The 144179-nt window shown below is 42.5% G+C and overlaps 4 protein-coding genes and 2 long non-coding RNA genes across 18 annotated transcripts in view; 2 read left to right on the top strand and 4 right to left on the bottom strand.

Moving 5' to 3' along the window:
- Window positions 1-18007, bottom strand: part of SGMS1 (sphingomyelin synthase 1) — a 66461-nt gene extending 48454 nt beyond the window's left edge. For 2 of the 10 annotated variants that reach the window (XM_083443707.1, XM_083443714.1), the window contains exon 1: window positions 17021-17304. The gene's annotated coding sequence lies outside the window, so the exon portion shown is untranslated. Of the gene's footprint in view, window positions 1-16228; window positions 16400-16459; window positions 16793-17020 lie in introns of those variants that run through there. The other 8 variants (XM_083443704.1, XM_083443713.1, XM_083443712.1 and 5 more) reach the window with 8 other exon arrangements.
- Window positions 18008-35220: 17213 nt separating this feature from the next.
- On the top strand, window positions 35221-55033 carry MINPP1 (multiple inositol-polyphosphate phosphatase 1). The gene is made up of 5 exons (XM_083443686.1): window positions 35221-36989; window positions 39450-39647; window positions 42677-42774; window positions 44075-44208; window positions 53136-55033. Exons 1-5 carry the CDS (start codon window positions 36398-36400, stop codon window positions 53545-53547), a joined length of 1434 nt encoding a protein of 477 aa, XP_083299812.1. The 5' UTR covers window positions 35221-36397; the 3' UTR covers window positions 53548-55033.
- LOC310679053 lies at window positions 49786-68178 on the bottom strand. The gene is made up of 3 exons (XR_014512101.1): window positions 68168-68178; window positions 66237-66352; window positions 49786-49948 (listed from the first exon to the last, which is right to left on the bottom strand). It is a non-coding gene; the product is annotated as an uncharacterized lncRNA (long non-coding RNA).
- Window positions 68179-71934: 3756 nt separating this feature from the next.
- On the top strand, window positions 71935-116587 carry PAPSS2 (3'-phosphoadenosine 5'-phosphosulfate synthase 2). Of its 2 annotated transcripts, XM_083443681.1 has the most exons (13): window positions 72036-72255; window positions 95676-95790; window positions 96665-96900; window positions 97686-97824; window positions 98327-98445; window positions 98566-98679; window positions 101690-101801; window positions 102872-102901; window positions 107460-107665; window positions 109265-109400; window positions 110855-111123; window positions 112195-112424; window positions 113336-116587. In XM_083443681.1, the coding sequence occupies exons 1-13, from the start codon at window positions 72229-72231 to the stop codon at window positions 113475-113477; spliced, it is 1875 nt and encodes a 624-aa protein (XP_083299807.1). In that variant the 5' UTR covers window positions 72036-72228; the 3' UTR covers window positions 113478-116587. The 2 variants fall into 2 exon arrangements, with proteins under 2 accessions (XP_083299808.1, XP_083299807.1); XM_083443682.1 differs by lacking the exon at window positions 102872-102901 and having other exon boundaries at window positions 71935-72255.
- LOC310679047 lies at window positions 104817-107546 on the bottom strand. Its single transcript, XR_014512093.1, has 2 exons — window positions 107420-107546; window positions 104817-107369 (listed from the first exon to the last, which is right to left on the bottom strand). It is a non-coding gene; the product is annotated as an uncharacterized lncRNA (long non-coding RNA).
- Window positions 116588-119836: 3249 nt separating the features above from the next.
- Window positions 119837-140170, bottom strand: ATAD1 (ATPase family AAA domain containing 1). Of its 3 annotated transcripts, none has more exons than XM_083443749.1 (10): window positions 139947-140170; window positions 133034-133209; window positions 131157-131255; window positions 130467-130587; window positions 129160-129360; window positions 127852-127958; window positions 126001-126090; window positions 125474-125524; window positions 125014-125147; window positions 119837-124090 (listed from the first exon to the last, which is right to left on the bottom strand). In XM_083443749.1, the coding sequence occupies exons 1-10, from the start codon at window positions 139957-139959 to the stop codon at window positions 123970-123972; spliced, it is 1113 nt and encodes a 370-aa protein (XP_083299875.1). In that variant the 5' UTR covers window positions 139960-140170; the 3' UTR covers window positions 119837-123969. The 3 variants fall into 3 exon arrangements, with proteins under 3 accessions (XP_083299875.1, XP_083299876.1, XP_083299877.1); XM_083443750.1 differs by lacking the exon at window positions 139947-140170 and adding an exon at window positions 136907-137097; XM_083443751.1 differs by lacking the exon at window positions 139947-140170 and adding an exon at window positions 136614-136875.
- Window positions 140171-144179: the final 4009 nt, after the last annotated feature.

Raw genomic sequence — 144179 nt, 5'->3', positions numbered from 1 at the left:
TGAATATCGGCAAAGCAAATTTGTTTGTCTTTTCAGCAGGATAACACTCCTGGCTGCCCAGCCTGGCATACACACAGAAACATGAAAATAAAGTTTTATAAAGCAGACAAAATTCCATTCAATCAGAAAAAATCCTGGTAACAACCACAAACCTATTGGTTATTTTTAGTAAAATATGTAACAGTAAGATTATATAATTTAATTTAGGTCTTCTGTCCTTTATTTTGGTTGGGAAAAGCTCCACTTTATATATGTCAACCTACTGACTTGTCTACGAGCACTCAGTATCTTGTTCGTAAGAGAAGGTTTAGCCATGTGCATGGCTTGGACCTTGAGCCAATCCTACTCTTCTTTTTAATAAAAGTACCCTGTCTTGTTGGGGAAACGGGTGGCGCTGTGGTCTAAACCAAGAGCCTAGAGGTTGCCGATCAGAAGGTCGGCAGTTCGAATCCCCGCAACGAGGTGAGCTCCTGTTGTTCGGTCCCAGCTCCTGCCAACCTAGCAGTTCGAAAGCAAGTCAAAGTGCAAGTAGATAAATAGGTATTGCTCCTGCAGGAAAGTAAACGGTGTTTCTGTGCGCAGCTCTGGTTCGCCAAAAGCAGCTTAGTCATGCTGGCCACATAACCTGGAAGCTGTCTGTGGACAAATGCCGGCTCCTTCAACCTATAGAGCGAGATGAGTGCCGCAACCCCAGAGTCGTCCGCGACTTAACGGTCAGGGGTCACTTTACCTTTACCCTGTCTTGTTACGTGCTGGTTTAAGTTTCAAAACTAGAACTAGCAATTATCTGCTTTCTCACGAGCATGAGGAAGCAGCAACTCAATATGGTTTTATAGCAAAGCCCCAGGGACCATAACAAGACAACTGATCAACAAGACTGTGGGCGGAGATGGAGAAATGCAGACACAACAACACTGGATGCATTTGTGAGTGACATGATCACTCCCCAGTACCCTCTCTGGCTGCAAGAAACCCAAAAACCTTATTGATCTTCTGAGGAATTCCAGGCGATGAAATGGGCTGGATGGTTAAAGCACAGGTGGCACGAGTCTTGGGTGAATACAGCAGAGAATATGTGAAAGCATATAACCATGGCTACCATGTGGCGCTGTTGGCAGAGTGGAAAGTCTATCTGCCTCTATTGCATCCTCAGAACAGCTCTGGCTGAACAGGCTGGTTAAACCCAATCTGAGGGGGGAGAAACAGCTAATCACTCAGAAGTGCACTGGGATGCGTTTACAAAAGCACCGAGAACAAAGCTGCAGACATCTGTATCAAACTGGACACCACAGTTGAGGCAGGTCCTGCAGATCTGTGGGATCAGTTTCAATTCCTGAGGCCTGAGAATAATAAACTGGACATTTGCAGGCAGTGTTAGAAACTCAGATATGTAAGCTAGGCACCTAATGGCTCCTTAAAACAGGGTTATGGCCACCAAAATTGAATGCCTAGATGCCATTGGGGGCCAGATGGCTCGAAAGTCATATTTTTCAATATGCATTTTTGGTTCCTGAAATTTGTTCTGATTGTGCAGATAAAATATTACAGATAGAATTATTATTGTTGCTTGTTTGGGAAAACAGGCAAGATCCAAGGATTCCTAGGCATGCACCTCCAGATGGTGGAGACATCAGGTGCCATCCTGGCACCCAGTCATCTTCACTTAGTGACAAGCTACATACAATGCGCCTGGTGCCTGATGAATTTCGAACACTGCTTTCAGGGGTTAGGCTCTGCGAATGCTCTCACCCCATAGTTTAGAGGAGATCGCAGTTTAAACCAGCCTTCTCTCACTGGTGTCCTTCAGATATTGTTGGCCTCAAACTCCCAGTCTTGGCCAGCCTGCCAATGGTCAGGGAAGACAGGAATTTTAGTCCAAAACACCTCAAGGTATAACCCTTATATCTTCAAAATAAGTTTTCACATCACATTTTAGTCTTCAGTTTCACTTCCAAATGATAAGAATCCCATCAATGGACTACCTTATTTCTGATGTTCTAAGTATTAAAGTTGTGCATAATACACTAAAGCTAGTTATTCTGCTGCAAATATGAAACATAAAAGAAAAACAGTGCAAAAACAGGGGTGTGATGGCCATTAATGAGCTAATTATCAGATTTCCAGAACCTGTAAATTACTTTCCGTTGGAAAAAAAACCTAAGAAGTGCATATTAATTGTGTGTGACTGGAACAGTCATGCAAAGGCACTGTTAATTAACTTTTAAGTTCAACTTGCTGTGATAGTTACATTTTATTTACAATCTTGTATACCTCTTTTTAATTGTTCTGACAAGTGCAATATGAATGACAAATAGTTGTAGCTGATGCCCAACATGCTAGTAGTGTTCAAAGCCTGTTCCCAGCTCCAGCTACTTAGCCCTTACACATGCTTGCCATTTCTTTTAAGAACAGTTTCACAGGCTACAGCCATAAGTGTGCTCATGCACACCTCTAAGTATTCCATTGTCTAAATATTTAATGTACTGCAAAATAGAATCACTGAGAAAAAATACTTATACATGAGTGAATCCAAACAGTGCAATAATCATATGAATTCCCCATATGTTTGAAAATTTCAATGTAAGAATTCACTGCTGTGATACATATTCACTGCTGTGATACATATAAAAGGCACCTCAAACATAATGCAGTCCTAAAATTGCACCAAGAAAGCAGCTTGTCTGTTCCCCTTAAGTTTGTAAAATGATAGAATTGTAGACTTGGAAGGAACCCAAGGGTCAACTAGTCCAATCCTCTGCAATGCAAAAATCACTACTAAAGAATCTCTGGCAGATGACCATCCAACCTCTGTTTAAAAACTTCTAATGATGGGGAGTCCATCATCTTCCAAGATAATCTGTTCCACGGTCGAATAGCTCTTACTGACCAAAGTTCTTCCTAATGTTCAGTTCAAATCTCCTTCCTTGTAACTTGAATCCACTGGTTCGGAGCCTACCCTCTGGAGCAGAAGAAAACAAGCTTGCTTCATTTTCCATGTGACAGCCTTTCAGTTATTTGAGGATGGCTATCATATCACATCTCAATCTTCTCTTATACAAGATGAACATACCTAACTCCCTCAACCATTCCTCATAAGGCTTGGTTTCCAGACCCTTTATCATCTTGGCCGCCCTCCTCTACACACATTCCAACTTGTCAACATGTTTCTTAAACTGTGGTGCCCAGATCTGAGCCCAGTCTCTTCCTGTAAAGTCTCTTCCCTTGCAAATGTAAAAGCAGCTTGGTAAGAAAATTTTCAAAAGGAAAATGCCCAAAGGAAAGTGGTTTAACCATCTATATTAGTACCAGTTCTCAAACAACTTGGAAAGGAGCTACTTCTCCCTTGCTTCAATTCTCAATCTTTTTTCTCTCCCCCTCCCCCACTTTTGGCTACTTATAAGATTATCAAAAACAGTAAATATTTTAGCTTCAGCTGAAAGAGTTGCTTTTTAAAAATGTTATTTCATACTACTGCTTATTGTTTTCTGACTGTAAGTTGCCCTGGACTTTTATGGAGGGGAGGATATAATTGTTTTAAGTAATAAATTGTCATTGAGTGGTTGGACACAGAGGAATAGTGAGAAGAACCAGCTGGGAAACCACCAAGGGAAGAAGGCTTAGAGCCAGGGGAGCAGTGGTAGGATGACAACAACAACTGGTCAGAGGGAGAAGAGGGAGAAGAATGGGAAAGGGGGGTGTTAGAAGCTGAAGATGCAACACAGCTTAGTGAGCTGGGAGAGTCTGTGGCAGAGAGAAGTGCAGAATCAGAGGCGGAAGCCAAAGCCAGCGAGTGGGAGGAGAAATGAGGGCAAGAGTCAGGATGGTGAAGAATCATGGGTATCTCCCCCTCCTGCTATGCCAAACAAGCACCCCTCCTCCCCACATCCCAGAACCAGAAGGGGGCTGAAACAGGTAGAGAAGCGACAGGCTGCATGCAGGTGAAGTGTCTGATTGCTTGGGGAAAGCCCTGGAAAGGAGAGAACTTAGAAAACTCTGGGGAGGCAGGAACTTTCGGTCTCAGCAACGGATTCATGGGATAAGACCTACCAGGAATGAGGTGCAGTGCTCATTAGGCCTGACACTCTGCCAAGTCTGTGGAGATCACGTTTTTGCTAATAAAGAGTTAACTCCCAACTTTGAATGGTCTGATTTACTGCCAACTCGCTCTTTGAGATAAATACACAAATAATAAATTTCCAGCATCCACTGTTAGGAAAAAAGAGGTGTATGATTGATATTCAGAAGGCAAAAAGGAATGTCAAGTATGCTGTTTCTCACTCTCATCCAAACATGTTTGAGTTAGCAATTACAAGACTCCTGGGCATACTAGCTAAACAGAAGTATCAGCTGGTAGGAGATACATGCCAAACAAAACCTCCCATAAGAAACTGTTGAAGGTGTGCAGCTCATGTGAGAAAAAAATGTGAACACACGTGTACATGTTTCATCTGAGTAAATAAAACAATGTTCTCCTTTTTCCTGTCACCTTGAAGCTGCTAACAACTCAAAATGCCAAACGCTAGAAAAGATTTCAAAATATTACCAGAAATTCTATACTGAATTGCATACGGAGGACAATTGCTGCATGACTAACTGTCCAACGTTCTCATTTCCCCTAAATATCTTGGGGAAGGGGAAGGGAAACTTTTCTATCCCGTAGAGAAATGTTGTGTCCGGATGGAATGGCATTTATTTAAGCAATGCAATGCAACTGTATTGCCCAGCACAAGAAACACTGCCACATTCCAGGGACTCACATTATAAATCAAACTCCCTATCAACTTTTGCTTTCATTTGATAGCAAAACTGCTTCTTTGTTTAAGCTATAGAATGGTATCCTTGTTATTATTGGGCTATCTTGCCCAAACAGCTGTGTACTGCACTTCTCACAGCAAGACATTGCAGTTCACTCAAGCCAAAAGGTAAGAGAGAATGACAGAGTAGTTCTGCAGCAACTAATAACCAGATTTGCAATACATATTTCTCAAATTTCTTTAATAGTTCCCAAATAACAGCCTTGTTAGTCTCCTACCCTAATGAAGACATATCTTGCCCTTTTCGGTTTGCCACAATAGGTCAATTTACTTTTCCTCTTCTCAATACCTACCAACTTTTAAAACTAAATAGTTAATCCACCCAATGTGCTCTGGTCCATAAAACCTAATGCAGCAATAAAATTATTAAGTCTGTAAAGTATCCCAGAACTTTCCTCCTTTTCCTTGACTACTAAGTCTCTATCCACCTATACATTTCAAGGTCGCAGTTGCCTTTTATTATATGCCTAAAAAGAGGAACACAGAGTTTATGCTGTGAGGATTCCACTAAACCTGTAATCGCATTACATTCTTTGTATTCTCAAATAATTCCCAAAAAGCCTTTATCACTGTTACCTTTTTGCTCCCTCTCTAAACTGAAAACTTGTCTGGTGTCTTCAGGAGATATAGAAAGGCTAGATATCAGTGCTGACTGGTGAATGTTGGTGTCAAACAAGGAATCACTCACTTCATTTCCTGTACATCACTGTAAGTTTACCAAGTACTAAAATCCATTTGTCATTTCATAAGCTGGACATGTTATCTTGACAAAACTCAGGGTTTCACTTCCCATTTAGGTGGTACTCTGCTGAAGTGACTAAGCGGAACCTCCTGTAAGTAAAAAATGAACAGTGGTATTTCCTTTGGTAGATCTTTGGGCAGTATTCCACTAAAGAGTCTTGTCAGTGCAAGGATTTTGACTTCTACAACAGACCTTTCCTACCCTCTTCTCCACCCACACAAGCCCAGCACCTACCTCAAATCTTCTCCAGATGGTTGAGGGAACCCCTGGAATAGATTTAGGGGCACGGGGAAGGAGAAGAGGATTAAGTTCTGTTGCACAAGCAGAAATCCTTATGCTGATGAATGGCTCTCCTTAATGCTATGCTGGATTCCACCCTTTGACTTTGAAACCAATTCCTTTCTTACTTGGATAGTTATGAGTGGATACCAAATGTGAAAACCAAGGGAGTACAATCAGAGTTCATTTAATTAGACACCTGAAAGGTTGTTTTCTATTATGACGAGAAAGTGTATTCTCCAGACACAAAGAAAGCAATATTGTTTTACATGCCCAATGGGTCTCCCCATATGATTTTTTATTATTATTCTGTTAAAAGCACTACTTGTGCTACATTTTGGAATTAAAAAGAACATTTATGTTGCAGAACAATGATTTATCATATTTTTTAAAAACGTGGGAAATACAGGTCTGTGCTACAGACAGAGTTCAAAGATTCATATTGCCCCTATTAGGAAGAAAAATGCTTAATTACCAACCTACATTGCAGAGCCCAAACACTGAAAAATGCTGTGGCACCTTTGAAAAGGTCTGACTAATTGCTTTGAGCCTCCTTAGGCTAGAGTCCAAGCATGTATCTGTACAATTCCTTTCTGTACACTGATGGAAATTCTGCAGAACATTTCACAATATTTTTGTTCTAATCTGTATATAAATAGGTCTCTTCTGGTTTGGTGGAGCAAGAGGAACTTCAATAGCATGGTGAGTTATTACTTTAAAGCAAATGAAAGATTGCACCAGAAGTTGACATAGTATGCCAAGTCAGCAGTAGGAGGTCAAAGGTTCATTACAAGAAAATTTCATGAACTTAAGGAGCAGTTTGAGATGGCAAGTGAGACAGTCTACCAAAAAGGGCACAATACTGTAGAGCAGGCATGTCCAAAGTCTGTTTCAGGGGCCTAATTCGGCCCGCCGGTCGGTTTAATGCGGCCCTCATGGCAGTATATGTCCTGGGGTAAAATCCTAAAGAAAAGCTCAACAATTTTGGTTGGCCCACACGCATGTTCCCTTCAGCAAATCTGGCCCTCTTTGAAAAAAGTTTGGGCACCCCTGCTGTAGAGGCAGAAGTCTACTGCTGATGGTTGTCACAAACTTCAGTTGATTACATAGATATTATCGTATTTTTCGCCCTATAGGACGCACCTAGATGGGGGGGGGGAAATAAAGGGGAAAATTTTATTCCTCCCCCCAGCCCCCAGAAAGGGTCCGAGAGCGATGGCGAAGGTCCTTCGCCATCGCTCTCGGAGCTTGCGGGGCTGGGGAAGCCAGAGCTTCCCCCGACCCCAGCCCCCAGAACGGGTCCCAGAGCGATGGCGAAGCTGCGCGCAGCTTTGGCATCGCTCTGGGAGCTTGCCACGCTGGGGGGATAGCTTCCTGAAGCCTGGAGAGAAAGAGGGGTCGGTGCGCACCGACCCCTCTCGCTCTCCAGGCTTCAGCGAAAGCCTGCATTCGCCCCATAGGACGCACACACATTTCCCCTTCATTTTTGGAGGGGAAAAAGTGCGTCCTATAGGGCGAAAAATACAGTACATATAACACACATACTCATGGCTCAACCCTATGCACGATCATTTCAGTCTTTCAGAAATGATATGTACATACATGGGTAGTCATGCCAGCATACTACCACAACTGACAGCACTGAAGTAATGACCAGAGTAGCCCCCAAAACTGATGCTACAGAAGTGGGCTGCGTACCCATTTTTGTCAGAAACCCAAGACCCAGCCAGGATCTAGAGGTGGGGTTTATTGCTTTATTTTTACTTATAATGCTAGTGTTTCTGTCCCAATTTCAACCATTCATTTTACACTGCAGTACCTACTATGTTTGGTTGGATAGTGTTCTCAAAGCTACCAGCATGAGTTTGACTAAACTGCGGGAGGCAGTGGAAGACAGAAGTGCCTGGCATGCTCTGGTCCATGGGATCACGAAGAGTCGGACACGACTAAACGACTAAACAACAAAAACAACACCTACTATGTTATGGAACCATGGCTTTTTTTATCCATATACTGCCAAGTTGTGTTAACTTTTATATAGCAGGAAAGAACTGCATACTAAGATACCACCCAAGATTTCAACACATCATCAGCAGTGGTGCAATCATGTAAACCTGAGGAAAAGCGCAATGCAAATCTCTGTGGTTTCCCAAGCTAACAGGATTGCTAACCATTTTTATCCGAAAATGGATAACATGAAATGAGCACTAGATTTCTGCTAGACTCCACTGGATTACCAAAAGTGATTTTTAAGTTGTAATAATAATAATAGTAATAATAATAATAATAATAATAATCATCGTTGTTGTTGTTGTTTATATGCCACCCATCTGACTGGGCTGCATAGCCACTCTGCTCTGGGTGGCTCCCAACAAAAAATAGTAAAAGATCAGATAAAATGTGGAAATTAACAGGTAAGGAAACATCAGGAAGAGGGGGGGGGAGTGCCATCTGAATGCAGTCATTGTGACAAGTGACAGCATTGCGTCACTATGGATGAGGCATGAAGCTTATATTAGTAGAGACTCATCAGCCAGTGAAACCACACATATTAGAATCAGCAAACTTTCCTCACGTTATTTGATGAGAGCACATGAATCATCATAGCATGGGAACCAAGTCAGTTGCTTCATAGTAGGCTTAATATAAAACCCTCAGGTGAGAAAAGAGAAGTGAAATTCAGGAGTGATTCTGTAAGCACAAGACATTTTTCAATCTCTTTGCACAATCATCAGCTAACACGAGGCCTCATGCAGCACCTTGTACAACATGTCAATCTGCATGCTTGTGCTATGTTCCACATTTTGCTAACTCTTGTGCAACATTTTACAAAACAGCACCACGGCCAGAATTCTTTCCATTGTTAACATCGAGAGTATTAGAGAGGATACTACTTTTAGTATCAATTTTAAAAGTCTGAGTGCACAAAAACTGGAAACAGAAGATTTCTTATTCCCACCCTCCTCAGTATCATTGCAACCAGCCTCTTCTTTAGATACAGAAAACATATATACTGTATGGATACCATTGCTATCTACAACATCTACTGAAAATAACCACAGAAGACAGGAAACAAGAAATGAAAGGTAACAAAAATGAATAATTTGCAGAAAGGGTTATGCAGTACTAAAAAAAAAAGTATTTTAAAGTGCTGTAATATATGTAGTACTGTTTATCTGAAAGACTTTCTATACAGTCTACATATATTGCTTTTTTTAAAAAACGAAAAAGAAAACAATCAAGAAAGTACTCATTATTCAGTTTTAATGACAACGTTCTAGAGACGCATGCTAGAGACTTGTTGATGTGTTTTGCAGCCCAACCATAAGAGAAATTCCTAATTCATAGGACTTATTTCCAAGTTAAAGTGTTCTTAGTATTGCAATCTTAGCCACAACAAGCTACCTGGCATTCACAATTTCAGCAGAACGTGTTAAAGCCAACAACAAAATTAACCCACATGTTAAGCAGGAAATGGCAGAGAAGGTACTAGAAACATCACTATGAAAGACTGCATTAATATTTGAAGCGGTAAAATGCTTTTGGGAGATGATTTATAATGAATTGAAGAAAATGTTGAAATATACATTTTTTAAGAAACCAGAAGCTTTCTTACTAGGCATTACAGGTAATGAGATAAATAAGAAAGAAAAGAAGTTGTTTTTATATGCAGTGACAGCAGCAAGAATATTGATGGCCCAGAAATGGAAACAGGAGGAGCTACCCACAATAGAAGAATGGAGAACTAAAATGATGGACTATGCAGAACTGGATAGAATGACTGGAAGGATCCGGAATCGACGAGATCAAAGATTTACAGAAGATTGGGAAAAGTTTATCCAATATATGCAAAAACTGAGTGATAATCAAATTACATTTGTAAGTTTTAAGGAAGCTCTGTGAGGGGAAATGGTTAAAATGGTAGAAATGCGTTAAAAGTAATAAAGGGAAGGAATTGCAGACAAATTGAGGGAAGTCAAAAAAGAGAAGTAAGATGTAGTTAAGATGTATGGAGTATATAAATTTGTTTTTTGTATTTGAAAACCAATAAAAATATAATATAAAAAAATATATTTGAAGCACTACTTTAGGTGAACACTGCTGTGTGTCATTCCCTCTAACAGCTGCCAGATCTTAAGTGTCAGGCTGATCCTATGCATACTTACACAAATGTAAGCTCTATGTCCAGTGGAGGTTACTTAGAAGTAAGGAGCATATGTTTTCTATCTTTGTAATACAGCATATAGACCATACCACCTTCTATTAATAAATCACCCCTTCGAGAAAATAAAAGCCCTATAATGACAGACAGCAACCCCCTGCTGTTGACAACAATAATCATAAATTCACGTACAGCCTCATTCCTTTGGTTTTTGACAATCCAAGCTTGTGGGTGCATTTCTTGCAAGAAGAAACATAAAATAGGAATAGAAAATATATATGAAAGGGAGCCCTATACTAGCAGCTCTCCACAAGTTGTTGGACTCCAACTCTCTTCAACCCCAGTCAACACCGTAAGAAATGACGGGAGCTGTACTCCATCCAGCACCAACTGGAAGAGTCTGGGGTTCCCTACTCCTGCCCCATAATATGCTCTCCTGTTCAGCATTATTTATTAATGGAACAGATTTATATGATACTTTCTGCTATCTAGGTCTCTAAAATGGCTTACAAACATGTTTGTATAAAATGTATCTTCTGAGCAGGGACAGGCCTTAATCTTATAGATAACCTATTTTCCAGGTTATCTTTTAGCATTAAATCAGACCTAGCAATCAAAGTTAAATATCAAAAACCTAAAGAAGAAAGGGAACTACTGATGAACTACAACACACAAGTCCAAGCTTACGACTTATTTTGCGAGGAAGCTAAGCTAACACAAACTTATTTTTAGATGTCAAACTATTAACAAAATAAAACTATCAGATATATTGATTATCTTGTGTGGCAAAGCTAAAGCAGAAACCTATGTGCAGCAGAGTACTGAATAAAGATATAAGACTCCAGTCCTTAGCACACTTGCAACTGCGGTTCATTGAAATTGCCAGGAGTCTCTTTCAGGTAACCTCATTATAGTCAAGTTGTAAGAATCTTGATTATGAGTTGAATTCCCTGCTGTGCAGAGTTCACAGTGAAAACTCTCATGCCAGCTCTTCAGATCATCTTCTGTAACTGAAAATTGCATTATCTCACTTAGCTGTTATTAACCATTATTAATATTTCATACAAAGCCACAGCTGGAATACAGTAAGCTCAGGAGTAATCTCAACTACAAAAGAGAAGAGGGTGTGGGAAGAAAAAGGACCTAACATTCTTTTACTTAGAAGCACTTTTCAAAGCAAAAACTCCACCCCTCCAGAAGAATTGTTTAAATATCATGTTTATTATTGTTTCTAAATCAAAGACAACAGCTTCTAAACACAACTTTATCTGCTGCAACAGCAGATGAACAAGTGACTTGTACTTCACATCTGCAGTTCCTGCGTGCAACATTTGGAACTGACTTGGGATGGGTGAAGAGACTTTATGGTACAATGGCATCTAGGACAAGTAGCAATGTTAAAGTTTCTAGTCCGTTCATGCAGAAACTTTCTTCCGTGAGCAATCAAGTTTCAATAGTTTGAAAAGCCTTAAATAAAGGGCAGCTGGCCACCCGGTTTTATAAGCAGGCAAATCACTGCCAATGCTAACATGTGAAACTCAACTAAGCTGCTCTGTATTGTGTACAAATAGTTGCTAGCTCAATGAGTGCTACTTGACCCAGAGGACTGAGGTAAGCCACATGCTCTGCTCCCACCATCATAGCAAACCTTCTGCTAGGCAGAAGTCCTACTATGCAAGATGCATGGAAACATAGGAAACTGCCTTATAACTGGATCAGACCAGTGGCCCATCTAGGTCACTACCTTCTTTGCTGATTGGCAACAGTTCATCAGGACTTGATACAGCAATTTTTCCCAGGCTTAACAAGAGATGCTATGGATTACAGGCTTGTTAGCTGCTACATTTATACTAGAGCAAGTGGAAGATAAGCCAAAGATAATTAAATGCAAGCTCCTCCTACAATTCTTTTCAGGTTCCTAACTAGGCCGAAATCCCACTGTTACACAACGTAATAGCATCAACTGTCTTCCCAAGCTCTTTATTGCAATACACAAGTTCCCCAACTCTCATTGCCTACGGATCAGGAGAACTGACCAAGATTTTGTTATACTCTGTGGAAAGCTGTATTTACTGTTAATTATTCTTCTAGTCAGCAGAGAGTGGGGCACAGAGGAAAGGATTAACTCCACTTCTAGGAGGCAAGGTCAAAACGGTATTAAGCTTCCTGTGACCATCCAGAAGAGGAGGGGGTCAGTCCCCCAGTCCACAGACTTGGTCCTAGCAATAACAGTGTCTCCCACAGACAACTCTGGAGCAGTGGCAAACCAGAACTAGGTAACTATAAGAGAACAAGGAACCCAGAATAAATCTGAGATAGAATAGTGAAAGGAACACTGCAAAGTGCAGAAGATACAAAACAGAAATCTCTCCCCACTTCATAATATCCAGGCTGAACTCACAAGGCAGAGCTATCTGCTCCAGAAGAACACTTCATGGTAAATTCAACTTTCCACTGTCAGTCAGCAGAGGACTGGAGCACACAGGAAAAGTTTTTCAGAAGCAGTATCCCCAAGACTAGGTGGGAGAACTTCCAGTCACAGGACCTGCTGAAGGACCCTCCTGCTAAAGGCCACCTCATCAAGGACATATTTGTCTCCCTTGTAGAGTCTCCCAAAGATGAAGCAATGGGCTTAGAAGCTGGCTAAGATAGAATGGGTCACAGTGCCTAAGAGAATAGTCTGAGACTTAGAATGGTAGGTACACCAGTGCTATACATTCCCTGACCAACCAGTTAATGGTTCCTCTGGGCCTCTGCCTTGTAAAACACAAATAGGGATTCTGTGCATTTCAGCTCTTTGGTACGTGACAAATAGATCCAGACTACCCTCCGGACATCCAGTTTATGCCATTTCTTTTCCTAGCTTTTTCCTAGCTTTGAGAAGTCAAGCAATATAGGCCCCAGGGACGGGTGACAACTGGAGTTCAACTTGGGTAGGAAACTGAGATCAGGATGCAAGGCCACATAGTTCCTGGCTGATTGATTGATAGCACCCACAATTTCCCTATCTGCTCATGGAAGCAACTGCCACCAGGAACACAAACTTCCACTTAAGCTCATGTGGGATGGAACCCAATGATTTGAAGGAAGATACCATGAAGGTCCTCTGCATAAAAGGAGAGATCCCAGTCAGGAGGTATGTGGATTACCAGTGGGGAAATTATGGAGTCCACTCACAGAAACTGAGATGTACTCTGGTACCCACATAATGCTATCCAGGGCCACTGGCTGGTGTTTAAAAATGTTGGGAGCAAGGCTTTACTTCAGATCTGCCTTCAAGAAATCCAAGACTACTGGGACTCTAGCCTCCAAATGGCAGACTGTGTCACGTGCACCTCTGGAAAGCCTTCTACAAAAAATGTTGCAAAATGTGGAACATAGCACAAGCATGCATATTGACATATTGTACAAGCTGCTGTATTAGGTCTTGTGTTAGATGATGATTGTGCAAGAGACTGAAAAATATCTTGTACTTGCAGAAACACTCCTGAATTTCATTTCTCTTTTCTTGCCTGAGAGTTTTATATTAAGCGTACCACAAAGCAACTGACTTGGTTCCCATGCAATGATGTTATCATGTGCGCTCATCACACAATGTGAGCAAAATTTGCTGATCCAAGTATGTGTGGTTTCACTGGCTGATAAGTCTCTACTAATATAAGCTGCATGCATAGTGACAAATAATCTCATATATCCAATTAGTGGATACTTGTCAGTGACTATGTTGAGGAATCCCTCTTCTAACAATGTGTGTTGTTCAACCTCCCGATGCAGAGTTTGAGCTAGTGCATGTGTAGAACTGCCCTTGGAAAAGCCCAGGCATAATGGAAGTCACCATGCCAGAATGGAAATCTACCAAGTTTGATGTTAAAGGTTGAGAGAACTCTTCCAGTGATACTTATCTGAAGGAACAGGGGTTCGTGATGAAAAAAATAACCTAAACATTCCTGGTTGATTTGGTGTAGGAAAGACCCTGATCAGCTTACCATTGAGACAAGGATACGAGTGTACCCCTATGGGCCACAGCTGGGCCAACAGTGCCAAGGACTGAAGAACAACACACATACCCTTCCCCTACAAAAAAGGTGTGGTGGACAACCTTGATTTAGATTATTGATTGCCTTACCAGGGTTTGAGCCACAGGTTATGTCCCTGCAGCACTTTCTGGAAGAGCTGACGAAGAAAAAGAGAAAGATGGTGGGGGGAATGAATGTTCCCTTTGTCTCTGATCTATGCGCTCAGTGCCTAGGCAGGCATGAAATACATTCGGCAATTGTTTCTTTCATAACCTCTTTATTAAGCCAGCCCAATATCTCTGTGGGCAAATGGATCTGATCCCCTGAAGGATTCACTGTCCTTGCAGCAGGGCTATCCCCAGATAAAAGCTCCCGTCCTTTGCTACATGTCTGAAGTTTCCCTCCATCCAAGGAGATGATGGAAGAACGTCCCACTCTTCTCACTAAGAGACATGCTGGGCCTTCAATTCCTTCCCCACACTCTCAAAACATATAGTCTGTATTCCCAAGCAACTGGCATGGGCCAAAGTGTCCTGCTACAACCTGCACAAGTGCCTGCTTACTGTTTTTAGAGATGGTGAGGAGACAGAAAGCTGCCTGGAGCACATTCCTTGCCTATCATCCTGGCCCCAAAGAAAGAGAGAACCAACATGAGCTAGCCATGCTGTGTTTAGCACTGGCCCCAATTTTGTGTTTGCTCAGGAAGAAGGGGGGGTGGAAGGACAGATCCATGCTAAGCTGTACAAAAGCATGTTGTTGTCCCTCTGCAAGGTGGTACGCTAGGGAGGGGAAGAGCCAGAAGGGGCCTCTAGGTATACCCTACCCTTAATCTGGATCCCTGTCTCTCCCGGTTACAAGGCTGGTGGAGTGGGGTGTGAACGAAAGATAAAATAAGAAGCTTCCCTTCCTTTAAAACATGTGATGCTGGAGAGAAAAGGAAAAGGAAAAGGAAAGGGAAAGAAATCATAACTGCTCCTGCCTGCAAAGCACACAGATCTAAAAATTAGTCATGATCTCCAATTGAAAGAGTCAAAACTGTGGGGGAAAGGTTCCTTCCTCTTCTGGGCAGCCACAGCAAACCGTTTTTTAAAATATAGTTTTGACCCTGCCTTCTAAAAGCAAAGTTAAACTTTTCGTCTATGCTCCACTCCTCCAGGGACCAAGAACTAGGTATAATATTTAAAAAATACAACAACAGAAGATCTTTGACAATTCTAACAGTGCATGAAACATGGCATGTGATATGGTTATTTAAATGTTCTCCTAAGAACTGCTATCCATAGCACTGCTAAAAGAGACTAACAAACAGCAACTAGCCATGTCCAATATTCCCCAAACACACCCCTCTCCAACCTTCACATTAACCTCAGATAGTACACAATTCTTCTTCCAAATCAATTTCCTCTATGGTGAAAACTCTAGTTTTAATCTTAGCACACCTTCAGATAGCATGCTAAGGCTACAACTCTAATAATTTCTACTCAAAAGAATTGACAGGGATTGCTTCTACATAAGTGGGATTAGAGCTGCTTCCTAAGCAACTAGTTCAAAGCCAACATCAGGTATGAACTCAAATGATGGCTTTATGCCAGAGACGTAGCTAAGGGGCAGCTAGCCAGGTTTTTTGCCCTGGGTGAAGTCTCCAGAGGGGTGTGCCATTGAGGCTCCCAGCTTGTGTGTGTGTGTGTGAACACAAATGCACATGGGAGGGGGGATAGCCAAACTGAGTCTTTGACACGGGTGAAATAAAGCCTAGTTTTGCCCCTGCTTTATGCCATCACCCAAAGCCCCTCATCTGCATGGTGTCTAATATTGCCGCACTGTGCATGTGCACTGATACAAAGCAGTTTGACGGAACAACAGGTGTTATCTAGTTTTCACTACAAAACATCCTGTAGCCTCCTGTTCACACACACACAGTTAAAACCTTATGACTCTTAACCAGAATCACCAGCCCCACCTCATCCCACTTCCTGCCTTATATATTTACCCCAGGCTGTAATCCTATGCACACTTGAGCATAAACCCATTTAAGTCACTGGGACTTCATAGGCCCAGCCTTACTACAAAGCTGCTGTCTCACCTCACACACACAGCCCTGGCCCTGTAACTGCCTCCAGTCATAGTATTAAGAACCTAAGAGCTGCCTTTGCAGGATCAGACCAAAGGCCTACCAAGTTAAGTCCGGCTTTCTGTTGGCCAAGCCAGCTGATACCTGGGGGAGGTGAGGGAAACCCACAAGCGGGGCGGAAAGCACAACAGCACTCTCTGCCGTCCACGTTCCCCAGCAACTGGTCTCACGAAATACTTCACCTGGTCACTTCAGACCGGCAGGGCGTGTGTACACAACAGCTCTCGACTCGACCGGCTCCTGGCTGAGGCGACGAGGCCCCTCCGCCTCAATTCCCTCCTCCTCCTCGCCCCCCCCCATATCGTAGCAACTCACCTGGCCAACAACCGCAACCCCGTCCTACGTAACACACCAGCCGCACATCGACCTCGGCCGCCGGAGTTGCTGCTCTCCTTTCCTCGCCAGCGCGCGCCCCGCCCCGGCCGCATCTCCTCGCTCGAGCAGAAACCCCGCCGCCCTCAGCCGCCCCGACGTTGCTACCAGAGCGAAGGCTTAATAGGAGGACGAAAAAATACCACCACCACCACCACTATTACTACTACTGCTGCTGCTGCTGTTGCGACTATCTGGAGTGCAATTCCTCAAGTGTCGACCCCCGCTCTCCCAGCCCCCTCCCCCAGCCACTCTTGCAAACATCCCAACCCCACACTCGCGCCTCCCTCGCCCCCAACTTCGGCGCGTTTCGCCTCTGCTCCCGCCTCCCCCCCTCCAGCCACCAGTTCGCATATGTCTCCAAACCTGGCCCTCTGCCCGCGCTCCCCTGACGCGTCAAGAGCTATATTGGGAATCCCGGTTGCTCCCGCTGGCGCCGCTGGTTAGCAAGCGGGCGGCGGCGGGGGGGGGGGAGGTTCCCGAGGGGACCCACCGGGCACTCACCTACCTTCCTCTTCCGTGGGCCGCTTTCCCTCCGGAGGCTCCCGGTTGCCAGTGCCTGGCGTGCAGCAGCAGCAGCAGCTGTGGTTCTGCAGCAGGCGCTTCTCCGCCGGCTGGGCTAGCTGGCGACGGGATGGAGGAGGCTTCTTTGGACGGGGCTGCCTCGCCTCCTCGCCCGCCAGCAACACGGGGAGCGCGCGGCGGCGGCGGCGGCCCGTGGGGTCTCGGACGGAGGCGGAGGAGGAGGGGACTGTCGGCAGGGCGAGCAGGCAGGCAAGCAGGGAAAGAGGGAGGGAGGGAAAGCGACGGCTCCGCCACGTGACGGGCCGTGTCATCCTGCGCAGCCATCTTGCGTCCCTGCCGCGCCTCCTCCTGGAAGAAGGCGGCGGCGACAGGGCAGCGGCATCCCGGCGGCCTCGGAGCTGGCTTCCCAGGCGCGGCCTAGACGTTTCCCGAAAGAGGAGGCGGCCCGGGGGAAAGGGACGTGATGGATGCAAGGGTGGCTACTCGGCCGGCTTGTAGGGGCAGCGGGAGACCCGCCGGCGCCGCTCTCTATAGGCGGAAAGCCGGTGACTTGACTCGGGTGTGAAAGCCGCCAGGTTACCCCGGACCTCACCTACCTCTCAGGGTTGTTAGTGAGGGTGAAATGGGTTTTTTTTTGGGGGGGGGAAGCATGTTGAGTTGAGCTCCTCGGGTGGCCAAGCGGGGTGTCTGTGTTAGTAGGAATTAAAAAGGGACAAACCAGACAAACCACCGACTGGGGAAACCCAGCTAAGGAGCTGCGAGTACGTGTGTGTGCTGTTTGAGTGGTTTGCTCAAATATTCCCCATTATGCCTAGTGAAATGTGTACAGGGTTGCATCTTGAGCCTATGCACTTAACTGAGCAGTGAATCCCACCGGGTTCCAGAACTTCTAAACAAGGGTGTGAAGGGTTGCGTCCCAACATGCAGGCATTTGAACGCGTGAAGCCTTTCCCGGTATATACGGATTGCGGTTAGGTGGGAGTTTCAAGCTGCTAGGGTTCAAATAAGTTTTCTTTGTTTTGTACAGTAGTATCTGTTTCCAAGCAAGCATGTCCCTAGCCTATATCTAAGCTCTAGAATGGGAATTTCTGACACCCTGCATATGTGAGAAGACTTGTGCACAAAACAGTATTTTGATCACCCCAGACAACCCCCCTGGTTTTGGGAGTTTGATCTGGAGAAATTCTGCTGGTGCAAAGTAGCAGTAGTGGTTTTATTGGAGAGGAGGAAAGAGACTGACATAAATAGCAATAGACAGTGCCTGGTGTTTATAAATAGCTCCATTTCCTCAGTGATGAAACCACTTCAACATACACAATTTTTGTAATACTTCAGATGATGCTAGCCTGTAAAGTAAACTTTACCTGTCTGTCTCTGTATTATAGACTAGCAGGATAGAAGTTGAGTGACTTGTCTGAGGCCACCTGAAAAGGTGACAGCTGAAATGGGATTTGAACTGCGAATTGTCTAGCTTACATTCATAATCACTATACTATAATGCTTCCTCACAGTGCTTTTTTTTTCAGGGGATACCTCTTTTGTTGTTAAAAAGTGTGGCACTTGACTTACTGTAACAACTCATGGTGAGTACCTGCACCTCTTTCTTTTTGGTTAAAAAGTGTGATACTTACTATAATAGCTTCATGGTGAATACCGACACCTCTTTTTCTAGAAAAAAACACCGCTTCCTCATAACAGTTTAAGTAGGGGGGGGGGGCTTTTAAATATAAAATGTAAACAATATGGAAGGGCACCCTTTGTATTAATTACATACATATTTTTAATACCAAAGTACATTCTCTATTTCCCCCTATAAATAAAATCATCCTGAAATCAGTATATCTGACCTAGAATCTTTTCCACTCACACTCTGCTCTCTAGGAAGGAAGTATTTCTCTGTGGTGGGTGAACCTAGAAAGCAATGTATGATTGCCCCCCCCCCCCCCCCCGCCCACCAATTCTCAACAAATATATCTAAAATGTCCAGACATTGTTGGGAAGGGAGAGGGGTTAATAAAACATTACAGGCAGTAACTGGCATAAAAGGAGCCTTGAATATTGTTCTAAATAGCAACCATAGCATATGACAGTTATACAAATGCTTATATTTCAAAGTCCAATAACTTTAATAAGCTTTAGACCTAGCTCTATGACAAATAGTTCAGTAGTTACAGAAGAGAAACACAAAAGGCTACATCACAAGGAAGGACAACAAAGAAGGGACTTTAAAAATAATTGGAATGGGGGTGTATAGAAAGAACAAGGTGTGATAAATTGGATAAAAGGAGAATAAGCACTTAGCCAATGTCAGGTGTTGACTTGGAATTTTTGCAGTTCATCTCTCCTACATAAATTCAACAACTAATGGGCTGTAAAATTGACTGTGTAATACAACTAGTGTTCAGTGCTTGACATACTCAGCCAAAGAGGAGTCCTCTGTAAGCAAAATACTTGGGGAGAAACATGCAGCAGTTTTTATTATTATTTTCAATTGCTTGTGCTTCCTTTTTAACTAAGGTCACTGGCCACAAGGTGAATCTTGGTTTTAGCAACTTCAGGGTATGTCTACACTATCATTCATTGTCACATTTCATTTCCATTTATCCTAAAACTGCCACTCACTTTTTGACTGTAGAAAAACACACTTTCTCCTCTTGGGATGTTGGGCTCAGGTTTTTATATATCCTGCGCTCTCCCCAATCTTAATGATAAACAGTGTGCCTCTACAGGTATCAATAGTTTTTATATAGCATTCCAAAATGAAGGTGGCTGACTGGGCCCAACCTTGGATACTTTTAACAGTATAAAGCATTTAACATCAAATAAACATTTATAAATGAATGCACATGAAACTGCATTACACTGGGAGGAAATGCATTACAAGCAATTGGTCTGTCTATGCCAGTAGACATATCTGGCTCTCGGCATCAAGTGAGTGTCTTTTGGATCTGAAATCCTTGTAGCTGGAGATTCCAGTTACTGAAGCTTGGACTTTTTGCATATACAGCATGTGTTCTTAACAAAAGTACGCACAGAAGGCAAGTGCAGAGCAGAAACTCACACCGAATTGCAACAGGCAAACTCTCCTGAAGGCAGATAATGCAACAGCATACCTGCATGGACAATGAAGGAGTAGCCCTTGTCCACTTGGAAATCCAGCACAATTATACCTACTCTACTCTCACAAGCTTCAGGAGTAAACCCCAAGGAAAAATCCACACCCAGTGCCTTGTGAGACATCTTTGGGAGAATAAAGAGCTAAGGAGTAAACCCTACACAAATCTGGAGTGGTGTCCCTAAAACGGTTGGGTGGCGTCTTGTATACCTCCTTCCGGCAACTCCTGCCGCCAAGCTGGTGCCAAATGCATTGCCCTGCTTTCCTTTTCTCAGGGCAGTTCAGAACATTTCAATAAGATTCAACATAATCTAACATTTTGTTAAAATACAACATAGCAAATAAAACATAGAACCCCATAAAATCAATGTCATTCTTCAAAGTAGCTAAGAGGCAGGAATGCAAGAAGGAAGGAAGGAAGACAAAGAAAGAAAGAAAGAAAGAAAGAAAGAAAGAAAGAAAGAAAGAAAGCAAGCTTAAATGTGAATGATTGATATGAGCTGATATGATGAGGACAGAACATGGTAAGTATCAGGAAGTCCTACAAGAATAAATTTAGTTTCAGAATTGGGTGGAAGTTTTAGAAGAGTATCCAGGAAAATGGAAAGTGATTAAAGAGGGTTTCAAAAGACTAGTAAACTGTGAAAACAGAATCCATGGCAGCCTTCTGTGTGCTTCTAACCTCAAGCTGCTACCACAACCATTGGCTGTTCTTATTCAAAAGGTTTGCAGTTTTTTTGGTTTATGCAACTAGTTTATTGCCACTTCCCCTCTGGGAACTTGAAGGAAACCCATCAAATCTTACTTTATTTGGACTGTGTGCAATGAAAATACTTTTGCTGGTGCCTTTAAGACAGCAGGGAAAGTGTCTTGGTCGGTTTTGAACTAGAGTCCCTGAGGTTTCAAATACATTCATACAAAAATCCTGTGGTGGCACCAGACTTGGGAGCATATTCCCGCATCCTCTTTCAAGCTGTACATGTGTGTTTCATGTCAACTATTTCTGAAAGACAGAAGGCAAAGACCATAGCATGTCTAAACTCTTCTGTTAATCTATTGTCATGAACTGGCTGGATGCCATGGAGTGGTGGGAGGTACCAGCTGAGGAACCCCCAGGGGAAGAAGGCTAAGAGCCACGGGAGTGGTGGTGGGATGATGATGAATAGTCAGAGGGAGAAGACTGGGAAGAGGAGGCATTGGAAGCTGAAGAGGCAACAGAGTTTAGTGAGCAGGAAGAGGCTGTGGCAGAGGGCAGTCCAGATTCAGAGGCAGGAGATAGAGATAAGGCAGGCTGCTGAAGAATCTAGGGAAGCTCCCACTCCTGCTGCAACCAGCTCCCCTCTCCCCTGGTCTCTCAGAACATGCAGAGAAATGAACAAGAGGCAAGTTGACAAAGCATTAGACTGCTAGGGAAGGAACTGGATGGGGGGGAGCTTCAGTGGTGGAAAGGTGAGGACTTTCAGTCATCACAACTGCTTCATTGGAGCAAGACCTCCTTGGGAAGGGTTGTTGCAGCTGCTAGGACTGACCTGCTTGCTTTCTTTGAATAAAGAGTTAACTTCACTGACATTGGCTGCTTTATTGTTTTATTGCTGACCTATCCCTGACTCCAGCTCCTGGCATCTATTGATTTATTCCATTTTGTGTGAATTTCACTCTTAATTATACCTTTGGCTTCATTTATACAATGAGCTTTTCTGTGGTTGTCTTTCTACCTACCACATTTTTCGCTCTATAAGACGCACCAGACCATAAGACGCACCTAGTTTTTGGAAGAGGAAAACAAGAAAAAAAAATATTATGAATCCCAGAAGCCAGGACAGCAAGCAGGATTGCTGTGCTGCCCGGGGGAGGCTGCGCATGGCTAAGTCTCCCCCAAAAGCCGCTGCACACATGCTCCACGCAGCTCTTTAAATGGAGTGCTGAGCAGAGCCTCCCGCCTGCATTCGCTCCATAAGACACACACACATTTCCCCTTACTTTTTAGGAGGGCGAAAGTGCGTCTTTACAGAGCGAAAAATACAGTGGCATGCCTGACTTCACTTGTGCTTCAGCCTGGCTTCCGGTCATTTATTCCAATGATGGTTCATGATCAGCAGGTCAGTTGTTACCAAGTTGATGGTAATAACCACTGAAGATCATACGGCACAATGTTTTAATATGAGATGAGTTGGGGTGGGGGAATGAAAGGACCTTATTATTTAGCCTATTTCTTAAAATTGGGTGATTGCAGCAGCATAGTACATATTCAAACAGTAAGGCATTCATTTCAGATTTCATTGCATTACATTAAGCATTTGAACCACTGTAGATTGCTTTAGTTTCAGTGAATTGGCATATATGTATATCTTGTTTTGTTCCCTACCCCCCTGACGCAATACAGCTCTCCATAAAAGTGTGGGCTGTCCTTTACAGATTAATACCTTCACGAAAAATTTTATATGTGATCTTAGCAATGGAATTTTGATTATGCTTTATTGTATTGTTGTGTGGTTTGTCTATAATCTTTTGATTGTGAGCAGCTTTGGGAGGACTTTCGGCTTTGAATACATTGCAGTATAATAATTATTAACACTAATGAAACAGCCTGGGCCCCTTGGAGATTTTCCAATATGATTTGACTGCGATCTGGTGGTTGTTGAGCTCCTGCCTAGTAAATCCACATAAGCCGGTGCAATTTTCCCATAAGATCATTTCTGCAGCATCTGTTGTAGAGGTACAGAATCTTTTTCTGGGCTGATTGCCATTTCATCTGTTGACACTAAAGGAATAAGAGCAAGACTATATCCTGTAGCGCCTGTGTCAGGCTTTAGTATGTGGTACTTTACCTAATGCCTTTGTCTATATTTGCTTGTAAAATTAGGTTTCGTGCATTTTTACTTAGAAAAACCAATTTGTATATGTACGCCGAGGTTCATTGCTTTCCGGATGACAAGGATAACTCTTTCTTGTTTCTCAAATATAATTAGGTGATTTTGTAAAGGTGGTCTCTGACATTAGTCAGAATAGATCCAGTCAAAATCCACTGATTTCTGTGAGCCTATCCTTAGTGTGACTTAGTTCATCCTAAACTTTGTAGTGTTAATTCTCAAAAGAGGATATAATCACATCCATAATGTTGTCCTTGTTTAACTATTTGCTAAACTTTTAGTTTTGAATACAGTACTGTACTGGACCTAAAGTCAGCTTTAGCTTTAAGACACTGAACTATCCTGCTTTCTCAAGGTAGTGTTCCCAGTTGTAGGACTCCCGAGAACATTTCATAACAATAATTGGGATCCTTTAGTGGCTTCAAAGAAAAGCAATTTATTGTTGTTGCTCCTTCAGTGGTATTTCATTAGCAGTGGCTCAAACAGTGAGCAAGGGAGGTTGTTCTTGAGATTTCTAATACATGGTCTGGCAAGATGAAAAATGAAAGAGAACCACTATTGATATTTTTTTCCAGTCTGCTATTATCCAGTTTGGCCCTTCCCATCATTTAAAGCTTTTTCTTCCATCCATACAATTAATGCATAATCATATTGGTATCTTTATTAAAGGTTATGTAAACTGTGTGGCTGCATTCCAAAACCTTTCTTTTAATGTGGGGTTTTCCAAAATGTTGACTACAGGAAACTTAAACAGCTTCTCAGCATAATTATTTAGATTAAATCTGTATAGAGTTCATCCTGGGTTATAATGACATGACTGAAAATGCTGAAACTAGTATATTTGCATAGATGGGATTCCCATTTCTTTTGCTAAGTTTCCTAGATCCTGAGATCTAGAACAGTCTTCCTCAACCTCGGCCATCCAGATGCTTTTGGCCTACAACTCCCATGATCCCTAGCTAACAGGACCAGTGGTCAGGGATGATGGGAATTGTAGTCTCAAAACATCTGGAAGGCCTGATCTAGAACATGACTATTAAACTGAAGATGTTTGCCTTTTTTCTCCTCATGCTCCTACAATTTAATTATTTTAGTTTAACTAAAACTCATGTTGTTGGCATCCATATCTCTCGCAAGACAATGGAATGTGCCTCCGCTGCATTAGCAGCACTGAAGTTACCTACCCAGGACACAAACTTGGGCAGTCTGTATGGAGGTCCAGATGGCAAGACCCCACCAATGTGAAGAGCACTTCCAGTAGCCAGTATAATGATTGGCTACTATTGTAAAATCTGTGAAACAATATTTGACAGACAGTAGGAGAGACGTCTTCAGCCTCTTTCTTGTCCACAAGCTGGCCCTCTAAATTTAATGGATTACCAGCGCTCTAGGCCAACATGTGGCTGGCCACTCTGGGAAGCAAAATGCTAAATTTGATGGATCTTTGCGCTCTGGTCTTAGGTGGTGGTGGGTGTCTCTGACAGCAGAGGGATTTGTGAAACGAACAGGGCTCTTCTCTGTGCTTGCAGTGATATTGTTAAGCCACACCAATTTTGTGAGCTAAAGTCATATGGAGTCTAAAATAGAATTTTATTATAAGAGTTCATTGCAGCCAACACAACAATATTTCACAGTTAGTGGTCGGGAACTGTACTATATCACACCATTATTCCAGCCTTATAATCCTCCCCAGGTTCAATGTATTGTCAAAATGAAAGGTTCTAGGTGAAATGACCCAGTTGTCTTTAGTCAGCTAATGTTATTGCTGCTTTTTGCAAAGGCTGTGATTAATTTTCCCATGCAGTAAAGTACTGTATTTGGAAATAATATATATTTTGCTGTCTGAATAGATAGGTGTACAGCTTCTCTCCTGGGAAAAGATCTAATTACTTGTTTGAAATAACTTACTGTAGGCAATTTGAACTTTCTGTTAAAATTAATTGACTTTAATTGGTCATTGAATAATAAAGAGATGAGAAAAATAGGGGACAAATAAGCATGTAGAAAAATGGAGAACTATTAAGTCCTCTGCAATCCACCAAAGCTTTTATGATTATTTTATTGTTTTAAGCAAAGAGAATTATGAACCTGAATTATTTCCCCTTAGAAATGGCAAAAACTCCAGTGTTGTTACATTTTCAAATTAGTCCTTGTTATTTCTGGTTTTAAATTCTTAATTGTTTTTATGACTTAATCTGTTTTATATTCTATTTCTGTACTCCACTTTTTATGTTGGTTTATTGTTTGGTTATACTGTATTTTGTATCTTTTTATTTTATTGTCAGGTGGAGTTAAGATTATAAGCTGCTTTGTGGAGGACGTTCCTCAAAAAGTGGAATATAAATGTTTAAATAAATATTTAAATTAGAGAAAACACTGCTTATACCTTATACTAAGACATCCTTTTATCGGACATCCTCTGTAGGAGGGCAAATAAATGAAGGTATCAGTAGCAAGCATAAAAGTGCTGAAATGGAGATAGGAGAACAAACAATACTGATTATATAAATATATATATATAGTGTTTTAGTCTAGATTTTTCCAGATTGCATATTATGCTTATTATGAAAGATTGAGGCAGTGTTTTGAAAAGTAGCTCCTCAGTTGTCAGTGTAATGTGTGCATTATCAACTAGGCATCCTGGCATATGAACCCTTTAAGAAAAATAGCTATGACCCAGGAAGCCTGCTTCCAGAGAGCGGACGCAGAAGTATGGTCTGGCTGGAGAAGCTTTTTACTACTCGAAGAAGTTTCCGTGACATCATCAGAAATTGAGTCTGTTAACCATTAACCTGGCCTGCGGTGAGTTTCTTCATAAAAAGCTAAAAACAACACTGAGAGGAAATCCATAGGGATTTTTTTGGCTAAAAGGGGAGAAGGAACCTGAGTGTTTATTGTTTCATTTTTCATTTTATGCAATTGTAAAATACTCTATTGTAAACAAATACAGTGGTACCTCGGTTTACAAACTTAATCTGTTCCAGAAGTCCGTTCTTAAACCAAAACCGTTCTTAAACCGAGGCACGCTTTCCCTAATGAGGCCTCCAGCCACCAGTGCCCTTCCACCGTTCGGCTTCCATTCTTAGACCGAGGTAAAGTTCTCAAACTGGGACACCACTTCTGGTTTTGCGGAGTTCGTAAACCAAATCATTCGTAAACAGGATTGTTCCTAAACCGAGGTACCACTGTATGTATATATCAGTGGAAACATGTTCAGCAGTTTAAAGATGAAACTGAATAAAAACTATCATTATCCCAAATAGTGGGGGGGGGGAGGCATTATAGTGTTACTGAGAAAATTAAACGTGTGTGTCCCCCCCCCCCCCGCCGCCGCTTTTAGATTTAATTTCAAATTATTTAATTCACTTTTTTACTTTTAAGAATGAACACCTCCCCACTACAACAAGATGTGATTATGGTACCTGCCGAAGCTAAAAAAGAAAGGAAGACTGTGAGGTCTCCTTTCAACAACCACCAGCCATTTTTGTTTGTATTTTTAAAATGGTGTTATTTAGGAACATAGAAATCTGCCTTATACTGAATCAGACCCATTGTTCCATCTAGCTCAGACTGGGGACATTCCCAGCCCTGCTCAGAAACGCCAGGGATTAAGTCTGGGAACTTCTGCATGTAAGACAGATTTTGAACCACTGAGCAATGGCCCATATGAGTTCCAAGTACTACTTTAAACCTATAGATCCATTGGATGTTCCTGAGCTTTTGCACTGTGTGTATAAATAACTCTTCCCTATCCAGTCCCTTCAGAATGCTTGTAAATTTTATATAAGCCTATTGTATCTCCAGTGCACATTGGGATAAGGTTAACTCGTTGGTGTTTCCCAGCATGCTCATCATTTAAGGAGTTAGGAAAGTCCAATGAAAAGATGCCATAAATCTCTGGTGTTTTGATAGCACAAAGATAAGAAAGGTTAATGGAACTATTAACATTGGGAAACCAAGATCAGTAAGAAGAGCGCTAGGAGGAGAAAACAGGTTTTGAGTTTTAGTGCTTGCATTGTCCCTGCTAGGAAGTACATTACCATTAATCTTTATTAATGCTGACATGCCACCCATTATAATGCCAACACCAGGGACAAAAAATAACCAGTACCCTTGAGGAAGAGAATGTAAATTGAATTAGTTTAGAAACTTAGCTAAACTACAGGGAATCTGCCAGAGGATGCTTTTTTAAACGATTTGGCTCAAAACACCACTTTGGAACCTGTCTGTATAAATAAAAGGGGGAAGATCAAGCAAGAGGAAACAAAAAAATGGAAAATAAGTTCAACAGTTTTCAAAAGAGATTCTGAATTGGATCTGAAGGTGCTGTACTGCTCAGGGAATGACTCCTTTGGACCCAGTCATATATCTTTGGCTTTTTAAGCTAATTTAAGTATCTGATCCAAAGCATATTTAGATGCAAGGATGTACACTAATTACTTGGCGGGGGTGCTTCTTTGTAAGCTTAGAATTGCTGTGTAAGTTTGAAATCCTATGCACATTTTAATTAAATTATTTGTTATTGTTTTTATCATTTAAAATTCTATTCTCAAGAGGATCAATCCAGTCTGGAGCTGTATGAAGCCTATATAGCAAAAATGTAACATGAATTTAGTTTTCCTGGGATTTTGTGGATTCATTTGACTTTTTAGCATCACCAAAGATCCTGGGATCTACTTCATTACTAAATGTATTGTGTACCTAACGTGGATTAACACCAATTGTAAGGAATGATGTTTCTGTCTTGCAAAAGGAGTTTTGACAAAGTGCCCATTTGCTCACTTTCAACTATGGTTTTTATTGATAAATAGTTTTTTAAAACCTATAGCATTTTAACTATACCTGAAAATCTATCAGTCTAAATAATTTGAGGGACAATGTCAGGAAGAAAATATGGGAAGGTATGAAGATGCCACCTGATTTATACTGCCGAATCAGAAACATACTCAACATTTTCCATTGTTTCTTAATTAGCTAACAGAAAAGAAGTTACTTATCATTAGAAATGCAGGTGGAATTTGATATCTGTGAATTCCAAAGTGGACTGACCTGATCCACGTCACCCCAACTAGCATGTGGATTGGAACATAATTGTCCTTTAGACTTCTCTAAATTTTTCCTATACATTTCTCAGCTCAAAAACATACCACAATGCATATTTTTAAAATGTATCTTTTGTGTTAAAATGTGTTTTTAGAAACACATACTTTGAGATAAAATACATATTTTGTGAAAAAAAATCAAAAGTTAAATATAATTCTCATGGTTTTTTAAAAAGATATATTTTTAGAAATTAATGTGTTAACAGGAGAACAGACTTATGAATGAGTACATGCATGCACAATTCACACAGACTGAAAATAGGCTGATCCAGCCATAATCAACACTTAGTATATGCCTCTCTGACCCTGTTTGGTAGCATAGAAATGTAATGCCCCCAAGTGGAATATACCAACACAGCACCTTAAGGCAGTATGAAGAAGAGCAAGGGATCTTTTCTAAGTTCACAAAGCTTTAACCTATGATATTCTGATTAGATCTTTTTTTTAAAAAAAATAAAACATATGTGCATGTAAGGGGGTGGTGCAATGCACTGCCTAAATTATACAGATTCGTTCCTGGGAGCTAATTTGCTTTCTAGCAGTAAAGAAAGCGAAATCTAGGAAATAGAATGAAGTGCTCTTCAAAGGATGACTTGTGTGCACTTGGCAATAAAATGCATCCCTTCTTGAAAATATGCCATAGAGTAGGATCATTACTCAGTCCTGTGTGAAGGACGCAGACATTTTTTTGAGAATTACTAGAGTTGGTTCACATAAGCTGTTGCTTGATTCAAATGTGTTGTCTCAGGCACATCCAGACCCTACATTTAAAACACCCTTATCCTACTTTTAACAATCATGACTTTCCTGCAAAGATACCTAGAAACTGTAGTTTTGTCAGGATGCTTGGAGTTGTTAGGAGACCATTAACTAACTGCAGTCCCCATGTCTCTGGCGAAAGCCATGATGCAATGAAAGTGCTTAAAATGTGTAGTGTTGACAGTACCAGTATTCAATGGGACATTTCATAAAGAAAAGCAAAAGTTGAAATCTGCCACTTAGTGCAGGTGTTTCAATAGTTCAGTTATGATTAGATGTTTAAATTAGGAAACTGAAAACCTACAGGTTATATAGATGGATGGTTTGCTTTGACATCAGTGACTGACAGACTCAAAAGAGTATCAAAATTCCTTGGGTTTTCCCCTGACAGACAACTGATATTCATGGATTCCAATATATCTTGCATTTTAGACACATCTGAAAATAATATGCAGTTTCTTTGGCACCTGAACTACGTACATGGACTCAATGTAACAATTGGTCCATATGGACAACGGATTGCCAGAATGTGCTAGTTTCTTAAATGAACACCAGATTTGTGGAGCAGGGAAGGGAATGTAAAGGAGGCTGGGAATGTAAATCTGAATCTGGGACAAACCACAATCCATCATGAGGAGAGATTTTTGCCTCCTACGTTATTTAACAGAGGCAGTGGGAGGGTATTTACACTAGAAACTGGGAACAGCTCTACATTCAAAATTCAACCTGGTTATGTAGACAGAGACTGGATACACATATGGCATCTGTCCCATGTGCTGGGTTGAAACCGGGTGTGTACCTGACTCTGAAGCTCTTGTAGAAAACAGTACCCTGTAAATATCCTTTTTGGCCACAGCAAGCTGTAATGCTGTTTTCCTATATCAGAGGGATGGTATTGCTTGAAAGTGCATATCTTGAAATAAAACCCTTGAGCTGCACAGATAATGGGAGGTACTGCCCCAGGAATTTTAACTTTCGCTCAGAACAGACAAAATATGTGACTGCTGTCTTTGCATCACATTATATGTTTTATTTTCTGTCAAATAATAAATTTTAATTTTCCAAGTTTTTAACGAATCAATATCAAATCACATCAGATTTAAATTATTTCCCCCCAAAAAAGTTGGCTTCCAACTCTTTGCCCTAGACGCATCTCTACTCCCCCCCCCCATTGCTGCTTGATATTACATATTTATCTCTAATTCACATTTCATTCCTTATATCAGATTTTATTTTCGGATATATCTTTCCTCAGTGATGTAGATAGGAGACGGCTGTGGAAAGGACTGCTCTGTAAAAAGGGAAGGTAGTGATTTTGCAGAGAGAGCCAAGCTCATGGGGAGGGAAGCTGCAATGTGCCCCACATGCCCCCCCCCCCTTTATAACAATGAGTTCCTGTAGAAGAGTTTTATCAAGCCTGATTGATGTACACAGTGCAGGGAAGGAGGTGAGGCAATACCCATGGCTAGAGTGTTCCCATTGCTGCATATAGCTTAGGCCTGGGATACGCCTAACTAGTTTCTGTATTACTTCATGAGAAGCAGGTCACATGTGCTGCCAGGACCTCTTACCTTTTATTTGGCTAATCAATCCTCCTTCTCTAATAGACTTGGCACAGCAATATAGGAGGAGGCAGGATAATGTGGGGGGTAGGAACTCATAGTCCCCAGTATAAGCTTGGGGATCACTTTGACCCACCCCAGCCCACATCAGTTTCGTGGGAGGAGGAAGTTACCCTACATACCAGCTGGCTGAGCCAGTCCTGCCAGTGGGATTGGTGGCAATTGACTCTAGTAATTGCAGCACATTGTATTTCACATGTGCAGCAATGGAATAATTAGACAACATGTTTACTCAGTAATAGAATCATAGAATTGTAGAGTTGTAAGGCGTCCCAAGGGTCATCTAGTCTGCAAGTAGCAAATCACTGCATATATCATATGTAGTAGATATATGGCAAGATGTTTAGAACTCTGTTCATAATAGCTCAGTTGATAAAGCATGATACTCTTCCTTTCAGGGTCATGGGTTCAAGCCCCATGTTGGCCTAAAGATTCCTGCATTGCAGGGGGTTGGACTAGATGACCCTCAGGATCCCTTCCAACTCTACAATTCTGTGATTCCGTGTCACTAACATGTTCCTCCATTCACTCTCAGGTTCACCTGATGGTCTTATTAAGATAGATGTCTTCTATGGAGTTCCTTAAATATGCCCCATAATCAGACTAGGAGACCTTGGTTCCAGTCCCTATTTAGCCACAGATCTTTTGGAGTTAAAGACAAAAAAATGTGACTGCTATATTAGCATCAGACTATATTTTCTTTTCAGGGACACATGCAGGCATATATTTTTAAAACACCCATGCTGCACCAACTTGAATGCAAACTGAAGGCACTTGGGAGGGTTGACTTATCAGTAATTAGGTCTGTAAGCAATAAAAGCGCATGGTGTTTTTCCAAGTATGAATCATGTCCCCACTAGTATTACTAAAAGCAGGGTTACCCTAGGCTGGGCAGAAAGCTATGCAACAATTATGTTGAAGCACTGGGCATGTGGTTGGTTGTGTGTGTGTAAAAGATTTAGTACACTCAGGAGCCATAAAACTGACTTTCTTCTAAAACTTAAGGAATATGTTTCGTAATACAGTACACTTAATTATGCCACCCACTTCCCATTATTAGAGTCAGTAACAAAAATTATCATTGGCTACAAGTTATTTGGCCAATGAAATAGAGCTAGGCTGTCCCTCGACTTCGCAGTCCCAGAACACCTGGTAGTTATAACACAGTTCCTACTGGCAGTGGGTGTGGAAGAAGATGTGATTTTTCTAGCCAGGGGCTGGTCCTAGTCTGATCTTCCTCATACCATGGATCGTTTGTATTTTTTCTGTAAAAGAAATAGTACGGTGTCCTATTGCCCCTGAGTCCTCTGGCAGATGGATGGGGACCATGTGGGCTTCAGTTCTGAAGTCCCAGGGTAACTAATAGATTATCAGGGGTGCCCAAACTTTTTTCAAAGAGGGCCAGATTTTACAATTTCTCCCCAAAGACTTTTACCCCAGGATATATACTGCCACGGGGGCCGGATTAAATCAACCGGCTGACCGGATTAGACCCGCAAAGTGGACTTTGGACATGCCTGGATTAAATGGTAGCTAGAGTTTCAAATATGCTTTTAATTGCTTCTGTTTGCTTCTAGTTTGCTCAACACTCTAGCTGCATTTGGCACTGGTTTCTGGATTGCCTTCATGAGTAGAGCCACACAGAGTGTGTTGTGTTATGTTTGCTTTTGGTACCTCATTTATTTTATTTGCTTTTTCATTTTTTTTACATAAATCAAACACCATGGGTTTCCTTGGTGGCTGCTCCCAGACTACCCACCAAAGAAGACCAAGATAATACTGTCTTTTGCGACTTTCCACTGGTAGGCAAAAGCCTACTTTTTCAGGCTCCTGATGCCAATCTGTATAAACTGGATTCTACTACTTGTGTTTGTTTATGTTTATGTGCCTTGTTTTTTATTTGTATTTTATTACACTTCTTTGCATCTATATTATATTAACTGTCACAGTGGGTAAAAAGTCAGGATACAAATGTAACAAACAAACACATTTATAATAATAAATCAGTCTTTGCATCAGTCTTTGATACATTTGCCTTTCTCTTCAATCTGATTTGAATTAGGCCATCTAAAGGGTCTTTCATTATTCCTTGGAATTGTAACACACCAAGCCCAGATGCTTCCAAAACATTTGTGCTCAAATCTGCATGCATTTGTTCAGTGTTTGCCCTTCATTCAGAGTTACAGGGAAAGAAATGTGATGATCTGTTCATTATTTCATTTTATAAATGCAAAGATTACCCAACACCACAGACTGAATAGGAAAGAGACATGACTCAGAGCCACGTGGACTCAAAACAGATGATCAAACTTTCCTTCTGCCAGAAATGCTACCTTTGCTTTGCTGATGTTGCAACTTCTTTCAGAGTACACAGTGGTGATATATTTGTGAATACCTCCCATTTCTTCCTAACATCTTCTGTTTGCTTCCCTGTCTGCACTAATTAAAGGTGTGCCTTTCTCAGTCACTGACTCGCATGTGTTTGAACAAAGCTATTAAAAGGGAGCTGCTCTGTAGTTTTTAAGGAAAAGTGTGTTTGGTACTGGGAGTTGTCTCTTTGAGACAGTTCTTCACCCTCAAGTTCAGTATGTGAAACCCCTTCTAAATAGTGTGAGCCACTTTACATATTTAGTGAAAAGTGTAGGATTAGAATCATTCTCTTCTTCTGTGTCACTCACCAGGTCCTCAGCACAAGAAACTGTTCTTGTATTTGTACTGAGTGTTTGTTTGTCTAAACCTCTTCATATTAAAAATCTCTACACAGTCTCCAATAAATCCCAAATGTACAATAAAACCAGCCATATAAGTCACTAAAAACAACAACCCATAGAAAAACACAAATGCAATACACCATCATAAAGTCCAAAAGGACAGGGCCCACCTTTAGGGAAGCTCGAAAAAAGAGGAAACACAAAACTAATAGTTCTTCTTGCATAGGAAAGGGGAAATGTGATGTTTCTTTGATGTTTTGTTGCTGTTTTTATTTCCATTTCACTTGCTTCCAAATAAGAGAGCATATGGACTGCAGTCTTAGTACTTTTGATGAGGGGAGATCTGAGTGATTTATTTTTTTTAAGAACCTTATGTGTCAAAGAAAGACATATGGGATCATGCTTTTTATTGGATTGGGTTTTTAATTGCTCGGCACATATTTTCTCTATTATTTTATCAAAATGCAGTACTTCTGTAGCTGTGGGTGGAGTAACTTCCTCTAGGATGCCTGGAACACAGCCCCTTTTCACCATTATAGGCAGTGCTTTTTTCCTTAAAAAAAAAAGGTTTAGGGGTACTCTCATTTTCCTACCCATATTTAAATACTGCCCCTCAATGAGGCCAAACTTACATTCACAAAATGTTTAGGGGTACGCGTGCCCCTGCATCCCCCCAGAAAAAGAGCACTGATTATAGGAACTGCCAAAGGGAAGAGAGGAGGGAGAAAGTTGATGGTCTGAGAGAGAATAGAAATACTGAGGAGATTGTGGAGAGGAAGGGAGGGAGCCATAAAAGATCACGGAGAAGAAAACAGCCAGTACCTTCTTTCCTCACACAAAAGCAGAAGCTCCACTAGAGGAGTGTGTGTCAGAGCATCTCAGGACTGTATTTTTCATAGAGCAGAGTCATTCAGACATTAGGTCTCTGGGATCTACTTTGTTGTTTTGGGGTGTGTTTTTTAAAAACTAAAATCCTGCTCCACCAGCTGGAGCCTGGTGTAACACTCCAAATTAAAGAATTCTGAGGCCAAGAATTAAGGAATTTGAAGGGCCATGGTTTGTTTGTTTTCTAAAAAACTGAATGGAGCTTACATTCTTCCCACACAAACCCCGCCCTTGGTTAACCAATCCCCACCTGAGCTTTCTTCATTTCAGCAGTGTCCGTTTAGGGGCAGTGGGGTATAAGTTTCTTGCTGCTAATGTTAAATAACTTCATCTCACTCAGAGATCTATCACTCAGAGATCTCTAAGCAATGGTCAGGGATGATGGGAGTTGTAGTCCAACAGTGTCTGAAAAGCCACAGGTTCCCCATCTCTGCTCTAGGTGAAAACATGGTAAAATAAAAGTGTTTGTCTAAGGCATGAAAACACCATCAATGATGGGGCCAGCCGGGCCTCCCTGGGCACAAAAGCCTGGGTGCCACAATGGAAAAGGCCTTGCTATGTCCTCACCAACCTCAGTTTGTAGTAGGAGGCGGACGATGGCCTCTGCCAAAGACCTGAGCGGAAAGACAGAATCACGTTGCACAAGGCAGCCTTTTGAGTACCTTGACATGATACCTAGTTTGCTGGGCATGCTATTTGACAACTTAAAGAGAGACAATTGCACTGAGACATAAATGCATGTTCTATCTGTGGTATCACATTACAACTCTTTATTTGAAGCATCCCACTCAGGGTGCTAGCCAGACTTCATCTGGCTTTTCTGGTTCTATTTTTAAACACTGACGTTAGTTTTTCCATGCTTATTATACCCCTTGTATGTAAATTATCCATTGATTGCAAGATGCCAGGGAGGGATGTTTGCAATGCTTAATAATCTGTTTGTGGCCTGCTAATAACAGCAATCTGGTTAGTTTCTATGAGCTGGCACTCTGCTTATTAGATAGCCTCAGTATTTCCCCTGCTCTCCCAGGAAGAAGTCTCTCATCAATGGGTATGAATCACTGCACATTGTTGTTGTTTTGGAATCTTGTAGCCTGGATGCAGAAATTTAGCGTATGCTCAATATACAGTTTTCCCCTCTTCCCTCCCCAATGTGGTTTTGTTGTTGTGTTGTTTTTTGCAGGAGTGTGGCTGAGGTATAGGAGGATCTAAAATATTCATAAAGAGCAGCTCTCCCCTCTCTGGAGGGGTGAGAATCTCAGCTCCCTGCACAGGGTCCTCTCAGACCAGGAATTGTCTCTGATTCCTGCAAGCAAGCAGCTTGGTAACCTTGCACTGCCGCCCCGCCCCCTTTTTTAAAGGCAAAACCACCAGATCTTTCACAATTTGCCAGTATTATCTATAGTTTGAGCCTGTTTGTTGTAAAGACCTAGATGTTCCTTAGAATGTAACAATGTTGGGTAATTACAGAGAAATTGCACTGCAAGTTTGCTGTAAATCTTTCAGCCTTAGCCTCTTCTGTTTCCCAGATTATGAGGATACTAGGACTGGACTGCATTGCAAGGTTGTTGTTAACCACTCACTCAGCCTTGACCCCAGCTTCATATGAGCACAGGGCTACTTTGAGCCACGGGGGTGGGGAGTCTAAACATATCTAAAATAACAGCGTTGGCATCACCCAAAGTCCATTCAACCTGCAATCACAGCAGCCTTATAATAACTGGGATCCGCAGCAGCATTGTTTTGTTGAGTATTTCTGAAAAGACCCTCAGTAAGATATATGGTCGTGTGCTTATTTTGCACAATTATTCCGCCTTCCCAAGGCGCTGAATGGACTTGAGGGAGCAAGGGAAAGGGAAGAATACATGATAGTGGTAGAGGGGTGCTTGTTTCTGTTCAGCTGCCCTGTCGGCTTTGGGAAGATCTTGTCAGGCTTCCTCAGCCTCTCTCAGCAGGTTCCCGAGGAGGCTGAACGCCACTTAGGGCTGGGCACTGTTGTATATATAGGACGGCGGGGAGAACGGGGAGGGATGGGAAGCAACAACAGCCATCTTGCTTGAGGGCGGCTGTGGCTTAAAGCGTTTAGAAGTCACGCGGCGAGGTGGCCATTTTGGGTGCGGGCAAGCAGAAAGTGGGCGGGGAGTCGCCGACCAATCAGCGGAAAGGAAAAGCCAAAGCGCGGAGGGGGAGGCCCCTGTGGCTCGACTTCCTGCGTGGGCTTCGCGCTTTACACCGGGGTTGCGGTCCGGGCACCGCGCTTAGGAGGAGAACAGCCGCTTCCCTGCCGCTCTCATGCTGCGACCCGACGGCTGCCTCTTGCTGCTGCCGCTGCTCTTCCTCCTGGCGCCGGGGCCCGCCGAGGGGAAGGCGGAGGCGGCGGCGGAGAGGCTGAGCCCCTACTTCGGCACCAAGTCCCGCTACGAGGAGCTGCACCCGGAGCTCCTGCGGGACCCGCTGTCGCTCGGGCCGCCGCAGCCCGGCTTCCCGCTGCCGCCGGCTTCCTGCGCCCCGCTGCAGCTCGGCGCCGTCTTCCGCCACGGCACCCGCTTCCCGACGCGCAAGCAGATCCAGAAGCTGGGCCGCCTCCACGGACTCGTCCAGGGAAACGCCGGGAAATGCAACGCCAGCGCCGCCTCCCGCCTGGCGCGCTGGACCATGTGGCTCCGGCCGGAGATGGACGGGAAGCTGGCCCCTCGGGGGCGCCGCGACATGGAGATGCTGGCCAGGCGCCTCGCCCGCCGCTTCCCCAGCCTCCTGGCCCGGAACCGACGCTTCGCCTTCGTCAGCAGCTCCAAGCACCGGTGCCTGGACAGCGCCGCCGCCTTCCGCGAAGGGCTCCGGCAGGCGCTCGACGGCCAGCGGCAGGGCACGTCCCAAAAGCATGGTGAGAGTAACCCTGCATCCTTCCCACTCCCAGCAAGCCGTCCATTCTCTGCTTCATTATAACCTGCATGGGCGTAGCTAGGATTTATGTTAGTGAGGGCGGGGACACCCACCTGTCATCGTCCTCTGTTTGGCTCTGTCCAGCAGTTTCCGAATGATATGTCTCAACAACAGTTTTTTTACCACTTTCTTTTGACCCCAAGAGTAATTCTACAATTGCTACTTTCAGTTAAGTATTTGGAGGGGCGACTGCCCCCCTGCTCCCCACCCCCAGCTATGCCCATGATAGCTGATGGCACTTTGGGGTGTGGGTGCAGAGGTCCAGACCATTTAAAGACCCCAAGGCGGCAATAATGTACCCCACTTACTATTATTATTATTATTTTTTTATTATTATTTGCACGTATTAGGCACTTTAGGCAAAGAAAAAGCATCAAAATGAAATGCACTACGTGAAAGCAGTTTGGCGCCTGGGAGTAAGTGTCATCATTGAATTCAGTAGGACAGGGTTGTCAGTAGAGAAGCCTAGGTTTGCAATATGAGACCCTCCACACCCCCAAACAGATACATTAAAACCAAGAGGAGAAGAATTAAATGAAAACACACCCCATCCACTTCTAAAAGGCCACAGTGATAGTTAAAGGCCTAGTTATAGAGGAAAGGTTTTGCCTGGCAATGCCAGGCTGGCGTCTAAATATATATAATCATGGCGCCAGACAATACTTTCTGGAGAAAGCATTCTGTAAGTTGGGAGGCACTGCATAAAAGGCACCTTCTGGTGTTGCCACCCTCTGGGACTCTCATGGAAAAGTCCTGCAATGCTGATCATTGGGTCTGGGTCAGTTCAAATGGGGAGAGGCAGCCCTGGAGGTATTGCAGTTTTGAACCGTTTAAGGCTTTATAGGTCAAAACCTGCAATTTGAATTGGGCCGGAAATTAATTGGCAGCCAGTGCAGGTGGGCCAGGATTGGTGTTATATGTTCAAATGGTCTTGCTCTGATGAGCAACCTGGCTGCCAAATGTGAGCCCCACAGATAATATGTTGCAGTAATCTAACCTAGAGGTTGCCAGAGCATAGACGACAGAAGTTAGGTTATCACTGTCCCTGGGCCACCAGCTGAAGCAGATGGAAGACACTTTGTGCCACCAAGGCCACCTGAGCCTCAAGCGACAGCAAAGGATCCAGAAATACCCGCAAGTTGCATACCTGCTCCTTCAGAGGGATTGTGTAACCCGATCAAGAGATAGATAGATAGATTCTTTATTGTCATTACACAAGTGCAACATTGCACAAGTGCAACGAAATTGGATGCCATCCCTTAAAAACAACAAAAGCAAAACAACAACAACAACCAAACAAACCACATTCCAGCCACAAGAGCAGGCAACCTCCTAGCCATCGGTTCTAGGGAACTACCCACTAACAGTGTCTCGTTCTTATCTGGATTGAGCTTCAGTTTATTGTCTCTCACCGAGTCCATTACCGAGGAAAGACATCAATCCAGCACATCCACAATCAATCCAGCACATCCACAATCTTGAACCAAAGATTAAAATTACCGTAATCTTGAACCAAAGGCTCCTTGGGTCATATTCAGTGTTTGGGCCATTTGTTCCTCGCTCATGATAAAAACAGTGCATACTGAGAACTGCAACCAACAGATTGAAAAACCAGTGTGATTGATGTCAGAGTAGGTTAAATTTACATGAGATTTTCATATTAACTGTTACACAGAAGATAGGCATGTTGAAACACATGAAACATTCTGGGGTAGTGTATTCTGTTTATATGTAGGAACTGGGGGAGAGGAAGATCAGTCTCAGATTTTTGTACTGGGCTTTCAGGTAGGGGCACTCAGAATGCTAATGAGCTGTAGCACAAAGTTGGGAGATAAGGAATAATGGATGTTCTAAAGGGCACTGAGCAAAATCACTTCCTTAAGTTCCAAGTGCCCGGAAGTGAGGGGTGGTAGTTACTGGGAAGATAATCATAATTTTATGAACTAGGGAAAGTGCAGAGCTCAGTATTTGGAAAGGATAAAATAAGGGCGGCACAGGATCATTCAGATGGTTGATTTTAGTGACACCCTGAATAGTGTCAGGCAGGCCATTGCCTGTGGTGACGTGACTTTATGGTCCATTGTTTCTAGAATCAAGCCCACAATATTCTTTCCGCAAACCATTTGTCCAGTTTACTTTTAGCAAGGTTTTATGTTGATAGAGGATTTCACAGAACCCTTGGTTTCAGAACCCTTTTGAGAAATTCTGTGCAAAATGCTTTATATAAAAAAGCAAATGCCCCCTGTAGTTTGCTTGAAGCAACTACCTTTAACTCAGCGTTTGACTGAATATTATTCAGTTTTAAGAGTGTGTATTTTGCAACGTGCTTGCTTTTGTGAATTTATATTCCACTTTAAAGCAACTTATGACATTTAATAACCTTTTGGCCTTTCATTTTCAGCCACGACGACAGAAGGAATTGAAACCAACGACAAACTGATGAGGTTTTTTGATCTATGTGAAAGATTTGTTAAAGATATAGAAGACAATGATACGGCTATGCATGAGCTGGATGCCTTCAAGGAAGGTCCTGAGATGAAGGAAGTAGTGGGGAAAATCGCAAACACCTTGTGTCTACCAGTGAATGACTTAAACGCAGGTAATGTTCTTTTATCAGCTTCCTACCTGTTCTCAGTTATTATGAAGAGCAAATAAGCAGTAAACATAAACATCTTTTGGAAAAGCTTTAAAGGTTAACTTCTGTTGAACCTGACTGGGGGACATAAAATATTTACCCTTCCCCCCGCTCCCAGTTCCTTGTTTTCATTTTCATCGCTCTTAGGGACTGGTTCACATAAGTTAAAGTATCTCAGCTGCATGCATTATATGACTCTCACAAGTGCAGAGATGCACACTTGTGCCACGCAGAGTGAAAACTGAAGCCTAGTTCATGTTTCTGTGGTAGCCTGGAGAGAGCAGACAGTCGTGCTCCATTGAGACACACTCTTAGAAGTATTGAAGATGCTTGGGAAAATTTGTACGATGAAGTGCGGAATGCAGAAAGGAAATGGCCTATCAACTCTTGCATGCGGTTTCCAGGTAATGGTGCACACATACCTGTTTCACTGCTACAGTGCTTTTTCTTTTTTAACTACAAAACATCCACTACCAGCAAGCTCTGTAGCTAGTAACTAACAATATCCATGTCACGAGCCATTATCAACATTGTCTTTTAATAAACTTTATTTTGGTGTGTGGCACAAGCTACTGGTGTCGGCACCCTTTCAAGAACCTCTGTAGGAAGAGCAAGCAACTAAAACTATCTACCACAAGAGCTGCAACTTTTCCAAAATTATACCTAGAAGAAATGTACAACTAGTTCTCTGTGCCCAGCTGATATCTACCCACAACTGACTGCTGCCAGAGTTGTTTAAAGAACAGCTGGTGGCGAAGCATAGAGGAAGGATGTTTGTGGATGGTTTTCTTTGTAAGGCTGTTTCTCCTGGGTACATGCAGATGTTTGGGGCTGCCTAAAGGGAGTGCTTTGGCTTGTGGTCAAACACTTAAGAAGCATGAGAAACCAATTATCGTGTACAAGCTCTTTGTGGCAACCTTTTCCCCCTTCCTGGGCCACAGGCTAACTTTATTAGATTTTACCAGGAAGAAAGTATTTTCATGAGAAAAGAGAGGACCTCATCTTGCTGTTGTTGTACAAACTTTATGGATCCAGATGGTGATAGTGCATTTTTTGTGTGGGGGATGCAGTGGTAAGCATACCCCTAAACATTTTGTGAATCTAAGTTTGGCCTCATTGAGGGACAGTATTTCAATATGAGTAGGAAAATGAGAGTACCCCTAAACATATTTTTAGAAGATAAACACTGGTGATAGATATTCCGCATAACTTTGTGAATCCAGATGGCGTTAGGTATTCTGGTCTGCACTAAAAACCCACATGCACCCAGTTTAGTGGGACACAGATGAACAGTGAAATGGGCATCTGGATGTGCATTTGCATTGATTATTTGCATTATGGTCTCCTTTTACTGAATCAGGAAGTATTATTTCATTCTACAGTATTTTATCCTTCCTATCAACCGTTTCAGGTGGTTAATATTCCATTCCTATCAACCGTTTCAGGTGGTTAACATTCCATTTAAAATACAACAGAACACTAAGCACCAATCAAACACAAAAAGTGGGGGAAAGACCAACTTTTATCGGATGAACATAGGTAGTATCATTATTACAGTTCACTACTCCCCAGAGCCACTGCAAACAACTCTATCCTGTTTTTCTTTGTGATAGATAAAGGCAGGTGCATCGATTCAAGTTTTCTAGCAGCATAAAAAGTCCTTTCTCACTCTTGAATTCATTAGGCAAGGGATTTTGAGCCATAATTGATGGAGGAGGAGCTCTAAGATATGCAGATATAAATGTAGTAAAGAAGGTCAAGTCATATGATACAGTATTGACACTTCCGTAACTCCAACTTCTGAAACATCTCTCTCTTGTTACGGAGTGTAACTAAGCATTATCCTGTTACTAAATGTGCATAGATGCAGTTTTGACAGTTTCATTTGTCACTTGCCTTTTCTACAGATTGGGTTCTGGTGTCCTTTTTCACTTGACCATCTGAACTAACCAAAGAATATTGTGTTTCCTGTAGTGTACATGGAACAATGATTTCTAGTTACTTTAATCATAACACTGCTAAAAGTGATTGATACAAGAGCAGGTAGTAAGATGTTGTCTTAGTATACGTATTCACTTATATGTAGTGTTTTTTTTACAGAATATATGATTATGATTCTTTCAATGGTAGAAAGGTTAACATGTTAAGTTTCACCTAACAGCCTTAAAAACGAGGCTTATATTTATACAGTTTGCAATTTTAATTAAGTTGAGTTTTTGAACAAGTTTGTGAATATTTTCAGAAGCACTTGCATGCATAAAACACTCCAGGCACTGATGTGTTCTTGTTCATACGGATCTAATCAAATAATTCCATTGCAAATATTTAATACCCACCATGTATTCCGTGTTTATATATGTTAAAAACATTCTTGAAATACATAAAAATCCCGCATTCACTAGCTCATTTCTTTTTGCTTATAGTTTGTAGTGTATTATATGTATTGATTCCAGGGATACAGAAGACTACACACCCATTTGTGGAATTGCAAGCATAGTTCTTGCACGTCACCCCTCTGTTTGTGCCAGGGATAGGGGAATTTCTTGCCTGCAGGCTAGGTCTAGCTCCTGGTGCCTTTGGATCCATTCTGTCTTATCCCTCTAATTAGACTAGAAAAAAGCTTCTGTTATGGCCAATGGAAGCTTTTGTTTCAAAGCCTAATTGATGTACGGAGGATAGGAGTTCAGAAGTGAGAGAAAATCATGACCTTGCCCACGCTTGTTATCCATTTCCCAAGATGTTTTCCCTGAGGAAATACGACTCTCAGCATACAAAGGGTTCCCTAGCCTTGTTCTATACACAGGACTTGGTTCCCAGATTGTATCTCTTTTTATTGCATACCTTCATAGCAGTTTTGTAAAGGGGCATTTCGTTCACCACTGATGTGGTCCTTGTGTGTTGCCCTTTCTGCGTAAACATTTCATTGATGGCTTGCGGCATCCTACCTGATGTACTGTCGGTGTGTTGCTAACTGTTGCTTTTCTTTACAACAGATTTGGTTCAGGTGGCATTTTTCACTTGCTCATTTGAGCTGGCCATAAAAAACGTTAGCTCCCCCTGGTGTTCGCTCTTCAGTGAAGAAGATGCCAAGGTAGGTACTGTGTATACGTCTGCAACCCCCTTAACTAAAGAAGTGGAGAATTGAATGTTTCAGTGTATTGTGAAAAAAACTGTTATTCGGTCTCACAGAATTATATAGGACATAGCAGGTAGTATTCAACCAAGTTTTTACTCAAGAGTAGAGCCTCTGAAAGTGATGCGGGTGGCACTGTGGGTTAAACCACAGACCTAGGGCTTACCGATCAGAAGGTTGGTGGTTCGAATCCCCTTGATGGGGTGAGCTCCCATTGCTCGGTCCCTGCTCCTGCCAACCTAGCAGTTCAAAAGCACATCAAAGTGCAAGTAGATAAATAGGTACCGCTCTGGCAGGAAGGTAAACGGCGTTTCCTTGAGCTGCTCTGGTTCGCCAGAAGTGGCTTAGTCATGCTGGCCACATGACCCAGAAGCTGTACGCCAGCTCCCTTGGCCAATAAAGCGAGATGAGCGCCACAACCCCAGAGTCATCCGCGACTGGACCTAATGGTCAGGGGTCCCTTTACCTTTACCTAGAGCTGTTGAAATTAATCAGCATTACTCAGCTAAGTCCATTAATTTCAGTGGTCTACCATGAGGAAAACTTGAATTCTAACCATGAGCTGAAATCTGGCACTCACTTAACATGATTTAATTTGACCAAAACAACCTGCTGCGGCAGGACAAGTGCTAGCACAAATGATACTACCCCAGTTTGATCTTGGGGAGTGTCATTTAACATTCCTGCTCTTGTTAGATACCCTCTCCTACTCTGCCCAACCTTCCAGCCTGTCACCCTGAGCATCTGCGTGTAGACACCTAGGATAACAGATGCATATATATTGGCTATATTCAGTCTCTTTATAAGGAACACTAAATTCCTAAAAGTAGAGTCTGCTTTTAACAAGGCTCATAACCAATGTCTTTAGCATTAGCTGCACCTATTGACTTCACTCCTGTGCAGGAAAACAATCCTTTGCCTACCTTTTCACTCATATTCCTATTAAATTGTAGAATTCAGTACTCATTCCCGTTTGCTGTTCCTGGCTTGCCCCTGGGAGGCTGCAACTGCAGTGTTATAAAGGCAGGTCTCTGCCAAAGCATTTGCTCCTGATTGCAATGGTGGTAGGGAGGGAAGAAGAAAGAACCCATTGCCTGAGGTGGAAAACGGGATATCTATCTATTTTGATGGGTTAGGTACCAATAGTTATATGAAAGTTTGTGTGCGTTGGAATGGCCTGCCTGCAATTTACTAAAATATCTTGTTGCGTGTAAAATAATCCTTCTTTGTAACAACTTTTAAATGTGTGTGATACCAGGTACTTGAATATCTGAATGATCTGAAGCAGTACTGGAAGAGAGCTTATGGGTATCCTATCAACAGCCGCTCCAGCTGCATTCTTATGCAGGATATCTTCCAACATTTGGACCAGGCTGTTACAGAGAGTAAAAGGTAAAAAAATTGGTGGTGGTGGTGGGAAAACACATACTCTGTTTCGTGGTCCCATTCTAGGTGCCACTAAAATGGTTCCACCTTCTTGAATGTGCCACAGCTGCTATTTGTGGAACAATCAATATATGTAAGCATTCTTTTTATGTTTTGTTTTTTTTGTTTTATGTTTATGTTTTAAAAGACCAAAATGTGTGTGTGTGCATGTGGCACAGAGCTTTCCAAACTTTTCATGTTGGTGACACACTTTTTAGACATGCATCATTTCGCTGCACAGTAATTCAGTTTTACCAGCTAACCAGAGGTTAAACTAACCCCTTTCCAGCCCCAGGAGGAGTGCAGGGAGCGTTCACATGAGACAGCCACACACTGCAGCTAACACACTAACGTGGTGCGACATGCAATTTGAAAAGCTCTGGTGTAGCAGGTGGTGGAAGAAGGGGACAAGGAATGTGGCACTGGGTTGGAGAACCTTTTTCAGCCCAAGAGTTGCATTCCATTCTGGGCGATGTTCCAGGGACAAAAAGAGGCAGAGCAACAAGTTTGAATATTTGAATGTACAGTAGGCTAGTTTTTCTAGACCCCTGCCTCTTCCTACAGTCAGGAAAGCCCAAAGCATCGCAGTTCAAGGACTCATTCTAGCCAGCCAAAAGCACTTGAGGCCACAGAGCAGGGAAAGTGGCCTAGGGATGAGGGGACGGCCTGGAAAAAGTCCTGAATGCTTACAAAACAAGAGGATGATTTATTGAGAGAAGTGTCTTCTACAGGACCGCCTCTCCTGGTATGCCCGCAGAGGACCTTAAGGTCCACAAATGACAACTCTTTGGAGGTCCCAAGTCGCAAGGTGGTTAGATTGATCTCAACTAGGGCCAGGGCCTTTTCAGTACTGGCCCCAACTTGGTGGAACGCTCTGTCACAAGAGACCAGGGCCCTGCAGGATTTGACATCTTTCCGCAAGGCCTGCAAGACAGCTGTTCCGTTTGGACTCAGTCTGACCCTTATGTTTCCCTCCCCTTATGGTTTTGATCTATGGGCTACTTTTAAAATGAAGCTGCATTTAAAATTATATTTTAACTTGTATTTTAAATTGGGCTTTTTCTTTTTCTTTTTCCTATTATGTTTTTGTTGTAATTTTACTGGTGTTAGCTGCCCTGAGCCTGGCTCTAGCCAGGGAGGGCGGGGTATAAATAAAATATATTATTATTATTATTATTATTATTATATTATTATTATTATTATTATTATTATTATTATTATTATTGCATTTAAATTCAATTGAACCGCTATGGTCACAGTTAGGTGTATGAGCAGGTATTTTATTTGGCTTGCAGCCCACTTAAGACTGATTTCCCACTTCAGTTTGGATCTGTGGCAAAACCTCCCTTCAGTTTGTTTCCGGATGCCTGGATATCAAACACATGACTATAACTTTTTATATTCTAACATGAGTGGAGAACATATGGTGTCCGTTCTTTAGTGAGCATTTGTTTTGATTCGTTTGCAGAAAGGCTATATGACTTCCCATCAAACATTATCCCAGTTTTTAGGGCCCTTCCCTGTCACTTTCCTTACTGCAATAAGTCATTTTTTATTTTTTTAAAAAAAGGATTTGTTGCACCAGAGTGCTTTAAATCGTGCAGACCTAAATATCCATAAGCTATTGAAACCCTCCTGAAAAATAGTGGCAGTCTGTAGGCAGCTGATTGTTAAACAACAAAAAGCTGCAGGAGATCCCAGTTATGAATTGCCTGCATCGTGTCTAGATTTGATATAATTAGGAGCTCTGTGAAACGGTGCTGTTCCTTTTCCTAACAGTTGATGGCAGTATAAACAGAAGATGCTAATCTAAATTTTGAATAGGTTTCTCCTAACTAAGCTTAGTAAACTAAAGTACCTAATTGCCTCTTTCACCTACCAGCTTTTTCTGAATACTGATAATAGTTTATCCTGACAAGGGAGCAGAGGGCATCTGTTGCCTTCTATGGAGGGTGAGTTGAGACACGGGGAATCATAGAATCATAGAGTTGAAAGAGACTACAAGGGCCATCGAGTCCAACCCCCTGCCAAGCAGGAAACACCATCAGAGCACTCCTGACATATGGTTGTCAATCCTCTGCTTAAAGACCTCCAAAGAAGGAGACTCCACCACACTCCTTGGCAGCAAATTCCACTGTTGAACAGCTCTTACTGTCAGGAAATTCTTCCTAATGTTTAGGTGGAATCTTCTTTCTTGTAGTTTGGATCCATTGCTCCGTGTCCGCTTCTCTGGAGCAGCAGAAAACAACCTTTTTATGGTTGCTATGGAGACAAAGTGACTTGCCGTATGTGACACCTAGAATCGAGTAGATAAGTTTAACTTCCAGCCACTAATCCCCAATTAAAGCTGCAGCTAGATGAGATAACGTATGCAGAGCTAATGTAAAATAAGCATTCTCATACCTCGTTCAAAATAACAAGCCACTTTTTTATCTATAATTTTTCTATTAAAATGTACTCTTAGTATGGAATAGTAGAGTATTTAATCAGCGTTATTTGTACCAAGAGGCAAACAGTTCTTTCCCACAACATGAATTAATGTTTAAAAAAACACTGTGAAATCATTGGAAGTCTTTAAACTCTATTATAATTTGGGCTTGAACTTAATTTTCTTCCATGTGAAGGTAACATTTTGAGAAGTACCCATCTCTAGATAGGTCCTATTCCACAATTCCCTTCAGTATCATTCACACACACACACACACACACACACACATTTGACTAAGCCAGGCATAGGCAAACTCCCATCATCCTTATCTAACAGGACCAGTGGTCAGGGGTGATGGGAGTTGTAGTCCCAAAAACATCTGGAGGGCTGAGTTTGCCTATGCCTAAGCTACATAGAAACATACAATTGTAGAGTTGGAAGGGACCCCAAGTGTCATCTAGTCTAGCCCCCTGCAATGCAGGAATCTCAAGCAAAGCATCGAAGACAGATGGATAGTTGCTTCATAGTTTCTTCCTCCTCACTTCGTAAATTGTTCCCCCCCCTTTAGAATTTAAATTTGTATATGTTATGTTTATTATACGGTTAACACCTGCCTTAATAGAGTGACCATATGCAAAGGAAAGCACTGCCTCTGTGCTTTTTAACTGAGGAAGGAATTTCAGCAGGTGCAGCCTATCCTATGCATGGATAAGACACTTCACCTGCTTAAATCTTCTTCTACACAACTTTTAAATGTTCAGAAGTTCAAATGGGTTATTCAGCATTGTGATTCCTTAATACCTTATGACCAAGGGTTTATCTGAATCAGTGGAGGTGTGTGTGTGTGTGTGTGTGAGAGAGAGAGAGAGAGAGAGAGAGAGAGAGAGGAAAGAAAGAAAGAAAGAAAGAAAGAAAGAAAGAAAGAGAGAGAGAAAGATTCTCTTCAGTGACTGAGAGGGATCACTATTTGACATCAGAAGACAGCCTTATTATTGACCCTATATGAGATATGCTTCTGTGTGTATTAATCTTTGTGTGTTTAGGGATTAGCTTTGTTTGGAATGGCTTTATGGAATGTTTAATTATATAACCTTGTAAAGATTTTTAAGAGCTCTAAACAGTTTAGGGGAGAAATTGACTTGTCCCAACCACAGTGACTTTTAAAACTCCATCCTGAGGTTGAGGAACAACTTCTCTCATTTGATTCCTATCGGAAGTTAAGACTCCACTTGGTGGACCGTAGCCACAGCCTCAGCTTCTGAACAACGCACACTGAACATTTAAAAGCCCTTTGAAGTGAATGGTTGCGCTTCTGTTGTGGATTCTGTTTATTTTTACAAAGGCACGGCCATGTTTTTAGTCCTCTTGCGTGCTATAGAAAGAAATTGAAGAAAACTTAGAAGGAGCAACGGCAGTCCTCATAGTTGGAATCATGGAACTGCAGAGTTGGAAGTGATCCCAAGAAGGTTCATCTAGTCCAACTATACCTGCAAACTCACTGACCTTTCTGACACTATCAGCTGGCAGCTGATGTTCGAATAGAGATAATGCATTACATTCTCTTCCTTACTGAGAACAGTACACAGATCAGAGCTATTTGGTTGTCATCAAGCCAACAGGTGGTCGGGAGGGCAGCATTAGGGTAGGTTTGAGAATTCAGTGTTGAGCTGTGAGTGCCGAGTTCTGTCACCGTTGCCTTATAAGCTTAGTGCCAATTTCTGCCTATTTTTTGTCTTCCTGCGTAGTACTGCTTTACAAGCATAACTGAACGCAATAAGGCATGTGTATGAGTAAGTCATGCACAGGTTTACACTGCCAGATACTTTTCAGAAGGGCAGGGAGAAGCAGAGCAAGAACTGAAGAAACTACCACTATAGTCAGGCATTCAGATGGCTCCAGTGTTATTTCATCAGATTCAGCCTTTGCCAATACAGTGTTCTTCAAATACTCTAGGGCTACAAGGGCTACAACTCCCAACATGCTGCCTGGAATTGAGTTTTACACTGAGCTTTCTTCTTCATTGCAGCTTAGAAATGAGAGGGTAGCTTCTAGTTATAATATCATTTCAAAAGGCATTTGGTAGTCAACAGAGCAACAGGAGTCCTTAACAACGATTGAAGTTGAGATTATGTTCTCTGATTATGGGTATATACACCTTCCTTCTTCTGAGTTATACCATCGGTCCATCTTCGAGAGCAGTGTTCCTCAACCTTCAGTTCCCAGATGACGTTGTACCACGACAACATCCCTGACCACTGACTAACTGGATACAAGGTTGAAGAACACTGTTCTAGAGCGTGGGTGGGGAATCTTTTCCTGGGGCCATATTGAAAGCTCCCACCTCCTCTCATGGACTATCGTGACAGGTAGATGGGGTCCAATGGGAACTTCGATGCCTGCAGACTTGCTGATTTGCACTGACAGCAAGCCTTGCTTTGTCAAGGAACAATAGAGAGTGCTCTCTAAGGCTCCTAATTGTTGGCAAACACGTCTCTACCTGCTCCACACTTAACATCGCAGATAATATCAGGTGTCGGGCAGGTTGGTGTGGCTTGGGGAAAATGGTCTCATAGACCAAACTGGAACCCATGCTGGGCCTGACTAGACTTGTAGGGTGGAGGTTACCCATCTCTGCTGTAGAGTCCAGACTGGGACTAGTGGTATTTGAAGTCCAAAACATCTGAAGCAGGCTTGCTTAAACTCACCCCTCCAGATGTTTTGAGACTACAATTCCCATCATCCCTGACCACTGGTCCTGCTAGCTAGGGATCATGGGAGTTGTAGGCCAAAAACATCTGGAGGGCCGAGTTTGAGGAAGCCTGATCTGGAGAGTGCCAGATTGACCAAGGCCGATCCTGCCCTGTATTATGTATTGTGACTTGCAGCAGCTCACCCAATAGCGAGGGATAGGTTTTAGGGTTTCTGAACACATCTTGACAGCTTGGTGGCGAGGTACTCTGTGTGCTGAATTGACTTTGGGATACCCACTTCCAATTCTTTGAAACAGAAATAAAACTTTAAAATGCCAGCATGTAAATTCAGATTTGATTGTTTTCCGATATCTCTTTACTGAATGGGTTTGTACGTTACTCCCAAACTCTTATTACACAAAGCTAGAGAATTTTAGAAACAGTGGACTATCTCATTAGGTATTAAACTCCTGAGTTCATGCTTGAGAGAAACGCCTTCTTTCTAAACCAGTCAGACACTGCCTTCATTTGTGGGTGAGGCTTTTAAGCTGGCAGCCAACAGACGAAAGTGCCAAACATCACCTTTTGCCTAAAGAAAAAGAACAAAGATCTGTTTGCTGTGATAGTTTACTAAACAGAAAGCAATTTGTGCTGTTCTTTCTGATGTCAGATGTTGGCAGAAACATTTCTGCTCCCAGAATTTTGATACTGATTTCTGATCAGTGTTCAAAAATGTGCGGTAGCGCATTGGTACAGGCTTCATTTATTTGAGTTTTATGTTGGAGTTACCTAGCTTATTTTTATGCGCCTTATTAGGCTATGCATAAGAGAAACCTGCATGTAAGAAGCATGTAAGAAGCACTAGCCACATGGCAGAAGACTATAGGAAGCAATGACTTTGGTAAAGGAGGCATCTCATTAAACAGCTAAAATGTTCATCCTGACCAAAGACTAAATTCACTTGTGTTGGTTTTCTTAATAAAATAAAGAAAAGAAAGAAGGAAATTTGGTATTTGTTACTTGCATTGGGTCAGTAATTGTGGGTCAGATATTGTATACCTTCATTTCCTTACGTAAAAACAGTTTTTAGTCTGACTTCTTGGGCTTGCTAAATCACAGTATGGTGGGGAATTTCTTCTGTACTACCCCACCATAAGCACAAAAATATGTATATGAATTCTAGGAGAAATGAGTAATCTATCTTATTTCCTTAAAGCTTGCGACCAGTTATAAAGAACTGAGGATATCACATAACTTATGCAGTACTTTATTATGTCAAAGTGTCATTTTTAAACTTCAGAAACAGGATACTTCAAAGCATTCTTCTCTAAATGGGACAGGTCAAACAAGTAGTTACATTTTATTTCCTTTTTGAAGTTACAGGTTAACTTAAAGTACCAAGAACTTTCCTCTGTTGAATTAAAAACTGTATTTTAGCTTTGGCTTGTTGCTTGGTCTTCGTACGCTTGTCATAGCTGCTGCTAATAATTCTAAGACTTGAAAGTTTTTACATTTAATTGTGATGAAAACCTGGATTTATGATCTGGGCTTTGTTTATTCCATTCACAAAACACAACATATGTAAAGCATGATGTCCCCTAATGCAAATTATAGTAACACCTATATGTTCCTTTATATAGATTATGTTACAAGCTTCTAAAGGTAGGGACAGCATAATGTAATAAGTATCTTATCAAGCTTATTACTGAGAAGCTTGGTTTAGCTGGAACTCTAAACATACTTATTCATTTCTTAAAATGTATACACCGCTTGATGCGGGGGGCACACCTCAAAGCAGTTCACATAAAGATAAAACAATAAAACTGAGGAAAATCCACAACCTTACTTCAAAGCATACAACGAATAAAAATACTGGAGTTGACATTCTGCTTTACTATAACATCATGGAATCATGAGTAACATGGGATCTCAGACCTTTAAATTTTCTAAAAAATATATTAACTATAAATAGTAGTGATGATAATAGTTTTGGGGAGAAGAAACTAGACAGTTGCTTTTGCATTACTTTTTTATATTGTACCATCACCACGGTACATTAGAGTTACATAAGCAACATAGACGCTCTAGGAACTTACAATCTGAAACGAAACAGGCATTTGGTCAGTTGACTGTCAAGGTTTGAGGAGTGGAGATCATGGGCAGAGATAAAATGAGAAATAGGAGTCAAAATATAGGTTGAGTAGGGGCAGAGAGAGGTCTTGAAGGCCAGGCTTTCTATTGACTATAGAAATAATGGGAAGTCAGGGAAGGAAACAAATGATGTGGTCAGATCAGTGAGAAATGAGAATAATTTTGGTTTTGGTTTCTCGATAGACGGGAGAGGACTAAGATATGAAAGGGGAAGAGGCCAGAGGGCTTACATGAACCAGAGTTGTAGCCACGAGGACAGAGAGGAACAGTTGGATTTTTAGTATGTTGTACAGGGAGAAAGGTCCATAACATGGCCGTTCTAAACAGGTGGGTAGCAGTGGAGAGAAACTAATCCAAGATAAGCTGTGACAATAGGATGAATGAAGTAGTTGCCATTCATGTGCCAAAAAAATCATTACAGAGTGAGCGCATCATCTGTAGATGAGTTGCGAGTTGCACATTCTCTGCTTTGCCATTCATTCTCTTTAGACAATTGCTCTCTTCCGCTGCACCCCAATATCCACATGATCTCAGCTGTAACTGCAGGTCATCTCTTAACCGGGAATGAGATTGAACTCTGTAATCTTCTAGTTCTTTTCTTAAAAATAACATATTGCTGGTCCCGGGGGGAGGTTACCGTGGGGCGAGGTCCAGGACCTGGGTCGAGGGTCGGTAGTCTGTCCTCCACGGGCGAGGCGGGGTCCAAAGCAAGGAGCTGGGCAAGGACAGGAACTCTGAAGGAACAGGACTGGGTGCTGGTCAAAACAGCTCTTTAACGACGTTGCTCCTGCAACCTGGGACCGGGCTGACTGGCCTTTATCTTCTCTGAGGCCAGGGGCGGTCCCGGCCCCCAGGTGACCCGCCTCTCCTGGCCTTAAGGCGAGCACTCCTCTTGGGAGAAACCAGTTCCCTCCGCCTCTCTGCCCTGAGCCGGCTCAGAAGAGGCCGGAGGGTTACTGGACCCAGGGGGAGACTCACCTTCCCCTGACAGGGCTGGGAGAGGTGCACCTGTAGGCAATGCGTCCTCAATCGCCTCCGGAGCCAGAGTGGATTCACCTGGTGTCTGCTCCTGAGGATCCGGCACAGGTGCAGGCGCTTCAGAATCAAGGCCCTGCCCCAGCTCAGCCGGCCCTGGAGGCGGGGACTCCTGTGCAGGCTGGGGTTCCTCCGGTTCAGCCTCTGAATCGGATTCCCAGGCCACCACAAACATATTATTATTATTATTATTATTATTATTATTATTATTATTTATTAAAATGATTTCTTGACCAAGTGTTTTTTAGCAGTCAAATGCCGTTCCTATGGTTCAGACCACCAAAAGTAAAACAACTCTTTTACAGTAGCATAGTTGGCTAATTCTTGTAACTATACAGTAGTTGTGCCTCACTGCTTGGGACTCCACTACATTAGTCAAAAAACAGCGTTTTGAATGCGTTATAAACATGCAACACCAGATGGTGCTGGAGAGTAACAAAAAATTATGTGATTTTCCATAGCATTTCCTTTTCTTTTGTTATAATGATTTAATTTCTGACTTATTTATAGCGTGTGTTTTTCCCTATGTGTAGATCCACCCTTAGATTCATCTGACTAACCATCTTTTGCTTGGCTTTTAAACTTTCTAGTTCGAAGCCTATTTCCTCTCCCGTGATCCTCCAGTTTGGACATGCAGAAACCCTTCAACCTCTCCTTGCTCTCATGGGCTACTTCAAAGACAAAGAGCCTCTTAAAGCTAACAACTACCACAGGCAGATGCACCGGAAATTTCGTAGTGGCCGCATCGTCCCTTACGCCGCAAACCTGTTGTTTGTGCTTTATCACTGTGATCAAGCCACAACTCCAAAGGAAGAGTACAAGATCCAGATACTGCTCAACGAGAAGCTGATGGAATTTCCACACACGGGAGAAACAGTTGCTTTGTACACCGACCTGAAAAACCACTATAATGAAGCCCTCCAAAATTGTCACTTTTCCGAAGTGTGCGACATGCCAAAAAATACTACTGAAGGTGATCTGTATATAAAGGGGACAAAGTAGAGGAAGCGTTTTTTGTGTGTGGAAGTGTTTGATAAAATGTAGCTCTTTTGCTTTTGCTACTTTTTAGGAAGATTTACCCAAAACAACTTCATAAACTGGTTTTTGAAATTCAAAAACAAAATTACAAAAACAAAGATACAGGACATCTCAAAACATTCAAACAAACTTCTGAAGCTGTTTCTGGAAAAGAGTTGCCTTTTTTAGGATCAAGAATGATCTAGGTGTAACCACATGGTATTTGGCATGCAGTTTACTTCATAGCTATGCCAGTTATTTAATGTGAATAGTTTGGAAGTTATTGTGGATCTCAATTGCTGCTTCACTGGAATATTCACTTGTGAATACAGCCTCTTATGTACAAACATCTCCTAAGTACAAACATCTCTTATATAAGATTCCAGGTGGTTTTCATGGTTATGTTTTACAAAAATAATTGGTTTTTGCCAAGTATTTTGGAGACCTTGCATAAAAGGTTGCATCTAGTTAAGTTATACTCAAAATAGTCCACTGAAATAATGGACTTTACTAATTACTGATTTTAATGGGTCTGCTCTGAATATGACCTAATTGCGCACAACCCCCAAATTGTAAAGCAATAGGAGAATACCAGTGCTGCTTAATCTATTTTCATAATTCAGTCTTTTTTGTGTTTTGTTTTGGTAGCTTTTGCCCAGCAATAATGTGGTTCTGTGGCTGCAAAAAGAGGGGTGGTACGTTTGCCATTTGGGCAGACGCCAATCTGTGATGGGCATTCAGGTATTCTTTAATAATAACATTGAAGAGAAGGGGGTCACTGCTTTGAGTTCAGCTCCAAAAAGAACAAAATTACTCAGCTAGAGAGAGCACAGTCGTACCTTGGAAGTCGAATGGAATCCATTCTGGGAATCTGTTCGACTTCCAAAATATTTGGAAGCCAAAGCATGGCTTCTGATTGGCTACAGGAAGCTCCTGCAGCCAATCAGAAGCCCCGTCAGACGTCCGGCCTCCAAAAATAGTTTGCAAACCGGAATAGTCACTTCTGGGTTTGCGGCATTCGGGAGCCAAAACATTCAAGAACTTAGCTGTTCAGAAACCAAGGTACGACTGTAGTTCATAGTGCACATTTTAAAGAGGAAATCCATGATGCTTTAATATGGCTTCCCCCTTTAAATCCATTCTTGGGTGTGGTTTCCATATGTAAACTGTAAAGAGACTGCTTTTCCCAACTAAATATATTCAATCATGCATTGAAGCAGGAATTAGGTTTTTCAGAATTGAAAATAGTATTATCACCTCAGTCTTGGCTTTTTTTGGTCTGTTTCTCTATAGCTTTTTTTCATTCCTATGAACCATTCCTTGAAACCGGAGTGTTTTTTTTTAGTGGGGCACTATCTTGGATACAGTATTGCTAAACACTTTGAAGATTTTGGTTTTGGTTTTTACCAAGAGTTGCTGCTAAAAAACCCATGCTTTTAAGAAAAATAATAAAGAACAACTATCCATAGAAGAGACTGCATCATGGTTATACAGTGTGCAGCGTATCTCTGTGTTAAATTGCTGGTCTATAACATGAGATGCCATACAGCACCATTTTGAAGGGAGCTCTTTCTAAAGAGAAGGTTTTACTGACAATTTTGGGGTTTGGGGTGGGGAGGGGCGGTTCTTAATGGGGAGTGTCAGGTGAACAAACCTGTAAGGATAGGTCTGTTGTCATTGAAGTCCCGTCTATCCAATTCCACAGGATAAACGAAATGTAGCATATCGCATGATAAAGCTGCTTTCATACTGGATGAATATAAGTATTTGTGAGCAGTGTGGTTGCTAAGGTGTGTGCTTACAGTGGAGCCTTTTGTGTGCCTATAATTCAGTTTATAGTTTCAAACTTCTGCTGCATATCATATAATGGTTTGGTTGCTGTATAACAAAAGAGGGAAAACTTCACGATAGCACAAGCTGTTTAAACACCTCAAATGTTGTCAGATAGCTATCACGCCATTCCAAAAAAAAAAAAAAAAAAAAAATTAAAGAAAAATAATTATTGGACTGATTTGTCTCATTTGTTAAATGCAGGATAGATGTTTAGGCTTAAGGCACAAAATGCACCATACAGACCTAAAATGTGGGGAGTAGTCATTTCAAGTGGAAGAAGAGCAAACTAGAGAGGCTAGTGAACTTTTCTCAGCCAGCTGCTTTTTTCCCCCTGTCTGGGCTTGGAGACTGGAAAAGGGAGCTCAGTTTCAGGAAGGTGTTGTGGTGACAGGGCTGGGAAAGGGTTTAGCACCTCCTATTTCGAATCCCCGCGGCGGGGTGCGCTCCTGTCGCTCGGTCCCAGCGCCTGCCAACCTAGCAGTTCGAAAGCACCCCTGGGTGCAAGTAGATAAATAGGGACCGCTTACTAGCGGGAAGGTAAACGGCGTTTCCGTGTGCGGCTCTGACTTGCCAGAGCAGCGATGTCACGCTGGCCACGTGACCCGGAAGTGTCTTCGGACAGCGCTGGCCCCCGGCCTCTTTGAGTGAGATGGGCGCACAACCCTAGAGTCTGTCAAGACTGGCCCGTACGGGCAGGGGTACCTTTACCTTTATTGCTCCCTCTGCCTCTCTGCTTGAAGTTGTATTCTATAGATATATACCTGTATGTGCATACACATATACACGCACAATTTTATACCTGTTCAGCAACCCATGTCCTAAGATAAGAATCAGCAGAAAGTGATGAGTCATCAAAAGGAAGTGATGAGTCATAAGACAGGGCTATGTAGATAAAAGGTAGAATAATGAAGAGATGCAAAAAATGCATGCAATTCCCGATGAATAACTCTACCAACTAGAGCATGCAGCTTTCCTTTCTACTTGTGGCAGGGCAGGGAGATGGAAGAACTACGTATATATTTCATTACTTGAAAATAGGGTGAAAGAATGGCGCCCCTTTCTGTACGTTAAATAAAACAATTTAATTATTGTTCTGCACTTTCAGGTTGGCAGTCAGCCTGACCTACCTTACAGGGTCGTTTTGTGGGGATTATATGAGGAGGGCTGGAACTATTTATGCTACTTTACGCTCCTTGGAGAATAAAGCTGGAGTATATAAACAATAATACTAAGGTAGCTCCATTCACTGCAGTGGGGCCAGCAAGTTTGCTATTTGAAGAAATAATGATGACTCGTACCTTAAATGTGGTATGAGGTTATGGTAGCGCACCTGCTTTCTAATGCCACTCTTAAGCACTTGTTAAAACAGTGATTTGAGTGGCTACTTTTAAAGCATTGAAGATAAACAGGGGGACACGATTTGCAATCAATTAAAAATGTTTGCATAAGGTGGGGAAATGTGTTTTAGTGCAGGAACAGGCTTTGGCTTCTGTAATTACAAAGTGGGTCAAATGCTTCTGTCCTTGAGCTTTAAGCTGGCAGCCCTTGGGTCTTTCATTCAGCTGTTCATTGGTAGTCCTAGCATGGGTCATAACACTTAAGATATCTCCATATTTTAAGACTACAGTGGTACCTCGGAAGTTGAACGGAATCCGTTCGACTTCCAGAATGTTTGGAAACCAAGGCATGGCTTCCTATTGGCTGCAGGAAGTCGCATTGGATGTTTGGGTTCCAAAGAACGTTTGTGAATCGGAACACTCACTTCCAGGTTTGCGGTGCTTGGGAGCCAAAACGTTCAAGTCGCAAGGCGTTCATCAACCAAGGTACGACTGTATAATGTTAAATGTAGTCAAATGTCTAGAAAAATGCAGTTTCATGTTTACAGAGCAGCTTTTCAATGGTGCCCCAAAATAGTTACTACCTACAAAGTAACAATTGCATTGTATTTGCCTTATGTAAGCTTTTTCTTTTTCTTCTTGGCAGCAAACCATTAGTCCTCAACAACTTTCAATGAAGTGATGACAAGTGGATTAAAAAGTATTGTTTACATTGCTTCAAAGAAATTAAAACTCCCTGCAATTAAGCTTTTTTTTTTTTTTTTAAGGTAAAACTGTCTTGAATGGTTACACAATTTACCCATATGAGTTTTCTACCTTCCTGCTGATCAGGAAGCTGACACAGCAGAATTGACAACACGGATCATTTGTTAGAGCAGGGATGGAGGAGGGAGAGAGAGAGACAGAAAAAGGTCCAGACTTAAATTGTTCTGTGTACAGTCTGAACCCAATAATGGTAATACACTGCAATGCACAGTTTTGGATACAGAGAAATAAGAGCATAGAGAAATTATACAGGCAGATGGAGGTGCTAAGAGTCACATTGATGGCTCACTGGAGAGAAATTTCCTTCTCGCAAGGCAGTCAGTTTGTACACACATGCAAAAATATCTTAGCAATCCATCGCCCTTCACAAACACCCTTCTTAAAAAACAAATAACAAAATGGACTTCTTTAGTGGCTCCCTAATTGTGGCTCCATCCCTGCTCTAGAAAAATTTTCTGCGTTTTCAACCATAGGATGAATTCTGGCATCATGCAAATATTTGGTGAGTCATAACGTGGGTAAATTTATTACAAATTCTATAAAGAAATCTAATTGCACTTATACTACCTTGTCATGAGGAGACAATGCAATGCTTGCTCACATAAACGTTCTCTGCTGCTCGCTTTCATTTGCTTTTCGCATATCGCAGCATCCGTAAATGAATATCATTTCTCATTTGGGGTAGCTAGTGCCAGTACTTGGAATGCAATTTGCCTAATAGACGATCTGTAAGATCTTTGGGTGTACTTCCCAATCTTTGACTAAAAGCAAGGCAAACAGTTGCCTGACTTCTTGAAGACTGGCCTTAGACTGCAGCAGCAATCTGTATGTTTAAAAATTCAAGAGTAAACATGTTGATGCAAAGCCAGTCCTCATCTCCATAGGCCTTGCACGCATGCTTAGACTTAGAGGACCTGAGTGACACGTAACCTTTTGAAACAGGCAATACTGATTATTTGCATGTTGTGGCAAAGATATTTCTAATCAGGCAAATGGAGGGAAAGGGAAGTAGAGGGTTGTCTAGCTGTAGCAGCAACAAAAGTATTTAAGCCTGTATAACCAGCTTTGCAGTCAGTTGGGTTTTTTGCTTGTTTGTTCTTTGCAGCTCTTAGGAGGGAAGAGGTGTGGGTTTGTTTCTGTAGTGAAAAGCCACAGCTTCTCCATGGAAAGCTTTATGACTCCTTTTTCAGCCTCTCTTCACCACACCCTCCCTTGCATTGATGAAGCAGTCCCAAGTGCAGGTGGAATAATGCACACACATAAAAGCAAGTTGTGTACATGTTAATACATCACGTGAACAGAGGTTTATGCGCACACAGCGTTATAGATTTTAGGACCTTCCTAAAACATTAATTACTAGCAGGCTTGTACTGTATCTGGCATAGATTGGAAGTCCTAAGAAAGAAAAATCAGTACAATTTTGAAAGGGTTCAGTTCACCATCTTGGACTGAACATGGAATCCAGTTGTATCCAAACAGGTAAAAACCCGGCTCCTTGATCTCAGGAATCATCACGTAAAAAAATGATTATGATATCTTAAGAGGTGTCCAAGTGCACAGTGGACCAATGAACAATTTCCCAGAATGGATACTAGATATAGCTGAATTAAAAGCTTTGAATTGATCTTACTCCCATCTTCTTGGAGTAGAGTTCCCCAATACCTATACACACAATGTTTTTACCAGCAATAACAACAAAAGAGAGAACAGGGCAATAGTATCTCTTCCATATGACAATCTTCTGTGAATGGTATAGTATGCTTATGCATATAAATCATTGTGGGAAGTCATGTTTCTTATCATCTGAGCATTTGGGATTGGTTTCTATCTGTCTTGGTAAACAATGGAGTATGCCTCCAGGGGTGAAGTCAAACTGGTGCATTAGCAGCACTCCAGGGCGCAAGCCTGGGCAGATGACAAGACCCCCACCTCTTGGCCTCACGGATGTGGCCCAAAGGAAAGCAGAGCAATGTGCTGGGAACCAGCTTGGCTACAGGAGTTGCTGGAAGGAAGCGTTCAAGGCGCCATCCAACCATCTTAGGGACTCTGGATTTGTATAGGGTTTACTCCTTAGCCATTTCTTCTCCCACAGATATCCCGCTTGGCAGCGGAGGTTTAGGATTAGAGTTTTCCTTCTCCTCCTAGCTACCTTCAGATGTGGTTGAACCCCATTTGCTACTCACTCCCCTCTACAATACAGCAATCATCTTCCTGATCAGTGGACCCACTATTGGTCTTGTCCGCTCAACCTGTTGGAGACTGTCTTCACATGCAGGGGAAGTCCCAGACTCACTGAGGGTTTGAGACCCACTGGCTATCCTCACCTGGTTTAGCCGGCCAGGTGAAGCTCTTCCCAGGGTGTGGCTACTGTCCTATGCTAACAGCTTCTAGGAGCCACAGGTGAGAGCTGAGTGCAGAGTCGGGACTGAGGGGGGACAAACTACCCCAGAAAGAGCACATCATGTCCACTACCAGAAGTACTACTCCACTCCTAGCACCCCATGCACCCCATCATCTGAACAACTGGCTGTGAATTTCAACATCACAGGTGCTTGGAAAGTAGATCATGCAGAACTAATAGTACGATGATTTCATTTTTTGTAGTCATGTAAGGACATAGCTTTCCTAATGATTGGGCTCAAATGTGCGTGCCAGTAACTCATGATAACTTGGCAACTTATGTTTCCCTGTAAATATTGAGTAATGCTTTCAGCAGTCCTTCTCTCCAATTCCTGACTCTATTTTTAGCAGCTGAATGATGCTAAAATCACTCAAAATGCACCACAGGAAGTATAGCTTCTTATCCTTGTTATATGTCACAGATGAGAATAGAGACACATACATTTTTGTGTGTGTGTGTATTGCTTCTCTTCTCGCCACTCCAATGCTAGACCATTCCCTTCCATATAGTTGGAGATTCTCTTTCACCTGCTTGACAGTAATCTGACTATAGCTATTTGCTTTATAAAAGAAAAAGAGGAAAGCACAATATCACAATCGTTTCAGCTGTTCTTCCTATATAACAGATGCGGGTCACACCCCCCCATAAACATTTATTCTGTGTATATAGACATTTATTGAGGGGATGAGGTAGAAGGGCATGACACTCACGTATGCATTTATTTGCATGCACACTGAAGTCAGATTGCAACACACACACACACACCCTCCAAACTGTAGCTTCTAGAGCAGAGCTGAGGGGCATTTTCAGCCCAAGGGCTGCATTCTCAGCTGGTAGAGCATAAGAGTCAAGATCAAGGGTTCGAGCCCCATGTTGGGCCAAATATTCCTAAATTGTAGGGGGTTGCGCTTGATGACCCTTCCAACTCTACAATTCTATAAAACCTTCTGAAGGTCACAGGCCAGTGTTGGGCAGCGCCAGGAGCAAACGTAGGTGGAGCAAGATATGCTAATCTTACCTCCCTGCAGTGGCCTAATTGCTACACAAACTCACACTTCCCTCAGAGGTATTATTAGAGCTCAAGGGCACATTTTAGTCAGACGAAAGCACTGATGATTGCGTTCAGGAGACAGTTCTGAGGGCTAGGTAGAAGGACCTTTCAGCTCTTGTGCCTGAGGTTCTCCAACCCTGAGAGAAAATCCAGTGGAAAGGGTTGAAACCTAACAAGTTTTTGGTCAGCCTTCCCCAACCTTAGGGTGCTTTTGGACTCCTGTCATCTCAGACCATTGGTCATGGTGGCTGAGGGTGATCATACTTCAACAACATCTCAGGACCCAAGGTTGTAGGACATGGGTGCATGCAGACAAGTTGTTTTTTTAAAGGCATTGTCATCTACCAATGGTAGCTGTTACCATGGTGTTGTTCCAGTGTGACAGGCATTGTGCCTGATCCAGCACTTCTACCAGTTACTAGTGTGACGTATGTTGCGTCTGCAGTGTATAATTGCATAATTAGAGTGACTTCTACATGAATGGAAGATTTGTCTTCTCTTAGCTGTTCACTTTGGACTAATGCATAAAAGGCATATTTTCGAATGATAATGTGAGTTTCTGGCTTGTAGTGGGGCAAAGGTTTACACCTCCAGCTTGTTCCTTTAAGGCGGTGATCCCCCGCTGCACTGAAAACTCCCTTTGTCAACTTTTGGCCTGTTTACTCTCTCTCACACACACACAAAAATCGTAACGCTCCGCAAAGGCTGTTTGTTCTGAACAGCCCCACTGGAATCAAGTGTGTACACACTTAGCTGTAGTTTCCCAGGTAATATAGCATGGAAGAACCAGCCTCCCAATGCTGGCATTGTTGTGGCTGACCTGACCAGGATAGAGATGGGTCAGTAGTCGGAGAAGGGCTATGTGAATGCCCAGTGGAGCCAATCCAGTATTCACATAGCCCAGTTCTACTCCCATGCAAGAAAGTAGCAGAGGTGGCTCTGGTGTCAAGAGAGTGGCTCCACTCCACAGCTTGTACCGCTATGGCACTGTAGAGCTCTACATTCTGCTTATCCTCATGCATCTACTAAAAATGAGTTCAGGAGGCTCCCGTTTAAAAACTTTTATGTGGGAGGAAGTGGAACACCTCAGGGTCTACTTCTGAGTAAATGTGCACAGGATCGGTCTGCTTAGTAATAATTAATTTGAAGACTAACACAGCTGTTGGGAAACTAGTAATTCCCATTTCTGAACACTTGCCAGAGGCAAGATTAGTTTCGCATTTGTTTGAAATCCAACACATCTTTGTGTTAGCAAAAGCTTCAAATGCATTCCTCTTTGTTCCTTGAGGTCAATGTGGAGGCAAGAAGGAAGCAAAATGTTCTCAACTAGATCATTTTTCAGCTGCTTGGGACCTCTACACAGTAATGCCCCTGCTTTTTTAATCCTTTGGCAAAAGGATTTATTCTGAGGCTGTGTATATGTTACCGCTGACTCTGGCTGCAGAGTGCTCCCACCTCTGCTGTTTTGAAGAAGACATTAGCCGCAATGCATAGGTGCTGTGTAGTTTCTTGAGAAATGGCCCCATCTGTTGCTCTTTTGCTCTTACCATCTTCCATCCAATGAGCAAACGGAAGCCATGGTTAAACTGAAGTGGTGTGTACATTTCAGGAAGCTGTTGCACATGCAACAAGTGACAGCACATGCAAATGACAGCTTCCATGAATTGGAATTTGGCACTGGGGAACGAATCAGGTAATGGGCACCAGGTGAAGACATCCATGCCTCCTCTCTAGTGTGAAGAGCAACATAAAAAGTGACTTGAAACGCTGGGATGGCGGGGGGTGGGGATAGTGGCAGGAATGAACTCACTGCTTTTTGAGCGGCTGGTGTGTACATAGCCTGAGTTTAGATGTGAGTGGCAAATAGCTGAATCAGCCATTTACACAACTCTGTTCAGAGTCCTGACAAAAAAACAAAACTGTGAGCAAATAACTACCTGCAGAAAATGTACCTTGATCAGGCTGTGAACTTTGTGTGATGTTAGATAACTAGCTTAAGGGCAACTACAAAAAGGGGATAATGGGAATTATCTGATACTGAGCTCCCTCCATTCTGTTTAACTGAATCCCTTCAAATTACCTTGCTGGTTTTGAGTGCTTCTAGGTGAAGATTCCCGCCCCCCCCCCCGAAGATTTCAAGCATACTTTATGAACACACCCAATACTTGCCAAGATTAGCAGAGTCAAAATAACTGCCACAATCCAAAAGAGGAATTGCACAGGGCTTGTTGCATAACAGACACACATTCATAGAACTTTTGTGCTGCTTCTCCGCCCCTCTCTATTCAGAGAACTTCTTGCCAAACATCTTAGCTGTGTGAAAGCTTGCTGTTTTCTTAGCTTGGTTAACTACGGGAAAACATTAACACTGATGCAAAATCAAAGCCAAAAGATATACCATATTAACTTTGCAATCCTATGCAATGTTGACACGGCAGCAAGTCTCATTTTGTTGAAAGGGGCTTTCTCCCTAGTTAGTATGTTTATACTGAAGGCTAAGCCAGATAAATTCTAGATATTTTTTCTTCAGCATGTGCTGTGTGAATAATATTTCTTTTTGTTCCACTTCTGCTTAACATGATTCATCTAGAGCACAGAGAAAGAGAGAGGTTAAACACGGCAATGAAATGTAATCTACCAGCACTGTGCAACCACAACGTTTAATTGTAATCTGAACAACAGAAAGCCTCATACATTTTTCAAGCAAAGCTAGAACAAACATATGCTAGGACGCCATATCTTGAAATGGTGTGGGTGTACTTTTAAATTAATCACTGGGTCATTTCCAGATAAGATTCCTCAAAAGCACGAAGACAGATTTTGAGTGCTGTACAAAATGTTACACCCAGAATACGATGATAGTTTCACAAAACCATTGGCCCAAGTCAGCGATTACATTTGATGTATGTAGGCCTGGTCTTTCAGACCTGCATAATCCACTTTGACTCTCTTTTGGGGTGGGGTGCAGAATTGCATATCCCTTTTCACACTATGTCTCTGGGGCTTCTCTCCATCTCCATTCATCCTTCATTCTCCAACTTGGTGCCCTCCAGGTATTTTAGTGAATGACAAATATCACTCATTGGCCATTCTGGCTGGCATCAATGAGAATTGTAATGTGAAACATCTAAAAGGGCACCAGGTTAAGGAAGGCTAGTTTAGAATCTAAAGTTTTAGGGCAGGGGTAGCCAGTGTAGTGCTGCAGAGCAACATAGGAAGTGACATTATACTGAGCCGACACTGACTGGCAGCAGCTTTCTGGGATTTCAGAAAGTGGCATTCCCAGCCCTGCCTTCAGTTGCTGCTGATTAAACCTGAGACCTTCTGCCATTGATCTACTGCCCTTTCCCACAGCTGATGTGGAATAATAATAATAATAATAATAATAATAATAATAATAATAATAATAATTTATTTATACCCCGCCCTTCCCAGTTTAAAAACTGGGCTCAGGGTGGCTCAGGGTGGCTAACAGCAAATATAAAACATTGATTATTGTAGTCCAATAACATCTGGAGGGTGTTGGCTACTCCTGTTTCAGAGCCAAAGACTGGATGAAGGGGTGTGGTACTAAAGCAGTGGAGTTAAGCCACAGCTGATGGTTATCTCTGTTAATATATTTGGCTGGTATTAAAAGAGAAGGTTTCTGGCAAGACTGCTCCATTGATTATGTTGTGTCATCATCCTAAATGTTTACTGAACTACATTCCAGAATTCATGCAGGACCCACTTAAGGTCTACCTGGCCAGTCCTTATTGCTGTTGGGGTGGCTGAATGTGCTGAAACAGCACAGCTGAAGCCCAAAGGAGCTCCAGGACACACAAAAACTTGGGAAGTGTTCTTACCTATGCTCCATTGAAGTGTTTCCCTTGAACAAGTCTTGCGCTTTCCCTATAAGAAGTAAACAAAGGCAAAGGCCAGCCACTATGAAGTACTTCTCCAGGATGGGTAAATGGTCCTATTTAACATTGTAAGAAGGGGCTGGATGAGATCATCTGAAGGCTGAAGGTCTATTTTTCATTTTCAGTCGACCTGAAGTCATTTTCTCCACTGTGGATCTTTGCTTGGGGAGGGATATAAATGGGCTAGATGTGAGTGAATAAACAAAGCCGAACATTGGTAAAATACAATGTTGTGATGCTGGGTGTTACCCAGGTTAGTTTAGCTGGGAGAGTGTTTGGGATCAACAGATCATTCCCTACTACAGCAGACTTGCCAACAAATATAACAGTTTCTGAACATTTCCCTTTGGGATTTTTGAAATATTAAAAAAGAGCAATAAATGTCAACAAATGTCTGACATCACAACATATGTATGTTTCCATAAATGCTAAAAACATAATTCTTAAGCTTTTAGGAGGATGTATCTGTGCACATTGCAGCACATTTAAAACACATGCTTAAAAGAAAAAAAGAATATTGGGAACTGTAGTTCTTCAAAGGTGCTGGAACTGTAGCTTTGTAAGTAGCAAACTAGTATCATTTTAAAATATTGGTGATCAGTGGCAGTTGATGTGAGCGAGGTAACAAAACTCACACTAAAGGTTACATTTTTCAGGCTCCCCTTTGTGCCACAACAACATAATCCTGTCTACATAAAAGAGGAGTGCAATTAACAGTGATGAAAGCATTGCGTGAGAAATCTCTCCCTACAAATGTGCGGTATATCATAAACCTGTGTTTGATGAGGTCATTACCACCTGACATCTCCCAGGTCATGCAAGATATTTGTGCAAGCCTTTGCACAGGCATTCTTACTTGTTCAGAAGAATTATTACGCTACTTTTGCCCCAGTTCTTCCCATAGCTTACTCAGTAGCTTACTCCCATAGCTTCAGAGTAAGCTACTGAAATCGATTCAGTGTTGGAGAACATGGGTACTATTAAGCAAACATTTGAGCTGCCTAACTAACACTCGCTTAGATTGGTTGGTGTTAAGCAGCTTGTGAACACAACTGCAACCTTTTAAAAATTGTAAATTGTAATTAACAATTGCCAAATGCTACACCTCTCCCTGACCCTGCAGCGCTCTCCAAACTTATCATTACCGGTCCCACAGATTGTAAGACAGGAATGACCGCTCCCCACATCAAATGGGGGGCGCCTTTTGCGTGATCCTATGCGGCTCCCAGCCATATAGCCTGGCTTTGCCCTTCCCAGGCTGGATATCTGGAGGTCACAACCTACCTCAAGCAGTTACCCAATCCCACCTGGGGAGGCGCTGCCAGGGGACCTGGCCAGGTAGGGGGAGGGACCGCCATACTCACACAATAGAGGGTGGATCTTACCTGGGAATCGTCAGTTGGCTCCAGAGCTTCTCCCATCCTGCCCTCCCTCAGTTAAGCCTTCCTTTGCAGGTTAATCTCTTCTCCACAGGTACACGGGCGCTGCTACATCATGGTCGCTGTTGAAGGGCCGGAAAGGAATTTTTCTGCATTGACAGGTTTTGCCTTCCCCATAGCAAAACGTCACAACTTTGGCAGTTTCAGGCATTGGGTGGAATCCTTTAATCTATCTTCCCTTAATGGGGGGGGGGGGCCTGAAGCGGTGACCCTGTTAAAGGGGTTGTTTTGAGGGGAGGCATTGGCCATACGCCAATTGGATGTCATTGCTCTTCCCTGCAATGGTGGCAAAACAGGGGGCGGGCTCTCTGCTTGAACATATGTTCTCCAGAGCCTGCCCAATCCTCACACAGTCTGGATAACCCTGATGTTCCCCAGATCCCTGGCCAGGGACTGGGAGGAATAAATTCCCAATGCCTAAGCCAAGGTCTCCCTACATCTGAAACTTTAATAAAGCTGTGGCCAATTTTAATCCCATAGCACGTTGTCTTGAGTCGTTATTCCACTCGGGAGTCACCTGGGGCTGGGGGGACTCCACCTGCCCACACAATCCCCTCCCTTTGCTGCCCCACTCTGTCCAGCAGGGCTAGCACACCCCACCTTAAGGGTGGATCCAACACATGTGGCTTAAGAGTTCTTCATCCTCCTCAACAGCCTGCCCAATTGTCTGTGCTCCTTCTGCAAGTTCAGGAGGCAGAGCTGAGGCTTGCAGTTTCCCATCTCCTGGGCTACCTGGGCTGCCAGTTAATGTTTTAAGGTATGGCCTGTGGCACACAAAGAGAGGCACTTATAGAAAAGGCAGTAAAGAAACTGTCAACCCCTCACCCCTGCAATTTATTAATTTTTGCCCACATATACCAACAGTTTCATCCCTTCCAGGTATATGTGGGTCCTCTTTTCCACTGATAGAGAGAGTGCAGGAGGATGTACAGAAACTATTTTACTGTATGTAGGTAAACTGTACTTTTAATTGTTCCATCCACTTTTGCTTCACGCTGTACCTGCCTCTGACATGTGGCCCTCAGGCTGTAAAATTCATCCTGCCCCAGGCAGCTTATTTCAAGAGCAAACTGTACTACTTTTCCTGCCAGTCTGTTCAACCTGGGAAGCACTGCAACAAATGGGATATGTGTGTGTGTGTTAGGCCTGTCGCTCCCCCCCCCCCCCCAGTTACCGTATTCTCCCATGAAAGGCAGCCTCAGGTACTTTGACTGCTTTCCTTGATTCCTTCCATCCACAGGATTCTGCAGCCTTGCAACCTCTTAAGCAATATCCCCGCTTTTCTAGCTGCAGTCCCTACTGGCTGGGCAAGCAACGAATCTAGCATGAGTGAGCAACCAGCCCAGCAAAAGTTAAAATCCTGTGAGTTACTATGGATGTTCAGCATCAGACTAAGGGGTTGGAAACAAACCTCTTTAAAGATGAGTGCAGTACTCTGTTTCCTTTGGGCAAACACAAGGGTATTTCAACACTTCATCAAATCAGGAGTGTATTTTACATGCTTAACTTAATACACATTTGTTTGTTTTTTTTAAAAAGCTCCTGTTATTTTTCCTAAAACCTATTATGCAAGGACAAACTTCACAAGCATTTGACCTGTAACCTGCAGTATTGATATTGGCTCCATTGCATGGCTGTTGTGAACCTCTCTCTTGCTCTCTCTCAACCTCCAAAACAGCAATATGGGAATAATATATTATATTTACACTGACATTTCATTGGCAGGATTATTTCAAAATGTTTTTTTCTCATGGAATATGACAATAGAGTAGTAAATCCTATCTTTGCTGATACTTTTGCACAGCAGTAGGCATGCTGCTGCCCAGCCACTTCTAAGATGCTGGTGTTCTCCACTGATTTCCATGGGTAGCACTCACTTCCATCCTTGGGGAGGTTGAATCGCTTCCAATAAAAACCTGGAAACTCCCGCTCCAGTGAGATGGATCTCTGGTTTCATTTTGTGGAGACTGTGTTCACACTCCCATTTACTGTGCACTCACTGTGGGTTTATCCACACTTCCTCTTGACCTACTGCTTCCCCCCAATCCTGGGGAAAGCACTCAGTCGGAACAAACATCAATTTGGGTTTTCCTCTTCATGCAGACCTTTGACTTGTTTGAGGTGTGAGTTTGTTTTTGTTGCGTTATGTTCCCTGGTGATAACCGGTATTTATTAGCTGCTGTTTCACCCCTGTTCTGCCCTCTTCTGGGTCCAAAATGACCCATGGGTCAATTGAATGCCCGCAAAATGGTCACGACCTGTACTTGCACACTCATGTGTTCTTGCTTAACCATAGTTTAGCTCGGCTTCACATGCAAACTGGACCGTTGTTTGTAAACCAGTTTCACTCTATTACCTATGAGTGTTCAGTATGCATTTTTCAGGTTTTGCAATTTATTGTTCTAAGAGAACAAACCATATTTAGGAATAACAGTCAGCAACTACATGGGGCCACTGTATGGAAACAAAAAAAGCAAAAGGCCAAGCCCTTCCCTTGCTCTTACCAGTGGACACTTCATTTTTATTTTTTAACAACTTATGAACTGCTAGAAGACATGGGATGTGTGTGCAGGGAAGTAACACACACTCCCACTTTTCCCAGTTTCCCAGTCAGCCATCTTAATTTTACTAATACCTGAATAAGCTTGAATATTGTTTCTGGTCTTAGGGAAGCTCATTGTCACAAGTATGAGAATATGTGCTCATGAGATATTATTTTTCACCAGCTGTAGGACAAAAAGCAACCCTGAGAGAATTCACAGTGTGTAAGTAAATCTTCTGAAACAACAGAAGCATAGAATAATAAATGTAGTAAATTTATACTAATCTGTACTAATCCTCATTATTACAAGAAGGGAGCTGTGTTGTGTTGCCAGAGCGGCAGTTTTTATTTGTTCAAGAAGAAATATCTCAGGCCAACATATTCACTCTATTTAGATATTTGTTAGCAAAAGTGACCAACAGTTTAAAATGATATCCAGGAAATATTGTGTACAGATTCCAGTTCGATGAGGAAGGAAGTGAGAAGAGTGCTGCTTTTGAAAAAATGCTCTATGCTTATCTGTACCTACCTGGAGTTACATCAGTTATATAGTATTCTAACACCTTAGCTCAATTTCCTTTGTGATGCTTAAAGTTTTTGCTGGATCTTCCAGCCCAGTTTTAACTCTTGTAGCCATAAACAAACAAACAAACAAGCAAATCTCAATGGATTATATTCCAAATGAGTACAGAGACTCTCAGTATGTTGTTGGTTCAAACTCGTGTGTGTGACATAATGGAAATTTTATCACACCATAAGTACCTATCTGTGGATTAGCTATTCACGTTTTATGGCTGTGTTTTACATTTTCTTATCTATGTAATCAGCTGCTTATAGAGTATAGCATGTTCTCCTTCTATATCACTTAAAATGTGTGACAGAGCAATTGCTTGTTCTGTACAAAGGGTTTATTTTAGTGCAATGAACCACAAGATGTGGTTTACCTTCCGACTATAATGCTATTTACAGGGCTGGCCCACCAAGGAGGCCAGGTGAGATGACTGCCTCACGCGGCAGGATCCACAGGGGCAGCAGAGCTTTCTCTCTCCGCCCCCTGTTTCCAATGTAGACCTTTACTCTCCCATTCTTCCCTGACGGGGAAAGGAGCACCCTTTTGCAGTTTGCTTCAGGTGCCAAAATGTCTTGGGTCGACCCTGACTATTTACACACATGACAAGAAGAAAGAACAGGTGTCATCAATTTATTTTCCAATTATATTGCCTTTCTCACTGCAGTAAATGAAGAATGAGCTCCTAAATGCATCTGCAGCAGCTCTTTGGGGCCAACATGGGGAAACCCAGCCAGATGGACAGGGTATAAATAACAAATTGTTATAAATTATTATTATAACATTTGAAGTTCTCACACATCTGGACCTCCATGGCACACACAGCTACTCAGTTTTTTCAGTGTCACATTCTCAGTCTCCCCAAGGCAACACTTAACAATTTAGGGCCAAGGCAGGCTGTGTATCTTGCACTGTTGGCTTTCTGCTCTGATACTAGGGATTCCTGAAAAACAACAACGAATCCCTGCCCTTTCTATACTGTATTATATATAGTGGACTTGTCAGATGATGTGGGCTGCAGTCCACAAAATCTTATGCCATAATAAAATTTGCCCATCTTTAAGCTTCCTGTTGTTTATGTAGCAACAGGCTAACAAGAGCAGCCCCTGTGGAAATTGTCTCAAGTGTGTGAGCTTCTCCTAGCACTGCTGCTTCTTTGCAGCTGGAGTGAAAGAAAATACAGGGATGCAGTTGGCTTGAAGCGGAGGCGAGGAAGGACAGAAGAATTAAGGTAAGTGTATGGAGGAGAGGAGAGGGATGCGGGTGGCGCTGTGGGTTAAACCACAGAGCCTAGGACTTGCCGATCAGAAGGTCGGCGGTTCGAATCCCTGTGATGGGGTGAGCTCCTGTTGCTCAGTCCCTGCTCCTGCCAACCTAGCAGTTCAAAAGCACGTCAAAGTGCAAGTAGATAAATAGGTACCACTGCGGCAGGAAGGTAAATGCCGTTACCGTGCGCTGCTCTGGTTTGCCAGAAGCGGCTTAGTCATGCTGGCCACATGACCCGGAAGCTGTACGCCGGCTCCCTCGGCCAGTAAAGCGAGATGAGCACCGCAACCCCAGAGTCAGTCACAACTGGACCTAAGGGTCAGGGGTCACCTTTACCTTTATGGAGGAGAGGACTTTTCATGGCACTACTGCCTGAAGCTGCCACGGTGTTGCTTTTGTGCCTGAAAGCTGTGTGTGTGTTTTAAATGTGCTGGTAGCACTGCCATCTCACGCCCTGCCTGTAGGGTTGAAACACAGCGTTGGGTTGTTATTCTTACTATGGTCCATCGACCCATTTCTCCACCCTTCTTCTTTCTAGAACACCCTCCACGCTTCTTCTTTCTAGAACACATGTGAAGCACTCTTATGCCACTTTAGCAGCCATAGAGAATCCTGGGAAATGTTCTTTCCGTGGGTGCTGGGAACTGTAGTTCTCTAAGGTCAGCAGCCTTTGACAAACCGCTGATACTCCATGACTGTTGCAAGTGTCATCAGAGTGCTTTAAAGTGCTGCGGATGTGGTTGGCTGTGATAGGCTATGATAACAACTGCCGAGGACCAGAAGGAAGTGCAATAAACACCTCCAAGTATCCCTAATATATCGCGCCTTTACTTGCCTGCGTGGCTCTGTCACTGCAAGCTGCTTTGGGCTGGGAAGCAGGGTTTATATATAAAAACAAAATAGGCAGCCACTTTCCCAGCCCAGAATCACCTATCATGCCCAGAGTGTCGTTTCACATACAGTACTTTGCTTTTTTGCTCTCAGGCTTCCCTAAACCAGCGTTTAAGACGAGGGAAAGCCCGGGGTTGTTGTTGTTTCTTTCGTTGCACAAAGGGGAGATTCTTGGCGAGGGTTGGCCCTCGCCTCCGTCCAGCACCAGCCTGCAAACCTATAGCCAGGGAAACGCGTGGGTGAGACGGTGTCCCCTATCGGAGAAAGAAGACACGTTTTTGTTAAGCGAGCGCCGTCTGAGGGTCCTCACTTGGCGCGGGGGGGGGGGGGAGGACGCAGGCACGAGAGGAGAAAAGTTTTCCTGTGAGTATACTCTCGCGGAGCCCTTTCCCCTCACAGGGAAGGGGGAAAAAACCCGCACTCTTCCCGCCTGTGGCAGCCGGGAGCAGAGCAAGCAGCGAGGGGAGGAGCCAGAGGAGGGCGCGGGGTGTGAGCCGTGGGCTGGAAAGGCGGTCCGGGGAAGTGCTACGTGTCTCCTCGGCCGCTTTTATACCTACTCCCTTCCCCTCGCAGCTTCTCAGCAGCCCGCGGGAGCCAGCCGCTTGCCTTCCTGCCCGCCACCCCACCCCGTCACTGCTGCCAGGAGCCGAAGGAGCCGCGAAGCCGGCGACATGTCCGACACCAAGAAGCAAAGGATGGTAGGTGCTGCCTCAGCAGTTCTCTCGCGGCGGCAGAAGCAGAAGCAGCAGCAGCGGCGGCATAGTGCCGGCGCCCTGCGGGAGGCGCCTTTTTTTTAAAAAAAAGCATCTGCCAAGCTGCGCTCGCGCGCTTCTTTTTCTCTCTTCTCGCTGATGGGCGGCTGGCTGCAACCCCCTTCTCCGCTGGGGCAGAGGCAGCCGCGCCAGGGCGCAGCTGGAAGATGCCATCCTGGTCCGCGCAGCAGCCCCCGGGTCTACCACCAGCGGGGCAGGGGATGTCCTCTCCCTTTACTAGTCCTCTTTGCGCGCCGCCAGAAAGGTGATTTTTGTCAGAGTGACCCTCCAAATAAGCAGCTTGTTAGAGGAGGAGGTAGGTTGCGTTAGCATCCTGTGGCTAAGAGTTAAACTGGCACTTTGGGGCTGGGTTGGGTTGGGGTGTCTTCCCAAACGCCATGGTTATGGCTATGAGAGCTGAGCAAACTTTTGAGTCCGCTAGGCTGGTGTGTGAGTGTGAGAGGGCATTGAAGTCATGATGCCCGTGTCTTGGCAAATATACTGTTTTTGTTGTAGAGTCGTGGCTGCGTTCAGACACACGGTGCCCTTAAAGCACCTTCGAAGCACATTCATGGATGCTTTTGTTGAGATTCCTGCATTGCAGGGGGTTGGACTGGATGACCCTTGGGGTCCCTTCCAACTCTACAATTCTACGATCCTATTTCACTCAAAGATTTTTGGGCAGTGTAGTCTACCCGTCATGGAGTTACAGTGCCCAGGACTCCTTAATAAACTCTGTGTGTGTGTGTGTGTTTTCTTCAAATGTGTTTTAAAGGCATAGTAGTCATCGTCTTCAGAATTGGCACTGCTAGTGGGGCTTCGTTTCCTAGTATAGGAGTTTGGGCTGCAAGTCTCAGGGCCAAGTAGCCACAGGTGTCCTGGTCTAGGTTTACAGGGGGAGAGTCAAAGACCTTGTGACTATTATTTCTTTAGTGGGGCCCTTGCCCCCAACAACTAAGAGCTGCCTGGTCAGCAAGAAATGAGAGCTTTGTAGCTACTGAGAAGAAATCTTCTCACCTTCTGTGCTGATTGGAGACAGAGTGAAAAGAGGTGAGTCAGCTGCTGAGGATCGGGTCCTAGGGTCACTCTGGTGAAAGCGTTCACTCTGGTGAAAGCGTTCAGGAAGGGACACAGAGGAATTGCTGTTCTGTATGCTCCAAAGCTAAGCATTTGGGAACACTGAAAACGTGAGCTGCTTTGGTTTCAGGAGAATGGTGTGCAAGTCCTGTTACGTACAATGGAACTTCAGGAAAACATAAGCTCTCCTCTCTTGGCACCATGCAGATTGGACATGAACCGCAAGCAGCCACCTCTGTCTGCTAACCCACCCTCTTTGTCATCCCAGTCCACATTACAGTGCCGCCTACAGGGAGAGCGCAGGTGGTCAAGTGGCAGGTGGCGGCTCCTTCCCTGACCTTCAGCTGTGCTTCACCACCTGTAGAGAGCAAGTAGGAGAGTGAGCAGATTGGGCTTTGTCTTCTTAGAAGCAGTGGCCATTTCCTCTATTTGCTCGCTCACTCATTCATCCGGGGGCTTCTTTGGGGCCCAGTCATTCCATTGCACAGCCTAGGGAGCAAGGATGTGCAAGCAGTGAGAGGCACTGGGGTAGCCATCCTTTGCCTGATCCTTCCTGTCAAGAGAAGAACAGTCTGAGCAATTATATGGAAATGCAGCAGCTGCTCCTGCCTCTTCTCAATCACCCTGTCTCATTGAGTGGTATGTTATGGACTGTTTATGCCAAGGATGGGGAGCCTCACACCCATGGCCCCCAAGTGACCCCAAGGTCCCCCTATCTGGCCCCTGGAACTCTCTTCAGGCCACATACCCCATAGTGGTCTGGCTTCACACCCTAAGTGCTTTTGCTTGGTTGGAATGCATCCTGGAATTTTGATGATGCTTCTTGCTTGCCTACTGTGGCACCTGTGATTATTCAGTGACAGGGCGAAAGCACTCTGCGTATGGACAAAGGAAAAAAGTCTCTTTCTATGCATCAAAAGCTTTGAAAATAGATTCTGGATTTGAAGCCTAAATCAGTTCAATGCTTGCTTGAAAGTTTCTAGATTAACATTTTAAAATAACAAGTTTTTAACAAGGGGTGCTTGATTAATATTGATTTATTAGCATTTCCTACACTCGTGGGAATTTATGTACAAATTCTATATTGTCTGAAATATATGTTCCATTTAAAAGTGGTTTCCTTCAACATTCTCCCTGGCATTAACAGGAACATACATGTGTGATGAATTGTAGATTCAAATACTTTCTTGGCATGACTTGTGAAAGCTGCCTAAGTTGGAAGTGTCTGTTTTGTGGTGCCATAGTATTGGAGGGGGGGGGGAGCGCTGATGTATTGTGTCAAGATGCTTAGGGCATGACTGCATAGGGCTTTAGCTATGGTGGGGGATGTATATGAGACATTTACCTGACAGGGTGATTTAGCTGGTTTACCTTTCCTTTCAGTTCCCAGCATCATTTCTTTGCACAGAACCCAAAGTTTAACCTATGTGGTCCCCTGCCCATCAGCATAGTAGACACGAGTGATAACAATATGTTAAGTCACGCTGTGTAGATATACAACTGTTTTTTAAAAAAGAAGTGTGGTTATTTAATTAAGAGTATTTATAACTCTGGATTCATTTCACTGGATACTAGGATGCGGCAAAAGATACAGATTCCATAAAATTACATTACACTATTTGAAACTGCAGCAAAGAAAATCCAAGTGAGACACTTGATCCAAATGTCAAGGGTTTGTAAAGGGGACTTCTTGATTTGAAAAAGCCAGATCTAAGACTAACCCCAGGACGTTTTAAGATGTACTTTAAACTTGGTTGCATTTTAAATGGAGTATAATTTATCCACATTTTAAAGGTAAAGGTAAAAGGACCCCTGACCATTAGGTCCAGTCGTGGCCGACTCTGGGGTTGCGGCACTCATCTTGCTTTATTGGCCGAGGGAGCCAGTGTACAGCTTCCGGGTCATGTGGCCAGCATGACTAAGCCGCTTCTGGCAAACCAGAGCAGCGCACGGAAACAGCGTTTATCTTCCCACCAGAGTGGTACCTATTTATCTACTTGCACTTTGACATGCTTTCAAATTGCTAGGTTGGCAGGAGCAGGGACCGAGCAATAGGAGCTCACCCCGTCACGGGGATTCTAACTGCAGACCTTCTGATCAGCAAGTCCTAGGCTCTGTGGTTTAACCCACAGCGCCACCCGCATCCCCATCCACATTTTAGGTCTGTGCTAATTAGCATTTTACTGTATTTGCAATGACCTGTGCTTACAAGCAATAAATATCAGTTGTGTTGGATTTAATGATAAAGATCAGCTAAAACCAGGCTACAGTTACTGCAGTTGATTGCTATAGCAAAACACTGAAAAGCAGCGGGTGGGGGTACTCCGGGGGTGGGGGTGGGGAACCTAACAAAACCCACTAGGGAGATAGAGTTATTTTGTACAGCAAATTTTGCAAAGTTTCCACAGTGACCACCTTAACTACTTTGTCTGCCATTTCTTCCAAGGTGCCAGTAGAGTTAGATTGCAGGACACAACTTCTGTATCTGGAAATGTCCTCATTGAGCATAGAATGCTGGAAAGTCCCTTCCTTGTAGTAATTATGGTCCAGAATGCAGTGTTTCTAGAGCAGAGAGAAAGAGGGGCCCAAAGTACGGGAAGCCAGAGGTTGTTTCAGGAGAAGGAATGATATTAGCAAGACACACCTAGGTGGCTCAGGCAAGAAAACCACCAGCAGTGTAAACTGCAAAGAGAAAAGCCAGTGTTCTGAAATGCTTAGCAGTTACAGCATCATCCTCTGTGCCCGTTAGGAGACTAGCCAGATACTGAGCATATAATCTTGTGGCTGGGCTGGGGTTATACGGTTCTTTCAAGAATGTTAATAAATCAGAAACTGCTGTCAGGGCTCGGGTACAGAGAGACATCTCTGTGGCAAGGCTGGAGCCCAGATTATAGTCTTATATCCTGTAGCTAGGTGATCCCGCTGTATTTTTTGCATTATTTCATCAGAGTTACTCAGCTGGTAGCATATATTCTGCTTCAACTACAATGCATTCTTGAGGAAGCACAGTAGCTAAGAGATATAAGGAAGCACAGGAGAGTGGAAACACTGTAAGATCCCCCCTCCCTCCACTATTATCATGCTTTTCTTCATATTGTGATTGCTGCAGCCTAGGAAGCTCTCTAATCTCATTTGCTTCCTTTTTAACGTTCAGCTTCATTGTTTGACAAATTGGCACTCTTGACTTGTGTTTCCTAGGCTGTTTGAAGGTTCTCTCAAAAATCTTATTGTGCACAGGACTGAAGTGACAATACAGAAGATGTAACTCTTTATTGCTCTAATTTCTTTTGGGTGAGCAATGATGGGAAAATATTTGAAATTGCTTAGGGGCAGGGGGGAAAGCAACAACAAAGGACAGCACCAAACAGTAATGTGGCCCTGAATGTTGTCCCTGAATGTGTTCAGAAATGTAATTGAATGAATAAATACTCTCTTTTTATACCTGCTTGAAGTTTGCTTCTTTTCTTTGTCTTTTTGAATCATGTTTGTAGGACCCAGACTTATAGATGGCCTGAATAAAGATGCCATATATGGCCAGGAAACAACATAATATTTTGATGTGCCTGGGATTTTTGCAGTCCCCAAATCAGGGTGTGTACACTTTCAGCCTTCACATAACTGTTTACAAGAGAAAAGAACTATGAAGCGTGAGAGCTTGTAGCACTGTTGCCAACATAGGTTGGGTGGGTCTTATAAACCATGATTACTTTTGTCTCTAGCTGATTGTCATCTTTCAGTATATGAAAACAAAATAAAGAAGAATGAAGCCCCTTTCTCCCTAGTTGGATGTTACACTTACATAACTATTTGTTATTTTTTTTAGAACCTCATGTCCTTGGCTTAGATCTGAACTGTGCTTGTTAAGAAACAACTCCAAATGTCGGGAATGGATGTGTAGATAAAGAGTTTCACTCACCAACATTAATCACAGCCAATTAGGCACATTGCATCTCACAACAGTTTAAATGCTTAACATTGTCACAAGGGACACCTCAGGGTTTGTACAGCTGTCATGTTTTCTGGATATGTTGGTGTATTGTATCTAACAAGGAAAAAAAAACCATAAATAAACTGATGCCAACAGACAACAGACAGAATTAGTGACCCCTTGCTTTTAAAAATGGGTAGTTTAAAGCTGGGTGAGTGGAATGCACGCTTTAAAACAGTATTGTAGTTTGTTTGTTTTTGTCTGAAAATAAAATACCCAATTTATTTACATATAATCTACATTGAACTGCTTGACAGTTCTTGGCAATAGGAACTTTGCCAGCATATTAAAAGTTGAAACTAAGGGCTCATTGCAGCCAAAGTCCTTTCAGTACCTCCAAGTCCTATTTGTTTAAGCATGGGAAATCAATGAGACTAAAAAGTGCCCAGCTTTGGGTTGGGGCATACCTCAGCCTACTTTATGTGCCCTATTTCCATTCATATTTATTGGGAAGTTAAGTCCTATTGTTTCCAGTGGAGCCTGCTCCTCCTCCTGAGTCAGTGTGTGGTATGATCTAGGGTTGCTCTACCAAATAAGTTGTACTCTGGGGTTACGTGGCTTAGAGTCAGCCAGCCACTGTAGCTTTGCCTGTAACAGCAGCATGATGTTCAGACACTGACAATCAGATGGTGATGTTTCTCTACATGCTGTGAAAAGGTTCATGTGCTGCTTTCTGCTCATCCAGCTTTTCTGAAAGGCACACAAGAATGCTACACCCCTTTTCTCTTGGATAGTTAGAAGCCCTCATGTGCATAGGATTGCAACCTAGGACATAGGGCACCTGTTAGTTGCCTGCACCTCGCTTCTGGGAGTATAGGCAGGAAACAACCTATACTCAGACTGGCTGTGAGTTACCATTACCTCACAGTGAGCTGGGTTTAGACATTTCCCAGGTTTCCTCTCGCTCTCAGCCCCTTTCAAAATGATCCCCCATGCCACCTGACCTGACTAAACCTTAAGGTACTGAGCAATGTAATTGGATATCCATCTTCACTTGCTCGTGCTTCCTAAATACACAGGTGCAGAATGTAAACATGGGTAATGCGCAAATTCACAGGCAAATCCTGTGTAAAAATCAGATAAGTGTTTTTAACACTTCTCCTGGATTAACAGCTCTATTTGTACAAACACTATACATAGCAAGTGTAAAGGTAAATGGTAAAGGCCCCCTAGATGATTAAGGCAAATTAAAGGGGACTATGGGGTGTGGCGCTCAACTCGCTTCAGGCCAAGGGAGCTTGCGTTTGTCCACGGACAGCTTTTTGCATGGCAAGTGTAGTCAGACAATTGCTTCCTTACATTCTGGGTGCATTTACCTGGGGGAGGGGGATACTGTTGTTCTGTTACCAGCATTACTAATATGCATTGGAATAACCACTTTGTAGTTCAGAGAATGTAGATTAGTTAGCTGTCATCATTGTTTATGTACTAATCCGCAGTGGTACCTATTTATCTACTTGCACTGGCATGCTTTCGAACTGCTCGGTCGGCAGAAGCTGGGACAGAGCAAGTGTCCCTGTAACTGGACCATCTATTATCTGCAGACTGGCAGCGGCTCTCCAGGGTTTCAGGTAGGGGGCAATTCCCAGCCCTACGTAGAGATGCTGGAAGCTGAACATGCGACATTCTGCAGATGCTCTACCACTGAGCTGTGGCTCTTCTCCTTGCATGCAGACAAGACATATTAATATGATTGGTAATATGCAAATCATTTAAATTAATTTGTTAAAATCCAGGAAATTGTTCACCTAAACACTGTTAACTAGTTCACAATCTTATTTTTCAAAATCGTAACAGTTTCATTGTGGATTAATGTTCGACGTAGGAGTCACCAGGATGGATGAGACTCTTACTCTGCCCTCTAGAAATTCCTTAGATGAATGTTATATAACAGCTCTGTAATACTTATAAGTGAAATAATCTTGTAGGACATGAGTGGATAAGCTGTCAACCTTATGAACTTGCTGCCATAATAAATGTTAACTTGATAACCTTATTGGCAGCCTGGAAGCTAAAGGACAATGCACTTGGCGAGTGAATGATTTTCTCAAATCGGGAGCAGAGTCTGAAGGCCACTCATGGCTGACATGTACTGGCAAGGCAGACTGAATCAAGCTCATAAATCTGTCAGTGTACACTTCAGGACTGTGAGCTAATAAACCTTGGGTTTAAAACTTGTTTAAAAATTTCAATACAGAGGTCAATGAAGGAATCAACCTAGAAGTAAGAATTGCATTCTGCTTTGCTATTCCTTTTTGAAAACAAGGGGGGGGGGACCCCAAAACCTGAAATTTAACTTACATTTAATCGGCTTCTAGCTATTCAGCTTGCTCCATAGTAGACTGATTGATTCCAATGGATCTTATTTTAAAGCAAACATGTTGTAGACTGAGACCCAGGACTGCTGTCCTCAAATGACATGCTCTAGATAACTCAATTATTTTAAGAGTTATGCTATCCCTCTTTTAAATCAAACCTTGAGAACCATAAGGGATGGTTTGCTGCTCATCTAGGATTACTCCAAGAGAGAAATGTGAACTTGTGCTTTGGTGCTTTATTTGGGGAAATACTACAGAATGCAGAAATGGTGAGCAGCTAGGCAGGGGAAGAAATGACTCGTGGGAACTGGATGGGTTTTCAACAGTATTTGAAAGGCTGCTTCAGACAGCAATGCATTATTTTTTTACTGATAATTGACACATAATCAAATAAACCGACTTTAGCAAATTTTAGAAGAGTGGATGCATGCTCAGACAACAATGAAATCAACAGAGTATGCATAAGATGACAGTTTACGGTAATATTTATGTCCTTTTTGGCAGCAAAACCATGTTGCATTGCTTTTGTTGTTCTTCCACATTAATTGTGCTGTTTCCTAGTCACTACTCATTAGGGGAGTTCTTTGGCTGGAAATAAATCATTAGAGAGAGATCCTCATGGGACTTGTCATAGTCCAAAGGATGTAAAATCTGGTTAGCTTATGCTGTGTGCTCAGTTGTATGTGTCCTGTGCCAAGATGTGTTCGAAAACTGCAAGGTGTAATCATGGCAAGGCCGTTGTAGATCAGGTCAACGTATGACTGTGTGTCTTTCATTGTAATAATTCCACATTCTTTCTTCCTTCTGGTAAAAGCCTGTTTGGAATCCAGAAATCTGCAGTGATTAATCTTCATTACTATTTTGTACCTTATTTTGCACATGACACTTTATATACGCTAAAACAGCTCAAATATGGCCAGACAGAACCGTTTCCTTGGAATTAAAGAATGAGACATGCCCAACATTCCAAACAGCAGAATTGTTGTACTTCAAATAATGTGCTTAAAAACTATCCTGTACAGATAGTTACTGTTACTGCCTTGCTAACTAGGTCTTGAAAGTATTGCCACACAAAGACACGTTAGTTATTTCTGAAATGTGAGGGACCTTAAGAGAGAATTATAGTCAGTTTTTTAAAGTTTTCAAAAGTTTCCAAGCCTGGTCAACTGGACAGAATTCTTGGTCTCCCCAAGTTATCGGAGGAGTAGCTAATTACATGTTTGAATGATCATCAAAAGTATTTGGCTTTTGTACAGCAGGCCTATGAGTAGAAATGACTGGTGTTTTGAAGTCACCACCCACTCTATTCCCTTGGCAAAAAAAAAAAAAAAAGGCAAATTAGAGTCTAGATGGTAGTTATTCATTACCAAAGGTTCTAAATTTGGCTGTTTAAGGAGCGGTCTCATTGTCACCTCCTTGAGGTAGGGAAAAACCATTCCCTCTCTCAAAGTGGCATTAACAACCCAGTCTCCCAAATCTCAAAATGAAGTGCAAGGGTCAAGCAAGGAAGTTGTAGGTCTTAAAACTCCAAGCAGTTTGTCCAGATCTTCAGGCAAAACAAGCTATAAATCATCTGTCCTACAAGCGGAAGATAGTAGCCTGGTCCCATCCATCTCTGAAATTGGACAGAATTCTACAGCTTTTATTTCAGTCTAGTAGATCTTGATTTCAGGTACACATGCAGGGCCTCTGAGGCTTCTCTCAAGGCCCAGGCAGGTTCATAGGAGTGCAGGCAGCCCTTCAGAGAACCTGGTCCCTTTAAAAGCCCATACCAGCACTGTAACTTCGAACAAAAAATGTATGGGCATCCAATGCAGCTGGTATATTTTATGTGTAGCTGTGAGAAACTAGGTCGTAAAGTTTTTTTGTACAGTTCTCCTGTGATCCCCATTTATGTGTTAGAGGTGTAAACATTGTGATGCTGTGGAAATTAAGGTTTAAGACTTCGTTGCCTTGTGAAAACTTTAATTTGGTTCCAGATTATACAAAGCAGACTTATCCAGTGGAGACCAAAAAAGGAAATTACTTTCCCCCCAGAAGATAAGAGTTACACTAGGGATTCTTATTTTCATAACAGAACAGAACAGAAACTCCCTCAAGTAGAAAAATAACTTTTATTTCCCTCCTGCTTTCCTTTATTATGTTATTCTCTGTCACAAACACCTAGTTTCTTCTCAGGCACTATTGGTTAATAGGTTGATGGAGGGCTTAGGTGCTTAATGAAAACATTTCACTCACATATATCACTAAGTATAGAATGCCAATGTAATGTTACAGAAGAAGATGGGATCTGCTTTGGTCACTGCTGATGAGGGAGTTTTGAGGGATAATTCTCTCATCTGCAAACTTAAAGGCTTGCAGCAGCAGCAGCAATGCTGAGAGTGGTCAAGTTAGAATTCATGCCTTTGCTTGCCAACTGCCCAAGAGTCATGGCAGGTGTCAGAAAATCAATGGATCAACATACTACGCACAGAAAGAGACAGACAGAATTATAGCTGTCCATTAACAATGGAGTTGCAAACACAACTCACTAGATACAAAGTGCATGAAACCAAGGCCGCTCAGAAAACACAAATCGAGTAAGATACACAGAGTACATCTGCACCAATAAAAAGATACTAGACAGGAAGAGAAACAAGCTGTTACAACTGATCCACAAATAACAGTTCAGTAGTCCAGCTGCTATCAGTTGCATGGCTCCCTGGGAGGCAGGATCAGCAAGCTAGCCTATTTCATTTAAAACTTTGGTCGTGAATGTAAACAGTGCTTGAAATACATTCTCATGTATATATCCAGGGGAGAAGAGTTTCATTTCCCAAACCATTAAGAACTCAGAAGACTGGTGATCTAGGGCTGCAGAAAGATTATGCAACACAAGTGAATGTTTTCTTTTCTTTTCTTTTCTAGTTTATTTTTGGCGAAAGAAAGGCATTTTGTTGGATTCAATGAGCAACTGTAGAGCCAAGTAACATGTGTTTGTTATAACAGAAGTTTTCTGCCATTCTCCCCACCGTCACCTCTCTTGTGTTTTATTTCTTGGCCCTAAGTTTGGAGCTTCCTGAGATCTTCTAACCAGTTTTGACATTATAATACTGTATAATAACTGTATGTCTGCAACGCTTTTGAAAAGTTATAGCTACAAAGAGCAACAAGCAAGCAAGGAAGCCATTTCTTTACATTCCACCTTACTGGCTGCTTTAAGACTGTAATGTGAAGTTTAAAGGTTATCATTCAAAGGGAACTGGCTTTTTAATAGTTAAGAATAGAGCACATGCAGTAAGAGCTTAGACTGGAGTGTGCAAATAATTGCATTGCCAGAACATCCTAATGCCTTGTTTGTACCAATACAAATATTTGGGCCTGGTGTTAGCATAACTTTGAATCCGTACATGAGTACGGCAGGACTATGGCAAATATAATTTCTTTTGTTTGTTTATGCACATGGCTTCTCCCAAAGAATAAGGGGAAATGCACTTTATCCCTCGCAGAGCTACAATTCCAAGTATCCTGAGCAAACTACAGTTCCCAGCATTCTTTGGGGGAAGCTATGTGCATTGGATGTTTGGTGTGAATATGATCTGCATCCCACCCCTTGCTTCTCATTACTTAGCGGTAATCTGATTTGCCTTGGGGCAAGTTTCTTCCTTGTTCCTTAATAGTGGCAAAATGTTACTTCAGCAAATATGTTAAGTATGTTAAATACTAACTTGGGTTCCTCTCTCAATCAGAATTTGAACACCAGAGTTCAACACCTGAAATATTTCTAGACTGAGGTCAAAGAGACTGCAATTCTACAATGGCTTATCAAAGAACATTTTATGGAGAAGAGCAATTACTTTAAACAAACACAATGTTCTTGTATTATTGCAGAAATTAAGTACATTGCATTAGCTGAACATCTTCAGCTGAAACCATAATGTTAAAAAAAGGGAGATTTATAATGTGTCGTGAATGGTATGAATATTTAGATAAGGTTGCACAAAATGTCATAAGGTTGGCCAGTAACTACATCATAAATTTGCTCTGCACATTTCAAGAAATCGCAGATACTAAAAAAATAATAATAGTGAAATGTTAACATCCAACACTGCAATAAACTGATTTTACTGCAATTGTACATGATGGATTTTTTCCCCTTGACATTTTCCCCTCAAGTGTGTTTACTTCCAAGCTGTGATATATAATGCCATTACGTTACACAGTATTAGTGAAATACAGCTGGTTTATTTCTAGTTAGTAGAGATTTTGTAGCCTTATAAAGCAAAATAAACATTGTCTAAAATATATGACACTCCATTTTGCTTTATAATTTAGTTTCAGTATATCTTTCAGGTCCAGTAGGCATCTCAATATGGAAAGCAGATTTTTTAATTTATTTATTCAGCACTTTAATGTGTAAAATACTTGCCTTAGGTTGACTTTAATGCTATCTGCTATGTTGAGCAGCACTGGGTTGTCAAGTTTGATTATGCACAGACACAGAGAGCCAGCTGCTATAGAGGCATTCGGGAAACTGATATTAATATTAACTTTTCAGATAAAAAGTGTTATTTCCTCCAATCCTTTTTTCTTTGCTTTAGCCACCTGGACCCTCACAGCACCAGTCTGACTTCAGGCACTTCCTTTCTCTCCTTCTTTAGATGATCAGCCCTGTTAACTGATCTGTCTGGCGGAGCTAACGTCAAGCACAGCAACAGGAGTGCCGGTTAGCTTTGTGGACTTTGTTGTCATTCAGTCGTGTCCGACTCTTCGTGACCCCAGGGACCAGAGCACGCCAGGCACTCCTGTCTTCCACTGCCTCCCGCAATTTAGTCAAACTCATGCGGGTAGCTTCGAGAACACTGTCCAACCATCTCATCCTCTGTTGTCCCCTTCTCCTTGTGCCCTCCATCTTTCCCAACATCAGGGTCTTTTCCAGAGAGTCTTCTCTTCTCATGAGGTGGCCAAAGTATTAGAGCCTCAGCTTCACAATCTGTCCTTTCAGTGAACACTCAGGGCTGATTTCCTTAAGAATGGATAGGTTTGATCTTCTTGCAATCCATGGGACTCTCAAGAGTCTCCTTCAGCACCATAATTCAAAAGCATAAATTCTTCGGCGATCAGCCTTCTTTATGGTCCAGCTCTCACTTCCATACATCACTACTGGGAAAACCATAGCTTTAACTATACAGACCTTTGTTGGCAAGGGGATTCCTTATTGTGAACCTCCCTGAGATCTATGGTCATAGGGCAGTATACAAATTTAACAAATGAATAAATAAAAATTCTTGAGCTGGAGGTCATATGTTTTTAGCAGGAAAATGGAGAAGAATGAAATTTCCCCAACCTTATCAGGAGCTATGTTTTGGTTCATCAGAATGGTTTTGAAGCTTGCATTAACTTGAGAACAACTATGTTTCAATACAACTCCTTAAAAGTGGGATACATTCTGTTTTTAATCTTGGGTTTATCAGTTTTAGATAAGCTTTGCAGTTAACAGATGATTGTGTTATGATCTATGATGATGAAGATTATCTTGCTTATCTTGAACCGGTACAGCAGTAACAAAGGTAATGTTCTTTTATGGTTCCCCCTTGGACAGAAGGGACTTGAGTTGAGTCCCAGGTTCATTTAAGGTAGTGAAGAACAGAGGGGAATGGCCATATGGAGCATGTGATTTGCATACAAAAGGTTGCGGGTTTGGTTCTCCACATCTATGGGTCTGGCTGGGAAAGATGCCTGAATGAGCAGTGTAGATAATACCTATCTAGATGGAGTGACAATTGAATTTGGTGCAAGGTAGCTGCTTAAGGTATGTTGTGTGCTCTGAAATAGTACCTAAGCATTTTCTACTTTCACATATATGCAAAGTGTAGAAAGCCCACAAACTATGTCCTGCTACAACTTTAAAGTAGTGACTTAAAACAGGAACTTTCTTTAAACCTGCTCTTCCATTGCTACAGTATAGTACATGGGCTTGGAGCTTATTATTTGTGGAAAGTTGGTCACGATCAACTTAAGCCCAGTGGGATCTAAATATGATGAATTTGCTCAGGATTCAGCTTTGGTTGTCCTTCAGTGTTATGGATCCTTCCATAACAATTTGGATATGTTTATAGTTTGCCTATGTTGTGCAAATTTTATGTTGCTTGCCATAGGCAACCCATCCTTACTCTGAATACAAAGCTCCTTTTTGCCTGCTGCTGTACATGCTTAGACAGGATTTTATATGTGAACTTAAGCTAGGATAAGGTAGTCTAGGGTTAAACTTTTGCTCTGCCTGAGGAATATGGCTGGTAATGGCATTTGGAAAGGCAGGGCAGTTGTTCAGGGCCGATGGTTGTTTGAAGGGCTCATCAAGCTGAATCATAGATATGGCGTAATTATCCACCCTCTTCAGTTCCTGTGCTCAGAAGATCAGGAAGAAGTGAATTGAGAAGTGTGCAGATAATAAACTCTTTCCTTGAGGGATGGAGAAATAGCCACTGTTTCTTGTCTAGGGCTTCACACAAAAAATGGGAGATGGCCTCAGTGGTCAGCAAGCTGTTGTAAAACCAGGATCTTGGCTATTGCGTGATCTTTGCATGTGTTTTAAAGGAAATGACAATGGAAGAAAAGTGTGTCTAATATAATATAAAAAGACTAATACTCAGACACTGGCTGATCTTGGAAGGAACAGAACATTCAAGTGCATTTCCCATTTTTTATTCATGCGCGTTGGCCCTTTTGATTGTTTTGTAGAAACTTGCATTCACTTTGCTTTGGGGGAAATGTATGTTATGAGATTTATTCCACCTTTTCCACCTATGTTTCATATTTGCTTAACTTTTTTTTTACCTAGTCACTATCATTGAAAGAGTACCATGAAAGTAATTATTCTGTCAAACTGAGGAACCCTAAATGCTTCTTGGAGTAGCTTATTAACTTGAAAATAAGAGACGGTCTGTCAAAAAACCCTCCTTGTAGGTCCCATCAACCTCCATGGGCTCCTCTATTGAGTCCCCCAACCCTTAAGAGCACATTTTGGGATGGGGGGGGGGCTGTAGGAGCAAATGGAAGAAGGGAAAATTCCATTGCATGAGCAGGTTTGCTCCTGCAACATTGGATTTCCCTGTATATTATTGTCACAACATGGGATCAGAAATTAGTTGATCTAGTTTTTCACTAGATTGTGGAACTAATGTTAAGTGGAACCCTTCAATTTGCTGGACTAATGAACAGACAGGATTGGCTAGCTGCCATTTCAACACGAGTCCGTTTAATTAAAAGCAGTGTTTAGAGTAACTTTGGTGGCAGTTCTCAAAAGCAGCCACGGTGAACAAAAGCAACTTCAACATTGCAGTTGGATTTTTATTTTTGCAATTCTCTTTAAAAAAAACAACAAAAAAACGCACAAGCCTCATGTGTAACTTTTGGTGTTCTGTTTTGTTTATTTGCTGTATCATCTTCCACTACCTTAAATGTTTAGTATAATTCGGTCTTTAACGTCCCTCGAAGGACAGCCAAATTTAAATAACAATTTGACATACAGCTGTGAGGCATTTGCGAGCTTTTTTGCGGAGAAGGTCCTGTTGCTCCGCCATGACCTCCCTGCCAATTTGGATACAATAAAGGAACTGGAGGCCCCTCGACTGTCCTCAGGTCCAGTATTGGACCACTTTGACCGGATTTCACGGCCGATGTGGACAGACTCCTCCGAGCTGGAAAGCCCACCACCTGTCCTCTTGACCCGTGCCCGTCTTGGCTGATTAGAGCGTGTCCAGACGAGGTGCAGGCCCCCCTGGGTGATATCATCAATTTGTCCCTTGGCACCGGCACATTCCCAGGGGAACTGAAGGAGGCAGTGGTGCACCCGCTCTTAAAGAAAACATCATTAGATCCCTTAGATCTATCCAATTACCGCCCGGTTTCGAATCTTCCATTCCTGGGTAAGGTGACTGAGAGAGCGGTTGCTGAACAGCTTGGTAGGCTTCTGGATGAAACATCGGCTCTGGATCCATTCCAGTCCAGCTTCCGCGCTGGTCATGGAACCGAGACAGCTCTGGTCGCTGTAACAGATGATCTCCGCAGGCAGCCGGATCGAGGCGGGTCGGGGCTGCTGATTCTTTTAGACCTGTCAGCAGCCTTCGACATGGTCGATCATGAACTCCTGGACCACCGCCTTGCCGACGTGGGGATCCAGGGCACAGTCCTTCAATGGCTGCGCTCGTTTCTCTCTGGACGGGGATAGAGGGTGGCGCTTGGGGGGGAATTGTCATCGCGCCACTCCTTGGTGTGTGGAGTGCCCCAGGGTGCGATACTTTCCCTGATGCTTTTTAACATCTTTATGCGCCCCCTCGCCCAGCTTGTCCGGAGTTTTGGGCTGGGCTGCCATCAGTATGCTGATGACACCCAACTCTATCTGTTGATGGATGGCCATCCTGACTCGGCCCCAGACACACTGATCAGAGGCTTGGAAGCTGTGACTGGATGATTACGTGGGAGCCAGTTGAAGTTAAATCCTTCGAAGACAGAGGTCCTCTGGCTGGGACGGGACGATAGACGATATGGGTTTGAGGGGGCAACTCCCATCTCTTGCGGGGGTGCAATTAGTGCCAGCACCGTCCGTTAAGAGTTTGAGTGTAATCTTCGATACCTCCCTCTCCATGGAGGCGCAGATTGCAGCTATAACAAAGGCGGCATTTTTTCATCTCCGCCAAGCTAAGCAGTTGGCTCCTTACCTCTCTCGCCCTGACCTAGCCACTGTGATCCACGCGACGGTCACCTCCAGACTGGATCATTGTAACTCGCTCTACGTGGGGCTGCCCTTGAGACTGACCCAGAAACTCCAGTGGGTGCAGAATGCCACGGCGAGACTCCTTAAGGGGTCTTCGCTGCGAGATCACATTCACCCGGTGCTATACCAGCTGCACTGGCTCCCGGTGGAGTACGGGATCAGGTTTAAGGTGCTGGTTTTAACCTTCAAAGCCCTATACGGCCTAGGACCCTCGTACCTACGGGACCGCCTCTCCTGGTATGCCCCACGGAGGAACTTACGGTCTTCAAAAAAAGACATCTTGGATGTATTGTCCAGCTCATGGGTAATAATTCCCAGGTGTCTGGCAAAACTTACTTTTCAAGCCTTCTACACAAATTTCACCAGTTTACAGAAATGACTCAAAATAATCAATTCATTTCAACATTGAGAGGGAAATAGTGTGGTATACAATATATGTATTGTTTGTTTACAATGCAGCAGGATGGTGTGTTAACTTCTACACACTTTAAAGATTCTGTTAGGCAAGTTTTTCTTGTGTGCTCTAAAATCTTATTTATGTGCAGTTGCCCTTCCTGTGTTGGAAAACAGACATTGCACACATTCCCATTTACCCAAGGGCACACATATTCACATTTCACTAGGACTGGAGCTATACTGCTGCTGTGATGAATACTCAGGGAGGCGATGGAAAAACCATACAGCTAGAAAATACAAAAATGGCATAAAAATGACAGGCATTTTCCCCAGCATCCCTAGAAACGCTGCCAATGGACCTGTCAAGAACTGTGCCAGCAATGACACCCAATGCTGCTCACACATGGAGAGAGCCAACACAATGTGATAAGGATATACCCCCACTCCACATCCCTGCACCACCATATACACAACATGCAAGACAATCCTGCAGTGCCCCAGTTTCATCGGCCCTACAGACTCAGCCCGTAACACGTCTGCTGTTGCCAAACCCCAAGCATCCCTTCAGACAGTGGTCTGAAGCCCCCTTATGCTCCTTCCAAGCACTGCTTTATGAGCCCAACATGCAAAGGGGAGGAAGGACAGCCTGTACAATGCAGCACCCATGCAGCTCCCCTTGGACGGGACACCTGCAGAGAGTACACACAGTCCTGCCTGGCACCCCCAGTTGTTGGGAGTGGCGTAGAGTTTGGTATGGCGTATTTGTACCTGGAGTCTCGAGCTGAGGTGCTTTAGAGCTGTAGGCAGAGAAGTGTAGCAGTGAGCTCAAGTTCTCAGGTGTGTTCTGAAGACAGACTGTTTTGTGCAAAGGTATCCCTTTTTTGTGTGAAGTGCCCTTTCTCCGGGTTTCCATCACCAGAGTTCTGCTGTGCAAGGGTCTAATTGTGCAGAAGATGGGGCCAGAGAGATACAGCTCCATGCCTCATGCCATAATATCAGAGAAGTGGTGTCACCATTGTGAGGCTTGCATACTGGTTGTAATGTGTTTTCATAGGGTGCATGTGGAGTTACACTATAATCTAGGCTCTGCCATGGTGACGTGAGCAGATCTGTTGACAGAGTACTGCTTTGTTTTTGGTTTTTAAAAAAACCCTCATGTTGACTTTATTGGGGGTGAGAGATTTCTTGCACCAGGTTTGGGGCTGGTATAAAGTTGTGCCATCCATGGGGTTGTGGCCATTGATTTAAAGGGCACAGGGGATTGCTGTCATTATGCTTTTCCCAAGATGGCCCCATTCCGCCATTTTGCCAGAGTGCCTCTCTCAATGTCACTGCACCTGTGCCAACATGCTGCCTACAACTCCCATAATCCTTGGCCATTGGCCACATTGGCAGGATTGATGGGAGTTGTAGTCCCACAACATAAGGAGGGCACCGTATTAGTTAGCCCTGCTGCACCCTTTTAGCTTGTGGAACTTCAGAACAAATTTGCGCTCCACCTCAAATGATTAAGGATCCCTTGAAAAATCTCCACTTGTAAAGTGACGATTTACAGTTGAAAGATTATTGCTTCCTTCATTTCGCTATAATTTACCATGACTATAAATTGCTTCCTTAATTTATTAGTAATAGAAGGGGGAAAGGTTGTATTTTATTATATGTTACTATGCAAAATGAGTTTTGAATTTATTAATGAAACTGCTCATTCATCGCTGCAGGAGGACAAAACAGTGTGGATTTCTTTTGACTATGTGATTGAAACACATTGTTTTTCTCTGTTTTGAGAAGACTATCCATTAGGTTTGTCACACTTTGTAACAAATTTTGAAACTGCCACTTTCTCCTTGTCACATTTTAGCAATGTTTTAGCCAAATCTATAAAACCAATATGAAATATTCACTTTGTCACAGCTTTGTGATTCCTTTCTTTCCCCTCAATGGCTGGCATATTCCTGATGGGTCCCTGAAGTGTGGATAATTACTTATTTAGTGAACAGAAGCACAGTGGCATATAAACACCTATATAAATACAGTTGCACCTTGGAGGTTGAACGGAATCCGTTCTGGAACTCTGTTCGACTTCCAAAACGTTCGGAAACCAAGACACAGCTTCTGATTGGCTGCAGGAAGCTCCTGCTGCCAATTGGAAGCCACGGAACCTGCATCGGACATTCAGGTTCCAAAGAATATTGGCAAACTGGAACATTCACTTCCGGGTTTGTGGTGTTCAGGAGCCAAAACGTTTGACTTGCAAGGCGTTCGACTGTATATTCTTAATTGGTTCTGATTATGCCTCAGTGTAACAGCACTTGCAGTTCCACAGACGGAAAGATCTAGGTATATTAAAATGAACTTTATGTGCTGCATTTCATGTTGAATGATACATGAAAGCTTGATTTCTTAACAGCTAGAGTATTGTTGGGCTAGCAGCTGAGGAGGAAATTTTTTGTCAGTTCAGAGACCTTGGCATTTTGGTCTGTCTGTCTCCAAGCTGAATAGCTGCTTGTTTGAGGTAACTAGGTTGTCTTTGTGGATCTCCTTGGGAGAAAAAAAACCTTCTGTGTTACATATCCCAGTAGAGGCGAAAGACTGGGGTACTAGTGCCAAAATTAACAGGAACAAAGTGCTAAGATTGTACCAGTGGGCAAAAGTGGTTTCTCTCAAGTTTGCTCAAAGAGCACTGAATGAAAAATGAGATTCTGAAAGAGCAATTGCTCTGGCACTGGTAGGTAACTATAGCTGAGGCCATGGAATAAATGAGTATTTATGTAGGAGATTCTGTACCTCCATGTCAGACTGCTGCTTTTTAGGCTACAAGGAAGCCTTTTTGGGACTGCAGACACTGAGGACTAAGGCTGGACTCAGGAATACCCTGCTCAATTATGCACTACGCAGGAGTGAATGAGGACAGCGTGTACACAAGCTGTAGAGTTCCTAAAGGAACATCTTGTTCAGGGGCCTGCCTATTCTGAGGGAGGATGCCCTGCTATCTAAAATATTCCCTGACTGTGTATTTCCACCATTTCCCTGAAAAACCTCAAAAGGTACAAGGTGTACAACTGTTAGTGACTTGCTACTGTAACGAGCTGCTCTGATTTAAACTTTATTCTTTAAAGTTTCACTTCAACCTAGATCCCTGGCTGTCAGCTAGCCTTCTTGGAAGAACACTTTAAGAACTGAATGAGGGGTTATAGCCCATCTCCTCAGCTCCATTGGCTTCCTAAATGAGCCTGCTGGCAAGTTCAGTTCCCACCTTATTTCACATTATTTTCTGGCCTACATCGGCACTTGAGGGAGCAAGTTTTGCCTCATAGCGGGGCAGATTTGGCCCAGGAGTCTCCAGTTGCTGACTCTTAATTCTATTCAGCTCCATCTAGGATAAAGTCGTTGTTTTCGTCGCATTCCTTGGGGACGCAGGTAAATAGTTTCCTTTCTGCTGTTCTTTTAAAAAGTGTTTCAAAATGTATGCTCTCTCTCTGTGTTGCAGGGAGTGATCACGCCTGCTGTCCTTGCCCCCTTCCAAAGGCTCATTACCTGTGGTTTTTCCAAATGTATTTCAAGCAGGGGCAAAACTAGGCTTTGTTCCACCCAGATCAAAGACCCATTTTGTCACCTCCCATGTGCATTTGCACACACACGCACAGGCTGGGAGCTTCATGGTGCCCCTCGGGCAGATTCACCCTGGGCAAAAAACCCCCACTAGTGCCACACACCCCAGCTATGGAGAAAAACCAAAGGATTCCATCAGGAAGTTATGGGGCCTATTCTGAGTTATGGGACACGCGCTGATTGAAAACAAAGCACTAAGACTGCCCCAAACCCTTGCAGCTGCAAACAGGACTGACAGCAAAGACACATTTAACCCCCTCAATGTCATCAGCAGCACAAATCATCATGAATGCGCAGTAAGGGGGGAAGTCTAGAGAGGCTCTGAACCTGCACTCTGCCCTTGTTGCTGGTGCTATGTAAGTAACACAAGCAAGTTTTGACGGGAAGCAGGTGTTCCCTTTGCCTCTTAATAACAGTCTTGCTGGTTTCAGCTACCTTTGCTCCACCTTGGTTCTTCTGCAGATGCTCTTAGGCTCTAATTCTGTCCCTGCTGGGACTTGTGCCCAGCACCAACTCTGGCTAGGTTGGGAGTGTGAATGCTGAAAGTGACAAAGAACAGAAACTGTATGTTATTATTACTTTGGAATCTGTATCGCGGTAGGATGCCAGTGGGTCGCGGGTTGCACTGTGGTCTAAATCAGTGAGCCTCTTGGGCTTGCCTTTCAGAAGGTTGGCGGTTCGAATCCCCGCAACTGAGTGATCTCCCGTTGCTTGGTCCCAGCTCCTGCAGTTCAAAAGCACACCAGTGCAAGTAGATAAATAGGTACTGCTGTGGCAGGAAGGTAAACGACGTTTCTGTGCACTCTGGTTTCTGTCACAGTGTTCCGTTACGCCAGAAGCGGTTTAGTCATGCTGGCCACATGACCTAGAAAGCTGTCTGTGGACAAACGCTGGCTCCCTCGGCCTGAAAGCGAGATGAGCTCCACAATCCCATAGTCGCCTTTGACTGGACTTAACCGTCCAGGGGTCCTTTACCTTTACCTTTACCTTTACCTTTACCTTGGATGCCGTAGTAGGTACGAGCATGTTGCATGTTAATTTGGAGGGGTTTTTTGTCGCTGAAACAGGATTTTCAAAAGTATCAGCGTTCCCAACCCCACTTGCCTTGCACATTAGCATTGTTATAGTTTGAAGCCTAGGAAGTGGGTGAGTAGTTGATAGTCTGCAGTTTGCCTGCTCCTTCATGCTTTCTAGATTGGTTGCTTCATCTGGGATGCAGATGTGTTGTGAAAAACCAACACTGTCTCTCTCTCTTTAAAGACTTGGGACTTCAATAGCATTATAAATATACATGTTTCTCTAGAATATATTTGCATTAGATTGATAAGGTCTATGAATAACAGTGATTTCTTTTAGATCAGAAAGATAGATAGATTTCAGTTATATGTACTGGTAAAAACAGCTTTCCGCGTTTGTCAAAATTTTATAAGCATTTCTCTCCCAACAGAGCAGATATATTCTGCTTACAACTTGTTGCACAAAAACATAGCAACATTATGTTTATATTATAGAGTTGCAATCTTCTTCTAGGAATCATTCTCAAACGTCTGATATATATACAGAGAGTTTTGATGACGACATTTTTGACTGTACTCTAGTTGTTGCTGTTTACGTTTCTGAATGGTTGTGGATTAAAGCGGTATGTCCTGGTGAACAATCAGACCTTGTATACCCCACTTTCAGCCAGTGTTAGAAACTGAGATATGAAAGCTAGGAGCTAAATGGCATCTTAAGCTTAGGTTATGGGTGCAACAACAGAATGTCTAGGCACATTTTTTTAATAAAAATACCAAGCTGAAAATGAATGAACTAAAATATTATGTTCATTTTTCACATGATCTAGTCCTTCTCCTGCCCACCCCCCTAATATTCTTAAGAGGGTCTCTTCTCCAGTCTTCAGAGAGTAGCTGAGGAGGCAGAAAAAGCTCCTCCTTTCCTTCCACTGCAGTTTTAATCTGAAATCTTGGGCACAGTGCTGCACCCAGAGCTCAGAAACTGCTTGCGCTAATGAAATTCCCTGTCACAAAATGCACCTAAAACAATGGGAGTTTCGAACACTGCTTTTGACCCATCTGATTTTTTAAAAAGGTTCATAAGGTTGCCTGACTGTAATAATATGAAACTTATGCATATTGAAAACAACAGGAGATTTGTTGGGAGGGATGAATAAGAGTGTGGATTTATTCTGCACAAAACACAGCTGCTAGGGACTTTTGTCTCTTTAAGAATGATTCAGCTAAAAGGCGAAGAAAGAACAGGTCAAAAGGGAGTTTGGGCCCATGCTGGTATTTCCTGCAAGCTAAATAATTCCAGCAGGGTACAGAGCTAAACAAACCTTGAACGTTTCTAGAGTTTATAAAGACAAGCTTCTTACTTGGGACTCCGTGGTGATAAACAAAAACGGATTTTAGTTGGAATTTTATAGAGTTTTGGGAGATGCTATAGTGAAGATTCAAAGAGTGCGATATACAAAGTCCTCCTTTCAAATCTCTCTTCAATGTGATAAGGAAGCTTCTGGCTGTGACTCTTAGGTTGTGTACACACCATACATTTAAACCACACACCTTGCCACATCAAATCTTGGGAAATTTAGTTTAAGGTGCCGGGAAATGTAGCTTTGTAAACTACAGTTCCCAGAAATCTTTGGGGTGGAAATGTGCTTTAAATGTATCTGCAGTCTTAGTCCCTGATTCTGCAGTATGAGAATCAAAATATGGGGGGGGGGTGTTGACTTCCAGGATTGTTGTAAGACTTATTGAGATAAGGGAGGGTTGTCCAATGGTGACCTTTAAGCTAACTGAAAGGACTTCTGCTTGTGCATGGCTGAGAACCTGGTTTTCACTGATTCCAACCCCCTGCCCTGCTCAGCCACCTGCGCCCCAGCCCAAAAGCTGCTCCTGAGGATTGAGGGGTGCTTCAAAACAGTATGGTATATAGCACAGAATGGTTCAGTGTATAGTGTCCTGTCTCGTATGAACAGAAGTACGTTCTGCAAGCATGGGGGTTGGGGGCTCTGTTCCCAGAGCCCACGTGAGAGGGCTGAAGATTCCTGAGGATCAAACCCCTCCCCCTTTGTAAAGCCTCATAGCCCTGTGGTTGCGCAGCAACATGTGTTCCTTCTTATTATTTTTGCTTTATGATACGCTCAGGTTGTTTCGTTACTGTCAGTCATGACATAAACGGTTTCATTTCATGTTATCTGTGTGTGTTTCTGTGTGCTTAGAATCTCCATAGGTCCACCAATGTGGTCTACCAAGCTCACCACGTTAGCAGGAGTAAGAGAGGGCAAATCGTGGGCTCAAGAGCTGGCTTTCGAGGCTGTACAGTGTGGCTCACAGGTATTGTACTCATGATTAACTCAGCAAGTTGGCGCATGGGAAAAGCTATTCACACAGTGAACAAAGTTACTGTATTGCAACTGATGGGTCCATTATAATAAGTCACATATAAGGAGAAAGAGGTGTTGTTTAATGTTGAGTTCAGCATGGCCAAGAGGTGTGAGTTCCAAATGCTTTAATACAGCGGTGCTGAATTGCTGGCCCATGGTTTGTGCTTGGCTCCCCAACCATTTTATTTTTATTTCATTTGTTCCTGCCACAGACACCCACCAACCTTGCCAGTGGCGTGGCTCATCTGACAAATAGTTAGGGAGTGACAACCCCTGTGTGTCAGCTGATCTACGTGTGCCCTGTATCTGTGTGTGTTGGTGCGCGTGGCATAGGTGCATATGTGAGGCAACGTATTTGTTACTGTCACTGGATGCTCAGAAATTGAGACTTCATGTAGAGCCATACTTCATGTAGAGCAGTCCTGGGTGGCCACAGCAGCTCCCTGGCTCCCATTTCCCCAGCTAGAGCTTTTTTTTTATGTCTATCTGTAGCCAAAATGGACTGAAAGAAGCTTGCACAAACTGTTCTGTTAGTCAACACTCCACTGTAGACACCTTTCCCCTGAGCAGTTAGAATATTTGTGAACATTTCCCAGCAGCTCAGTCAATGGATAAAGAGACTCATACATGACCAAAGACAAACACACATACCTGTTGTTTGATAAGTTAGATAACTTGTTTATAAAGGAATAAAAATGTTTTATTAAATGAGTTTAGTTGCATGATCTTTGAGAACTTATTTTATGACACATTTGTGAATGTGATGGGTCCTTTGGTTTACATGAAAAATCACAGATTTTATGCACTGCCTATTATTAATACAGGTCTTTCTGGTGCTGGCAAGACAACCATTGGGTTTGCACTTGAAGAGTACCTTGTGTCTCATGGCATCCCTTGCTACTCCCTTGATGGAGATAACATTCGTCACGGACTCAACAAAAACCTTGGCTTCTCTGCTGATGACCGAGAAGAAAATATCCGCCGCGTTGCTGAAGTTGCCAAGCTGTTTGCCGATGCCGGACTTGTTTGTATAACAAGTTTCATTTCTCCATTCTCAAAGGTAAACCTTTCAAGAAAAACAGCGTATTTCCCATGCTGTAAAAGCTACTTTTACTAGTATTTGTGGAAAGAAGATACATAATTTCCGCCCTCCCTTCCCAACAGGTGGGCGGGGTTTGCGACACTGAGCGGGCTTACCTGGTCTGGTGCCTCCCACCTGGGTCAGGGTGGCTATCTTCCGGCCCCCGGCCTGGGAGGACAATGGACGGCCAGCTGGGGGTGGGGTGAAGGCCAAGGGAAAGACGCCAACCCCTTTGGCCAAAGCTCACTTTGTTTCTTCCTCTTTCAACATTTGGGGGCTAAAAATACAGTCCTTTAAATATATTGTTTCCATGTAAAGCATTGTCAAGGAGTGTTGGAATGCAGGTTGGTCCAATATTTTTATTCAGCATTATGCAAAAGAATTCTGTTTATAAAATATAAGCATGTTTCTGGCAGAGAGAGAGAGAGGCTGTGTCCTGTGTTTGTGTGCCATGTAGGTCTGGATACACCCCATGTTTGGATTGATGTTGGTATTTTAAATGTGGGTATATCTCTTCTTTTATTTTAAATGTTATCTTAATGCTGACGTATAGTGCTGCTTTGCTGCTATTTGTGGGCAGATGCCCTGAAAAAGCAGGATAAATACCTAGAAACAAATGAACAAATAACATAAGAGAGAGAGAGAGAGAGAGCTTTGTATCAATGTCTCTCTCTGTGTGAGTGTGAGTGTTTGTACTGTAACGTAAAAGGAAACAAATGTTAGCATTGGTATGCTATTATTTACTCTGCTTTCCTTTTATACAGGACCGCCAGAATGCAAGAAACATTCATGAGGCGGCTGGACTTCCTTTCTTTGAAATCTTTGTGGATGCTCCCCTGAATATCTGTGAGAGCAGGGATGTGAAAGGCCTTTATAAAAGAGCACGAGCTGGAGAAATAAAAGGTATGCCAGTTTTTGCGTCTACTGATAATGTATTCTATTCCCCACATGAAATCCCCAGTTCACATCACCCCCCACACCACTTCTTCCAGAAGTCTCCCTTGAGCAGCAGACTTGCTTTGGCTGAACTCTGCTCCAGTCTGAATTTGTGTGTTACTAGATACCCAGCTGAGAGATGCCAGGGGCCTCCCATGGCTGTGCCATGGCTGACTGCAGCTATGGACCCAACACAGCTGTGTTGCAGGAAGGAAGGGGCACTCTGGTGACACATTCTCCTGTTTGAAACCCAATGAGCTAGATAGGAAACTCTGCTGCCTTGGAATGTAGCGATTTCTCTGTCCTGTTTTCACTTAAGTAGTTGATGAGAGGTCTCCAGCAGTTCGTGCAAAAGATGCAAAAGCCATTCCTAAGCATGGGTGTCCTGAAAGAGAACACATTTCCTTGCCCTTTTTAACCGCTTGACTGCCATGCTTATGTTTATGTAAATGAATATTCCACACTCTAGGATTCACTGGAATTGACTCAGATTATGAGAAACCAGAAGCGCCTGAGATTGTGCTGAAAACCAACGTATATTCTGTCACTGAATGCATCCAGCAGATTGTGGACCTCTTGCAAGACCAGGTACACTGTTTAAGTAACGAAACCTAGAAAAGCATGAATGTCTCTCCCCCCCGCCTTCCCAGACCCATTTTAAAAAATGAATATTGTCACTAAGGGCCTACACATCATTTTATCCTCTAGAACATTGTTCCGCCAACTGCAATCAAAGATGTTCTTGAACTGTTTGTCCCTGAAAATAAAGTTGAACAAGCTCGGGCTGAAGCCAATACACTGCCTTCTGTGAAGATTACCAAGGTAAGAGAGTAGTAACCCAGAGGAGTGAAATTGTGTTAATCTGCTGTAGCAAAACCATCCAGTGGTAGTGGATTTCTTCACCCTTACATTCCTTCCTGTGTTCCAAGGATTATGCATTGTTTGGTGCACTGTGTATCAGGGAGGTCTATCAGTGCATGGAGCCACTAATTCTTGTTGGTGCCTCTTCACCACCGTCTTCATTCACATCTAAAGCAGCATCATACCACTTTAAACAGTCATGGCTTCCTCCCAAAGCATCCTGGGAACTGCAGTTTGCTAGAGGGCACTGAAAGTTGTTAGGACTGCAGACCTCTATTCCCCCTCACAGAGCTACAATTCCCAGAGATCCCTGGGCTTGATTGTTAAAACCTCTCTGGGAATTGTAGCTCTGTAAAGGGGATGGGGGTCTTTGAACAACTCTCAGCACCCTTTAATGAATTACAGTTTCCAGGATTCTTTTGAGGAGAAGCCTTGGCTGTTTAAAGTGAAATGATGCTACTTTAGATGTATAGTGCAGATGGGACTAAAGCCTGTGGCAGTGTATTCCCAAGAAGGCTCTCCAATCCTTATTTCTATATATGTTCTATCAGAAGATAACCAAAAAAAGACCCAGAACTAGCTCTGCCATCAAGCCGATTGAGCAACCTGCATCAGCTTGCCAATTTTATAGTTTAGTATATTTTTATTACTCTTGGAGGGGTGGCATCTGAACGTTCTGCATTGGGTATCAAAATCTCTTGGATTGCCTTTTGAATGCTTTCCAATCCTAGATTTTTACTGGCTTCTTTTAACTACTTCTGGATTTTAATGGATATATGTTTATTATAAAATAGTTGCTTTCTGTTTGTATTGCATTTTGGAAGTGATCTTTGTAGATTTTAATTATGAACTTACTGTAACTTCATTGCCTGTCACCTTGTCCACCTACCTGGTAGAGAGGCGGCTGGCAAAGGTGTTAAATAAACATTCCCAGGGCACCTTAAAGACCGACACATTCACTGTGGCATATGCCTTTGTAGACTAGGATCTACTTATTCAAATGCAAGATGGGAGAGTAAATTGGATAAATAGTTCTGTTCTAGGTAATCATCCATATTACTCTGTCTACTGTGTAACTAGGGAAATCAGGGTCTAGCTAAATATATGTATCCTTCTCAGTGTGTTCAGTAAAATACAGTCATATACAATCAGTGCTTAAAACATTTCTTTGTTACCTTATGCCTTGTGTCATCATTGGGTGCACCAGGGGTGAGGAACTATTTGTTGAACTATAACTCCCATAATCTCTGACCATTGGCTATGCAGGCTGGGCTTGTTGGGAGTTACATCTGGAGAATTAAGGATTTCCCTTCCTGATTTACACTATGGAAAGGTTCCTCAGAAAGACCCGTTTCCTCTCAGCTAACTCTGGCAGAAGTTGCTGGCCCCCTTATCTGTCATGGACATGCTAATGAGAGAGTTTACAAGATGGGTTGCCATTATGCCTCAGGGAGCCAGAATCCAAAATCCTGCGTGTACCTTAGGTTTTCCCAGTTCCATAATATTCAAACCGTATTCTAAGGAACCCTCTAAAGCTTATCCAGACTTTCATAATAATAAGAGGAGTAAAAGGCTGCTTGTTTGCCACTGCCAGCCTCCCTCTAGAATGCATTAAGTTGATAAAGGAGAGTGTTTGATGTATGCTTAGGCCACCAACCTTTAACTTACCTGTGAGTTTGGGGACCCATTTCCTAATTGTTATTATTATTTTTACTGTGTATCTGTATGGTGGTAGTGCTGTTGTTGTGGCCCACTTCAGATCAGGCCACAACCATGTAAGTGTGAGGGAACTTCACCATCTGAAGACCAATGTTCTAGGTTAGTCATTCACTTCAGCCAGGACTACACCAAGGCCCAGTGGCCCCAGTCTGCACCCTGTGTTAATTCCAGGGTCTAAAACATTCCTTAAGGTACTCAGCTACACACAGGTGTCCTGTGGCCGACTTACAGACAAATCAGTTTAGAAAGGATTCTCTGAGGGCAAGATGTTTGAAATTCCTTGTACTAGCTAAGAATAGATCTCTTTAAATGCAGTGCCCTTGCTGTTTTCTTTTTTAAAAAAACCCAAACAAACATAAAATGAAGATTTAACAACCGCTAGTCAACACTGAGTTTATTCCAGGCTTCTTTTATCTTTGATGCTTTTGATCCCAATGCAATTGGACTCAAAATGATTCCCACGACACCTGTGGCCATCTACTGGCTAATATTTGCAGGTGCAGCCATTTACGCTTCTACAACTGCATGATTAGAAATTAATATCCGGCTGCTTCTGTAGAAATGTTAGCTTTTTTTTTTTTTTAGGGCTGTGTGTGTATTATTATTAATTGCATGCCCTTCGTATATATTTGAGTTGGGGCTTTGTTGATATAAACCGGCTATAAGCAAGCAGTAAATTTCCAGAGCTGTGAGGGGGATCCAAAACCTGCCTCCTACACAGTGTCTACGAGGTGAAGAGGCTTTACAACCTTAATGATGAACCCAAGTGCACCTTTTATTTATTCCTATATCAGAGAATGGTTGGTATTGCTATGGAAGGAAGAGGAATTACATGTGGGGATAATATTGCATTGTAGCGAAGGTTTCCCAATATTGCTGGCATTGTGTGATCTGGTCATGAACCATGAGAAATCTCTTGGGGAGATACAGTTCACAGTATAGGGGTTTCCCTCAACATAACCTGCCCATCATAATGACTGACACCTGCTAGTAAAAAACATGTGGTTATGATGTTTTATGCCTTTTGTTTTGGTCATAAGTAACTTACACTTTTTAGTAATTGGGCTTGTATTTTAGTAGTGGAAATGTAGTCACTTTTATCTAAGAAAATATTTTTTTTGGGGGGCCAAACAAGAATTGGGGATGCTCCATTGTATTTAATTAGAAAGTAATTTGCAATACTTAAAAGTGTGAAAACAGGCAGTCTTTGCTTGTGTTGTAAATCTGCCATATGGTGTTCTCTTTTTTTCAGTTGGATCTACAGTGGGTTCAAGTCCTAAGTGAAGGTTGGGCCAGCCCATTGAAAGGGTTTATGCGGGAGAAAGAATACTTGCAAGTTATCCATTTTGGCACCTTGCTTGATGGTATGATTTGCCGGCTCCTACACTTTGTCTTTAGAGCTTTTGTCTGCCTGTATGCACATTGCGGGAAATTCAGCAGAAGAAATCAGTTCAGAACACTTACCTGTTGAGGTGACTGGAGCATAGCTTTTGAATGAAACAGTTCACATTACTGCTGTATTGGGAGATGTGAAAAAACCTGCTGATCACAGGTGCATCCATGCCAGATTCTGGGCATGTCCAGTTGAACTAGACCTAGCCTCACTCCCAAGGGGCACAGAAAATGCACAAAGCCTAAGCCTTTGTTTTGGGGGAGCATTTCAGGCAGTCATAAAAGCTTTCCTCTTTATTTCCCAAGTCGCTGGGCTTTAAAATGCTATTTGTGGTGTAATGGATAGAGTGTTGGTCTAGGAAGCCTTGGGTTCAAACCCCCACATGCATGAATCTCACTCAGTTATCTTGGATCACTTACTGGGCATAATGCAACAAAAGTTAGTTGTAACTAAATTTCCCTGAAACCTAGAGCTGAAAGTAGTTTAAGGGATGCTTTACTTCCCATGGGGTATGCACACATTTCTTATGTCCCACCACTGCCCCCTGCAAATAGGATTTTGTTTGTTTTTTTGAAAGAATACACAACCTGGAAATCTTAGGAAAGTGGAATGGAGCCCTCTTCACTTAAGTCCTATTCCACTGCTTGCCATAATATTTATTTGCAAAGAACCTTCGTGAGTAACACATGCGATCTTTTAATCTTGCCTACTATATGGAGTTGTTGTTATTAACATAAAATAGGAAAACCTCAGAGCCCTTATCATGTGCAACTAGTGGCCCCAAATAAAAACCTACATTGTCATTTGCACAAAAGGACAGATTCAGTCAGTGGGTTCCAGCCTTGCATCATAATACAGAACAGGAGGCACAACTGCACCTGTGTTAGCTGCACCCTTGAGAACCTTTTTCTCTCTTCCTGCATTGGTCTGAATGAAGCAAGAGGATGTTGAGGGTTAGAACATCAAATTGAAGTTATTTGCCTGGGGGTGGGGGATGACCCAGTTAAAATATGGTTGATAATTGTGCTTATATTTTGCCAGGAAGGGGTAGAGTTGATATATCCGAGCTTGGTACGTATTCAGTTGTTTTCTTCCCCCACTATGGTATGAAAATAATTACAGTTATGAGATTTTCACTTAAAAAGTTAGAAAATGTATGTTAAGGAAATGAAATTTTGATGTAGAGGTCTGCAATCCGTTACGAGTATATTCGTGATCCAACCAGTTACCAGTACCAGGTTCCTCAAGCATTTTTATTGGCTGGGAAAGGATACATCTTAACTGGCTTTAAGCCCAGACTGGCAAAGCTCTTATTAATTTCCATGGATCAGGTTTGCACTCAGTTCATTCGTTTAAGGCGATTCCTCACTGAATATTAGCCATGTGCAACTTGTCAACCACTGACCCACATGCAGCGCTCTCCAGTGCCATACGCTGAACATTTGATGATAAGGCCATTGGCGGAATCCAGTTTTATCTCTAAAATCTATATATTTCCAAAGAGCTTTCGATAAGACTTAAATAAAAATGCATCTGGTTGAATTGCACTATGAATATATTAAAAGTTCCTGATTATGCATGGATTAAATATGGGTGACCTATAGACTTGGTAAGTATAAAATTTAAAATAAGGTTAGCAGAATCTGCACAGTGGCTTGGATTCAAAGGTTCCCCTTCCGTGAGCAGAAAACCTCTTTTGATCATGGAAGGGCTGTGGAAGAGTGTTGCGCAAGAACAGTTCTTCTGTTTCTGCAATACCATTTGCTATTATTGCTCTGGATTCCACACATTAACTGGCTTTACTTTACATCCCTGACATATGTGCAAAGCAAGCCCTCGCAGCTGGAATGCAGAAAAGCACTTACAGCAGCCACTTGCTATTTAAAATCCCCAAACACCAAGAGCCAAGCAAGCCTGGCTTTCCTAATGTTTGTTAAGTGGCTATTGCAAGCACTTTTCAATGGGGACATGTTTGCTCTCCAGCCATGACGTCATACTTTCCAGGGGTGAACAGCATGTGTCCAATGTAGTTGCACAATTTATCTGGATGCTGCAGTGTAGTCCAAGATACTTTATTGCATTAGACCTTCAGTTTGTACCCCAGCCATTAAGGTTTGCTTTGCCCAAATGTAAAGGATTTAAATAAAGTCTTCAAAGAACAGTGCTAATGACTGTACTTGCTTTTTGCTAGTGCGTCTTTGGATCCAACCCATAACCAAGATGATCAGATGGATAATCTCAAGGATAGTTAGAGTAGTGCAAATAATCACCGAATCCATTAAAATTTGACTTTGAAATTGTAATGAAAATCACATGCATTCAATGGTTAAAACTGCCATGATACTTCATTTCAAATTTGTCATTGATTATATTTTTTATGAACTGAAACCTTCAAAAAAAGTTTTAATATGTTTGTGAGCGTTAAAAACAACCACCAGCTAAAAAAAAAATGGGTAAGTTTACTAGAGGGTATAGTTTTTACAAAGTAAATGTTGTGTTTGAACAACAACAAAACAAAACTGATTGTAAATATCCTGGCATAGGAACACTGGATGCACAACAAAACAGAAAGGCAAAGTGATATTTTGATGTTAAGAAGTGGCATAAACTCAGCGTGTTAAAGCCAACATTAGTCACAGTCTGAGTAGACCTATTGAAATAAATGAATTTACATAACTCTGAGTAGGTCTGATGTTGGGTATTACCCAGTATTGCACATACTGGAATGAGCAAGAGCATGAGTTACAGGGTTTTTTTAGTGTGTAGGTGGGATGGTGGGGATGGCTATGCATTTGGAAAACGTGCATTTGGAAATATAATGTGCATTTGAAAAAATTGGTGTGAGGGACAAGACATGTTAGGTATATTTGTTTATTAAGCACTTTACTGTGTTGAGGGCAATATGAACACAATCATGTAAGGAAAGAATGCACTGAGTTTCCATATTACCGTATTAAAAGACTTTTTTCTCTGGGGCCAGAACCTCCTTTGATGCACCTTCATCATTGGGAAGATAATGCTTCTTTGCATCCTTGTAAATACTCTCAAAGTACTCCTGTTTTGTGCCTTAGGCCTGTCTCGCACCCTGTGTTCCTTCTTCAGTCTATGCAAAAACAGCTGGTGTTTTGATGTTCTACTATATATTTTGATCTTATAATGATGTTATATTATAATGGATATATAGCTAGAAGTGTTTTGTTTCCACAAATTGTTGGGTCCTGCTTTTCATTTTGAGTCCAGTGTTTGCACTTACCAGCCTTTTGGTGCTGGCACGATGGGTTTTGGTAGCAAATATACGGGTGAGGATTGCAGAAGGGTTCTTGCAAATTGATGACCCTACAAAGAATTTGACCTTGCCCTTTAAATCCATGGAGTACATACTCTCAGCATGAAATGGCCCAATTTTTCATTAATGAAAACATATTTCATATGTATGTATATATGTATGGATACATATCTTGGAGGAGTGCTACACTCACCATTTTCCTTCCCCCATTGTATGAAAGACAAATATCTAACTTCAGCTGGGTATGACAGGCAGAGGAGATCCAGTCAGTGAACTACCGTAATCCATATAACTCCCTAATAATTTATTAATCCCTTTTGGTTTTGCTCACTAAACTCTTCTTTTTCCTAGTCAGGCCTTTCAGTTGACCAGACCAAATATAGGCCTGGACTGAGTCTGAGGCAGACCTTCTAAAAACACTTGGCAGCTTAATTTTGCAGACAAAATACAGCTGTGGCAGAAGAAATTGAGCAGGCCACTCTGCTGATTTGAGAGCACACTGAACTGAACTGTCAATCTTGCTCTGGCTGTGCTATGACTCTACTGAGTCACCTACTTGAAGGAGCAATTTGTACAGAGTTTATGGCTATATATGCCATTTGATCAGTGTAGCGATCATATGTCCTCTTTTTCCAGGACACTTCCTCTTTTTCATGGGTAGAGTCATCCTAGAGATCCACAATTAAAAGTAGAAGTTGGCCAATGTCTCCTCTTTTTTCGCTCTTCAAAATATGGCAACCCTACAAATTTATAGATAAATTTTGCTGCAAAATCAAAGAAAACAAACCTTAGTTTAAAAAAGAAGAGAGTAGCTACTGGTGAAGAGCAAAGGTCCGAAGGTCACTCATATAAAATGCTAACGATTATATGAGTCTTGGAAGCAATCAGCAAACAAACCAGTAATCATTACAAGACATCATATCGTTCTGAACTCTGGTTCTGAACTAAGGGATTCACTTTGTCCTTGATCCAGGAGTTGCACAGCCACTCCTAAGTGTTCCTGTGTGTTTCCCCCATTCGCTCCAATAAGAGGGCACAGTACTGTGTGCATAACGGGATGTTGAAACAAAGCTCCTCCTATTGAAGTGGATGAAGAAATCCTTACTTGCACCTGAATGCTCATGCCTTGTGGCAACATGCGAGGAACCAGTGTGTATGGATCTGTAACATTCTAAATAAAAACAACAACTTAAAAGTCCAACTAGGAGGTAGATATTGCATCCTCTAACATCTTTGTTGAGGTTGATGTTGTACCAACAAACTGTAGTGGTATGAAAGGGTGTTTGTTTTTTACAAGGTGAATTTTTATTTAGTAGCTCATTTGGTATCCAACCTTTCAAGTCAGTTCAAGTTAAGTCCAAAGTATGAGATTATGCCATCCAGTGTACTGTCTTGTGACTTCCCGTGCTTTGGTGTTATTTAACCGGGTTTTAACCACAGATTTAATGTGAAATGTTTTTCATTGCTCCGATGCTTTAATTATTGCAAATGGTTTTTTATTGCATTTTGAAGGGTTATTGATTTTAGTGCTTCAGTGCAAATTGCCCTTGGAGCAGAAACACCAAAAGTTCACTTTTAAATCAAATACATTTCACCTCTAATCTCTGTGCTATGACTCAGAACACCCTTCACCATTGGGTGTGTGACAGCCTTAGCAAAGTGTGACAGCTCCTGGACAGAGACAGCCTTAGCAAAGTGATCCATTCTCTGCTAACCTACAGATTAGACTACTGCAATATGTTAAAGGTGCAGTTGTCTTTGAAGACTGTTTGGAAACTACAGTTACTTCAAAATACGGTTGTTAGACTGTGAACTGGGGCAGTTGATTGGGAGGTGTCTCTGCATGGAGAAATTGGATGGGGACAAGTTTCTCTCTCACTTTTACATATCAATTTCTGCTGGATCTGTTTTTAATTGCTGCTGTTTTATCCTGGGGGTCCCACCCTTTCCTTTTCTTTTAAAGTTTTATGTTGTAAGCATCCCTGGGTGTTTTGTTTTAACATTAAAGCATGATATATAGATTGATTGATTGATTGATTAAATAAGTAAATCGCCAAAACCTACAATTGGTGACAAGGACCTTCTCGTTTCAGTGCTTCGAGATGAGCAACTTAACCACCCTTTTCACATATCTGTGTGCCCCCCCCCATGTTGTTGAGCCATAGCTCTGATCATCAGTGGCTATTGGCCATGCTGGCTGGAGCTGGAACACAGCAACATCTGTGGAGCCATCCCTGATGTACTATCATCTATCTATCTATCTATCTATCTATCTATCTATCTATCATCTATCTATCTATCACCTATCTATATATATAATTGAAATAAAATTTATTTCAACAGATGGCGTTATTAACTTGACCATTCCAATTGTCCTACCAATAACTGCGGAAGACAAGAAACGCCTGGAAGGATGCAATGCGTTTACACTGGAGTACAATGGGCGGAGGGTGGCCATACTGCAAAATCCAGAATTTTTTGAGCACAGGAAAGAAGAACGTTGCGCACGTGTTTGGGGGACCACATGTGCAAAGCACCCGCATGTAAAGGCAAGTGATCACAGAATAAGTTCCTCTATTTCTGTGGCAATGAATATGAGCAACCCGTCTACCTATTTAGGTTGATAGCTCTGCATCACTTCAATAGAGAATATAAATTCTGCTGCAGCAAGAATTAGGGCCTCCTAGGGAGTGGCCCCAGGACTCTTTCAAGAGGTGCAGTTGCATACCTTCCTCCAATGGCACTGTAAAAGCTCACTCACTTATCAGGGGGTCTCAGTAGCCGCTTGCTATGTTTTTAAATTGCTCATAACATTTCTATTTCGGGGCAGGTGAGAAAGGTGATACAGTCGCATTTGTAATTACACTGGGCGCTTTTCAACTAAATTATGATTCTAGTGCAAGGATTTGCACTAGTGCAATGGGTTGTCCCCCCACGTGCCACTTACATCATTCCCAGTTGTGCTCTGGAGGATTAGTGGAACCCCCAGAACAGATTTAGGGGGTTTAGGAGAGAGTGAGATCATTCCGTTGTACAGGGAGAAATGCCTGTGCTGACAGAACAATATGCTTAACGCTACATATAATACAACACATGGTTGTTGTTGTTTACTGTAGCTATTAATACTGGGTTTTTAAATGCCTTGAGCTTTCCTTTCCTTTTCTTTTTTTGAAAATGAAGGTTGGCAAGGTTTGAAATAAATACATCTTTGTATTAGGAGCTAAAGATAGCAAGTTTCATAATGCAGAAGTCTCAATAACTATTTTGCACCAGTCCACCTCCCACCCCCTTGCCTTTTGAATGGCTGCTGGGGTTGCTGAAGGCTGTGCCTTCCAGCTAAGCCTGAGCCTTTGCACCTCTCACCTAAGCACTGCCTGAAAATTGAAAAATTGAAAGGATGGCAGTGCATGGGGGGTGGGGACAGATTAGAATGCACCAGTGAGAACAGAATCTGCCTTCCCTGGCATGCTCAGGGCTCCACATGTTCCTCCTTCCAGCCTAGTTCCTGGAAAGGCTTTCTGAACTCATTGCAAAATCAAGTTTATGAATCAGAAGCTAGCAACAGTAGATAATCTCTACTGTAAATAGGCAAAGTTCCGAGATCTAAGTATATGGCAATATGGCCATGATATCAGAATTTTCAAGCAATGTTTTTCTAAACATGTAGCTGGGAGAGGAGAAGCGAAAGTGTCATTCTTTGCTTCGAATTATCTTGAACTGCCTGGAAGCCACAGTTTGCCTGCCACTCCTGCTACATTTCTGGTTTTTAAGCAGTCAGCACCAGAAAACCTCTTCGATAAGGTCCCTCCCTCATTTTACCATGGATAGCAGCTGTAACCCCACAGTTACATTATAAGTATCATTTTGCCTTAAGAAGAGTTTGGATTTGATATCCTGCTTTATCACTACCCGAAGGAGTCTCAAAGCGGCTAACATTCTCCTTTCCCTTCCTCCCCCACAACAAACACTCTGTGAGGTGAGTGGGGCTGAGAGACTTCAGAGAAGTGTGACTGGCCCAAGGTCACCCAGCAGCTGCATGTGGAGGAGCGGGGAATCGAACCCAGTTCACCAGATTACGAGTCCATCGCTCTTAACCACTACACCACACTGGCTCTAACTGGCTCACTAACTGTGGTGTCCTTTGATAGATGGTGATGGAAAGTGGAGACTGGTTGGCTGGTGGAGACCTCCTTGTATTAGAGAGAATTAAGTGGAATGATGGGCTGGATCAATACCGCTTGACTCCCTTGGAGCTGAGACAGAAGTTCACAGAAATGAATGCTGGTAAGTGTTTGCATTTGCAACATTGCTTGTACCATGTGGCAGGGAGCAGGGCCTTCTCCCTGGTGGTTCCAACACTCTGGAACTAGTTGTCCTGCAAGTGTTGAGGAACATATATAAACCACACTGATCCAGTACATTATGTTGCCTGATGCTGAGCCCAAGTGGCGTCCCCCACTAAGGTAACACGTTAAAAAGATTTGCACCAATTCCTGGCTTCATCTATTCCCACCCTCCAGGAGTTCTGCTGAAGCAATAGTTTGACCCTGCTCTTTGGTCCACTGAGACTAACACAGTGGTGGCTGTCCTGTCCTTCGAAATGATGGGACAGCAGCATTTTCGAAGCCTCAGAAAGGCAGTAAAACAGGAGTTTTCCTGAGCGCATAGCTGGCGTTGAGCAACTCTTTTGGAGAGTAATGTTTAAGAGAGGTTTTGATTTAGGATGCTGAATTTTCTTATTAGGATGATTGTTTCTGATGTGCAGATTTGCAAGTGTCTCTGTGATGGCTTTTTTGCTCTTTTATTAGGATATTTGTTGTTGTGCAAGTCAAGAGATGTTGAAAATGAGGCGGACCATAAAATGTTTAGAAATGAAAACAATGTGATTCTCTCTTTCATGGGGGGTGGGGAAGAGGAAGTTATGTTCTTTGGATCGTGCCGTGGAGAAAAAAATTTAGTTTCCTACTATAGAAAGTCAAAGGCCTCCAAGGAGTAAATTATATTCATGCTAGAATTCCAATGCTGATGTTGGCTTTATTAACAGGGATGGGGAACCAGTGACCCTACAGATGTCACTAGACTCCAGCTTCCATTGGCCCCAACCAGTGGTCAGGGATGATGGGAATTACAGTCCAGCAACATCCAACCGGGACGCGGGTGGCGCTGTGGGTAAAAGCCTCAGCGCCTAGGGCTTGCCGATCGAAAGGTCGGCGGTTTGAATCCCCGCGGCGGGGTGCGCTCCCGTTGTTCGGTCCCAGCGCCTGCCAACCTAGCAGTTCGAAAGCACCCCACGGTGGCAAGTAGATAAATATGGACCACTTACTAGCGGGAAGGTAAACAGCGTTTCCGTGTGCGGCTCTGGCTCGCCAGAGCAGCGATGTCACGCTGGCCACGTGACCCGGAAGTGTCTCCAGACAGCGCTGGCCCCCGGCCTCTTGAGTGAGATGGGCGCACAACCCTAGAGTCTGTCAAGACTGGCCCGTACGGGCAGGGGTACCTTTACCTTTACCTTAACATCCAATGTGCAAGGGTGCAGGTTCCCCATCCCTACTTTATAACGACCTTGGTTTAGGGATCTGTGTGTGCATGTTTTATATTATTATTAAGCCTGTAAATATTAAAAGCTGCTGCGTTTAATGTAGGTCCATATCATCTACTTTTCACTGCTTAGCCTCGTGGTGCAGTTTTGCATGTCCTGGATCCTCCCGCATCTTCATTTCCCACTTCTTATCTTTCAGATGCGGTGTTTGCTTTCCAGCTGCGCAACCCTGTGCACAACGGACATGCCCTGCTGATGCAGGATACCAAGCGGCGCCTCCTTGAGAGGGGCTATAAGCATCCTGTGCTGCTCCTGCACCCTCTCGGGGGATGGACCAAGGATGATGATGTGCCCCTCGAGTGGCGCATGAAGCAGCATGCTGCAGTGCTGGAGGAGCATGTGCTGGACCCAAAGTCCACCATTGTGGCCATTTTCCCTTCTCCAATGTTGTATGCTGGACCGACAGAGGTATGCATCGTTTCGCTGTCCTCCTTTGCTTCTCCCTACAATGGGATTCCTTTCCTTTTAAATTATGTCTCTTAAGTCTTGGGAATTCCCTGGGAATTGTAGCTGCAATGATGGGGACTACAAATCTCCAACAGAACATGATCAATGCCCTCACTAACAGAACAAGCCTGTGCATACTTAGTTCAGTGGGGCTTATTCTCAAGTAAATGTGTATAGGATTTTCGCCTAAACTATTATTTCCAGGATTCTTTGGAGACAAACATTGCAAAACCACTGTAAGCTCAAAAGGGCTTACAAATATCAGCGAGAAGACAGTTGCAGCCCCCAAGCTCACTATAAAGGTAAAGGGACCCCTGACCATTAGGTCCACTCATGACCAACTCTGGGGTTGCGGCGCTCATCTCGCTATATTGGTTGAGCCACTTCTGGCGAACCAGAGCAGCGCACAGAAACACCGTTTACCTTCCCACCAGAGCGGTACCTATTTATCTACTTGCACTTTGACGTGCTTTCAAACTGCTAGGTTGGCAGGAGCAGGGACTAAGCAACGGGAGCTCACTCCGTGGCAGGGATTCAAACCGCTGACCTTCTGATCAGCAAGTCCTAGGCTCTGTGGTTTAACCCACAGCGCCACCCGCATCCCCAGGCTCACTATAGATGCAACACAAAAGAGGGGTTGGGAGGGAGCAGGCAAAATCAAGTTCAGGCACTAATTCTTAGTTACAGGGATTTTGTGGTGAGCATATGGAGCAGGGGGCAAATGGAGAAGGGAGTCAAATTGCTGATCTTCCAGCAAAGCCTGTCTTTTCTCCTCTCCTATAGTGTGATGGAATGGCTGCTGAAAGTTGAGGGAGGACCATGAATTTGTTATGGGTTTTCATCCAACCCTCCTTGTAAGATTTTAAGCAGAGGTTGGATGGCCATCTGTCATGGATGTTTTAGCTGAGATTCCTGCATTGCAGTTAGTTGTGGACTTCCAAGTCTACCATTCTATGATCCCTCAACGTTTTTTCAGCCAAACTCAATCCATCCATCCATCTGTCAAACATTAATCCTGTGGCGCTTCCTCAGGTCCAGTGGCACTGTCGGGCTCGGATGATTGCTGGAGCCAATTTCTACATTGTGGGCCGGGATCCGGCCGGTATGCCTCACCCAGAGACCAAGAAAGATCTGTACGAACCCACACAAGGTGGGAAGGTGCTCAGCATGGCTCCAGGACTGAACTCTGTGGAAATCATTCCCTTCCGAGTAGCAGCATACAGCATAGTACAAAAGGCGATGGTCTTCTATGATCCGGACAGGTAAGTGACACAGTAAATGACCACCTGTAGCAGAGGCTTAGTGGTTTTGTAACGGCTTACCTAGGCCTATGTGCTCATTTGCATCAGAAACAGTTCTTTCCCACATTCTCCTCCACATGAACTATGATGAGACTTCAAATGAAATGGCATGAGGTATGTTGAAAGGCAACTGAAGCCTCACAGATGAAAAAAGTATATGTTGTTAATTTAAATTGCTCGAAACTGTGGGGAGGCTCATTTTGCAGCATGTGAAAATGTCTGAAAAATCTGTTTCTGGGTTTTGGATTAGCCAGGATGTTGAAATATAACTGCCTGTAGCTGCAAGGCAGCTCGCTCCATCCAGGATTCATTTTGGAAAATTACAAAATCAGAGTTTGCAAAAAGAGCTGCCCAGTCGATAAGCGCCCATAGAGAAATAGCGCAGCGAACATTTATGTTCTGGTTCATGAGCTTGATTCACTCCTCCGTGATATTGTGAAGCGCAACCTTGAAATCTAAGTTTCAGTTCTGGGCTTGTTGGAGAGCCCATTGCACCCATTTCCATCTCATTTGTATGCTCATTAAGATGAACCGAAAAGTTGCAACTTCTCTGTGTTGCTGCTGGTATTTCATTCTTTCTACAGTCATACCTTGGAAGTCAAACAGAATCCATTCCAGAAGTCTCTTCGACTTCCAGAACATTCAGAAACCAAAGCACGGCTTCTGATTGGCTGCAGGAACCTCCTGCAGCCAATCGGAAGCCACAGAAGCCCCTTCGGATGTTGGGCTTCCAAAAATAGTTCGCAAACTGGAACACTCATTTCCGGGGTTGTGGCGTTCGGGAGCCAAAATGTTCGAGAACTAAGCTGTTTAAAAACCAAGGAAGAACTGTATTTGTAATGTCTTCATGGATAACTTTTTTTGCTTACTAGGCACAATGAATTTGACTTCATTTCTGGCACACGCATGAGGAAGCTGGCTCGTGAAGGCGAAAACCCCCCTGAAGGATTCATGGCGCCAAAAGCTTGGAAAGTGTTAACTGAGTACTACATGTCACTGGGAAAAAATAATTAATTTTGCTTTTATCCAAGTGCGTCTTGGTTTTTAAAGATGGGCTCTTTCAGTTGATTTATATGCTGTTCTACATCTTCAACTTTGAAATTTTCTGCTTTTTGTGGGCATTTTCTTCCCAGCTTTCCCCTCTCTGAAGTTATTAGGAAATTTCCTCTTAATTTCAAAGGAAAGCCATAGAAGAGATTTTATGGTACATATATATATATATATAAAGAGAAAGATTATGGGAGTCCAAAGCCATATACTGATTTATCACAGCCTTTCGAAAGAGGTTGTCTGAACTGTGCAGAATTATGCAGCTGAAAAATTTGGAGTTATTTATCTGTTCTTCTTTGTTGCTTTTAATTCATTCCCAGCTTGCTCAATGCAATTAAGTAGGACTTTTGCTCCTCCTCCTCCTGAGCAGCACTAAATGGGAAGTTTACTTTCTGCCTAACTATGGCATGGCCTTTCATATCCCTTTTAGTGGATTGATGCGACATTGTTTTTTTTTAATTATGGTGATTATTAATAAACACCAGCATCCTGATTCATCTGCAGAAACCCTCGTAATTCCACATCAGATTTCTCCCATCATCTCAAATCAATTTTCAAACTGTTGCAAGCAATTTGGAGAGTCCTGGGAAGTTGATTTAACACTTAGCAGGGATTGCAGGGCCAGCTCAGAGCACTTTGTTGTCTGAGGCAGAACAGCAAACAGTGCCCTGCCCTTCAGTTCAAAGTGCATAGGATCCAAAGCCAGTCAAGCTATTTTGGCACCTGAGGCAGAAAATTCACTGTACTGCTCAGTTGGTTAGAGCATGATGCTGATAAATCCAGCGTTGCAGGTTTGATCACTGTTCTACTTTTGAACTCCTAGATTTTTACACATTGGACGGTAAACATTGCAGGTGCCGTGAAGGAACTAGGGTGTTGTGGTCTGAAGTTGATACCATGAATCCATTGCTGAAGTTTGTCTGCCGCATTCAATATGTGAAGCTCTTTGGAACAGCCTGGAACTTTTATTGAATCCAAGCTTTTTAAGTGAATTCCTAGCCTTCGTGAATGCAGCCTGGATGTTGTATTGGCAAAGATTGTTCCATAATGCAGAACAGATCAGCCATCCCTGGGGCTGTATGGGAATTCCAGCTGCTAGTCATATTCTCACAATTTAGCAATAGTTGAACTAAACCTCACTGAGGTTTCTGGTTAATCTAAGGTTCTTCCGAAATGTGATCTAGGCATTCAAGTGCAAACACAATTTGTTATACAAATATTAATACGCTTACAAAAGCAGTGGTTGTTTGTGCCAGTGCTTCAGTCAATTGTGACTGCATATGAAATTTATTATGAGACTTTAGCATAGAGGGGGAAGAAAGCATGATATATTCCTTCTCTTCAGTCTTAACTGCTGTAGTTAAAATAAAAAAGGCACTTGAAGCCCAACACTGAGTTAGGCACAAGAGCTAGCACACTGGTATTAGTCCACCTTCGTCTGCTAAAAATGCCTTTTTTAACAGTGCATTCCTATGCATGCTAACTCAGAAGTCTCATTAAGTTTAATGCTGCTTACTCTCGGGTGCGTATAGGATTGCTGCCTTAATTTCTACCACATGTGAACATTGTTCATATGGAATACAAAGAGAAATGTATTTTGTAGCCCACATGGATTTTACATTCAAATTACAGATTCTGGAACTGTAGCATGTGCTTTGGTCATGAAAAGCATCCATAGATTTAGAAGAGGAACCAGATGCTCTTCTGTAAGCAGAAAGCGTCCCATCTATTTGTCTTGGAGAGGAGGACAGCTTATCTGCAGAATTCACAAAATATTGGTGGTAGTAGTAGTAGTAGTTGGATTTAAGATAACACAAACCCACTAAAGTCAATTTCACCAAATCCACCTGATCTGAATGTTATTCAGTCGTACAAGGGACAGAGCACAGAAACAGGCAGTACCGTAGTTGTGTATGTAAAGTTGCTGTAAAAGTTAAGACTAGAACAGGTTAATGACAGTACACGGGGACCAAACCCTTCTCCCATGTGAGCAGATTGCATATGTGGGACTCCCTCCCTTCTTGCTCTTCTTCTAATAAGTTTTCCTCCCATATGTTGAGAGCTGAGCTGGCCCAACAGAGGCCCTAAGCCAGGTCATAGACCAGATTGCGCCCAAACTTTGGCCAAGTGTTTTAAGTCAAATACAAACTGCAAACTTAAAAAAAAGATCTGCCTTTCCATCTGTCTTATCTAGGAATGAAATAATATGGTTTCTAAAGATTGTGAAATGATGTTCTTATTTCCTGTAGCAATCATGCAACAAACACATCTTTGCCGTCACAATATCGTATTTGAGGATGCCTTTTAACGGTTCCAGCTTTTAAAGTTTTGGAATCCTCATGACAAAAACCCAAAAGTATAGTAGGGCTGCATCCAAAAGTTGTTCTGTTGGCACAAGGACTTTTGCTTGTGCACTGGAACTCCTCCTCCCCCTGTGCACCCCAAATCTGTTCTAGTGGTTCCTCCAAAACTCCAGAACAGATTTGTGGTTGGGGGTGCGGCAGCATTCAGGAAGAGGAAGGGGAAGTTCTGTTGTGCAAGCAGAAGTCCTTGGGCGGATGGGATGACTTGGTCAGATACAGCCCATGTGTTCTTACAACTTGTGTGAAACAAATGCAGCCACTGGGCAGAGAGCATCCACTGTTTTTGCTGTACAACAGGCTGAATGGGATCTGCAGTAAAATGCAATGAATTAACTAGAGATTGAAAATCAGCTAATGTATATTAACAAGAGTGCCTTTTATATCCAAGCCCTCTGGAAGGGACCTTGAAGATAGAAACGATCTTGCCATTTTATAATTTAATTGATATTTTAAATAGTGTTTATATATTTCTTTTCTTTTTAACCTTATACTACTATATCCATTGCCATCAGTTCAAATATATATGGGGTACTACTCCTTTTAAATAGTTAAAGAAGAATATTCTGTAATATTTTATAGCATATTTATTACAGACACGAGACTGGAATGTATGCCTTAACTGAGATATATATCTTGATTAAAATGTCTTCTGAATTTCGTATTCTATTACTAGAATTTGCTTTTAATATCAATAAATATTTCTATGTTCAACTATTTCCTGACATTTCCTATTTATTGAAGGCCAAAACCTGCTGTCTACTGTCTGCAACCCCAAAAGCCATTGGCTAAGATGCTGTGATGTCATGGAATGTTCTGTGTGGCACTGTGTCATGCTCAGTGTGAAGTTGCCAGCAGCAGAATGTTGTCAGAGTCCAACTTGGAAGAAAGCAAAGCTTCATTTACACAGGCAGAAGAGCTATGTGCTGTTACCAGGAAGGCAGGATGGAGGCAGGAACACTCAGGGTGTGTGTACCCATCGTGCAGAGTGAAGGCCAAGAACAGAATAGGAAGCAATCACATGGCAAGCTTTTGCTAAAAAGCATGATGTTAAGTATTTTAAATCAAAAGGAGAGCTAATTGAGTCAGTAAGATGATTCCATGGAAGTGTCCCAGAAGTACTGAGCAGAAGCACAGAGAGCTGAGGAAAACACCCAAAGGCAAGACAGAAACCTCTGGCAGCTGATTTCCCCCTGCTGCTTCGTTATGGCAGCACTATCACTGGAATGAAGTAACCTGGTTTTAACCTGGTTTGAAGGGGAAGATGGTTATATGGAATGAGACTGGAGCTTCAGGTAGGCAGGGCTCTGCACTGAGATTGGGTTACATGTTCTCCAAACCCAACTCTTCTCCACTTATTCCCCACTTGTCTCACATTCAAACAATCAGTCTGCACATGACAGGTTGTGCTTGGGCAGCCCAAGAATGTGCAGAAGGGACTGGGCTTGGACCACGCATGCAGCTATGTCCAGTCCCTATGCTCTGTCATCCACCACAGGTGGGTGAGGCATAGATGCATGGAAGGATGTATGTAGAAGTCCAATCCAGGCGGTAGGCTTTTGACATATGGTGAGGGGAGATGTGCTAACCTGAGCCCTGCTCTTGCCATATGTAAAAGTGACACAGCAAATCAGCATGAAATGGTCCAAGACCTCTAGTGGCTTGTATTATTCTTTTAAGGGAGAAAAAAAGAGCTCCTCTTTAATGAAAAATGAGATTAGGAGGGGGGTGGGAGTGGAAGTTATTTTTCCATGTACACACTCTGGAGATTTAACTGCTCATTTGAAGGACAACAAGCACCTTTTGGACAAGGTTAAGTGTTTTAAGCTCTAGAGCTCTGTAATAAAACAGATTTCTTTACAAGGGATGTCTGAGACCAGAAGCAGGTATGTTTGTGCACTTTACTCAGGTATCTGGCCTGAGTACCATCTGGCACTTACTATCATGAGGGAGAAAATAGGGGCTAAACTGAAGATTGTGCTCAAGCAAAGTTATGCAAACATATCTCCCTTTCTAGGGTGTCCTGATCTTGCGATACACTCAGAAGCAGTGTTAGAATGAAACAAGGTATATTCGGAACAGTGATACTGACTCCAGCCTTCCTTTAGGACAGAGAGTATACAGGAAACTCTAGTACAGAACGTGTTAAAAGAGGAGTGCCACTCAAGGTGACCTGATTTCTCAACAACACACAAGACCCCAAATTCCTTCCTGCTGGCATTGCTTGTGCACAGGCAGCAGGGTGTGGCAGCTGCCTGGCAAGCCCTAGAACGCTCAGGTTCATTGAGATTCCAGAAATCACAAGGCAGGGCTGATAAGAACAGCATTTACTGGCACAAGATATTATGCTTTTGGTCTCCATCCAGAGGAACTGATATTAGATCCTGCACTCTGAAAGCAGGATTTAAATAGCATTTGCATGTAATTAATATGCACCCAGGCAAAACTGCTGTGTCGGGCCATAAATACAGGTAAGATTAGAGTTGGAGGAATCTTGTCAACTTCTTGCTGGAGCTGGAAAGTCCAGTTTAGAGCAGCCTCACCCAACTTGGTGCCCTCCCTGTTCTTTGGACTACAACTGCCATCGTCCTCAGCCATTAGTCACACTGGCTGGGGTTGATGGGAGTCGGTCCCAACACCATCTGAGAGCACCAGGCTGAGAAAAGCTGGTTTAGAACATCTCCCAAGAGATGGCTGTCCAGATGCACCTTAAAGCCCTCTAGTGAAGCAGACTTCGCCATCCCTTTAGGCAACTGGTCCATTGTTGAACTGAGTTTACAGATAGGAGAACTTAATGGTCAACTGAAAGCTACCCTCCTGAACTTTAAGTCCATTAGATCTACTCTGCCCTCTCTAGTAGCAGAAACAAAGCCTCCTTTATGAGACAGCCCTTCAAGTATTTTTAAGAATGCCATCATGGTCTCCCTTAGTCCTCTCTGGGAAAACCACACGCAGTTCCTTCAGCATTTCCTTCTCAGACTCGTTTTCCATGCAGCTGACCATCTTTGTTGCCCTCCTGTCAATCCATTCCAGTTTGCTTATGAATTTCACAGCGTAACACTCAGAACAAGAGACAGTCCTCCAGCCTGAAACACTATGAGCTTAAATAAAGGGTCAGAAATAAGTTGCAAAAGCAAACCAATAATTCTCCTGAATTTTGAAAAGACAAGCAAAGGCCTTTGGGGAGGCCAACATTACAACTTTCTACAAGGGTCATACAAATTATGCTCGGGCATTCAAGGAGGCAAACTTAATTCAAAACGTCATTAACTCAAATCCATCAACATTCTGCTTGCCATCACTCCAATGCAAGTTTCTTTTTATAAAAGGTATGGGACTTCCTAATTTGGATTATAATGGCAGCAGGGAGAGAGCCGTGCTAAACCAGATGCCGCTTTACTCTTGCTAGTCACTGAGGGAAAAGCTTACTACTGAATAAAACTGCACTGCAAAATCTTATTATGTTCAGCCAACTTTACACCTTTGCAATGGCAGGGGAAACGTGCAGGCTGAAGACTGCAATCCTGAACACACTAACAGCAGCAACTCAAGCAGGGGGATCTGTAGCAGAGCTCACAGCAACACAGTTTCCCACAGTTTCTTCTACAAAATGAACATTACATTTGTGTGCAGTTTGCCTCTTACTTGGGGGGGGGGGGAGACCCATAACACCCTAATGGAAGAATCTTCTTGGGAAATGAAATGGAACACAAAGACAGAGCTGGACTTCGAAAGGAGGCCAGATAAGAGTTTTATTTCTTTCCCCCTCATTTACATTTCACCATTAATACGTGTACTTTTGCTTGATCCTAAAAACCATGTGGAAAATGTTTTTGCTGCGTCAGCACACAGAAAAAAAGCACAGTTGCAAATGTTTTGCTACAATCATCATCAAGCTTATTGCTTCGTCATCCATTTAAACACAGCCAAGGCCAGTCTCATTTGTCACAACATATTTTGGGGGGGATTTGGGGGTTGGGACCGTACAGATAACAATTCTTGGTTAACGGTAGTAGCTGTATTGTTTTCTCCTGAGACCCGAGGAACTCTGCTTTGCATTCAGGTAGGAGCAGGTGTGCCTTAGAGACAAAGCACTTTGTTCGTTGCTTATATGTTAAGTACCGTATTTTTCCGCGTATAAGACTAGGTCCCCCCCTAAAAAATGTTAAAAATTAGGGGGTGTCTTATACATGGATGTATCCCCCCATTTTCTTAAATCTTATACATGAGGGTGTCTTATAGATGGAAAAACACGGTAACTCACTGAAGCAAAGCTTCCTCAAGCAAATGGGAGAAAATAGTGAAAAGAAAGACAACTTTTCAGCTTTCAAAACGAGGAAGGATAAGGAGAGGCCACCCACAAAACTACTGTTCGCAGGTCCACTTTAGACATCTTTGTGTGTTGGAGAAACAAGTATAGACTCCTTCCCTCCTCCTCCTCCACACACACACACACACACACACACACACACACACATTGCAGGAACTCCATGTACAGCTACACGGTACATGACATGTACACCTGACCTTTTCTCTTTCTCTTTTCCAAGAGGTGCACACAATGAACCCCAACCTTACATGTTAAGTGCATGGTCCAGGGGAAAGGTGTTCAAACATTCTTTCACTGTGCACAAAAAGGTTGCTGAATCAATCTACAGTGCTCCAAGAAGGAGGGTAAGCCATGAAGCAGCATAACTTGACAATTCCACCACCACCACCAACAACAACAAAAAATCCCAAGTGGGCTGAAAAGCTCCACAAAGATTTCTCCAGAATGAGTGACTGGATACTGCTTAAGACTGAGCCTTGAAAAACGTGGAGCAAACGAGCTGAGCGTTAAGTTGAAATTAATGTAAGGAAGAGATAGCTTGGTTGCAGTGAAGGCAGTTGTTTCAGCAAAAAGGCAAAAAAGCATTGTTAGGGTTTACTGGGGTATTTGAGGGAGCAATAAAACAATGTTATCACAGTAAAGACTTCAATCCAGAGAAAAAGTGATTTGCCTGATTTTTAACTGAGAGAGAGAAGTGCCCAAAACTCAGGCAGACGTCTGCTGGCCATCTCCTTTTTGAGGAAGTAACCAGAAACTTTAACCTGATCCTATGTAGTGAGAGAGGGCGGGGAAAGGATGCTGCAAACAACAAGTTAGTATAGCAACTTCAGAATCTACATGTATAGTGAAGAATTAAGTCCCTGGCTGGAAAGCTAGAGACATACCGGCAGACAAGAGATAAACGTGCAGAACATGCAGTGACAAAGCAGGTAGAAATATAAGTATAAAAGAATTATTTGGAAGGATAAATGCCCGAAGAATTGTTCTGGGAATTATTATGGAAGAATGGTCCAATTTATGTTGCATTAGTAATTTAAAATCTTTGTATGGTTTACTGCCCTCAACCAGTCTAAATCATGCCCAGCAAACAAGCACTATGGGAAAAGCAGCTGGGGGGGGGGGGGGACACACACACACACTTTGAAATTTCCAAATAATGTATCACATATAGTGATCTAGCTAGGCTTCTTGTTTCAAAGGCTCTATTGTTTGAAATCACAGGAATACTGAGCAGGATCCAAAGAGACTTGTATGGACACTTAGTATTTCTGTGCAGGCAGAGAGACGATGTTGAGTTTCCTGAGCTGCTACTACCTTTGGAGCCGAGCAATCGCAAACGAAATTCCATTTTCCTCCAGGAAAATTGGCAACTGTCAATAACTGGAAAAGGGATTCAATAAAGCCTTTCACTTGGTTGGGGGGGGGGGGGGAACCTTCCTGTTGAATGGCACACCTTCTATTATTTGGGGCTGCTTTGCGCCTGAGTTAACAAAATTGTAAATTAACATATTAGGTAGAATGCAAGCAGGAACAATACACTGACAACTTCTTATTTTTGCAGGAAATGGTCATAATTCTTTTTTTTTTTTAAGGCACAAATTTTCTGATATGAACTCATTATTTGGAGGTTTAGCTCAATTTGTGTGATCTTTTTATTCACAAGCAATAGGAAACAAACAGCACGCCTATGAGGTGCTCAGATAATTATACTGATTTTGAGTTCTGTGCTTTTAATGAAATTCAGAAAAATAAAATGAAGGGCATGAACATAAAAATGCTATCTATTCACTCTCTCAAAATATAGACACTCATGATTATCAAAAGGAACTGACAGGTGACAGACTGTACAAAGCAGTACTTTTGTCATAATTCTACCTATGCACTCCAGTGTCCAAGGATTCAGTTTTGCAAAAGCAGCTCACATAAACCGCTCTTAAAAGCATTCAGTAACACAGATGTATCGGTAGACACTAGCTGCAAGAACAAGTAACAACATTTCGGACAAAAAATGGCTGAAATCCAGAGCAGCACATAAATATGCATCAGGATTTTCCTCTAGAAGTTGTTCCACAAAATTGTCCCCAATAACCATTTTGGGACTGGATGAGAGGTTTTGAAAGACAAACAGAGTAAAAGAAATCACATACTGCAGCAATATTTCCCCTTAAAGAAGGAAATGCTTCATGCAAAACCTCAAATACCTATTCAATCTAACCCAAATAGTAAAACGGATCTGGGGATTTACTTACAGGCTCCTTCTGGGAAGAAAACTGAGAAAAAGTGATGTAAACACAGGTTATAAACCCACACCCACAAGCCCCTCTGGATCTTGACCTGAAACCTGCACTGCACTTGGTTTTATTTAGCCACAAACCATTTGCTAACTTCCTTCCTTGAAAGAAAATGCAAGCCTATGAGCTGAGATGCAGGAACATTCTGTATTTTATATAAACGTGTTGTGCCCAAAATAGCACCTGCAAGAATAACCATAATCAAGTTATAAAATGAGTTGAGGGAAGTCTAGAATTAATCATTCCCTTCATCAGCTTTTTTACGCATCTTTTTCAACACTCATTTCAATTACAAAAAAAAAAAAAAGCTTATGAAGGCTGTGACTATTTTGGGTAACTGGCTACTTTGATTAGTGTGGATTCATGTGACCATTGAACAGCTTTAAGGGGAACAAAATTTTACTCTTAATGCTGAAATGCCACCTCACCATTACTGAAGAGTATCTGAATGTTATGTCATTCCCTCTATCCACTACAAGACCTGTGGAGAGCTTCTCAATTGAGCAAAGGTAGGGGAGAAATTAAATGAAGCAAATGTTTAAGATCATTGTACTTAATGTTATAATGTTGTGACCACTTATAGATACCAGCAAGTGAGACAATATAGTCTTACAGTGATAAAGGAACTTCAGCAATAGGAGCCCTCCAGGTCTTTGAAGTTCAGAAATTCAGAAGTAGAAAAATAAATTTTGGTAATATGCAGTTACTGATGTTCCGTAATGGTTATCATGTGACCATATAAAAAAAGTTATTAAAAAAAAAGTATTGGATTCATATAAAATCAAAAGGTTCACGAGGCATTATGTGTTTTTTCCTACCTAAACTGATTGGCACCTGTGGATACCATAAGTTAAATGGAAGAAGTCAAATTTGTCTGCATTCCAGAAATTTATTTTCCTGAAGCAGGTTTTCTTCCTTCATATTAAGGTACTACACAAAAAATAGATGTTTACTGAAATATTTTAATCCCCTGACTTGGTTTGATCCTGAAAATGAGGTTTTTTTTTTAAGGAAAAGAAAAGAGGGAAAAGAAAAAAAGAGAGAGAGAAGGCTTTTCATATTCAAGTTATCTACACATTATGTCTATATATAAAAACTGTGTGGATATATATATATATATTTATATATATACATATCATACACACACTCATACATATATATACATGAACTGAGTTTGCTCCTCCCCAAAGAAACAATGTGCCATACTTGAACCAACCAACAGGCTTTTAAGGCTGAAACCATGAAGCAAGACATTGTTTTCGAGCTAGACTACATTCTCCCATGTCATGATCTGTTACAGAGGCCATATCCAATTTTGCAATATTATCAGATTTCAATAACTTAAGATATCTGCATATAAAAAAACAATTCTGTCAACACTTATTAAAAGGATATTTCTGCTTCCAATTCATTTCCACTATCTAAACGACAAAAAACAGTCACCAAATGAGACCGTGTGAGGGCATTCCTTAGCCTTAATCTAAACTAACGTGCATTAGAACACTCTGATTTGTAGCATCCTTGGACTTCCTCATCTTCTCAATTGCCCGGTTCAGATCCCTCTGCTGCACGGGTCGAATTTCATCTTCTTCATTACTAAAAAAAACCCAAAAAGCGTGAAGAGGATTTAAATGCTGTGCAACACAAGTATGGTAGTTTAATCCTCAGTAAGGAAACACACAAAGAACACGGTACATATAAAAGGTGAGTGCTTTGAATGACTCTCACTTCCTGTTCTTTGAACTTCTCTGTAAAGTCCAATGTGGAATTAGTGAATATTCTGCTTCCCATAGGCAGAGAGATGTGCACACTGTTCCTGCCTCAGGCGCACACGGATCCCAACAGGGAAAGTGAAGGGATAGGAAGAATGTCATTCCCATTTTTGTTGTACTCTGTGTAAGGTCCAGTCGTGGACGACTCTGGGGTTGCGGCGCTCATCTCGCTTTATTGGTCGAGGAAGCCGGCATACAGCTTCCGGGTCTTGTGGCCAGCATGACAAAGCTGCTTCTGGCGAACCAGAGCAGAGAACGGAAATGCCGTTTACCTTCCCGCTGCAGCGGTACCTATTTCTCTACTTGCACTTTGACGTGCTTTCGAACTGCTAGGTTGGCAGGAGCAGGGACCGAGCAATGGGAGCTCACCCCGTCACGGGGATTTGAACCCCCGACCTTCTGATCGGCAAGTCCTAGGCTCTGTGGTTTAACCCACAGCGCCAGCCATGTCCCTTTGTACTCTGTGTACATTTAACTAAATGTGAAGTACTCTCCAATACAACATCCTGAGATAGCTCAGTCGGTAGAGCACAAGGCTCTTAATCTCAGGATCCTGGGTTCGAGCCCCAAACTGGGCAAAATATTCCTGCATTGCAGGAGGTTGGCCTAGATGACCCTTGGTACTCCCCCCCCTTCCCACTCTACAATGCTATGAGTCTATTATTTCTGTTTTTAAAAAACTACTTTAAAGATAGACACCGGGTTAGAGATCATATTAAAAATCTCTGTAGTTTCAATGAAAGTTACCTGTCTTCAAATGTTGAATTAACATATTCCCTGACGCAGAGCAGCGCGGCATCACGGCACATTTCCTTCAAGTCGCTTCCTGAGAACCCGTCTGTTTCCTTAGCAACTTCAAGGAGATTGACACGCCTGTCCACCTACCAGCAAACAAGCAGCAGCATATGAATGCCTTGAAAACATTTTACCAAGTTCTAACAGGGGTTCAGATTGAAGGAGGATTAAGAAACGTTATCACAACCGATTCTGTTCCAACATGGACTTTAACAAACAGCAGCAACAACAAAAGGCTATGGGTATAACCCACAGTGAAAGCTGTGCCCTTTCAGCTTAACTGGCATCCATTAGAGAAAATTAAGCACCGTGACTGGGATGCAATAGCTGGCTGAAGCCATTACGGATCCTACAGCCCTTCCAATAATGCAAACCATTCCAAGTTCTGCTGCATAAGAAACAACCGACTTACATTCTCATTCTTCAAAATCAGCTTCAAGATTGCCTCTCTCTGCTTCAGTGCCTTTAAATTGAGAACAAAACATTTGTTACAAAGAACAGGGTGTCAGCATTCTCACTGATTTTGGATAAACAGAAATTGATGTGCTGTAATGACACGGCATCATGCTTGTGCAATTCCCATTTGTGTCACTGGGGCTACAGAAGGACAGCAGAGTGGTCATGTATTCACAATCTTCAAAAGTAAGTGAGGACTACCCCTTGAAGCAATAGGCTTTTACTCTCCCCCCATTAGCAGCGCCCAAAGTTCCCTTCCCTCTTCAAGGAAGAACTGGGACTGGCTGGGACAATAAACTCCAGGGGAAGGAACTTTAACCTTTTTAAACTCCTAGATTGTATTACATTTTTATCAGTATATTGTATACTGTCTTAGGGATCCTTTGGTCAGAAAAGTAGCTATAAATAATAAATAATAATGGTCAACAGATAACTGAGGAGTCAGGCCATACAATTCATGGCTGTGAATCTTCTATGACTTACAGGTTGATTGACATGAAATCGTGTGGGCATTCTTCTCATAATAGCTGAGTCAAGATCCTGAGGGCGATTGGTAGCTCCCATCACTATCACCTAAAAGAAGTCAAAAAAGGAAGGAAGAGCAGAAAGGTTTTTTGTTGCAAGATGAATCAGAATCAGAAGTCAACACAGGCCAGACAAGCTCAGGGAATATATAGCTCCCACGAGTATTTAAAACCAAAAGTGATTAGTGCCCAGGATTTGGGTGAAAAGTAGAGATACACTTCCTGTTTTGAAAGACAAAAAAAGTTCACCGCAGCTGAAGATGCAAATTTTGGCATGGCAATCGAGATTCTAAAAGGTTTGGCTCAGCTCAATGTACTTTATGAAGCAGTATGTTCCATAATATATTCCAGAATTCTCCCCAAGTACTAAAGTGCTTTGGTGTAATTGGTTTTAAAAGCTCTCCTGCCCAATATGAAGCAAAATAGGTCAGACTCAAAAACCTGAGAAAACACCACCATATTTCCTCTAAACAATGAAAGAAACAGGCTGATTAAAGATGCCATCAATAAATTGCTGGGGAATACTCTTAGAAGCCTTCCACCCCAAAAGTTATCTGTTAGTAACAAAACTGGTATCTGGAGTCAATTGTCGCACTTTCAAAGTTGCATGTGGTTTCAGAGACATAAAATAGCTCTAATGAAAAGTTATAATGTTCAACATCTACAACTGATGCAAAGTAATATTTAACCATTCTAGGTTACGTGTTTCCCAGCGACCATTTCCCAAACTTGAACTTGACCAAGCATAAATACTAAGACTTTTTGTGGAGTGGGGGTTTCTTTTTAATTCATTTAGTTCGACATTCATCCTCAAATACTGCTTTCCCAGTCTTGTACCCTTGCCCTGCAAATGCCACTAGCTTAGATTTGTTCCGAGCATCATCACTTTTTGTACAATACCCACAATGAGACAAACACACATTTGTGCCACAGACAACCCTATACAGAGAAAAATGCAATGTGTAAAGGAGCCCTGTTTCGAAATATTGCTGTATTTCCTCTGAGAGGGAGAGAAAGAGAGAGAGAGAGACTGCCCTCTAGAGTTGAAAAGACAAACCATGCCAAAAGAATTCCCCTTTATGCAGAGGAGAAAGTGAGATACTGGCCTGCCAACAGGACAACACTAGTCATTAGTAGTGGGAGCCAAAGATATCACCAGAGCCTCTGAGTATATGAGATCTCATTGAAATTTTGGAGGCTTCCTATTGTAAGCCTATATTGGACAGAGAGGCTTTATCTGTAACTTGCACGCCAATTTTCCTCCTGCAAAGCTGACTTGAGGCCTTGTCCCTCTCTGATCTCTGTGGTGGCAACCACAAAATTCTGTGGTTATGAGATCACCACCTCAAGTTTCTTAATCTGAGATGCTTCAGAAATACAGATCTCAACTGCCAGAGTCATCTACCCTTTTTCTGAATGAAGTAAGGCTTCCTTACACACACGACCAAGCCAAGTAAGAGTGAATCCAATTAAATACTCAATATGACAATCATCTCAGGAAAGATTGTGGCCGTCTACAGGATACTGAAGCCAAAATCCCAGGAGCCTGCCTTGTGTAGCTGCCTTGAGAGGGGCATTCCTGTCCAACTTTTAAAACCTCCACATGGGAAAGTGAACCTTGGTGTTAATTCCTTGATCTCAAGGAAAAGAGAGCTCAAATAACGGCAAAAAGGTAAAATAAAATACCAGTTTAGCTACAGCTAGCAGAAACAGATGAATTTTGCATGTCCTTGCTCTTCAGCATTTAAATTGTCCTGGCCTTTTTATGCATATAAATTTCTGCCCTTTTCTCTTAAAAATTATTACTTACTTGGCAGTTATAGTCGGTGTCCAGGCCATCCCAGAGACTCATGAACTGGGCTTTCATCATAGCTGTGGCTTCATGATCGGAACTTGAACGACTTCGTAGAAAGGAATCTGAATTTTAAGGGAGCGTTTGAATTAAGTGTGTGGTCATGGCTATTTTATCTTATTATTCTGGCTACCGCTGTTGTATTGAACATTATTGAATAAACATGCACCAACTACATAACACTAGACGATTCCCAGAAACCATACAACTAGTTCTATATACTTTAGGGGGGGGTGTCTTGGTTGGTGTTTCTCAAGCAAGAAGCCCACAGTTCCTCTCTTGCCATAGAGTAAACTACTTCTGACTATGATATGGGAAGAATGGAGAGAAGACTGCAAGGAATGTCAAACTAAGCGAATTTTGTTCAGATCCTGCAATACAAGCTGCCTCGCCTAATACTGTTCATTTTTCTAGATGAAAAGGATTAGTCTCTCAGAGAACTGGATGTGCCATCATAAAAAAGAAGAATCTGTCATATCTTCTAAGTAGCATCACCTCCAACTATTTTTCCTAAACAATACATTCATCTGCCAACACTCAACTACTATTTTAAAAAGTGAATGAAAAAGTGCAAGTTCAACAAAGAATGAAGTATGCAAATGTACAGTACTAAACTGATTAACACAAACTATTGTTGATTTCTTCTGGGCAAATAAATTGTATTTGCTTGATCCAGAATTCTCCCCCCTCTAGCATGCCTCCTGCCTCACTCTTGTAAGAATTAAGTGGCATACAACATATAATATTCACACCTAAGTGCAACATTAGGCAAACGTTACTTTAATTCCCCCTCCCCACCATATTTTAATTGTTCAGCTCCTGGTATAGCCAAATTGACAATATGTAAATAATAAATTAAGAGCTAAACAATTAAAATACGCAAAAATTTAAAGAGGTTTAATTTGTACATTACTTTTGAAATTTGGAGCTTCATAGTGAGTGTAAATGAAGGTTGAAGTGGGTGAGATAACTCTGTTACATCATCAATATCTGCATCCAAATGAAAGCAGAAAACCTTTCAATTTCTTCCTGCAGTAAACACCAGATACTGAGTACACATATATTTGGCATTAGCAATAAAGATCTTTGGCTACAACCAAGTTAAACTTGTGCTACCAAGCATTTCCTTCTTTTCAGAGTGACTGCCTTCTTAACATTGATACTTTGCCAAATAAGGCATGCATACCTGATGAAATTCATTTCATTTTTAAAACTTCAATGCAATTATATTTTCCTATGACTACATACAGAAAGTACGCATTTTACCTATTTCATCAATAAAGATGATGGAAGGTTGAAGCTTCATAGCAAGAGAAAAAACAGCTGCAGCCAGCTTCTGAGACTCCCCGTACCATTTGTCTGTCAGTGTGGAGGGTTGAAGATTAATAAATCGGCAGCCTGCTTCCTTTGCTGTAGCTTTGGCAATCAAGGTTTTACCACAGCCTGGAGGGCCGTAGAGAAGTACTCCTAAAAAGCAACACATTGTTAACATTTTATTGCCGCTTGGTTTGACAGACACAGCAAGAACACCAACAGAGTCACATTTGCTATGAATAAGATTGCTCCTAAGTGCCTTTGGATACTCAAGATTTGCACCGCCATTCATATATGGCTCCCATTCTCAATGAATCCTGAACATGTTACTTTGTCCAGGCTACAATCTTTCTGGTAAAAGCAAAAGTGATCTCAATGGAAGAAAAAAGGCAGCAACAGAGGCATAAACTGTCACTAAGATCTGTTCAGCTGAAAGTTAAAGAGCACTGGTTCCATATAGCTTAGCATTTAAAGGTGTATTTGGAAATAAATCCCACTGAGTTTACCGGAAGTTGCTCTCATGTAAATGCACATAGTGTTGTGCCTTAGTTTCACCAAGGTTCATAGGAAATGGTAGTAATGTTTCAATCTGCATTCTTCTGTTTACATAGAGTAATAGAGGATCCTGCGGCTCTCCAGATATTCCTATACTGGAACTCCCATCAGCCCCAGCCAGCCTGGGGTGATGGGAAATGTAGTCTAGCAACACCTGAAGAAATACAGGTCCTGCAACTCTCAACATAAAGGGTTCTTGCTTTTTGTTAAGGAAACATCTTTTAAACCTTTTGATTACTACTAATTGAATATTTGAAATCTTAGCCCCTGCCTCTCCGGAAGAATATCATGGCAAGGGGCAGAACAATCACTCCACCGGCCAGTGAAAAAACAGCTGCTCTAGTGCCTGCTTTTCTCTTCCTTTCCCATTCTTTTTCCTTTTGTATGTCTATTGGATTACTAGCCTGCAGGAAGGGTCTATCTTACCTTTTAATTTATGTACAATCAGTGCAAGTGTTAATCATAATAATGGCTTGGTAATCATGGCTCATGCCAAAGCTATTAACCAGATTCCTGGTTCGGAAGAAAGAAAATTGTAGTTAAGAGAAGACTTCCCGATTCATTTGCTCACTTGCTCTGAAAATGGGCTCTATGTGTGTGCTTGAAAAGGCTTGTTCATGTCTTCGTTTATTAAGATGAGAATGCAGGTGAAATCTACCATGGCCAGTTTCAAGAAACATCCTCTATGACCTCTCCATACTTACCTTTCGGTGGCTGTAAGAGTCTGGAGTTCTGAAACAGATGTTTCTTCCTGATTGGCAAAATTACTGTGTCCTTCAGGTCTGTAATAACTTCGTCTAAACCTGCAATGTCATTCCATGTTACCTGAGGCACAAATACAATATTAAAGAGTCATCATCAAGTAAGAAAACAGTCACATTCTCAGCTAAAGAAGTTTATGGCTATCTGTAATTGTGCGTATTCAGATATAGCAGATAAGAGTGGAGCCACAGTAAGATCTGTGGTATTACTTTTTTGATTATCATGTTTTAAGTCAATTTAAGATGCAATCCTAAATCATCTCATTGAATTAAGTGTGGCTAACTTCCGAGTAAACATGAATAGGATCACATTATCTGTATTGTACAGATCTGACTGCAATTATAATTAGTTTTGTGATATGCAAAGCAGATTATAGTTGGCCCTGAAGTAAAGTCTCCTGACCCACGTCTTGTTCTGGAAAACATAGAAGATGATTTCCTGCTAGAAAACAGTCAGGAACACTTGGAAGTTTCCTAAGTTAGGAAGACTCTTAATTTATTAGAGTGTAATCCCTGCATGAGTAACAGCAGCTGCATTTTACAAAGTTTTATCCCAAATACTACACTTTACTATCTCCCCGAAGCACCATTTTTCTAAATGAGTAAGAAAAAGTGAGAAAGAGAGATGCTTACGTGCATGCTAAGAGGGTCTACGAGATGTGCAGCAATGCTCATTTCATACTCTGTAAGCTTCACATTTTTCACGCCTATTTGCTTCATTAACTTTTCTGCCTATAAAGAGATTTTTTTAAAAAGTTAACATTCAGTAACATTACACCGTTCACTTTTTAAAGTTAATAATTTGGAGGTGTGCTGTTACTTGAAAACACAGACAGCCAAAGAATTGAAATTCGAAGATCTTTACACAGAACCGTCAAAATTTTTCACCTGTTTGAATGTGGCATGACTTCACCCCCACCCCTTTTAGTTAAAATGTGACTCCTCTGTTATTTGATAATTGTTCAACAGGTTAAGTAAACAGAACGAGGCCAGTGTCTCAGGGTCTTCCTCTGTGATAAATGAAGGCAAGCCCCAATTGCATTTTACTACTGTTAGAGTAAGGCAGCAGCACAACATCCTATCAAAACATAACAGATTGGGGCAGGAAGGGGGGGGGAAGGGGGAGGGACAGCCTTGATGCAAATTTCCATTGCCCTGTTTACGAACAATATTCGAGGGAGATGCTGTGACAAAAAACTCAGCTGACTTTCATGCAGGAATTAAAACAGCAACATACACTATTGGGGGAAATAATATTTCCTCAGCAAAAAAAACCCACACCTGTGGTTTCAAAAAAGGAACAATGCAACAACCACGTAAGAAGACCAACTGATGCAGGGCAGACGTAAATCAACGCTTGGGTAAGGGGTACAGTGGCAGAGCAAGTGCTTTGTGTGAAGAATGTCCTGGGTTCAATCCCTGGTATCGCCAGGTAGGACTGGGAAGACTCCTGTATGAAAGGACACTGCCAGTCAGCACACAATGCTAAGATAGATGGATCAATGGTCTGACTCCTCTTCCTATATATCTAACTAGCCCAGGAGCCTAGGACCATTTATAGCCCTAGGGCTTCACTCACTCATGGCTAGTTGGCCGTCGGTCACATGTCCATGGTGGGTGAAGCCACTTCACACTTACATGTGAATGTGCACACACCTCTTCCTGCTCCTCAGCTGATTTTGTATCAGTTAGATGGTGTGCATATGCAGGTTCGTGATTTTTTTGTGTGTGGATTAGAAAAGAGGGAAGTGATTCACGGGAAAGCAGATCAGGCTTCTAGCAAAGGCACTGTGTGCGTGTAAAATTGGCTTCTGCTTTTCCTTCCTTCTTCCGCCTTTAGTGATGCAAATCCAAAAAATGTGGCAAGTACTTTCCAGAAGCTTGAAGGGGGGCAACAAATCAAATGTGCTCTCGCGTCTCAGACCATGCTGAGCAGTGGGCATAGCAAAAGGTGGCTTGACTGACCTGGTAAAGGGGCGAGGGGTTGATTGCTTTGCCACCACTTGCTCAGGGCAAATTTGAAAGTCAAGCTGGAAAGCAGGCAAGTGCCTTACTGCTTACCCTCTTCCTTAAAAAAATCCTAGGCCAGGGATGTGAAAGGTGAGTGAGAGTAGGTCCAGGCTCCAAACTTCTCAGCTGACAGGTACTGACTTTAAGCTTTGTGAGATCTAGCAAGAAGTGGAGCGTAACACTGGCAGTCACTTTAAAGCCCTGTTTGTTTGGGCTTGGATTTTCCTTTCTAGCGTGGCTTAATTCACCACAGCACATAGGAAAATTAGTCACTTGACACCACAGTGACATCAGATGATTGACTAGTTTGTACCTCTAAAAATGGCCCACCATTGGCCAGATTTAGTTCCCAGTCTAAATATTAGCAGCCATTAATGACAACAATAAGGATTTAGGAAATGTCCTTGAGCACTTGGCCTTCCCACTTGGCTTTTATGCTCCAAAATGAACATTCTGAATAATTGATATTTACAAAGAAATATTTTATTATATGCTCCTACCTGTTTCTGAGCTTCTACTTTTTGCTTCCTTGTTGGATCGATTGCATCTACCATCCACTTAATAGTAAAATAGGTCACAGCACCAAATATTGTCAATCGGAAAATTAAACCTACAACTTCATTCCGACTAAGAGGACGAGAGAAGGCTTCAGCATGTACCATTTTGCCTGTTTCACCTATGACAAAAGAAAGGAAAGAGAAAGTTCTTATAAAAGGGTGTTTTCATATTGTGTTTAACTGGCAAAGTGGCAAGACTATTGATGTGTCCAGCTCATGCGTCTTTATTCCTACTTGCTATCAAGGAACTGCAGTCATCAGAAGCACTGTTCCCATCTTAAGATATACAGTATTTAAAAACAGTCTATACCACTACAGTCGTACCTTGTTTTGCGACCAGGATCCGTTCTGGAGCCCCGGACACTAGACGAAAAGGACACACGGCAAAGCGCCGCTCTGCGCACTCAGCGGTTTGCGCTTCTGCTCATGCGGCAAACCCGGAAGTAACCTGTTCTGGTACTTCCGGGTTTGCTGCAGATGTTCAACAAAACGGACACTCGATGCGGCAGACTCAAAACGAGGTACCACTGTATGAAGCCTGCAGAATGTCCTCAGCCTTAGACGCACCAAGCAAGAATTACAGCTGCTAAGTTCTGGATACTAGAGGGAATTGCAAACTGCAAACATCACCTGAATTCATAGGCCTTGCACTGTGAAAATGCTGCTTTCTACTACTGCCTTTACAAACAGAGTTGGCAACTAATTTGCATGGGGATTCCATTCCTGGCTCCTGCATGTGTTGGCGGAGCATGCATAAGCCTGCTACACCCCTTGTTCTACCCTTTTCTGGGTCATAAAGGACTCGTGCATCAGTTGAACACACACAAAATGTTTCAGCCCTTCTTCAGGTACAAACTCTTGCCAGGAGCCAGATCTGATACATGGACCCAGAACTACATAATTTTGGGGACCTGTGGGCATTGCCCTTAGAATGGATCCTCCAGATAAAACATGAGAATGCATTACCTTCATATATGATATTGATACAAAAATGTACTACACCACAGATGGGACAGAGGCAGTACAAAAAAGTCATACAATGTGGATGGAGTTCCAACCAAATCTCACATACGTGGAAGGAGCTGAAGACCAAGAAAAACAAAGAAGGCACCTATTAAGAGTCTTTGCTCTCACTTTCCACTCTGCTTCCATACAGCTTATGCTCCAACTAATGATTGCAATTAAAACACATCAATGGCTTCAAGCCGTAGGCTAGCATAGAGCCTACTGCAACAGAAGAGAATAACTGGAGAGAGGCACACGGCAGTCAACTTGGTATTTGGGTCAAATTGATTATTTGCCCTGTGGATATAGTATGCCTGCATTTCTTATAAGTACTTATTGATCAGAATTATTCATCTATTGTCACTTTACTACATACCCTGCTCTATGGTCCTCCTTCACTCCCTGCAACCAACAAGACTGATAATTTTGCATTCTGAACTAATGCAAAGCAATTCCACACAGAGACTGAATCCTGATGCCCAAACATATTTCCTAAACTTTTGTGTCAACTAAACACAACCTTTTTATCTTTTTCTCATAACATGCGTCATTTCCCCCTCTTTCAACAGTGCTTAATTTACTATAAGCAGAACTTCTGGTACTAAAAATAGCTTTTTCGGTGGAAAATGCCCCCCCCCCGCGAAGAGCACCAAAGCCCACAACAAGGATATTTGAGAAGACAGAAGGAAATTTACATTATCTCAGTGTTTCTTCTTACATTCAAAACAACTGAGTTAACTTAGCTCTAAATGTTTGTCCATAACATAATGGGAATGTCAACAAACAGCTAATTGCCTCTTCTAGCTCTTCAGTGAAAAGGAGAATACTGTAGTTTCATTAAAGCTGAGCCAATTACATCACTCAATATTATATATTGACTTAAAGTTTACCACTCTTAAGTCTTCTCTTTTCTTAAATAGGAACATTTACATAGAAGCAAATACAAATCAAATGTAAGGCCAGTAGACTACAAGAGGTACTATTTATCTGCCAGAAAGTGGTCAAGCATCCATAGCTAGTATGCCACATACAGCCAAAAGCTGAAGCCGTCAAGCCATATACAGAATATTATCAATAAGCTGTGGCCTGTCAGGTGCATTGTAGTCACAATTCTTGTTCCCTGCTCAGGGTCGCAAAAATTGGATTCATCAAGAACGTGACAGACCTCACATATCACCAGTGTCCTATGCTGCCAGGCTGCTTAGCTAAGATGTGCCAAGTGCATAGGCATTGTATGACATTCTCTACCTGCTTTCTGAGTTTCTTTAAAAAGCTGAGTTAAAAGAGCCAGGACCACAGTACTATTAACCTGCGTTGTGATAGCTCCAACTTCAGTGAGAAGCAGTGACATGATGAACAGCACTTTACAACGTTTGTAGCACAATTCTAACCCTATCTACTCAGAAGTCCCGCTGAATTCCATGGGACTTATTCCAGGTAAATGGGAGTTAGGACTGCAGCCTTGGACAACTATCTGAACACTCAGAGAAGCAAGGCAGGGAGTGCTATTTGAAAAAAAAAAAAAATTATATACCATTGTATCATAGAAATGTCACAGTGGTTTACAACAATATAAAAATGTTAAACCATACAATAAAATAATAAAAAAGGAAAACAAGCTAAAAGGAAAATAATTAAAAACAAACTTCAGTAGACAATTATGGGGGATGTACTCTTAATTGCCTGCATAGGCCTGACAGGCATTTGAAAGTTGTTACAAAAGGCGCCCACTGAATTTCCACTGGCAGTGTGTTCCACAGGGAGGAAGCAGCATGGCAAAGGCAAAACAGCTTGAACCTGTGCCTAGAAAGCAGAGAACAAGCAGAAGTATGAATGAGCCCTTGGTGGCTAGAAGACCTTTTACTAGCTGCAACTGGTAAACTACCACCACAGTAGTTCTTGTATTAGCTACTTCAAGCCTGGATTACTGCAATGCACTCTATACGGGACGTCCCTTGTGCTTGGACCAGAAGCTTCTATGACTGCAAAATGCTGCAGCAGGATTGCTGAAAGGAATGAGACCATGCATGCATGCATACAACACCTCTCCTCAGAAACCTGCACTGGTTGCCAATTTGGCTACCGGGCCCAGTTTAAGGTGTTGCTATCCGTATATAAATTCTTATAAAAGCTTGGAGCCCGTTTACCAGCAGGGACGCCTTACCCCCCCCCCCCTCCAGCCTGCATGGCCAATGGTCAGGGAGGGTAGGAGTTGTAGCCCAAACTTTCTGGAGGGCACCAGGCTGGGGAAGGCTGCTTGCAAAGCAATGCATAGATGCCAAGTGCTCTGAGCGGTATTAACGACACCCGTACAGGCAGCTTTTTTTGTGGAGGGATGCAGAGGGAGGAAATGGAGAAACCAATGCCTGGGGTGACCTTGGGTCAGCGGGAATAGAGAGACTGCCCTTAAAGCGGGTTGGGTGGGCTTTGAGCCTGGCAAGCGCACAAAAGGGAAGGCAAGGGGGGAGGACACAATATATTAATAATCATAACAATTTATTATTGATACCCAGCCCACCTGGCTGAGTTTCCCAGAGACTCGCCTCCCCCCCTCTCAAGTCACCCAGGGTCTGAGGCCTCTCGAAAGAGGTTGCACAGGAAGGCGCTTTACACGGTCCAGACGAGCCCGAGAAGCAATACGAAAGCGAAAGGAGCGGCCACCGCCGCCGGGCTCCCTCGCGGTGACCTTCCCGCCCGGCTTCCTTTCCCCTTGCAGCGCCTCCTCCTCTTTCTCCTCGGAGCCGGGACAACGGAGGACCAGGGCGCGGCGCCCCCAAAGGGGACTGGGCTTGCAGCACGAGGGACACTCACCCCGACCGGCCAGCCAGCGACGAGAAAGGAAGCGGTTTCCAGCGGACCCAACAGAAGAAGCAGCAGCAGCCGCCAGTGCCTTGTAGGCCTCGCCTCTTTCCCCGCCTGCGCCAGGGCCGCTTGCGAATTCCCTCCGCTTCTGCCCCGGAGCCTCGTCGCAAAGGTTCCGCTCGAGACGGAAGGGGGAAGAGCTGCCGCTGTGGCAACGGCGAACGGGGGTGGTTTCGTTACTAGGACTTCCCCTGCTCTGACTTTGGGCGCGCGCTGCGGGGTGGGGACGCGCATTCTTGAGGCAGGAAGTCAAGAGCCCAGGCTAATAATAATAAAAAATGATGATTTTATCATTGGTACCCGGGGCCCATCTGACTGGGTCGCCCCCAGCCACCCTGGGCGGCTTTGCAAAAAAATATATCAAAAAATCATTTTCATCCCGACTTTCCTCCAAGGAGGTCGAGGCTTCCCATATGGTTCCCCCTTCACTCCCTCGTTTCATTCTCACAACTCTCACGATACAGTGGCTTCGTGGCTGAATTTGGGGTCACACCTGGGTTGCTTCAATCCTTAGTCTTCTAACCAGACCTTGTCTGTAACCACTACATCACCACACTGGCAGCGACAAGCAGAAATTCAGCAGGTGAAGTTCTTACTTTCACTGTACTTCCAAGTTGTGAAAAGCGGTCCCTTTCAGGCAGCTGATGGGAATCATTGGCATGGTGGGGAGCTGTGGCAACCCTATGTAACCCACATATATTTTCTACTCTGCCTTTTATTAAACAAGCAAGTTATTATTTTTAAAAAAAACATTTTCTTTTATAGTTTGGTCAGATTTTAAAAGTAGATTATTGGGGGTGGGTTTGGTGTTCTTAGTTCATTTCTACATCCTCTAGATTTCAGTGGGATATTCTTAATAAATGCAGGTCAGGTGATAAATTGCATGGAATGAGGATATATTTTAGAATGAGGCACAGGATCTGATTGCGTAGGAACTGTATGGCTATTGAGTTGAGCTCTAGTTAAATGCTAATTATGACAAAGTATTTATATTTTTAATAGGATAAGGGTGTAATCCTGTACATGCACACTACAATCTAAGGCTGCAGTTGTTTGTACGTTTTCTCAGAAGTCCTGCTGTGTGTGTGGAGATTACTCTCAGGTAAGTGTACACAGGATTGCAACCTTAAATTCCTTTGGACATGTTGGGACTTACTCCTAAGTAATCATGCCTAGGATTCTACTATGAAGAGTGTTACATTATTTTATTGCTTTCCCTCAGAAAAAAAACCCAATTTGGTGAGGTTGGCTAATGTTACAAATCCCCACCCAAATTAAGGAACTGAGGTTGAAAGTGACTTATCTAAATGAGTCATTGTCTGAAACGAGATTAGGTCAAAATTTCCCAGGAGCAATACCAATACTTTACCAACTGGTCTCTAAAAGGAAGTAATTCATTCCTTTTAAGCTTTCGTGGTTTCACACCCTGACAGTGTACATGATACAAAGATGTCACCCAGGGCGAGTGCTATGTGATTCCAGAAATCCCTATTTTACAGTTGGTTTGCTTTCAAAATATCACAGTTCCAGCAAACATGTTGGATGATCTTAATTACACAGTATATTGCACAGGCACGACGTTCCAAAATGGAATTGTATTTTTAACGGTGTGGGGCCCAATAATGAATGAAATTATAAGGACTAATGACATGGATTGGGTTTCATGAACGTTTCCTACCATTTCTCCACAATCATGAGAGAAAAATAGATTTTCTACAAGAGGTCCACACCATTTGCTGCATGTTTATATATGCAAATATATGGACAAATATATGGACATATAGAGTCTACTGTGAACTAGACTCTACCTGGCAATATTGTAGCCTATCTTAAATATATCTTAAGGAAAGATTACAACTACCCATCAGAATAAGATATTATAGAGAAATCTATTTTCATTGAACTTGCCTAACATGGTCCTGATTCTCATGGTACCCCACCATCAAAATCTACTTTCTGTCAACTCATTCTTGTCTTAATGTAAGGAGTCTGAGGTGTCACAAACAAATCAGATGAGGTGGGATATGCATATTGTATTGAGTTTGGGATAGAGGAAGTAGGCTGTATGCAAGATCCTTCTAACTCCTGGATCCAGCAAGTGTTAAAATATAACCCAGGCTATCTTCCTGTGTTAAGGTGATGGGCCATTAAAAGAAACAAAGGAAAGGCGCTCTATGTGAGATAGCAAATGGGTGGGGCCCCAGCTTGTGGTTAGTTAGAAGAAGGAAGCCAGATTTTGGAGTTGAGAGTTGCAGTGATGTGACCTAGAAGTAAAGCAGCAAGCTCGAGAAAGAGTCAGAGTAATGTTTGATCTCTTTTTGAATCCAAGGCTGCAGCTATGAGAGAAACAAGTCCCTGTTGGGATGCTATTGCTGTGAAACCCTCCATTGTAGGCTCCGACTGTATATATGTGTAAATAAACCATGTATTTTAAAAGACACCACAGTCTCCACTATGCCTTATTCCTGAAGGAAACATGGACCCTGGGTAAGCCCCTGGAATCTCGCACTGCTCAGAGATTGGGGTTGGTGTACAACAATATTAAATGGATGCGCTCATGGCAGTGCTTCTACAATCAAAGCGTTGTAGCCAACTAGCAGCAAAATCCAAATCATGTCTACTCAGAAGTCCTATTGAAACCAGTGGGGTTTAGGCAATCAGTGGGGTTCGGGGGGGGGGAGGTGCCAGTGCTCACCATGAAGTTGTTACACTAAGTGCCACATTTTAAACCAGTGCTTTTCTTCCAGAAAAAAGGTGCAGGTACTGCGTACCCTTGAGTGCCCGCAGGAAAAAATCACTGGGTTTAGGATTGCGGCCTTTGTTACATGCAGAATAGTCTCATTGAAATCAATAGCTTTGACTAACTTAATCAGTGTGTCTAATCTGACTTACCTGGATACAACTCAGAAAGATTGAACGGCTTTGCTGCCCGTATGTAAATGATACAGTAAAAGGGAAAAAACAATATTTCAGATATTTCTTGCCTTACCGAAAGAGTCCATGTTTTTCTAAGTGGTATAATCACTCGCTGTCTTAACAGTTGAGAAAACTAACTAGTGAATCCCCTTTTCCACCTCCCATTTTCTTGCTTTGGCTCCTCATCCCATCCTTCTTATTTATTTGCAAATTTAGATTGTTTATATGGTCACAGTACATTATACCTAATCTACTTCAAGACATTTACACAGTGCATTGAACAGGTTTAAAAAAATCAGCAAGGCCACATGTTAAGGATGTGTGATCTGTACATGCATAATACAATGGTCTTGTGACTACCACACGCATAATAATACAGTAGGTATGGGAGCAACACAGACATAAAACAGTAGTATTTTGAATATCTTTAAAGTTTGACTAATGTGTCAGTCTTCTGCAGAGATACGTTGAGCTGAAGCTGATTTTGCTAGCCTTTAATCTGCAGTCTATAAACTAAAATCCTAACTTTATTTGTTTCTAAGACGCATATGCCTCCCTTCAACATAAAGGTTGGTACAGTGGTACCTCGGGTTACATTCGCTTCAGGTTACATACTCTTCAGGTTACAGACTCCGCTAACCCAGAAATAGTGCTTCAGGTTAAGAACTTTGCTTCAGGATGAGAACAGAAATTGTGCTCCGGCGGTGCGGCGGTAGCGGGAGGCCCCATTCGCTAAAGTGGTGCTTCAGGTTAAGAACAGTTTCAGGTTAAGTACGGACCTCCGGAACGAATTAAGTACTTAACCCGAGGTACCACTGTAATCAGCTACGTTTTACTCAGAGTATACCCATTGAAATGAATGAATATGGCTAAGTTAGGTCCATTAATTTTAATGGGTCTACTCTGAGTAAAACTTAGTTGAAAAGCACCCAAGGTATTCTCAGGGTGCCTCCCAAGTACAAACAGGCAATACAAGGTTGAAGAATGACCCACAGAATCAATAATAAAAATTGAGCAGTGAGTAAATGTGGCATAAAATTTAACAATGGCATTCATTATCACCATAGGCCTCACCACAGGAGAGAAAGGGAAGTTCTGTTGCCCAATAGGAAATCCTGACGGGACTTGTTAGAATACTGCCCCATGACTTAATCAGTACTTTCTAGTATGAAAAAGACTGTCTACAGATTTGTGGGTGCTTTGTTTGCCCCCACTTCACTGTCCCTATGGTATAAGTATTTTTCCTCCCAGATTAGTATCAAGTATAACTACTGGGATCAGCTGCAACTGTACCCAGTTTTGACACGTGACCTGCTGCCTTATAGACAAACCCTTACATTCTGCAAACCTTTCGTTGGGAGATAACATTCTATGTAGCACCTTGACCTTGTTTTATTGGCCTAAGCTGCTGTTATGCAAGTAGTGGCTTGTGCCAGTGAAGGTGAATTCAATGCTGAGCGAGTTGAGACTGCCCTGCTTCTCTGGAAACTCCAGTCCCTGTGGCTGATGCAGGACTGTGCAGATCTCTACAGCTTCAATGAACCATAAAACCCTGTAAGAGTAGATCCTGCCCTTCTCCAACTTCAACGCTACATTGGCGAAATAGTGGGCTGGGATTGGGGATGAAGCAGTATATCGAATATATTTCCTATAGCTTGGCCAACCTGTTCCAGCATGACAAATAGTTCTTAATACAACACTTCCTAAATGTGTCTTCGTTTTTGGGGGGTAGGGGGTGGGGGTAGAATTATCAAATAATACAAGAGCTACACTGTATGACACCAAGCCTCTTAAGTTGTGCAGAAACTCTTAACTTTGAAATGACTTTTTAAAAAAACACTGCTGCATTTATCTGAAGGTATTCATGGGTTTTTTTTTTGCCCCCCTGCTGTCACTGAGAAATATAAGCTTACTGAGATGTTTAAAAGACCTTTGGAGATGTGGAAATGTGGGGTTATATTGGAATATTTCTTACAGTCTCTGCTAACTTTATAACATATAAAATTTTATTGCAACTTTTAATTGAAAGACATTGGAAGGTAGTTACCCATGATCCTTCAATGTGACCTCTGCAGATGTCCATCCGCATTGCTTTGGGGTGAAGTAATGACCACAGTTCTGGGATATATCAGTCATGAAGCAATGATGTGTGGTTTGAAATGTTAATTCTCCAGTCCCATAAAGCAGATTGATAGATGAGGCATAAAATGGTTCCAGATGCTGTGTTTTCCTAACTGTTCAGCTGTGCTCGCTTTCCCTATCTCTATAACCCGGAGCTATGTTATTGTAAGTAGGCCACCTGCAACTTCTGATTTACCTGCATGTGGAAGAATGCCCTTGAATGTATTTGTAAAACAGTATGTCACCACTTCATTTTATTTCTGAGTGGTTGGAAAGCTATGGCAAACTGAACTAGGTAGTAATTATAGAATTATTGCAACACTCTTGCATTAATCCTATTTATATTTATATTCTTTATTACTGTACAAGAAAATCAAGGCGGCATAGATGTCTGCCTCCCCTCGCCAGTGTATCCTTACAACAACCCTGTGAGGTTGGTTAGGCTGAGAGACAATGGCTGGCCAAAGATCAAGTAGTGAAATTAACGGTTGAGTGGGAATTTGTACCCAGATACCTCCGGATCTGAATTTGACACTGTCTGACCACTACAATGTACCAGCTAGTTGCAAATTCGTATGATATATGAATAGCAAACTCGTTCTCTGAGTGTTGATCCTTGACACCATCCAGGTACAAGAGAGAGGTTTCAGCAGACTTGTACAAGCCCCAAGATTTGCAGAAACATCCCCCTCCCCTAGAAAAAAAGACCCTAAGGGGGCAGCCCCCCTACCCCAAATATACCAATTCAGTGAGCATGCTCAGTGGCTATGAAATGCCGGTTGTCTGTTAGGTGGGTGGGGAACAGGAAAAGCAGAAGTGTGGGTGGCGGAAGGCACAGCAGATGGGTTTCCTGAGTGGTTTGTGCCCTGAATAGGAGTACTATACACAACAACTTTTGTTGCAGATCCCCTTGTTAAAGCTATATATTATGATACGAATATTATGTACAGTATGGGCACAATGCAGCCAAAGTTAAGTCCCATTTATTTAAATAGGAGATGTATAGAACGATCCTGTGGGGCTTGTGAAGAGGGAGACCCATTAATGAAAACGTTTGTCCTTGGAAATCTCCCTCTTGCATGTTCAGAACTGCCCTTCACTCTTCTTGCTGTCATGCTGTAATGGCGAAAAGAGGGAATGCTGGATCCCAAAGTCCTCTCAATCCTGAGAAGGGGAAACAGGGGGCGGAAGTACCAGCTGATTTACTAATTTTCCCTCTCACTGGGACCATTGCAGGGACCATTTTGAGTGAAGGGGGCCCACGGATGCAAAGGGGGAGGGGGGGAGGAAAAACACTGCCTGCTCCCAATTCTATTTCAGATTTGTTAGTGCATCCACCATAACTCTTTCCTCCCCATACCAGGTAGGCTTGCTTAACTCTGACCTTGTAATCATGTGACCTGTCTTTTTTTACTGAACGTATTGGAAGAAATTTGAAGAATCAGAAGGATGGACTGTTAGTTTACTTGAGCTGCAATAAGATGGAGCTTTCTATGGAGTCCGCAGTGTGAACTAGGATAAGTACTAGTTAAGCAGCTTTACTAATGAGAATTGTGCCTTGGCCAACTTTTAGTCTCCTCTTTTCCTTCTGGCATAATTTATACACTGCAGTTTTGAGTCTTGTGACAGACGTGGAATATATAAAATTTAATTCTGTAATAAGCTCCCACAACCTCCCAAAACCAGAGTAGGATATGAAAATCAAAATAAATAAACCTTTATGACTTTTCCATGTTTTAAAAACTCCAAACTAGTCACCTTTACCAAATTTTACGTGGAGCTGCCATTGAAAAGCATGAGGTCCAAAAGATTGCTGTCAGGTTTTTGTCTGGGGCTGTTTGGATAGAGCACATTACTATGCCCCTTTGTAATTTCCACTGATTTTCTGCTTGTTTGGGGGCTTAATTCAAGGTGTCTGGAAAACCCCTGAATGGCCTAGGGACCATATTCTATAAATTCATTCCTGAGAACTCAAGAGATCCTGCACTGGGTTCCACCATTGACTTTGTGAAAGAAGGCCATTTCATTTGCCATGTCAGGATTATGGAATACCCTTCTCAAGTAAGCCTTCCTGTTTTGTTCTGCTGTCTTGTTAAGATGTGGCTTTTAACAGGCAGGCTTTTTACTGTTTTTTGGTGCAGACTGATAGATGTTGTTGGACTACCTACCATCCGACCAAGCCTAC

The sequence above is a fragment of the Podarcis tiliguerta genome, assembly GCF_965153285.1.
Source record: "Podarcis tiliguerta genome assembly, chromosome: 5".
In the NCBI taxonomy this organism is placed as follows: Eukaryota; Metazoa; Chordata; class Lepidosauria; order Squamata; family Lacertidae; genus Podarcis; species Podarcis tiliguerta.
The sequence above is the reverse complement of the archived record's forward strand: the minus strand, read 5'-3'. Positions and strand labels throughout refer to the sequence as shown.

Coding starts and splice junctions, on each gene's coding strand:
- MINPP1 (XM_083443686.1), top strand. CDS start 36,398: ATGCTGCGACCCGACGGCTGCCTCTTGCTGCTGCCGCTGCTCTTCCTC. Junction 36,990..39,449: donor GGGCACGTCCCAAAAGCATG/GTGAGAGTAACC, acceptor TTTCATTTTCAG/CCACGACGACAGAAGGAATT. Junction 39,648..42,676: donor AGTGAATGACTTAAACGCAG/GTAATGTTCTTT, acceptor TCTTTACAACAG/ATTTGGTTCAGGTGGCATTT.
- PAPSS2 (XM_083443681.1), top strand. CDS start 72,229: ATGTCCGACACCAAGAAGCAAAGGATG. Junction 107,666..109,264: donor CAAAGCACCCGCATGTAAAG/GCAAGTGATCAC, acceptor GTCCTTTGATAG/ATGGTGATGGAAAGTGGAGA. Junction 111,124..112,194: donor TGTATGCTGGACCGACAGAG/GTATGCATCGTT, acceptor GCGCTTCCTCAG/GTCCAGTGGCACTGTCGGGC.
- ATAD1 (XM_083443749.1), bottom strand. Junction 126,091..127,851: donor ACACCGACTATAACTGCCAA/GTAAGTAATAAT, acceptor GACTTCTTTTAG/GTGATAGTGATGGGAGCTAC. Junction 124,091..125,013: donor AATTCAACATTTGAAGACAG/GTAACTTTCATT, acceptor GGTTTTTTTTAG/TAATGAAGAAGATGAAATTC.